The sequence below is a fragment of the Rhinolophus hipposideros genome, assembly GCF_964194185.1.
Source record: "Rhinolophus hipposideros genome assembly, chromosome: X".
Lineage (NCBI taxonomy): Eukaryota > Metazoa > Chordata > Mammalia > Chiroptera > Rhinolophidae > Rhinolophus > Rhinolophus hipposideros.
The window spans coordinates 109,890,505-110,034,683 of record NC_138046.1 but is presented as its reverse complement, the minus strand read 5'-3'; the positions used below and the strand labels follow the sequence as shown (position 1 = coordinate 110,034,683).

At 39.8% G+C, this 144,179-nt stretch overlaps 2 protein-coding genes across 6 annotated transcripts in view; one reads left to right on the top strand and one right to left on the bottom strand.

Annotated features, from left to right (window-relative positions):
* The first annotated feature begins 44,966 nt into the window (after window positions 1-44,966).
* On the top strand, window positions 44,967-109,142 carry PDK3 (pyruvate dehydrogenase kinase 3). 2 transcript variants are annotated; one of them, XM_081042756.1, is made up of 12 exons: window positions 44,967-45,764; window positions 68,772-68,913; window positions 72,820-72,891; window positions 76,582-76,766; window positions 78,368-78,457; window positions 88,852-88,929; window positions 98,141-98,217; window positions 99,517-99,618; window positions 100,058-100,168; window positions 103,012-103,125; window positions 104,423-104,554; window positions 108,432-109,142. In XM_081042756.1, exons 1-12 carry the CDS (start codon window positions 45,659-45,661, stop codon window positions 108,447-108,449), a joined length of 1,227 nt encoding a protein of 408 aa, XP_080898882.1. In that variant the 5' UTR covers window positions 44,967-45,658; the 3' UTR covers window positions 108,450-109,142. The 2 variants fall into 2 exon arrangements, with proteins under 2 accessions (XP_080898882.1, XP_080898881.1); XM_081042755.1 differs by having other exon boundaries at window positions 45,426-45,764; window positions 104,423-104,562.
* Window positions 109,143-126,089: 16,947 nt separating this feature from the next.
* Window positions 126,090-144,179, bottom strand: part of PCYT1B (phosphate cytidylyltransferase 1B, choline) — a 117,216-nt gene continuing 99,126 nt past the window's right edge. For 3 of the 4 annotated variants that reach the window (XM_081043396.1, XM_081043398.1, XM_081043395.1), the window contains one exon: window positions 126,096-129,938. In XM_081043396.1, the coding sequence (XP_080899522.1) occupies window positions 129,726-129,938 (213 nt within the window). In that variant the 3' untranslated portion in view covers window positions 126,096-129,725. Of the gene's footprint in view, window positions 129,939-144,179 lie in introns of all 4 variants that reach the window. The other variant, XM_081043397.1, reaches the window with a different exon arrangement.

Here is a 144,179-nt window from a genome sequence, read left to right as displayed (position 1 = left end):
CAGCCTCTGCCCTCTTCTAGCCATTTACACGTTCCCAGTCCAGTTGTGTGCCCTCCTGTCCCATTTACATCCATGTTTCATTCCTCTTTCCTTTCCCATGGGCTTCCTTCAAGCTATTCCAGCTCAGAATGATCTCACTCTGCTCCAAATCCCTAGAACATGTCTGGCCCTCACCACTCATTAAAAAACCAAAACCAAAAAGAAACCCAAAAACTCACCACCTACTCATTTGTCTCTGTAGCTGAGCTCTAACAGCTGCCCGCAGGCCAGAGCTACTTGAGCAAGGAGATGACAGAGAGCTAGGTGGAGGTGACACGGTTTTATTAGGTGGCGCCGGGTCACACATTCCCAAACCATCGCATGGGCCTGCGGATCCGCCTGGTCTCTTAGCACAGGCTGTGCTCTTTAGGTCCCTAGCATCTGTCTCCTTCGGTGACTGGCTGGGGAGTGTAAATGTTAATTGGTCCATGGCACAGAGGCAGTAAGGAAGCCATGAAGAAATTACTCTGACTTCTAGCTGAGAGGACAGACAGTGCCAGGCTCCGGGTGAATTAACCCACGTTTCTCATGGATTACATCTTCTGTTCTGCCTTCCCAGGCTGAGTCAAACACATTCATAATAAGACTTTTTTGTTTTGTTTTAAAAGAACCCCATATTTATTTTTTAAAAGTTAGATCTCACGAAGCATGGAATTAACCCACTTTTTTTTGCAGCTTTATTAAGACATTTTACATACCATATAATTAACCCATTTCATGTGTACAGTGGTTTTTAGTATATTCAGAGTTGTGCAATCTAACATCATGATGGTCAGTTTTATGTGTCAACTTGGCTAGGCTACAGTCCCCAATTATTCAACTAAACACTAATCCAGAGGCTCTTGTGAAGGTATTTTGTGGATATAATTAAAGTCCATAATCACTTTAGTTAACTAAGGAAGATTATTTTCAATAATCTGGGTGACCCTGATTCAACCAGGTGAAAGACTTTAAGAGCAGAGTTAAGATTTCCCAGAAGAAAAAGAAATTCTGCCTGCACACTGCAGCTTTAGCTCATGCCCAAAAGTTCCAGCAGGCTTTTTCTGGCCTGCCCTATGGATTTCAGACTTGCCTAGCCAGCACTCAACAGTTGCATAAGGTGATTCTTTTCACTAAATCTCTTTATATATGTCTCCTATTGGTTTTATGAGATCTGACAATTATGTTCACGAATTTTGTTGCAATAATGTTGCTAACCTTTTTCGATATCAAAGGGATTATTCATTATGAACTTGTACCAACTGGACAAACAGGTGACCAAGTTTACTATTTAGAAGTGCTGAAAAGGCTGCGTGAAAAAGTTAGACGACCTGAACTTTTCGCCGACAATTCATGGCTCTTGCATCACGACAATGCACCAGCTCACATGGCGCTGTCTGTGAGGGAGTTTTTAGCCAGTAAACAAATGACTGTATTGGAACACCCACCCTACTCACCTGGTCTGGTTCCCAATGACTTCTTTCTTTACCCAAAGATAAAGGAAATATTGAAAGGAAGACATTTTGATGACATTCAGGACATCAGGGTAATATGATGACAGCTCTGATGGCCATTCCAGAAAAAGAGTTCCAAAATTGCTTTGAAGGGTGGGCTACGTGCTGGCATCGGTGCATAGCTTCCCAAGGGGGGCTATGGTCACTTCGAAGGTGACCATAGTGATATTCAGCAATGAAGAATGCAGCACTTTTTCTAGGATGAGTTCGTGAACTTCATTGTCAGACCTCATACGTCTCTAGTTGAACCATGACTGATACAAATCCACTTTTAACATATAAAAATGAAGAGCCTGCTTTTCTTTCCTAGGCTCTCTTGTAGTCTTCTCGCCTTTTGCCATTTGTTCTTCAGGGAATTTCTGTTTCCCTCCTGCTGCCACAAACTAAGTCTTGGGTTTAATCTTGACTGTATACAGGTACAATCAAATACATTTTCACCACCACCAGAACAATTCGTTGGAATTTTATTTGCAATTTTCCCTATTGTCATTTCCACTAGAATGTAAATTCCACAGAAGGAAGGATCTTAGTCTGTTCTGCTTATTGAGATACCTCAAGCACCCGGAACTGTATCTGGCACATAGTAGATAGTCAATAAATATTTGCTGAATGAATGAATACCGACAATGGTATTGTAAACTCCTTGAAAGGAGGAGAGGTTCTCCTTTTACACCCTCTATGAGAGACTACCAATGCTAGGAACATAGAAGGTGCTTGTGGTAGATTGCAAAAATGGCCACACGTTCTTCCCTTCTCATAAGAGCTGGAGTCCCTTTCTCCATCTCTTAAATCTAGGCTTGGCTTTGTGAATTGCTTTAGTGAATTGGACATGAGCAAATATGGTACAAGGAGAGACTTGAAAATTGGGGCTTGGAATTGAACTCTAAGACAATGATGAGCTAGCCTGCTAGTGGGTGAAATGCTATATGAAGGAGAACCAAGGCATCCCAACCACCAGACATGTGAGTGAGACCATTCTAGCTCATCCAACATGTGCCATCTTATAAGCTGAATGCAGACATATGAGCCAGGCCAGATCAGAAGGACTGCCCAACTAACTCATTGAATTATGAGCAAAATAAAATGTTTGTGGTTTTAAGTCACTAAAACAAAATTATTTGTTCCATAACAATAGGTAACCAATACAGTGCTCAATAAATCCCCAAGTTCAGATAAAGAAAGATATGTCATCTAAGTTTCCAAATATTGTGTGCCTGCTATATGCCAGGCTTTGTGCTTGGCATCAAGAATAGAAAATTTAAAAGATGTGGTTTCTGAAAGCCTCCTTAAATGTGACACCAAAATCACAAGTGACAAAAGAAAAAAATAAATTGGATTTCATCAAAATTAAAAACTTTTGCTGCAGAAAAAGCATTTGACGAGATACAACATCCATTTATGATTAAAACACTTAATAAAATAGGTATAAAAGGAAAATACCTTAACGTAATAAAGGCCACATGTGACAAGCCCTCAGCTAATCTCATAATTCATGGTGAAGAACTGAAGCCCCTTGCTCTACGTTCAGGAACATGACAGGGCTGTCCCCTATCACCTCTGCTTTTCAACATAGTGTTGGAAGTCCTTGCCAGAGCCATCAGGCAAGAGAAAGAAATAAAAGGTATCCAAATTGGGAATGAAGAAGTTAAATTATCACTCTTTGCAGATGACACGATGCTATATATAGAAAACCATAGAGACTCCACCAAAAAGCTATTAGAAACAATCAACGAATACAGTAAAGTTGCTGGCTACAAAATCAACGTACAAAAGTCCATTGCATTCCTATATAATAACAATGAAATCTCAGAAAAAGAAATACAAAAAACAATTCCTTTTTCAATTGCAGCAAAACGAATAAAATACCTAGGAATAAACTTAACCAAGGATGTGAAGGACCTATATGATGGCATTTTTAAAAGAAATATAACAAAAAAAAATCATCAGATTTGTTTGGAACCGCAAAAGACCCCGAATAGCGAAAGCAATCTTAAGAAAAAAGAACAATACTGGACGTATCACACTCCCTGACTTTAGCTTATACTACAGGGCTACAGTAATCAAAACAGCATGGTATTGGCAGAAAAACAGACACATAGACCAATGGAATAGAATTGAGAACCCAGAAATAAAAACACATAAATATGGACAGACAATTTTTGACAAAGAAGCTAAAAACATACAATGGAGGAAAGACAGCCTCTTGGATAAATGGTGCTAGGAGAATTGGATAGCCACGTGCAAAAGAATGAAACTGGACTGCTATCTGTCACCATGTACCAAAATTAATTCAAAATGAATCAAAGACTTAAGCATAAGACCTGACACAATAAACTGCATAGAATAAAACATAGGTACTAAACTTATGGACCTTGGGTTGAAAGAGCATTTTATGAATTTGACTCCAAAGGCAATGGAAGTAAAAGCTAAAATAAACTAATGGGACTATATGAAACTTTAAAGCTTCTGCACAGCAAAAGAAACCATCGACAAAATAAAGAGGCAACCAACTGAATGGGAGAAGATTTTTGCAAACAGTTCCTCCGATAAGGGGCTAATATCCAAAATATACAAGGAACTCATGAAACTCAACAACAAAAAAACAAACAACCCAAGTGAAAAATGAGCAGAGGACCTGAAGAGACATTTCTCCAAAGAGGATATACAAATGGCAAATAGACATATGAAAAAATGCTCAACGTCACTAATCATCAGAGAAATGCAAATAAAAACCACAATGAGATATCACCTCACCCCAGTCAGAATGGCATCATCAACAAGACAAATTGTAACAAGTGTTGGAGAGGTTGTGGAGAAAAAGGAACCCTCATACACTGTTGGTGGGAATGCAGACTGGTGCAGCAGTTATGGAAGGCAGTGTGGAGGTTCCTCAAAAAATTACTAATAGAATTACCATATGACCCAGCAGTCCCTCTCCTGGGTATCTACCCAAAATATCTGAAAACATTTATCCATAAAGACATGTGTGCTCCAATGTTCATTGCAGCTTTGTTTACGGTGGCCAAGACATGGAAACAACCAAAATGTCCTTCGATAGATGAATGGATAAAGAAGTTGTGGTATATATACACAATGGAATACTATTCGGTGGTAAGAAAATATGATATAGGAACATTTGTGACAACATGGATGGATCTTGAGAGTATGATGCTAAGTGAAATAAGTCAGACAGAAAAAGCAGAGAACCCTATGATTTCACTGATATGTGGTATATAAACCAAAAACAACAAAAGAACAAGACAAACAATGAGAAACAAAAACTCATAGACACAGACAATAGTTTAGTGGTTACCAGAGGGTAAGGGGGTGGGGGGCGCGAGATGAGGGTAAGGGGGATCAAATATATGGTGATGGAAGGAGAACTGACTCTGGGTGGTGAACACACAATGGGCTTCATAGATAATGTAATATAGAATTGTACACCTGAAATCTATGTAATTTTACTAACAATTGTCACCCCAATAAATTAAAAAAAATTAAAAAACAACAACTTTTGTGCTTCAAAGGACACCATCACGAAAGTGAAAAGACAATTCACAAAATGGGAGAAAATATTTACAAATTGTTTATCTGATAAGGGACTTGTACCTAGAATATATGAAGAACTCTTACAACTCAATAGTAAAAAGTTAAGTAACCCAATTAAAAATGAGCAAATATCTGAATAGACATTTCTCCAAAGAAGACATACATATGACCAATATGTGTATGAAAAAATGTCCATCATCATTAATTATTAGAGAAATGCAAATCAAAATCACATGAGATATGACTTCATACCTACTAGGATGGCTATAATAAAAAGGACAGACAATAGCAAGTGTTAACAAGGGGATGGAGAAATTGCAACCCTCCTACACTGCTGGGAGAAATGTAAAAAGATTCAGTTGCTTTGGAAAACAGTTTGGCGATTCTCCAAAATATTAAACACACAGTTACCATATGACCCAGTCTGGAGTGTATTCTGATACCAACAACCAGCTCTCCAATTCCCTGGACACCAATTGGATGTCCAACAATTCAATTTAATTCTGACACTAACTACCTGGGGCTAGCATTAGATTCCAAATATTTAATGGTTCAGTCCCACAAGACTGCCCCCACTTCAGATGCCATTCACAAATCCCTGGCCACCGGTACTTCTGACTGACTGGCTTTAAATCAGAGGTTCCTACAGTCCCCTCCTCGGGTTCAATATTTGCCAGAATGGCTCACAGAACTCAGGGAAATACTTTACTTATTTTTACTAATTTAGTATAAAGGATGCAACTCAGGAACAGCCAGATAGAAGAGATGCGCAGGACAAGGTATGGAGAGGGGAGTGTAGAGCTTCCATGACCTTCCAGGCATACCACTCACCCAGCAAGTCCATGTGTTTGCCAACGGGGAAACTGAATCTCATTGTTCAAGAGTTTTTATAGAGCTCCATCTCCAGCACCACCCCCACTTCCCAGAGGTCTGTGGGTGGGCCGAAAGTTCCAGTCCTGTAATCTTTATGATGAGCAACCCTATTCTGTGGCTATCTAGGGGGTCCCACATTAAGTCCCCTCATTAGCATAAATTCCAGGGTTATTGAAAGGAGCTTGTTATGAATAACAACAAAAAGACACTCCTCTCACTCAGGAAATTCCAAGGGTTTTAGGCGCTCTCTGCCAGGAATTGTGGGCAAAGACCAAATATATTTTTGTATTATACCACACCCAGCAATTTCCCTCCTAGATGTATATCCACGGGAAATGAAAACATACATCCACTCAAAAACTTCTACACAAATGTTTATAGTAACATTATTCATAAGAGCCAGAAAGTAGAAACAACCCGATATCCACCAACTGATGAATGGATAAGCAAAATGTGATATATCCATACAATGGGATATTATTTGGCAATTAAAAGGAATGAAGTTCTGATAAATGCTGTAACAGGATGACCCTTAAAAACATTATGCTAAGGGAAAAAAGCCAGACATAGAAAAAACACATATCGTATGATTATTTATATGTTTTGTCCTAAAGCATAATGTACAAATATAAAAGTGCACATATTGTAAGTGTACAGGTGGGCACAAACTGAACACATCTATGTAACCGGTACCCAGAAACAGAACATGACCAGCACTTCAGAAGCTCTCTTCATATCCCTGCTCGCCAGTTCTTTTTCAATTGAATATCTGCTGGCATTACATCAAACTGTCAAGTCTACCTCTCCGTGGGGGCAGGGCCAGTAATGACATCACAAATTGTCACTGAATGTGCACTCGTGTCTCTTTCTTCTCTGCTCTCCCGCTTTCAACGCTCTGGTAACTGGTAATGTAACTGGTAATGTAACAGGTAATGTTACCTCACCTGAGCATCAGCTCTACCTTGAGTTTCCACCTTTCGGGTAGCTTTGGTAGCTGAGTGGGCAGCTGGCGAGGTGGGTTGGCATGAAGAGGCATGTGGTGCCCTCTCCCCTGCCCCACACACCTGACAGAGGCCGGCAAGGAGGCCTAAGCAGTTGTGAGCAAGGGTCAGATGTTCTAAATGAGTGGATCTCAAACTTGGCTGCATATTGGAATCCCTGGGGAGCTTTAACATATAATGATACCTGGGGCCACCCCTCTCAGAGATTTGGACTTAATTGACCTGGGTATGGAGGTTTCTGAGAATTCCCAAGTAATTCCACCATGCAGCCAAGGCTGAGAACCCGTCCTCTAACCTCAGATTCTCTTTGGCTTGTGTGGGTGTGTTGCTCAGGGTCAACATTACTTGAGGATTGAATGGCACGTCTCATTGACTCTATTTTTTTAGTAATTCACATCAACATTTTTTAGGGGGGTGTTTCCTTAGAGGGTTTGTGTAACACTATTTTGACAACATCGCACTCTCTCCATAGATTGAACTGACAATTTCTAAGATGGTTGTGGACATACTGGGTCATTTGCTTGAATGGGAATTAAGATGTCTTAAAACAACAATGAGTTACAAAAGTCACTCCTTAAGCATATTTGATATCCATTCCTATCTCTACTGCAGATGATGTGCCTTGATAAAATCACGTGCTTACTGGAAGAAATGGTGGTTTCAGATGTGTAAATTACACAAGGGAGATTTGCAATGCCCGGTGTGCCTGATGCATTTGAATGGTTCCCTGGATGTTTTCTGCAGAGGACACAAGCCTTTAGAAGGGCACTCTGCTGACAAGGGGGACTTTCCCAAACAGGGGCCCAGACAGCATATTTGAAAGATGATTAAACAAGGTTTCTTTTATAAGTTACCTTTAAGAAGGCAAAGGAAATGCCTGGTTTATGAGCCAAAACAAATGGGCTGAGAAGAAATCAGACCCTTCAAGTAGAAAAGGAAGAGAAAGGCATTTGAGCAAAGCGGAAGAGAAATGAGTCTGGGGTAAGTTGGTGCTTCCGGGGTGTGAAAGGTGTGGCTGACCCCAGTAGAGGGGATGACCAGCCAGCTCACCTGGTAGGACTGTTGGCAAGTGTAAGCAGAGCCTCCTAGGTACTGAGGCAAAGGAAACACGGGCAAGTGTCATCTGTGTTAGACACAGTCATAAACAGTAAAGGCAAAAGTGCAGATATGAAAACTCCTCCTGATTCCCGGGGAAATGTCAAGTTCTCCCCACTTTCACTCTCCCAAATGTTTGCATGAGAATGCTGACGTGTGGGCTGGAGGTCCCAGGAACCCATTCTGTCCAGAGGAGTGTTCGGTGGATCCTGGCCAGGAGGTCTGTTCCAACATTGCTCAGAGCTGATGATATACTTCCCCACGTGATTTCAAAGCAGTTGTGGGTTGTCTTGTATTTATACAACCAGTTGAAAGAATTTATTTTAGAGAAAACAGGCAAAGAAGGGAGCTGAGGGTAGCAATTTCATAGCCTGCTCTGTAATTTAGCCTGGTATTCTCTGCTGAAGGAAAAAATAGTCCCTGTCGTAACAGATGAGAGAAGGAAGGTTCAAGCAATTTGGATACTGGGCCTGGAATTTTCAATGTGTTGGGAAGAGAGGAAAATCTTGTGACAGTTTTTTTCTATTTTAACATCATAGAAAGGAATTACTTGTTTGTGGAGGAGACCGACACAGAGATGAACATATAGACAGATGAATAGGTACATAAATATAGCAGGGTGGGCAGCGTAATAATAGAGAGGATGAGAGGAAACGAGGAGATTGGTCAAGAGCATGGGCTCTGAAGATAGACTGTTGCCTGGGATTGAGTCGCAGCCGCCACTGAATAGGAAGTGACCTTGGGCGGGTTATGCAACCTCTCTGTGTCCCAGTGTCCTCATGTGTGAAGTGGGACAATGAGAGTACATACCTCATGGAGCCTGGCACAAAGAAAGCCAATAAAAGTTCACTTTCATTTTATCATGATCATTAGTATAACTTCTCAGGATGCTATGAGAGAACAGAGGAGGATGATCTCTTCCAGCCTGAGGTAGTCAGAGAGAATCACTCCCAGGCCAGGGAAGGTGGTGACCTGGCTTGAGTCTTAAATGATGAATAGGAATTGGCAAGAGACGAGGGAGATGGTATTCCCATTCTAGGCAGAGGAGTGGGGTCTGTGGGTGAGAAAGGGTATTTGTAAGGAAGGTTTTTAGTGATTTGTATTTTTTGAGTCATGATTCCCTCCACGTTTGAAAAACAGTGAGCACATATATGGAAGTCACAATGTTTAATTTCCAGTCCACAGAAAATGACTGGAGTGCAAGGAGATTAAAAACGTCTTGTGATATCTCTGAGTTTCCCCAGGGTCTGTAGTCTACAGTTTAGAAATCGTTGCTGGAATCTGCTGTATCTTGTACCAGGGCCTGTTTTTCCTCTAACAGCTTAGGCACAGGGAGAGCCACTGAAGGTTTTCAAACAGGGGAACCATGATGGAAATGATTATTAGCATCTATACCAACCTCCTTTCAGTGTGCCTTTATGTATAGCAGAGTCTACAAATCAAAAAACTACATTTCCCAGACTCCTTGGCAACTGTGTAAATTCAATTCCATCAAATCAGATGCAGTCATGTGAGACTAATTTAGTCCTCCATTAAGTGAGGAAAGAGGCACGGTGGGAAGCTTCTGTTTTGCTTGTGCAGCTTACAATAAATAGGTCTGGTGTGCCTCTGAAGCCAATGGGTTCAGAAGTGGTTTCCTGAATCCCCAGACTACATCTGAGCTCAGCAACCCTGGAGCCAGCTGCTGAGAGGGCAACTTGTCAGTTTGCTCACACAACTTGTTCCTGAGGGTGGTGGTTTGCTGTCAGTAGAACCAAATTAGCACATGTCTGGTGTCTGTATCCTGGACCCAGACCCTGCCTTCTCTGCACCTCTAGCCAGTGCAGAGTCAACCCCACTCTCCCTTTCTCCTTTCCCCCTGCCTGTGGCCCTTCATTAATGTCATCTGGTCTCTATTGCAAGTTTGGGAAGGAAATCTGTATTGGGGTTTTGGTTGCTTTCCTCCCAGAAGGCACCTGGGCTTCTTTTGCAAATTTCCCCACACTTATGCGAATCTGACTGCTTTTTGCTTGTTTAACAAAAACAACAAAACAAAACAAAAAACCCAAAGAATGTGCCTGCCCAGACACTTTGTCACAAATTGATGCCACTTTACAGAAGAAGAGGGATGTAGCCTGGTGTGGGGGGTTGTGTGTGGAGGTACTGAAACAGCAGGCCAAATGATCTGGGTAAACTAACTGAAATGGAGAGGCAGGGATTTCCAGGTAATTTGTCAAGGAAGCAAGTTGAGGCAGAAGTAAGGATCTGTCCTCTGAAGTGGGAAGAGTAATCTTTCAGGATCTTGAACCAAACACATAAAGAGAAGTGAGACAAAGAGTAAACTGTAAGCCCTGACCTGGGGTGGGGTGGCCTATGCTAGACCTGGGGTTCTTTCCGCTAGTCCTAGGCAGGGGCCCCGTGTGTAACGTGTGGGCTGTGCTCTGCACTCACATACCTGGCCAAGGACACCGAGCGAGAGCTGAAATCCAGCCCATGCACCACCTGCCAAACTGTGCGCTCAGGAGGAAGAGATAGGTGGGTACCTTTTAAAATCACATTAAGGTATCATAGGTGCAGCCATCATTCCAGGTGTTGAGACAGAGAGGAGAGGCCCAGACACTGCCCATGTCAAAGCCTTCTGACACCTGGAAGGGTGTTCTCTCCACCCCACCCCGCCCCACCCCTCCAAAGCACAGAGGGCACTGATGTGTGTGGAGCTGTGTGCCCAGCCCTCTCATAGCTCTGCATGACACAGCAGTTTGTCCTTTCATTACATAACCACATGGAATGGGCAAGGTGGCACTGGTGTTGTTGTTGTTTCCTCTGCCAGGTGAGCTCATGCCGTAAACTGCATGCTATAAACTTGGCAATCATTGATTTAAATTTTTTTCTTTTGGACTTTGAAAATTACTTAGGAGAGAATGCTTCGTCTTGAGAGAGAGAGTGTGAGGAGGGAGGGGAGGAGGAAAAGAGGAGACAAAGTTGCCTTGGAACACAAACTGCCAGTTTCCTTTCTAGAGTGACTAACTGCATGTGGTTTTTCGTTCCTTGCCTGGGGAACATGTTCAACAAGTATAAAACTGGATCAGGTTGTTTGTAGAAATGCATTGAAGGTGCCAGTCCTTCTGCTGTCATAGCCATGTTTTCGGAACCACATCCACTCAAAACAGACAACAGGTCAGACCAGAATGAGCTGCTGGGGCACTGAGGCCCTCAGCCTGCTGTTACCTGGGCACAACCTCCAGGAAGGGGACAGAGTGGGCAGAGAAGAAGGATGTATCCTCAACAGTGTGGGCAGAGCCCCTGTGCACACTGGGGCAAGAAAACCGAAAGTTCGCACAAGAGCATGTGGTAGATAGAGTCACCTTTAAGGGGTTTCAACCGTAAGTGTAAATCACTGAAACCTTTCCTTAAATAGCACCAAAGCGTACACCAGCCTGTTTACCCCGTAGCAGATGCTTTACTCTCCCATTCCCAGTCCTTTAGCATGCACCGTTTCATGCACACTGGCCCCACTTCCAACAGCCAGCACCGAGACGCTGGACACCATGGCTGTCCTCAAACAGTGCTGCTCAGGCAGTGTGACTCGGATGCATGTGTCTTCTCTGGTCACCCAGCTCCCTAGCAGGATTATGTTCAGGGGCCTACAATGGCAACTTGCTTGACCACACACAAACCCTTAAGTGGCTTCATTCCCTTCTCTTCCTTGTCTAACTTCCCCATTACCCTACTGATGTTTCTAGAAATCTCCTCCCAAATCCACTACTTGCACTGGAATCCTTATATCAACCCCTACTTCAAACTAAGACATCTTCCTGACTTTATCCATTTTTTAAAAAAATTGCTCTCTTCCCGTGTTGAACAGCCTTAACTGTCCTGCAAACTGTTCATTCTCAAACTCAGTGCCAGGTTTGCCTGGCTCCTCCATCCAAACAATGCATTTGATACATGGTATATCCAAGGGTTAACAATCCTTTTGTGAGTCTAAGGAATTTCCCCCCAATTCTTTGGTAGACCGGAATTTATTGTATTAATATTTGTGCTGGTATCTGAATCACAGACTGGCTTTCACTTGGTAAATGTATTCTCTGATAGATTATATGAGTCGGGTCATGTTTTAAATATATTAGGGGAATTTAGAACTCAAACTAATTCTCTAATAAATCCTTTCATAAAACAAGCCTAAATTTCTAAATTTTCATGTATTTGGTTTCCTTTAATTGAACTATACTCACCTGGATTTAAATGGGACTTCACCTATAGTCTCCCCCATTTTTTAATGCTATTTCTACTAGCACCATTTTCCTTATTATCAAAGACCTAATAAAGAACTATCTGAAATACAATATTGATGGTACAGAGCCTGCAGGAAATTAGTTTTGCTCCCCAACAGCATTTTAGGACTACTATGATATTTCTTTTTCTGTCATTAATTTCTTGAGGGAAGCTGGATAAATCGCTGACTCTGCATTCTTCAGTTTTCTAGCTTATTGATCAATAAATTAATATTTGAAGTTATATGAGCTAAGGAAAGAATGGGACTGTATTCCTTCCTTACAAATAAAATATCCTGGCTTATTTCAGTATAAAAGCAATGCATACAAGAGAAAACTAGAAGAATTCAGAAAAGTGGGAGAAAGAAGGAAAACATCTATGTTTTTACTTCATAAAGAAACTCAACATTACATTTTAGTTTATTTTCTTTCAATCTTTCTATGTTCAAGTTTTGTGTTTTCATTATCATCATGGCATAAGCACATTCTATGTTATTGTCTTTTGTTGAATATCAGACACCATCTTAATAGCAACATGAAATTCTAATGAGTAGATACACCATAGTTCACTTATCCCATTCCCTATGCTCAAACACTTCTCCCTGCCCTCATTTTTGCTATTATAAATAATGTCCAGCAGGATTTTGTTTGTGTTTCCCCATTGTTTTCTCCCAACAATTGTTCATTCTCATTCATGATGGATAGACCCCACACTTCATAGATAATCAACAATAGTAGACTGGGTGGATAGGGGAATCCTCTCTGAAGAGGTGACATTTGAACTGAGATCTGAATGACAAGAAGTTTCCAGCCATTCAAGGACCTGATGGAAGAGTGTTTATGGCAAAGGAATAGCAAGCACCAAGGAGACTTGAGTGATGATGGCTTGTTCAAGAAGAGCATGATGGGAATGACATGCATGGAAGGGAGAGTTGTAGAGTTGACATGAGGAGATGGGAGAGGAGACTAAAATGAGTCAAATGAAAGGATTGCAGGGCAAGTGTGAGAGTTTAGCTGAGACTGGAGAACATAAATCAGAAGTGGTTCCAATACTTAAGGTTGCATGACCTTTTCAGCACTGCTTAGTAGCAATAGAAGTAGAGAAGGCAGGTGGTTGGATTGATATATGGTTGAAGGTTGCAGAACAAGTGGAGAAAAAAGACAGTGGGGTAAAGGAGTAGAATATCCTGGGGGTGAAGAGTTTGTAGTGTTGTACACTAAGGGCTAAGCTGGATAAGAAAAGAGTGGAAGATGAGAAGGTTGGGAAGAGGCAGGTGTGACAAACAGGGAGAAAACAGGGCTCAGGGATTGGAGGCCTTCGAGGGTTAACAGAGTAAGTGATAGAAACGAGGTAAAGTGAAACCTAGGACTAAGGGTTTTACTCTGACAGTCAAATACTGGGGTTTAAGATAGCATTGTTCAAACAGCTTTGGGTATCGTCAAGGTCCATTCCTGAGGTGAAATGGAGGTGATGGCTGAGGAGGTGATCAGGGAAGTGTAGTGTAAGATAGGGTATTAAGACTTCATCATATTAAAAACTTTTGTGCTTCAAAGGACGCCATCTAGGATATGAAAAGAAAACACACAGAATGGAAAAAAATATTTGCAAATTATTTATGTGATAGGAACTTGTATCTAAAGTATATGAAGAACTCTTATAACTCAATGATAAAAAGATAACTAACCCAACTAAAAAATAGGAAAAGAATCTGAATAGATATTTCTCCAAAGACTATATACAAATAGTCAATAAGTGCATGAAAAGATGCTCTACATCATTAGCCATCAAGGAAATATAAACTAAAACCACAATGAGATGCCATTTCACACCCACTAGAAAGGCCATAACCGAATAATCAGATAATAAACAAGTGTTGGCAAGGATATGGAGAAAATGGAACTCTCATACACTGCTGTTGGAAATGTGAAATGGTGCAGCCGCTTTAGAAGACAGTTTGGCAGTTCCTTAAAATGTTAAAATTAGAGTTACTATATGACCCAACAGTTTCACTCCTAGGTATATACCCAAGAGAAATGAAAGCATGTGTCAACTCAAAAATTTGTACACAAATGTTCATAACAGCATTATTCAATAGCCCAAAGTGGAAACAACCCCAGATGTCCACCAACTGACAAATGGATAAGAAAAATGTGGTATATTCATATACTACTACAACATGGATGGCCCTTTAAAACTTTATGCTAAGTGAATGGAGACAGTCACAAACCACCACATATTATATGATATATGATTATATTTATACAAAATGTCCAGAATAGGCAAATCTATAGGGACACAAAGTAGATTAGTGGTTGCTGAAAGTAGATTAGAAATTAGGGGTAATTGAGAGTGGCCAACATTCTCTTAATGAAATCAAACAGAGCAGACCAATAAGACTAGACTAGACTAGACTAGACTAGACTAGACTAGACTAGAATAGATCTTTACATCTCAGCTCAGGGGGCTGTTTCCTCAGGAAGTCTTCCCTAGGTCAAATCCCCCTCTGTTGGAACTTGTCCTTTGTAGCACTAAGCACAGTTGAAAGTTGGCATTTATTTGCGTGATTGAATGGATTTGGGACCCCAGGATGTGGATATTAAATCCATTGCATCTTTATCACCTAGTGCAGTGTCTGGCGCATAGCAGGTGATTTGTAAATATCTGTTTAAGGAAGGAAGGAAGCTGGTCAATTGGGGTCCAAAGTTCTAGATGAACAGAGTAATCTAGAAGGAAAGGAATAAAATAGGGGAGGTGTAGATGAAGTCTTTAAAATAAAGGTCTCTAACGCAGTGTTTTCAAACGGGGGGTCACAACACATTAGTGAGTTTGTGAAAATGATATACTAAGTTGTGGCCAGCTCTTTTTAAATGAAGTGAAATGAATAGAATAGAATAAAAAATATCAGAGTGGGGCCGGCCTGGTGGCTCAGGTGGTTAGAGCTCCATGCTCCTAACTCTGAAGGCTGCCGGTTCGATTCCCACATGGGCCAGTGGGCTCTCAACCACAAGGTTGCCAGTTCAATTCCTCGAGTCCCGCAAGGGATGGTGGGCTGTGCCCCCTGCAACTAGCAACGGCAACTGGACCTGGAGCTGAGCTGCCGCTGAGCTCCCAGATGGCTCAGTTGGTTGGAGCGCAGAACCACAAGGTTGCTGGTTCGACTTCCGCAAGGGATGGGGGGCTGTGTCCCCTGCAACTAGCAACAGCAACTGGACCTGGAGCTGAGCTGAGCCCTCCACAACTAACACTGAAAGGACAACAACTTGAAGCTAAATGGCACCCTCCACAACTAAGACTGAAAGGACAACAACTTGACTTGGAAAAAAGGCCTGGAAGTACACACTGTTCCCCAATAAAGTCCTGTTCCCCTTCCCCAATAATAATAAAAAAAAATATCAGAGTGTATTGTACATACCAAGAGTAAAAATGTTCATGATACTTTTGTTTAAATTATATACATATATGTGTATATGTATCATGTCAAGCTTTTACTGTGAGTTTCAATTAAAAAATGTAAGAGACACTCTTGTACCAAATCCTCTGGTTCATATGTGACTGTAGTTCTTTTTTTTTTTTTTTTAATTAATTTTATTGGGGTGACAATTGTTAGTAAATTTACATAGATTTCAGGTGTACAATTCTGTATTACATCGTCTATAAATCCCATTGTGTGTTCACCACCCAGAGTCAGTTCTCCTTCCATCACCATATATTTGATCCCCTTTACCCTCATCACCCACCCCCCACCCCCTTACCCTCTGGTAACCACTAAATTATTGTCTGTGTCTATGAGTTTTTGTTTCTCATTTGTTTGTCTTGTTCTTTTTGGTTTATATACCACATATCAGTGAAATCATAGGGTTCTCTGCTTTTTCTGTCTGACTTGTTTCACTTAGCATTATTCTCTCGAGATCCATCCATGTTGTCACAAATGTTCCTATATCATCTTTCCTTAACGCCGAATAGTATTCCATTGTGTATATGTACCACAACTTCTTTATCCATTCATCTATCGAAGGACATTTTGGTTGTTTCCATGTCTTGGCCACCGTAAACAAAGCTGCAATGAACATTGGCGTACACGTGTCTCTATAGAGAAATGCTTTTATATTTTTGGGGTAGATACCCAGGAGAGCGATTGCTGGGTCATATGGTAATTCTATTCGTAATTTCTTGAGGAACCTCCACACTGCCTTCCATAGCGGCTGCACCAGTCTGCATTCCCACCAACAGTGTATGAGAGTTCCTTTTTCTCCACAGCCTCTCCAACACTTGTTACTATTTGTTTTGTTGATGAAAGCCATTCTGACTGGGGTGAGGTGATATCTCATTGTGGTTTTCATTTGCATTTCTCTGATGATTAGCGATGTTGAGCATTTTTTCATATGTCTATTTGCCATTTGTATATCCTCTTTGGAGAAATGTCTCTTCAGGTCCTCTGTCCATTTTTCAATTGGGTTGTTTGTTTTGTTGTTGTTGAGTTTCATGAGTTCCTTGTATATTTTGGATATTAGCCCCTTATCAGAGGAACTGTTTGCGAAAATCTTCTCCCATTCAGTTGGTTGCCTCCTTATTTTGTTAATAGTTTCTTTTGCTGTGCAGAAGCTTTTCAGTTTCATATAATCCCATTCGTTTATTTTAGTTTTTACTTCCATTGCCTTTGGAGTCAAATTCATAAAATGCTCTTTGAACCCAAGGTCCATAAGTTTAGTACCTATGTTTTCTTCAATGCAGTTTATTGTGTCAGGTCTTATGCTTAAGTCTTTGATCCATTTTGAATTAATTTTGGTACATGGTGACAGATAGCAGTCCAGTTTCATTCTTTTGCACGTAGCTATCCAATTCTGCCAGCACCATTTATTGAAGAGGCTGTCTTTCGTCCATTGTATGTTTTTAGCTTCTTTGTCAAAAATTATCTGTCCATATTTATGTGGTTTTATTTCTGGGTTCTCAATTCTATTCCATTGGTCTATGTGTCTGTTTTTCCGCCAATACCAAGCTGTTTTGATTATTGTAGCCCTGTAGTACAAGGAAAAATCAGGGAGTGTGATACCTCCAGTATTGTTCTTTTTTTTTAATATTGCTTTGGCTATTCGGGGTCTTTTGTAGTTCCAAACAAATCTGATGATTTTTTGTTCTATTTCTTTAAAAAATGCCATTGGGATTTTAATGGGGATTGCATTAAATCTGTATATGGCTTTGGGTAATATGGCCATTTTAACTATGTTGATTCTTCCAACCCATGAGCACGGAATGTCTTTCCATTTCTTTGTGTCTTCTTCAATTTCTTTCAAAAATGTCTTATAGTTTTCAGCATATAAATCCTTCACATCCTTGGTTAAGTTTATTCCTAGGTATTTTATTCTTTTTGCTGCAATTGCAAAAGGAATTGTTTTTTCTATCTCTTTTTCTGAGATTTCATTGTTGGTATATAGGAAAGCAATGGACTTTTGTACGTTGATTTTGTAGCCAGCAACTTTACTATATTCATTGATTGTTTCTAATAGCTTTTTGGTGGAGTCTTTAGGGTTTTCTATATATAGCATCATGTCATCTGCAAAGAGTGACAATTTAACTTCTTCATTCCCAATTTGGATGCCTTTTATTTCTTTCTCTTGCCTGATAGCTCTGGCGAGGACTTCCAACACTATGTTGAAAAGCAGAGGTGATAAGGGACAACCTTGTCGTGTTCCTGAACGTAGAGCAAAGGGCTTCAGCTTTTCACCATTAATTATGAGGTTAGCTGAGGGCTTGTCGTATATGGCCTTTATTATGTTGAGGTATTTTCCTTCTATACCAATTTTAGTAAGTGTTTTAATCATAAATGGATGTTGTATCTTATCAAATGCTTTTTCTGCATCAATTGATAGAATCATATGATTTTTGTCCTTTATTTTGTTTATGTGATGTATCACATTGATGGATTTGCGAATGTTGAACCAGCCTTGTGCCCCGGGGATGAACCCCACTTGGTCGTGATGAATAATCTTTTTAATGCATTGTTGTATTCGATTTGCTAGAATTTTGTTTAGGATTTTAGCATCTGTATTCATCAGAGATATAGGTCTGTAGTTTTCTTTTTTTGTGTTGTCCTTACCAGGTTTTGGTATCAGGGTAATGTTGGCCTCATAAAATGAGTTAGGGAGTACTGACTCTTCTTCAATTTTTTGGAAGAGTTTGAGCAGGATTGGTATTAGATCCTCTTTGAAGGTTTGGTAGAATTCACTGGTGAAGCCATCTGGTCCAGGACTTTTGATTTTGGGAAGGTTTTTGATGACTGATTCAATTTCCTTACTGGTGATCGGCCTGTTAAGATTTTCCAGTTCTTCATGATTCAGCCTTGGAAGGCTATATGTTTCTAAGAACTTGTCCATTTCTTCTAAGTTATTAAATTTGGTGGCATATAGTCCTTCATAGTATTCTTGGATAATCCTTTGTATTTCTGTGGTGTCCGTGATAACTTCCCCTTTTTCATTTCTGATTTTGTTAATTAGTGTCTTCTCTCTTTTTATCTTAGTGAGTCTAGCCAAGGGTTTGTCTATTTTGTTAATCTTTTCAAAGAACCAGCTTTTTGTCACATTAATTTTTTCTATTGTCTTTTTGTTCTCTATTTCATTTAGTTCTGCTCTGATTTTTGTTATTTCCTTTCTTCTGCTGACCTTGGGTTTCGCTTGTTCTTCTTTTTCTAGTTTTTTAAGGTGTAACATGAGGTTATTTATTTGGGATTTTTCTTGTTTCTTGAGATAGGCCTGTAATGATATAAATTTCCCTCTTAATACTGCTTTCGCGGCATCCCAAAAATTTTGGTAGGATGTATTTTCATTGTCATTTGTTTCTATGTATCTTTTGAGCTCTCCTCTAATTTCTTCTTTGACCCAGTCGTTCTTTAAAAGTATGTTGTTTAAGACTGTAGTTCTTACTCTTTTCTGATGCATTGATCATTGTAGTGGACTGAGAATCACAGACTGTGAATATAAGACCTTTCATAGTTTGTACTAGTAATAGCATAGCATTTTTTTAATAGCATAGCATTTTTAAAAGGTCAATTGTTAAGTATAAATTAAACATTAATTTCTCAAGTATAAATTGAACATTAATGGAATTTCTTAAGTACAAATAAGCATTAATTTGATCTCTTCAGAACAAATTAAATAATGGTTGCAATCTATATTAAAGTGTTTTTAAGCCTCTAAAATATACAACGATTATGATTATTTCTCATCATTTATGATTAAGAAACCCAGGAAGCCAATGTTTAGCTATGTGGCAAAATGCACATCCTTAATTTAATTTCTTTTACAAAAGTTATTTCAAAACAGTTTAATGCTAAGATTTCTTTCAGCGTGTGCAACACATCTAATGTTCTTACCAATTCTGTCATTTGGAAAGTGTGTGTGGTAGGAAGCACAGAGCCTCTGGAGCCAGTCAGTTCTGCAAGGAATCCTGGCTTTGTCAGTTACCAGCTGTGTGACATTTGACAAATTAGTATATCGGGGTCTTGGCTTCCTTGTTTGTAAAACAGAAAATAATATTAGGTGGCACCTTAAGACATTGCCATTTGTAGAGGTCAAAAATGGTCAAATATCAGTAATTTCATATGATTCAACCTAATGATTACCTTACAGGATGGCTGTGAGGACCAAACAAGATAATATTTGTTTATTATCTGGCACAATGCTTATTAAATGCTAGTATTCTTTGATAAAGGTGAAGACCAATAGCGTCGATGTTTCATTATTTCTTTTAAATTGCAGCGTATACATTGGTCCACCACACATTATATACTTATTTATTTGTATCTGGCCTTGCTCCAGAAAGACTTTAAGGAGTCTGTTTTGCACATAGTTGGTACTAAATAAATATTTGGATACGAGCGAATTAATGCTTCTGTTGAGTTTTGGTTCCTTGATCATTTATGAGCCATCACTTAGTACCTTACTTAGAATTTGATGAAACACTAGAGAACCCAATTTGGACTGATGTTTTCCAAAAGAGTTTGTAACAAAGTCTTCTTTTGTACTTCTAGGACAGGTAGGTCTTTCCTAGGAGCCAGCCCCATGCAGTGGTATCTGGTGACTGTTTAACAATAGACTCTCTGGAAGGGACGGTATGTGGGTGGGTGTGGACTTGATTTGTAACGTTTGCCAATTTCCATTGTGTGGATAATTCCATCACCACTGATTTCAGGCTGCCAACTTGACATCACTGAATGCAGGGTTGCGAAGAGTTGAGTACAGAGAACTCTTCTGAGCTAGAACCAGCTGGCTTCAGCTTGCCACTGGCCCCAAGACACAAGAAACTTCACCTGAGGGCAGTGTTCTATAGACTGGAACTGATAGAGTGTGTAGAATATTTGATTTATATTTATGCTGCTAATGAAGATTTTTCACAATTACTGAACATTTTTGAAAAACACAACTAAACAGGATAACTGCAAAAATGGAAGAAAACAATAATTACAATGTTTATCATTATCCTAGATCTGTATGACACCTTCTCATTAAATTACTTTCTTGATGAGATAACCTGCAGGGTTTTGCTCTTCTTTTCCCCTTTTGTCAACCTATTATTTTAATGACTAAAATACTAAGTAAGCATTCCCAAGAAAAAACTACTATGTAATTTCATTTATTGACTCCCTTGATGATCTTACTAACTCAGATCTTGGGAAATTCCTCTTTGGTGGGATTGTAAAATCAAAGATCAAAATTTTTTTAAAACTGAATTACAAATAGAGGAATTGCTAATGATGGGGATCCTTTTATTGATAATATGTTTTAAGAGTTTAAAAATGCTTCTGCAAACAGATGTTTTGGCTCTAAATCAGGGATTTACTACATGGGAGGGATACTAAATATCAGATGGGGGCAAATTTTAGAAATCAATGGTGTTATTTTTTTTTTGGTTGTCACAGTGATTGGGGGGCATTACTGACATTTGAAGGGTGGAGCCCAGCAATGGTAGAATTGGAAATTGTCCCATGTTCCGAATAACCTTCAAATGTCCTGCTGAACCTTGATGTAGGTGAAAATAAGCACATAATTTTCTGAGAATGCAAGCACAGTATAAATTGAAGGATGCTTGCATTTAGTTTTGCTTAGAAGTTTCCAGGAGTTGTTCACCCTGTTGGGAAGTCATAGTAACACAGACAGTATTGATTTTGTAATTTGAGTTGCCACTAAAGCACACCTGTGTTGGTCTGTGTCTCGAGCTGTCACTCACAATGATGCTATGACTAGTATAACCATCTGGCTACTTTGTCTTTGGGCATGTTATTTTATTATAAATTACTTTCCTTTATTTTTCCTTTCTGCTAGGTCATTACATTATTATTATTATTTTTTTTACAATGATGTGTAGGGGTATGTGGTAACACCTGAATTTCTTTTCAGGTTAGTACAGAAGGACTACTAAATATATGTTATAAAAGGGATCATTTGGTCTGAGACCACTGATCTAAATAATTATCCTTAGCATAATATGACAATGCCATTTCTGTTTCCAAGCCCCCAGCGTATCTGCCTTCCAATCTGACATCAAAGAGTGGCATATCATATTCCCTTGGCTTGAAGACTGTGAAAAGATTGTTCACCTCTGCCCCAGTCACTACCATTGGCAGTCTAAAATAACAGTTTTATCCATCTTCTTGATCAATGTTTACAGTTTTGTCATTTGTCCCTCAGAACATTTGGTGCCTTCTTGGAAAAAGGACATAATCAAAAAGTCCAGTGGATCAAATCCTTAAGGCAGTTATAAAATGAAGTGAACCTAAATTTCCTTGAGTTTAGAATTTTCCCCTTAGGAATTTGGAGGCAAGCATTCACAAGCACATCTATTTTGTCTCATGCCATACATATTGGCAATAGACACCCTGGTAAGAAAATAAGCAGTTAGTGCTATGCACCCAGTAACAAAAAATAAATACATGCTCTGAGCTGTATTCAAATATGAACCTACAGATCATGTGGTCAATACAGTGAACGAGAGAAAAAATGTATCATCAGTGACAAAACCTGTAATGAATATGCAGGGCTGAACTTTGGCAAGATTGCAAAGTAGCTGCCTTTGTTTCCAGCACTTGCATCTTCTTTCTTCTGTGCCCTTTTCTTCCCTCAGCACCTCCCTGAACCGCAAGCCTAAGGCGCTCAAAGTGGAATTAGCAAGCTTTTTTTTTTCCGTAAGGCACTTGAAATATTATTTTATTTTTTTATTTAAACAATTTTTTAAATTAGTTTCAGGTGCACAAAACAATGTAATAGTTAGACGTTTATCATTTATATCCCTCATGCAGTGACAACCCCCTGCCCCCCATCCACTACCCCTCTGACATCGCACACAGCCATTACATTTCCACTGTCTCTATTCCTAATGCTGTACTCCGCTTCTTGTGTGTGTGTGTGTGTGTGTGTGTATAAATTGTAGTTGACATTCATTTAGCAAGCATTTCTGAGTTACTTCTACTGTATGCCAGGCAACGTGGTAGGCGTGATCAAATCTTTTTCTGATTTGAAGTAGTCTCCCTACTTCGGGAGGAAAGGGATCTGATCAACTTTTTTTTTTTTAACCAACTATAGAATCTTTTTAAAGCAGATGGGCTTCTTTTAGAGATCAGGATAGTGGTTATCTTGGGCAAGGGGGAGTAATTTGGAAGGGCCATGAGGGCTTCTGTGGGGCGGGTAATGTAGTCCTTTTTTTTTTTTAGTTTTGGTGAAAAATACATATCATACACATTGTTGTGACACAGATCTCCAGAACCTTTTCATTTTGCAAAACTGAAACTCTGTGCCCATTAAACACCAATTCCCCATTCTCCCTGCCTTCAGCCCCCGGTAACCAGCATTCCACTTCTTATTTCTATGAATTTGGATATTCTAGCTACTTCACATGAGTGGGATCATTCAGTATTTATCCTCCTCTGACTGGCTTGTTTCACTTAGCAGTGTCCTTAAGACACATCCATATTGTAGCATGTGACAGGATTTCCTTCCTAATGTTGCATTTCTTTTGCTGGGTACCAGTTACTTGGGTATGTTTACTTTGGGAAAATGCATCCAGCTGTGCACTTATTAATTGGACACACTTTTGTATACATATTATACTTGCAAAGAAGAGTATACTCAAAAAAAGTAGATGGAGCTAAAATTCAAAAATCACTATTACGACTTGTACTAAAGTATTAGCAATGTTCCCCTTGGGCTGTGTTGGAAGTACCAATCAGAGAAGGCAGTGCTTAACTCAAAGGAGTGCTTGCTGAGGGCAGAACATCAGAAGAGATGGCTTCAGACAGGCTCTCCTGAAATCTCACCTGATACATGGCTCTGAGCCCATTTATCCAGAAGCCTGGTGCTGCCCGTTACAATCCAAAATCACTAAAACGTAATACCCCCCAAATAAAAGCAGAAGGTGAAGAAAAAACTGTCTCTTAAGAGGAGAATGAAACTGGGAAGAGAGCCCATTAAAATACAATTTTAGGAGAAAGAACAAAACAAAGTTGGAAGAAGAGAATTATGTAGGGTTGCCAGATTTTAACAAAATTAATTAATTAATTAATTAATTAACACTGGATACCCAGTGAAATACGAATTTCAGATAATCAACAAATAATTTGTGTTTTTTAAATTAAAGTTTATTGGGGTGACAATTGTTAGTAAAGTTACGTAGATTTCAGATGTACAATTCTGTGATACATCATCTATATATCATATTGTGTGTTCACCACCTAGAGTCAAATAAGTTTTTAAAGTGTAAATATGTTCCAAATAGTGCATGGGACATACTTGTGCTAAAAATAAATTTGTTGTTTATCTGAAATTCAAATTTCCCTGGATGTTCTTTATTTTACCTGGCAATCCTAGATGCAAACGAAAGAGGAAGGAGATATACAGTTGACGCTTGAACAATGTGGGGGTTAGGGGTATCGAACCCCTGCACAGTTGAAAATAATGTATAATTTTTGACTCCCCCAAAACTTAACGTACTAGCCTACTGTTGACCAGAAGCTTTACCAATAACAGGGACAGTTAATTAACATGTATTTTGTATATGTATAGTAGACTGTATTCTTACAATAAAATAAGCTAGAGAAAAGAAAATGTTGTTAAGAAAATCATAAGGAAGAGAAAATACTGTATTTATTGAAAAACATCTGCTTTTAAGTGGACCCACATAGTTCAAACCCATGTTGTACAAGCGTTAATTGTAATTATAGGGAACATGAAAAATGTCTTTTCAATACGGGGAACCACCCAAAGCCAAATTCTCTGACAAGTGCCTAGTATTAGATCCCTAGTATTAGGGTCCTATACTAGTATTAGGGCCTAGTATTAGGGTCCCTGCCCTAAATAAGGGAAAGAACTTTTCACTAGGAATCAGTTTGATTTTGCAATTAACCAAAAATCAGGGGACTCTTCTTGAATGTCTTGCTAGGGGTCCAGAGTTTAAACCATATCCTGTCACATTTACTGTTTCCCAGAGAGCTGGGTGACAGAAACTAGCTAGGATAGTCGTGTGTGGGCTGCAGGCAGGGAGAGCAAAAGACGTCTCCTGAAAGGCCTAGTGTCCGGTAGTAACTTATGTTGTCGGTTTTCATCTGAAGAAATCCTTGATATTTAAATAGGGAGTGCTATTAAAAGCAGTATATTAGTACTGGTGGGGAAAATTCCAAAATACTCTGCTCTCCCTGCTCATCAAAGCAACAAGCGTCCAAGATTTACTCAAGGTGAATGAGGGCAGTTGCTCTGTGAGAGTTGGCCTTGCCACACAATTTCTGATTATCTTTGAAGCCTTGCAGTCAAACCCTTCTAATTCTGAGTCAACAAAAGGGAGAATCAGGCTGGATCAGTGGAAGTCCTGTGGCTTATTGTTTAAAAGAAATAATTTTTAAAATTTCAAATATACTATAATGAGAATTAGATAATTAACAAAATGACTCTAAACTGAGGTTCTGGAAGGCCTATTTTAATGATTTATTTAAAAAATAGAAGTATAGCAGTATATAGTTAAAGGCAAATATCTTTTAAACAGGTTGCCCTAGAAATAGGTAAATTATATGTTCTATGGTCTTATTACACCATTAATTGCTTAGTAAGCTTTTATTTCATAGAGTATTTGAAGTAAACTTTGGCCTAGCTCAGGTAGAATTATCACAAAACCTTAAAACAATGAAGACTGGTTTTATTATAGGGAAGCTGTATCTATAACTGTTATCAACTGGATATGTGGAATCTTGGCTGATACTTTTTATGGCCTTATGAAACTGTCAACAGCCCTGACCTATATGTCCTTGGATGATTTCCTTAGGTGTCTATACCTCAGCTTCTCATCTACAAAATGAAGGGGTGGACCAGCTGATCTCTACCCTCTAAGCTCTAAAATGTCTAGATTATGCTAAAGATGTGTCCATCTCGGGGATAGAGGACTTAGAACAAGTTACCTAGAACTTTTCTTGGTAGTGATGTTTTTATTTTAATAAATAAAGGTAAGAAGAGAGTAGTGTAGAAAAGGCGGTTTCAAGTCCTTTTGTCCCCTTAGAAATCTTTCACAGGTAAAATAATCAGGTCTTGGAAAACACTCCAGAATACCCATAAAGCAGTAACCTCTAGATGGGACCCAGGATTAAAGAACTCAGAGTTGGGGGCCGGTGGCTGAGGCGGTTAGAGCTCCATACTCCTAACTCTGAAGGCTGCCGGTTCGATTCCCACGTGGGCCAGTGGGCTCTCAACCACAAGGTTGCCTGTCTTTGCTTTCCCAAAAATCCAGATCATGCCTGTTGGAAACAAGAGATTCACTCTCAGTTAGTACATTCAGTACTTTCAGAAGCAATGTCTTCTGCTTGATGTCAATAAGTGTCAGAAAAGCATGTAATGGCAGCTGTACCACAAGATGAGACCTTGTTTGGGGCTGGTTTTCACCCGCCCCAACTCAGAGGTGAATGGTCTGGAGGCAGCACTTGAGGATTAGGTCTTCTCAGTCTTAAGAATATTCATACCAATTAAGTCAAGTGTTTAAGATGTAAATTATTTGTATTATGAAACCCCTTTTGCTTTTACACCCATCATCAAATATTTGTGCACTTTCTGAACGCTGTTTTACAAATTATAAACATATCTAAAAATGGTCAACCACAGCTTCTTGCTGAAACTCTTCCACCTGAGACACCTTGTGACCATCCCCTCAGTTTCTCCAGAAAGTGACAGCCCGAAAGGGAGACTTGGAGTTGGGTCGGTAGACTGTGGCATCAAACAAGGCCAGGTTGCTTGAGCCACTTCACTGGGCCTCATTCTCTTCCCGCTGTATGTTTCTGCCTTCCTCACCAAGGGGACAGGAATCTGGAAGTGTCTACTGAATACTACGGAGCATATGTATACACTTTAGGACAGACTGACAGAAACTAATTTACAAGGGTATCTAGGAAAAAGGGAGTTATAATGTGGTCAGTATCATGATGTGTATGGAGTGTGTTCAGTGTGTAATATTTTGTAGCAAAGTTCAGAATTGTTCCCCAAAACTTTGCAAAAATTTTACCCTCTGGTGCATGGGAGGTGTAGTAGGCTGAATAATGCCCCCCCCGCCCCACCCAAAGATGTCCACCTCCTTATCCCTGGAACCTGTGAATATGTTACCTCGCATTGCAAAATGGTCTTTGCAGATGTGATTAAATTAAGTATCACAGGAGGATTAAGGATCAAGATGGGGGAGATGATCCTGGATTATCTAAGTGGGCCCAATGTAATCACAAATGTTCTTATGGGAGGAAAGCAGGAGAGTCAGAGTCAGAGGAGATGTGATGATGGAAGCAGAGGTTGGAATGATGCAAGGCCCAGGAACCAAGGGATTCAGGCAGCCTCTAGAAGCTGGAAAAGGCAAGGAAATGGATTCTCCTTAGAGCTTCCAGAAGCAACACAGCTCTGCTGACTCCTTGATTATTGGACTTTTGACCTCCAGAACTGGAAGACAATAAATTTGTGTTGTTTTATGTCACTAAGTTTATGGCAATTTGTTAGAGCAGCAATAGGAAACTAATATAGGAGGATTCAGCAGGGTGTTTCCAATTCAACGAGCATGATGTGTTGAGAGTGTTGGGGTAATGACTGGTGGAAATTTTCAGAGTCAGTTACTGTACAGATTTTTCTTGAGAGCCTGCTATCAGCTAGGAACTGAGACCTCAGTGGTAGACAAACAGCCATGGACTCCGCTGATACGGAACTTATAGCCACAAAAGGAAGACTGGCATTAAACCAAAAGCTGCTATTAATTAACTTCAAGTGGGCAACGTTCTATGAAGGAGTACTGCATGGTGCTATGAGAGTGATTAAAAGGAGACCTAGTCCATCTGCGTGGTCAGGAAGGTTTTCCTGAGGGTGTGATGTTTATGGCAGACTTTAAGGATGAGTAGGGGTTAGCTGTCTTAGGTCAGTGGGGGTGGAAAGAGCCTTTCATACAGAAAGAAGAGCATTTCCAGAAGCTTCAGGGAGGCAAAACATTGCATTTTAAGGAGTTAAAATAAATGCAGTATTGCTGAAGCAGACAAAAGGCACGGGTGAGTAGGGGCTAGATTAGGTAGGGCTTTTCAGGCCATTGAAGGAGAGTGGCGTGACCATATATATATTTATTTTTTTATTTTTTTTGACCATATATATATTTAAAGATCACTTGGACTGTAGTACAGAAAAGAATGGAATGAAGATGCTAAGAGACCAGTTATAAGGACACTGTAATACCCCAAGTGAGAAGTAATGTTAGCCCTGGCCAAGATGGTGGCAGATGGGATGGAGAGAAGCAGAAGGATTCAAGAGACATAAAGGACAGAGAATCAAAAGACTTGATGATTAATGGAATGTGAGAGGAGACAGAGAAGGAGGGCTCAAGGATGGTACTTAGGTGGTTAGTTGAAGCAACTCGGTTAGCAGAACCACCATTTTCTAAGGATGGAAACCATGTAGAAAAGAAGAATTTGGTGGCAAGATCATGAACGTGATTTTGGGCATGTATAGCTTGAGGGGATTATGGAGACAGTCAAGTGGAAGGGGCAAGTAGGCATTTGCATGTATAAGGACGGGAGATTTAAATTTGGGAGTCAGAATTTTAATGGTAAGTGAAGCCATGGGCGTAGACTCGTAGACTCGATTGCCTAGGAAGAGAGAGGCAAGTAAGAGGCGGGCCTAGGAAAGAGCCCCAAGGAAACCTAAGATGAAGCAGAGGAGCAGATGTCAGAAAAAGAGACCCAGAAGTGACTATAAAGCAGGGAGAAAAACAAGGAGGGTGTGGAGCTGCTAAATTAAAAGGAACAGATAGTTTTTCAACGTGGAGGGAGTGACCACGTGGTCAAGAAAAATGACTAAAAAATATCCCTTGTACATGAAAATCATTGGCGATCTTAGCACAAATTTGTTGTGGTGGGGGAATGGGAACAGAACCTAGGAACTGTCATCTTCTCTGAGTGTTTCTGGCAGATGTTAACGAGAATGGGGTCTTCAGGAAAAGCTACATGTGGTAAGTTCACCACCAAAGCGTACATACTATACTTTTCCTTCCTGGAAAGACAAACACACATATAGGTGGTGGACAGGCCTTACCCACACCTCCTTGTTCAGTTGTCGCCTTTGGCTGGGATTACTCCATCACTCACCCTTCTTTTTAGCTTCCTAATCCTTGCTTACTGCCATCTCCGGCTCGTCTTGGTTATTCTGAGACTTGAACCATGAACTCACCTTCTCCTTCTCCTTTCATTCTCCTAGTGTTGTTGGAGAGATTTTGTGTCTCCAAGGAGTTTGAGTTAACATTTGATTGCAACTGTTTCTTATCCAGCATGTGTGCAGTGGTTCTTCGTCAGGAACCCAGCTAGTCCTGTGAGCTAAGAACAATAGGATATTAGGTAGGTGAGTTCAGGGAGAAGTAGAAGGGGAGGATACAGTACATCTTTTACCTCGTGAGAAGCCAGGAAGGCTATTCGAAAAGCCAAAAGAGTTGCCCCAAGTTGAAGATTTAAATAATGGGAAGAGAGAATGTTCCTCTGGTTTTTCTTTTTGTCTATGGAAATTCAGCTTATGTCTAATTCAGATGGAATTCTTTGAACATGACTATGACGTACATATTGGAATTCAACCTTCTCCACCCTGTGAGGCAATAGAGCATAAGAATGGGAACAGGTATTCCTCAGGTTATGCTGTCAAATAAAACTTACACAAGGCCAAGGTGACCTTCTCACTGAAACTAGAGTGACAACAGGAATGCTGAGGAGAAAAAAAAAGCACAGTGAAAGAATGAAGCCATTTTGAGGGAAAGGAATAAAAGAAAAAAAGGGTTATACAAGGAGAAACAGAATACAGCTCTGGCTTATGCAATAAGCTTGAGTGCTGAAAAAAAAATTGGAGTAATTGGAGAATAATATCAGAGCCCTGAACTCGGTTTTGAACACAAACAGCTTTTATTTGTAGATTTGGGGGCGGGGGTATTTTTCCCCTTCTCTTCACTATTTCCTTTACCTTCAGATTTGGAAATTATTCCCTCAAGTAAAACAAAATTATTTTCTCTCATTTTCTGGGAAAGTGCTTGTCCTAACTCTTCCCTGAGGATCTGTTGAATAAGTTAGTACTTGAGGAATGATAGCCGTGAGTGACTACACTGGCATCGATAAATAATTGAGTATTGTAGTCAGAGTTCTTCTTGTTGACTCATGATCTCGTTTTTAGAGATCAGCTGAAGTCCGCCCCTCTCACTTTACATATGAGGAATTGGGCATGGAAAGATGAAGCAATTTTCCCAAACCCACAGAGCTAGTCTGTGGCAGATGTTGGCCTGAAACTTAGAGGTCAGGTGTCCCCTGGGCTATGCTGTCACACTCGAATGTATCGAAACAGCAGCAGCCCCCATAGCTGAAAGCTTCCTGAGGGCAGGGAGATATGTCTCCCGTTCACACAACAAACCTTTCAAGGAGACTTTATCACTCCCATTTTCCAATGAGAAAACCAAAGTTTAGAGAGGTTAGATAACTCACCTAAGACCGCATAGTCAGTAATAGTATGGAACTGCCTAATCTTGTGGGGTGACCAAGTAGGGATGACCAGTATCTAGGGCTGATCCTACACCTCAATGGGGACAGGTGATGGCCTGGCCTGGTGTCACAAGAAATGCTGAAAGCCCACACAATCAAAATTATTGACCCGACTCCTTGGCTGTGGTGCCCAAAGGTTGCACTTGGAGCCACTGCTAGGGAAGAGCAGAGTCTTGAGGGAATGGGACACTGAAGAATTATGTTTTGTTGGGAAGAGCAACTATGAGAAGCAAGGAGAATTTCAGGCCCAGTAGGATGATACTGGTCAGGTGGAGGCGGTGTGAAGGGAAGGGGTTTCTGGAGAAAGAATAGATACTTTCTTTTCTATTCTGAGCCCAGCTCAGAATAGTATCTAAAATGCGGCTGGATCTTTGAGCCCCAAATTGTGCTGAGGTGTTTATGGAACTTGATAGCATGTATTTACAGAACGTGATGGGTATGTGGTCACTATACTATTTTTGAAGGGTGTCCGTAATTACATAGAACTGAATTAATAATAACCCTTGGCTCAAGATACATAGGTTCACGCATGGCTCTCTTTTTAAATAAATACATAAATAATATGAACACCTATGAACCCAACCCCAAAATCAAAAACTAAAGCGTTCAATGAAGATTTGACAATACCAAATTTTGAAGAAGAGTATATGGCTTAACAAAATCTCTTATTCATCCATGGGTATTATAAATTCATTTAATTGATTTGCATTATCTTGGAGTGTCAAAAATTCTTATGGAATCTAAAAACCATATGAAAATAACATTCACAGTAGCATTGTTTACTATTTGTAGTAAATAAATAAAAAGAAGGAAGGAAGGAACGGGGAAGAGGGAGTGAGGGAGAGAGAGAGAGAAAATGGGGAAAAAGAGAAAAAAGGAAAACTAGAAATAACCTAAATGCCTTTACGGCTACACATGTAACATAAAATAAATATTTGTAATATAATACTGAATGCAAAAAGCTAGTTCCAGAAGTCTTCTTACACCATTATGAAGTTCCAAACAACTGAAATGAAGTAATATCAGCATACATATGTGTGTGACAAAATGAATTTTCATAAAAGCCAGAGAAGGATACAATTCCGGGCAGTACACACAGAAAGCTGGGGAAATGTCTTGCCCTCCCCAGCAGCAAATCTCAGCCCTGGACCCACAGGAATGGGTGGACAAGTACCCCGGCTTCCGGCTTCCGTGCCTCTCTGGCTAGGAGAACTTAGACGTGTGTCTGACACTTCCAAGAATTTCCCAGCAGGATGGAGCTCCAGTTACCTGCCATAACTTGCCCAATTGCAGGCCCTCTGTTGGCTGGCTTCCCTGCCCTCCGGCGGTGTTTTCAGCACGTGGTTTGCTTTGGGGAAAAACAAACTAATCTAAAGATTCTAATGATGACACTTTTAGCTTGAACATGGAACTCTGGAAATATTAATGGAAAAGCCAGTTTTAAGCATTGAAAGTAGGAGGAGCTCACCTGGGTGCTTTCACCAACAATCCGGTATTATATGTCATCCAGATGTGAGCTAGGGACCCTCGTGCCCCCAGGGACTGAAGTTAAGTGTCCTGCTCTGCTTCCATCCTCTCCTTTACGAGTCCCCACCCCACCCTCAGATCACACAGCCAATAAGTCCCCAACACTCCCTGGGATTTCTGCTTTTAACCTCTTACTTGACTCTTCCCTCCTCATAGCTGCTGTGGAACCACACAACTCCTTCAACAGAATCTGCCAGAAAAAAAAATCACCCCCAAACAAGCATTTGTGAAGTACCTGTTACAAAATTGTTGGGAAGGGGGAGAACATAGGCAGTAAGTACAACCTCAACCCTTCTTAAAGACCCGCTACTCCACCCCACCCTCTCTGATTGTTCCTTCGATCTACTTCTCCCTCTCCTTTCCAAGATCACCCTGGGGGAGGGGGCAAATACCTCTCTCCACAGCTCCAACCCCAAACTTCTATCTCCAAACCCATCAAGATGCTCCACAAGAAAAAAGGAAGTTATAGGGCTAACTAGCAAATTATTCTTCCTGCTACATGTAAAACTATAGGCAAATATTTACAGGAATCTTTCTTTTTCTCATAAGGAAAGTCTAGCTCTTCGAAAGCACCCACTTAAAACCTCTTTCCAAGTTATGATGAGATGAAAAGGAAGGCAATACTGTATCACTCGTCACCAGTCATGTGTTTGTCAATTTGGCATCAAGAGCTAGGGAGGTGTAGTTTATTATTTTGCTTAATGAGGCTTATCCATAGGGTACACGTCTCTTCCCATTTTTTTTTTTTTTTTTTGGCATCACTTCCTCTGCCGGTCTAGGTTTTCAAGTCATGGCAGAGAGAAAAGCCTTGGCAACTGAATAACACCCTGAACGAGTATCCAGTGTTGAATTTACTGGCTCTACCATACGTTAGTGTTTGACCTTGGACAAGTTACATAACTGCTGTGAGCCTCAGTTTTCTCATCTGTAAATGGATATACCCATGTGTGCTTTGCAGGATTACTGCACCAACACAGCTCTGGCACGAAGAAGCCCTGCAGAAAATGTTCGGTACCTTTTCTATATAAATAGGAGTATAAGCGACACCTTGCTATATATCAAGCACAGCACTGTCCAATACAAATCTAATGTGAGCCCCAGGTGTTAGTTTACATTTTCTAGATGCCACACAAAAAAGGGTAAAAGAACCAAATGAAATGAATGTTAATAATATATTTGATTTAGCTGATTTAATGAATATATCAAAATGTTATCGTTTCCACATGTAATCGATATAAAAATTAGTAATGAGATAGTTTGTATTCTTTTTTTTCATACTAAGTCTTTGAAATCTGGTATGAATCTTACACTTATAACACATCTTAACTCGGGCCAGCACATTTCAAGTGCTTAATAGCCCACGTGGCTAGTGCAGCCTTAGTACTTGTAATGAGATTGAATCTCTAGATTTTGAAATCTGGCTTTTTAAATTCTATTTCAGTGCACATTTCAAACTGTGGAAATGGTCAGCCCCAGTCCTGTTCCTTTAATATCACTAATTTATAATTGTTTCATAAATCAGATGGTACATGGGGACAGATTATCCTAGAGCAGGAATCCCCGATCTCTTTGTGAGGAACGGCTGTTTTTCTTTTCCTCAAAACTTTCAAACCTCCAGAAAATTAAGATAAGTGGAGGGAGGGGGGAGGTGAAAAGAATTGAGGTGGAGGATAGACTCCAGTGGCCTGGGGGAAGAGGCCTTCCTTGTAGCAACACATCCGTCCCTGATGGAAATCTTAGCACTTTGGGAACTGACTCAAGTTTGCTGTCAAGTTTGCTGTTGGTGGTCTTGATGGTGGGGGGTGAGGATGGAGGGAGGCTGCACCTTGGCAAACAGCTTGGATGGGTGAAGGCTGTACTAGACCTGCTGATGTAAGAAACACCAAGTTTTCCAGATAATAGGTGGCACCTTAGATGTCAGAGTCCACTGCGAATATTGGTTCATGCTCAGTTAATTATGGGCAGTAAGTAAATATTAATAGAAACTGATAAGATCGTGTTTGGGATAAAAACAGAATAGCAGTGGATTCTGACAATCTCTGTGTAGTTTACCTTCATTTTTGGGGGTGAAGGAGAACTGAACAGGGACATTCATGTTGTCTATCCTTGGTTCATATTTTTGGAACACGTTCCCACCAGGAGACTCCAAGGAGTTCCTAAATGTCAATCTAATCATGGTGTCACTCAAAGCACTCTTTAGTGGTTCTTGCATTGTTGGTATTTTGCCGTTTCCTTCCAGACTTTTTTCTATAAAGGTTTTCATAGCTGCGTTCAAATTTAATACATAATTTTGTATCTTGCTTTTATCCACTTATAATGTTTGCGTTTTCCATGTTCTCATATAGACTTCATACAATGAATTATTTTTTTTTATTTATTTATTAGTTTCAGGTGTACAAGACAAGGTAATACTTAGACGTTCATCATTTATATCCCTCACACTGTGAACCCCCCTCCCCCCATCCACTATCCCTCCGACCTCACACTGAACCATCACATTATATATATAAAATTATAGTTGGCATTCATTAATGTTTAGCTTCTGGTGTACAATGCCATGATCAGGTATCCACAGTATCCCTGAGGTGGTCTCCCAAATAGGACGCATGTCCATCGGATATCCAACAAAATCTTTACAACATTATTGAATACCTTCCCCAAATTAATTTTCAAAAAAACCCTGAGGCCATCTTGTGGTTACCAGCTGCTTCCTGATCCCTTTACCTTTCCCCTTATCCCCAACCCCCCCCCACACCCATCTAACAACTCTCGGTTTTTCCTTTGTGTCCCCAAAACTGTTTCTGATTAGTTTATTCACATAGTCTTTTCTTTAGATTCCATATATAAGTGAGATCATATGGTACTTGTCTTTCTCTTTCTGACTTATTTCACTTAACATAATGTTCTCTAGATCCATCCATGTTGCTGCAAATGATAAGATTTCTTTCTTCTTTATGGCTGCGTAATACTCCATTGTATAAATGTACCACAGCTTCTTAATCCAGTCATCTACCGATGGGCATTTCGGTTGTTTCCATATCTTGGCTATTGTGTAAAGTGCTGCAATAAACATAGGAGTGCATACAGATTTTTGAATTGGAGTTTTGGATTTCTCCGGGTAGATGCCTAGGAGTGGAATTACTGGATCATAGGGTAGTTCCATTTTCAGATTCCTGAGATACCTCCATACTGTTTTCCATAGTGGCTGCACTAATCTGCAATCCCACCAACAGTGCACTAGCGTTCCCTTTTTTCCACATCCACGCCAGCATTTGTTGTTTGTTGATTTATTGATGATAGCCATTTTGACTGGAGTGAGGTGGTATCTCATTGTGGTTTTTATTTGCATTTCTCTGATGGTTAGTGAGGTTGAGCATTTCTTCATATGTCTTCTTGCCTTCTGTATGTCCTTTTTAGAAAAATGTCTCCTCAAGTCCTCTGCCCATTTTTTAATTGGGTTGTTTGTTTTTTTGGAGTTGAGTTGAGTAAGTTTTTTATAGATTCATACAATGAATTATTAATGACAGTGTAATGGTCCATTGAATGCATGTGCCATGATTTATGTAACCATTCTCCATTATGGTTTCCCTTCTTCTGGTTATTATAGGATGTACTTTTGTTCCATAACACTTGGGCAGAAGAAACATTACTTTTCTTTATTTTTTTATATCAATTTAAATGTGGGTTTGAATTCCCATGTGCATAGCTGACAAGACACCCAACAGCAGCCATCATTGGGGGGCTTGTTCCTGTGTGTGTGTTCAGGGTATCTGGAGAATACCTGACGTGAAAGTTAGGATATGTTTTTTTTTTAATTTATTAGTTTCAGGTGTACAAGACAAGGTCATACTTAGACGTTCATCATTTATATCCCCCACACTGTGAACCCCCCTCCCCCCATCCACTATCCCTCCGACCTCGCACCGAGCCATCACATTATATATATAAAATTATAGTTGGCATTCATTAATGTTTAGCTTCTGGTGTACAATGCCATGATCAGGCATCCACAGTATCCCTGAGGTGGTCTCTCAAATAGGACGCATGTCCATCAGATACCCAACAAAATCCCCACAACACCATCGTATACGTTCCCCAAATTAATTTTCAAAAAACCCTGAGGCCATCTTGTGGTTACCAGCTGCTTCCTGATCCCTTCACCTTCCCCCTTATCCTCACCCCCCCCTCCGCCCATCTAACAACTCTCGGTTTTTTCCTTTTTGTCCCCAAAACTGTTTCTGATTAGTTCATTCACATATTCTTTTCTTTAGATTCCGCATATAAGTGAGATCATATGGTACTTGTCTTTCTCTTTCTGACTTATTTCACTTAACATAATGTTCTCTAGATCCATCCATGTTGTTGCAAATGGTAAGATTTCTTTCTTCTTTATGGCTGCGTAATACTCCATTGTATAAATGTACCACAGCTTCTTAATCCAGTCGTCTACCCATGGGCATTTCGGTTGTTTCCATATCTTGGCTATTGTGTAAAGTGCTGCAATAAACATAGGAGTGCATACTGATTTTTGAATTGGAGTTTTGGATTTCTCCGGGTAGATGCCTAGGAGTGGAATTACTGGATCATAGGGTAGTAGGATATGTTTGACTGTAAGTCAAACATATGACAAATCTACCCAAATCTACCCAAGCTGGTCTAAACCACAAAGGTGATGCACAGACCTGTAAATAGAAGTTCAGAGGGGGCTTCAGGGTTGGTTTGATGTAGTCGCTTCACAACGTCTCCAAGGACCCAGTTTCTTCCCATTTTGGCTCTGCTTTCTGCACAGTCAGCTTCACTCTGTACAAAATGATGGTCAACTGATGCTACATGCTTCCTTGTGTGCATTCAGAGATGGGGAGGAGGTAGAAAGAGAGACAGGAAAGATTCTTCCAGAAACTTCCTCCGAATAGCAAGCAAGTTTCTTTCACAGATGCGCTCAGGAACTGTCTCCTCTATTCCCACTGACCTAAATTGGGTCAGATGTGCATCCCTGAACCAAGACACGTGGCCAGTAGTCAGAATTTAACTCATTAGTCTTTAGATTGAGCCATATATCTTATTACCACAACCAAAGTGGGCTATTTGCACCCCCCCCCAAAGCACAAATGCAGTACATGGAGAAGTAAACGAAAGTGGGGGTAGTTACCAATAGAAGAGGGAATTAATTTACAGAGTTGACTAAAACATCTCCTATATCTTCCAAGTTCTGTTTTCAACCCTAGAAACCAAAGCACCCTGCTATACAAACACAGCTAATAAAATCCTCAAAGGCCAGCAGCCTGAAGCCCAGACACAAAGGCTCCATTTCTTTTAGGGGGAAGATCTGCTATCCTTTTTTTTTTTTTTTTTTTTTTTTGTCTCTCCAAGGGCAGTAAAAACAGAACACAGATTTAATTTCTCAATAAATTATTCTGCTACACCATCCCTGTACTTAAAATCTTTTTCTGACCTCCTTTGGGGGAAGAGAAAGATTACTAAGATTGAAAACCTCCTTACTCAGAAAAACCTAAATTAACAGGTGTGCATTCTGTCTTTCATATCTTACACGTTGGGAAACTGCTCAGCTAATACTGCTTTTAACAATTGGCTAGTGCAGTGAGTAGCAAACTATCCAGTTAACCAGTTGGTTACCAAGTGTTTTCTTTTTTTTTCTTTTTAATTTATATAAAATGAAATTGACTTTTTGTGTGTACAGTTCTTTGAGTGTTAACACACGTGTAGATTTGTGTAATTACAACAATCATCCCCCAAATTGTCTTCTTTTGTAGAAAAACTTTCTACAGTAAGAGTTCAAATTGAATAGTGTGCGTTTTCTTTTCCTTTTTAAAAATTGTTTTGGCTATTCTAGTTTCTTTGCCTTTTTGTATAAATTTCAGAATCAACTTATCTACATCTACAAACTGACTCAAGATCTCAGATCTTCAATCTTGCTTCATCTGCAATCATGTTTTCTCAACACCAACTCTCTTTATCCTGAGACTCCCAATTTGGAGACTCCAGCTTCAATTACTGCCCTTCTTTGGGCTGTGTTATATCTTGTATTAAAAAGTATATCATGTTTTTCTAGAACTCTCTCAATGACTATTATCTAGAAGTTCTAGCTGAGAAGGGAGACATTCTCCAAAAGTCACTCAGTGTTTGACACCCAGGTGTCTGAGTGTAGACATCTTTAAGGCAGCTTATTTTCTAAAAGGTTTTTCATCTTTAAGGTTTGGAAAGAGAGGGAGGTGAAGCTATTAGTATAAATCAAGTATTAAATTCACTGTGGTTTTCATTTATCCAAGATATGAACACCTATTTTAGCAATTGTTAAAGAATAATTGTTAATTATTCAATTTATTAAGTGAGAAAGATCAGTGTTGAGGTTTTTTTGTTTTTATTTTTGTAAGTAATTATAGACACACATTACATGTAACAAATGGATATTTTGACCAGGGATTCTGATTCCATGCTTGTGGGTGTGGGTGCTATGTCTACAACCAATCCAACTTTCTTTAAAGAAATAAAATGTGATATCTCTGTTAAAAAAAACAAAACAATAAACCTTCTTACTTAGCTACGAAAGGACCAGGATAAGTGGACTTCCAGAGGATTTACACTATCCAAAATAGTTTGTCAAAAAAATCGAGAATCTGGGCACTTGGGAGAATAGAGCTACTGCTTGAAATCACACACATATACATATTTGCTTAAAGATAAATTTAGTAAAGCTTTATTAAGTAACCCTAGCTCCTCTAGTTCATTTATCTTCACACTCTCATTTCCCACCCTTAAAATAAAAAAGTGTCCTTTGATAGATGATTAGATAAAGAAGATGTGACACACACACACACACACACACACACACAATGGAATATTACTCTGCCAAAGAAAAGTTGAAATAGTGCCATTTGTGACAAGATGGATAGATCTTGAGATTATTATGCTGAGCGAAATTAGACAGAAAAAGCCGAGAACCATATGACTTCACTGATATGTGGGATACAAAACTGAAAGCAACAAAGGAACAAGACAAAGAAACAAAATCTCATAGACACAGACAACAGTTAAGTGGTTACCGGAGGATAAGGGGATGGGGGGAGGGAGATGAGGGTAAGGGGGATCAAATATAAGGTGATGGAAGGAGAACTGACTCTGGGTGGTGAACACACAATGGGATTTATAGATGATGTATTACAGAATGGTACCCTTGAAACCTATGTAATTTTACTAACAATTGTCACCCCAATAAACTTTAATTTAAAAAAAGCGGGCTGGTGAATCTTGGACATATCCTAAATTCCCTTTAATGGGTGAATGGATAAACAAACTGGTACATTCAGACAATAGAATATTATTCAGACCCAAACATAAATGAGCTATCAAGCCACAAAAAGGCATGGAAGAAACTTAAATGAACATTGCAAAGTGAAAGAAGCCAATTTGAAAAGGCTACATGCTGTATGATTCCAACTATAGGATTTCTAGAAAAAACAAAACTATGCAGGCAGTAAAAAGATCAGTGGTCACCAGGAGTTGGGGGGAGGGATGAATAACAGGCAGAGCACAGAGGATATTTAGGGCAGAGAAACTACTGTTTCCCCAAAAATAAGACCTAGCCTGACAATCAGCTCTAATGCATCTTTTGGAGCAAAAATTAACATAAGACCTTGTATTATATTATAGTATAGTATAGTATAGTATATAAGACCCAGTCTTATATTGCAGTAAAATAAGACCGGGTCTTATATTAATTTTTGCTGCAAAAGATTCATTAGAGCTGATTGTACAGCTAGGTCTTATTTTCGGGGAAACACGGTATCACGATGAATATATGTCATTATATATTTATCCAAACACATAGAATGTATAACACCAGGAGTAAATCCTAATGTAAAGTATGTATTTTGGTTGATAATGGTGTGTCAATGTAGGTTCTCTGATTGTAGCAAATGTCTGATGTGGGATGTTGAGGGTGAGAGGCTGTGTGTGTATGGGGGGAGGGGCGGGATGCAGGAAATCCCTGTACTTTCAGCTCAATTTTGCTGTGAATCTAAAAATTCTTTTTTAAAATTAAGTCTATTTTAAATAATGTTGGTGGTATTATGGAAGAACATAAAACTGAGAGTCAGGAGACCTGGATTCGAATCCAGACTGTCATTTACAAGCTGTGTGATCTTCAGTTATTTCAATCATTCTGTGTCTCACCTGTACAGTTCACTCACCTGTAAACTGAGGATAATATTCATTCATCAGATTTCCTGTGAAGAGACAACATGGGTCCTTTCACAGAGCACTCAGCAGGTGCTCCAAAAATGTTAGTTGAGAGTGAAGAGAGAAGGAGGAGGAAAAGACAGGGAGACAGGGATTTCATAAAATCAAGTACTAGTGGAGGCAATTTATGACGAGACCCACCAACCAGTGATGAAGAGATGATCAGCGGTTATTTTTTCCCCTCATATGTCCCACTCAACTTTGGATTTGGGCTTGTGGCTTTGTCAAATTACGATTTAATAAAGTTTTCATTATTGCTTGAATTACTCAGAATACTACGACCCTTGCCTTTGTTCTCCATTGAGAGCTGATGGGAAGGAATGAAGTTTGGGGTAGGGTTTGTTGTTATGGTTGTTGGTTTTCATTTATTTAATAAATATTGTGAACCTGAATACTGACTGGTACTCATGCTGGATATTGGGGACGAAGCCGTGACGAAGCCAGACTCGGGCCAAGTGGTCACAGGGCTGACGTTTAGTGCCGAAGTTTGGCATTCATCAACGCATACTGAAGTGTTTTGCGTGTTACAGTGGGAAGCACGGTGAATCAGGAAACCAGATAGCAAGGGGAATGCATTGCCTTTATGGTCAGGGGAGGCCTACCCTGAGGTCTAAGTGCGGACTGTGCAGAGGTGGGAGGCCTTAGCTAGGAGTAGGGAGCTGGATTAGAGTGCATAGGGTGTGACAGCGGTTCTCACACGTCAGCATGCGTCAGAGTCACATGCAGGGCTTGTAGATGACTTAGCTATTACTGCATAACAAAACAGCCGCTCATTCGTTACAACAAACTCTGAGAGTTTCTGTGGGTCAGGAGTCTGGGAGCTGCTTAGCTGAGTGCTTGTGGCTCAGGGTCTCTCAGGAGGTTACAGTCAAGGTGCCAGTCAGGAGAGGGACCTGCTTCCAAAAGCACCTGCTTCTGAGCTCACTCTTGTGAGCTTCTCCACAGGGCTGCCTCACAGTATGGCAGGTGGCTTCTGCCAGAGAGGGAGGGAGGAACGGAAGGAGGGAGGGAAGAATAAATATATAAATATATATATAAATAAATATCTATATATCTATATATCTATATCTCTATAGCTTTAGCTATATCTATCTATCTATCTATCTATCTATCTATCTATCTATCTATCTATCTATCTATAGAGAGAGAGAACCCCCAAGATGGAAGCCACAGTCTTTTTAAAAATATTGACTTTAGTATTATTTTTGTAATACATGTCCTTTAAATGTTCAGTAGTTATTCTATGGTTATAGTTTTATTGCTATCATATATTTTCATTGTATTATTTGAATATATTTTATTTTACATTTTGTAACCAAAAGGTACTGCTTTTTCCCAGTTTTATTGAGCTATAATTGACATATGACATTGTATGTTTAAGGTGTACAACATAATGATTGGATATATGTATACATGCAAAATGATTACCACAATAAATTTAGTTACTATCCGTCAACTCACAGTTACAAATATTTTTTTCCTTGTGATGAGAACTTTTACGTTCTGCTCTCTTAGCAACTTTCAAACCTCCCACTTATAAGATAAATAAGTTCTGAGGATATAACTTGCAGCGTGATGACTATAGTTAACAATACTGCGTGGTATAACTGAGTTCATTTTTCAGAACACAGATTTACAGGAAAATTGAGAAGATAGTACACAAGTGCCCATACTTTCATTGGCATGTTACATTTGTTACAATTCATGAACAAATGTTCATACATCATTATGAAACAAATCTGCTCTAAAGACCATCCTTTATTCAGAATTCCTTAGTTTTTGCCTAATGTCCTTATATCTGTTCCAGAATCCCATCCAGGATAGCATATTCTTGTCGTGTCCAGCGCAACACGGGCAGTGAGGGTCCTGTGAGAAGGGGCAGCTTGGGATAAGTTTTTAAGAAAAAAAGAAACAGACTTAATGCAGTTAAATCTCTCCGAAGTCCAGGGGTCTCTCAGTCTCAGAGGACTGGAGCCCAGAATAAGGCCGACTGGAGGTTTTTACTGATAGGTATACAAATACAAGAAAGTGACATTGTTTCTTACAAGGTCTGTGAGACTCATACATCATAGCAGAAAAATGTTTATTCCAATCACCCTTTGTCTGTAAACAGCCGAAGCACAAGGTCCCATGATGTCTTAATTAAGGTATGTACCTTCTCAGGGTCAAGTCTCTCATATTGTAACAGTTCCTTTGAGATAAGTGGAGAGAACTGATCTTTGTTGTCCTCATGACTTCTCTCACAAACAGGTGCCAGGGAAAAGCCAGAGCTGGCAACAGACTTTCCCAGGCAGAGGGAAGGGGAGGCAAGGCCCCTTCCCACATTTTTCTAAGGCAGCTCATTGGGGGTCCCCACTCGGTTCCACCTGGCTTAGGTTGTATCTCCCGTGATATATCTTACCCATCTTTGGCTGCAAACCATCTTTTGGGGACCAGACAGAGAGACATAAGGTGTAAACACAAGGATGGAACAGAGTCCCAGAAAGGCACAGTCCTGAAGGAAAGACACAGGGGGACAGTTGGCTAGGCTGTTGTGCGACTACACATTCTATTTAGTTGTCTTGTCTCCTTAGGCTTCTCTTGGCTGTGACAATTTCTCAAATTTTTCTTGTTTTTAATGACCTTGATAGTTTTGAGGAATACTGGCCAGGTATTTTGTAGGGCCAAAGTTGTTGTATAATCTAATTTTGGAAGTGCGATCTCCTCACTCTGGCCATCCTCTATTAGAAGCAAGTACTAAATCTAGCTCACACTCAAGGGGAGGAGATTAAGCTCCCTCTCTTGACGGGAGGAATATCAAAGAATTTGTGGCAGTATCTTTAAACCCCCATAGCTTATTAAAACACAGATTGCCCGGCCCCACTCCCAGAGTTTCTGATTCAGTAGGTTTGGGAGGGGTTCTAAGAGTTTGCTTTCTAACAAGATCCCAGGTGAAACTCCTGCTGCTGTTCCAGGGATCTCACTTTGTAAGCCACTGGGAGCAGGGCCTAGGCAAGACCTTGGTGCGTACAGGAACTGAAAAAAGTTCATTAAGATCTACTTATATCTCAAGATCCATCTCTTATTGCTACCGCCTGCACTGAAATCAACCCACTAGTTTAGCGTCTGGATTTTGCCAATTAACACAAAACTATTAGCTAAAAATATATGTATGGCTATATAAAGAGGTACAACAGTATCTTGTGTTATATTAGATATGATTTATTTCATTTGATTGTCACAAATGCCAGGGAGAGAAATCAAGTATCTCCATTTGACAAGAAGTAACTGGGACACAGAAAGTCTAAATGACTTGTTTAAGGTCACACAGCTAGTTAATGATAGAACCAAGTTTATGACCGGGTCATTTGAGTGCTGGACCAGCATGATTTCTATTCTATCAGGCCCTTTCATATTGTTCCCAACTTCTAAGACTTGCCACCTTTTGCACAATCATTAATAAAACTAGGCACGTGACAGTTGAAGTTATCAAATGAACAGAATACATATAATTAAAGTAGCATTTTGTTCAGTGGAAAAGGAATTAGTGAAGCAAGTGATTTTCAAGCTTGTAAAGATCAGCAGCATTTGCAACTTAGGTTGGGAAAACCTCCCTCTCCACCGACATTCAACTTCTTTCTGCTTGCTGACCACAATTGCCACCAAGTACACTCCACCTCCAGGTAGCACCTGAGAAAGTCACTGTAGGAATCACAGGCCACAGGACTTTTTGTCTGCTCAAACACACCGACAAGATTGCTGAGTTCTGCTGGCAAAGCTCCTGGTTAAACAGGTTATAAGTATGTCTCTTTTAGGCTTTGGTTTGAATGGAAAAGACCTTATAGTCTACACATCATATCACCACCAAGATGACTTGAAAATCTAGAAGTGTGGGAAGACCACTGGATGTCTTTGAGTGTATGTATCACTGTTGTTTATATTCAGAGTAGAGATGCAGTTATTAAGCAAAGAATTGGGTGCATAAATAGCCAATGAATGCACAAAAGCGCAATAAGCTACAACACACACCAATAATATTCAGTGAGAAAACCAGTCCAATCAGACCAAAGGAGTGGTTTCGTTATATTTTTACCTTTCCTTAGAGAACATTCTGTCTTTTAGTTCATGTTTACACATTGCCAAAAATAAGATAAGGTTTGGTGGAAATGGTTAAAGCAAGCAGTACTTTACATGCTCATATTAGGAAATAATGATTTAATAATACTGAACCCTGAATCCAAGCTCACTCGTGTACAAAGAATACCCAACACACAGTGTAAGCATAGACTTCTGTCCAAAAGTAGTGGTGCTTGTGGTGGTGAAGCATGAAACAGTCAGGGAGCTGTTCTATGGGGGTGGTGGTGGTAAGGGGGTATGAAAGATAGTGTCAATGACCTTACATCTGATCCTTTCCAGTGGTAGTGGCGGTGGGGGCATGAAGCAGAGTCAGTGACCTTACGATTAATCCTGCCCAATGGTGTTAAGGGGAGTGTGCAGGGGGAGAAGGGGGTCGGCCCCAAACGAAGTGTCAGTGACCTTAAATTTGATCCTGTGCAATGGTGGTGGTGGTGGTGGTGAAACAGAGTCAGTGACTTAACTAATCTTATCCAAAGGTGTTGGCCCCTGTGGGAGAGTGGGGGGGGGGGTGGCGAATAGAGGTGGCAGGCCAGGAATGATCTAACAATCCTGTCCAAAGGTGTTCGCCAGTGGGTGGGAGAGTGGGGAGGTGGGGGCGGGGGGTCGCGGGGGACCAAGACACAAAGAGTCGGTGACGTGACAATTAACCCTGGCCAATAGTAAGGGGCGGGCACGAAGCAGAACCAGTGAGTTTACATTTGTTTCTGCCCAAAGGTGGTAGCGGTGGAGGCCATGAAACAGCCACTACAGTTAAGCGGGAAACAACACGAAAATTAAAGTGTCAAGATGAAACGAACACCTTGAAGCGCAACAGCCAGCCCCTGAGCAGGCCTCCCGGAAAAGGTGCCATTGGTTGAGAGGGGCTTGGAGCGGCGCGTAGGGTCAGATTCCTCACGTGGGCTCCAGGCCTCCTCACAATCCCCCTGTGACCTCCGCCACCTTTTGCCTACGTAGGACCTAGTCCCGAGCGGGGCTCGGAGCAGCTGTACTTCGCCGCCCTGCCGAGTCCCAGAAGCCGGGAAGGAAGGAGCCGGCGTCGGGTCGCACTCCGGCAAAAGAAAGCGAAGACGGCGGCCAATCAGCGGCCGGCGCGTGCGGCCGCGCGCCTCTCGCGCTCCCCGTGCCCTTCGGGCGCCGCGTACGTGCGGCGGCCGGCTCCGCCCCAGTGGGCGGGGCCTGGGGAAGCCGCGGGCGACCGGCCTCGGCCCGGGAGCTGCTGCTGTTGCTGCTGCTGCTGCTGCTCCTGCTGCTTTTGCTGCTGCTGCAGCGGCTGCACCCGCGGCGCTGAGGCGAGGCGGAGGCCGGGGTACGCGCTTGGCGAACGCATCAGATCCGCGCCGCTCGGCTGCACTGGCCCCTGCTGCCGCCTGTGCGTCTCGGCTGGTCTGTGCACTGCCCCGGCGAGAATGCGGCTGTTCTGGTGGCTGATGAAACAGACGGTGCCCAAGCAGATCGAGCGCTACTCGCGCTTCTCGCCATCGCCGCTCTCCATCAAGCAGTTCTTGGACTTCGGTGAGTGTGAGGCCGCGGGGTCCCCACGGTCGCCACAGCCCCCACGGCCCCGTGGCCGCTACCTTCCGGTCCCGCCGCTGCTGCCGCGGGTCTCCGCAGCCTCAGGGCAAAGTCGTGGGAACCACGGGCGGGGCTACGGGATGCCCGGGGGCTCTCCCCGGGCTCTTATTTCGGGGCTCACAGGGACAAGGCCTGGCAGCCGCACACCGGCCAGGGGCCTACCCACAGACACAGAACCCTCATCCCGGGCGGTACTCCCCAAACCTGCATGGTTAGCTTCAAATCTACTTGACACAGACCTCACCGCCCTTAAAACTTCCCAGCGGAATGCTGGTGGCTTTTTAACGTTTTTAGTTTTATAGGCTTTTTTTTTTTTTTTTGGTTGTGTAAGAGCTGTTTAGAAACACCTTGAAGTCGAATAAATTATGCAATGGCATTTTGTTCCTTTTCTGCTGCTCTAAGGTGCTCGCGGGTGGCGGGAGCGGCAGGACTCGAACAGTTGTCGTCTTAGTGTTATGTTAAAACAGTTAGAGGCCTGGGCTGCAAACGCCTTAGATGCTGGGGAGGAGAGGACGTGTGGGCTCCTAGCCTTAGGATACAACCCCGGCCTCCGGGCCAGCACCTTTTCTCGTGCCTCTCCTTTTGTGTCCCACCCACCATCTCCCTTATGGAGTGGGCTCGGCCGCTTCCACGGATGGAGGTGCGAGAGCGCAGCGGACACGGCCCCCATTCTGCCTGAGGCCTAGCTGAGATGGGAATAGATTCCATCACCATATGTTAATTAGATCATGTTTCCCCAGTGGTGCCTTTTCAATCGCTGAGCGAATACTCCTAATGGCTGAATGCGAGGGAGCTGATTGTGAAACACCTGAAAGTAAACCACTCAGGTATCAGAATAGAATTCGGCATCTTAAAAGCAAATAAAATGGAGCAGCAAAGATGTTCTAAGTTCTCAAGGGAAAATAACCCATTATCTACGTCTATTCATTTCTTGAATTTTATGTAAAAATCAAGGAATGAAAACTAAAGTGCAGAGTAGGTAGAACACTCGGGGAAGACAACATGCAAAATGTGATGACTGTACTTAAGTTGGGATAGGAAGACAGGAATAGTTTAAAGTTAAGACCAAATTAAGTTTTAAGAAACCTATTTGCCAGAGAATGATGAGGAAAGTCAAAGTTCAATGAGATGTTGATCTTTGTATCTTAAACTTCACTGCCCAAAGCTTTTTGGTAGTTTTTTACTCTACCATCTCTGGCCACTTGTGAGAATTTTAGAGGTTTAAGGCAGCTCCTGACTACAGAGTTTGGAAAGAAAATGTCATGTTGCTATAGCATGCTTGCCATCTCTTAATTTATGGTTTATAGGAGATTATGAAAGTATCAATAACCTTTCATTAAGGTAAACTGAGCCAGGTTAAGTCACAATAAAAGGAACAAAAGGAACCCAGAAATTCCTAAACCTCCCACCCTCAAAGTTGAAGTGATAGCTCTAATAGCTTGGCGAAATTTTGCTTGATTTATTTCTATAGCAGCTGGTATCTACCCATGTTAGTAGGTGTCTTGGCAAGGATGCCATTTGAGTACAAAAACCACAGTCGGGGATAGTGTTATCATGGAAAACCCATGGGACCAGTATCTGGAAACAAATGTTCTAATTCTTGCTGTGCCACTAACTCAAGAGTGTTGGCCTTGGCTAAGTGACTGAACCTCACTGGGGTTCATTTTCCTCATTAATAAAATGTGTGGATTATATCAGTTAATCTCTAAAGCACAGCTCCAAAGTCTGTGATTGCAATTTCAAAGAAAAAGGGATAAGCTTTTTAAAAGAAAATTATTAAATCTTTTGATAGCTATTTCCCATAAAAGGCTTCTGACCTGTTTGGGGAGGGGTGGAGGAATGTACTAATGTAGGATGATGGAAGAAGCCTAATAATTGAAGTCTTTTCCTTATAAGGAAGCTCACAGAAGAGCCATATATAATTGTAGTGGAACTGTTAGAAACTGCAAGCCTAGTTTGTAACACTCAGAGATGAATCAGGTGGCAGGCAGCCTACCTTTAATGACGTCAACTAGAAGAAGAGAGTTGTCACACAAAGGTCATCTCAAGTAGTACCTTTCTCTTAGTTCTTCTAGCTCTTGATAGAAGTTCCATTTTGGCAAGTAATGTGGGAGTTTGAGAATTTAGAATGGGTGTGGGGATATTTTTAAGGTGAGGAGGAAAACGAGTAAAGAGGCTTTCTGCCTGTGTGTGATTGCAGAAAACTACAGGGGAGGGCCACCTCAAATGCTTAAAAGGACCAGGTGGGGACTGTGGCAAACTCCCAGGTACATATGCTGGCTTCAGAAGGGGCAGCTGATTGGCACCAATTCAATATATTTTAAAAGACCTGTGGCCCAAACAAAATAGAGGCATGGGTCATGTTGACCCACAGGCTGCCACTTTGTGAATTTTATGACTTTCTCCCTGGCTAATTTACAAACGGGACATAAATTTTTGACTGGAATTACTGGACAGGGACCAGAGAAAGGATGGATATACATGGAATTTTGTGCTTCAGTATTTGTTAGAACCATGTCAACAAATACATTGTCGTTTCTATGGCAGCAGAAATCAAGCTTTATTAGTTTATAATGTACCTTCCTTGTTTAAGAGTGAAGACTAAAACTGGTTGTTACTTCAGAAGCAGTGATTTTATTTTAAAGGAGGATTTCTCAGGCTCAGCATCGACATTTTGGGACAGGTCATTTTTGTGGGGGTGCTGTCCTGTGCATTGTGGGAGGTTTACTAAAGCAGCATCCCTGGCCTCGTCCCAGTGGATACCAGTAGCCTCCCCCCTCCCCAGTTGTGACAACCAAACCATCTCCTGACAGCATCATGTCCCCTGGGAGAGCAAAATCACCCTCTGTTGAGGACCATGATGTAAAGCATTTAGATCAGTGGTTTTCATGCCTGGGACCCATCACCCCAACTTCTAATATATAGTCTGGGGTGGGGTGCAGGGTATTGGTATTTTTAGAAGACCCCCCAGGTTGTTCTAAAGCATAACCAGGGTTGCGTACCACTAACTAGATGACTTTCTGGATCTAGAGGACTGTCCCCCTTTCATCTGTGTGCCTTTTATCTCTATGCTCTTCAAATAATAAAAGTTTCTTGAGCTCAATCTTTACTTGAAATATGGCCTTCCATAATAATATTGTAAAAACTATGTGTAGTGTTAGGTGGGTACTAGACTTATTGGAGGGATCACTTCATAAATTATATAAATGTCTAACCACTATGCTGTACACATAAAACTAATGTAAAATAATATTGAATGTCAACTATAATTGAAAAAGACAGTTACGGGGGTGTAAAGTACAGCATAGGGAATATAGTTAATATTGTAATACCTGTACAGTGTCAGAGGGATAGTAGACTTATAGGGGTTATCACTTTGTGAGATACATAAATGTGTAATCACTATGCTGTTTTGTATACCTGAAACTAATATAATACTGTATGTCCATGGTAATTAAAAAATAAATTTTTAAAAATTAAAAAAATAGAAAGAAATACAGCCTTCCAAACAGCAAAGCATAGCAAGAATAGGAAGTAGTCTAAATGGATTAGGAGTTTATAATGGCAGCGTGCCTCCTAAAGGATGGGGTTTTTAAAAACGAGATTTTCTTTTTGGTCTGAGATTATAGTCACGTGGTTCCAAATTCAAAAGGTGCGAAAGGACAGAAAAGTCAGCTTCCACTTTTGTCCACTAGTCTCCCTGTTTTTGTGTCAACAGAAGCTTGTTCTACTTTTGTCTGTACCTTGCTTTTTAAGCTTAATACCTTAGCTTTCCATATCTGTATCTGCAGAACTTTTTTCCTTTGTATGGCTTTTGAGAATTTGTTTATATGAGTGTGCTATATAATTCATTAGCCAACTCCCTGTTAATGGCTGGTAGGTTGTTTTGAATCTTTGCTATGACAACCACTGCTACAGTGAATTACAGCGTGCATATCATTCAGTGTATATATAGGACAAATTCCTAAACGTGGGATTGCTACATTAAAGGGCATGTGCATTTGAAATTTTGATAAACATTGTCCACTTGCTTTCCGTAGAGGTTGTCTGTTTATCCTCTCATGGAAGTTTGAGTGTCTATTTTCCTACACTTTCACCACATTGTTATCAAACTTTGGGTAAGTGAAAAATGGCATCTAGATAGCATGTTTTTTCTCTTTGAGTAAACAATTGTTTAGGTTTTACGATGGAAAATTTTAAGCATATACAGAAGTAGAGAGAATATTATGATGAATCCTGGGTTCATTATATTGCTATACACATGCTGTTTGTCTATAGATGTGTGTATGAGCAGTCTGTTAGATTTTCTTACCAGTGTCATGCTTGTTTCAGAAAAAAAAATTATTTTCTAAATTAAGAGCAATTTATCTTTTGAATTTCTGTTCTTTAAAGATTTGTTAGGATCCCCCTATAAAACTTCTTAAACATATTGTGTTTGGGAGACTATTGTTCTTTGACAATTTATTCTAAAATATTGCTCTGTATAGATTTTCTGTTTATCGTCTAGAGTCCATTTTGATACATTTCTCTAGAAAGTTTCCTAGTCATTGTGGTTTTAAGTCAACTCGCATAACTGACATAGTAGTCTCTTAGTCTTAATTTTCTCTATGGCTATTTCCCCCTTTATTTCTTTTATATTTGTTCTCTCCTCCCCCTGTCTCGGTTAGATTAGAGGGTAGATTATATGATTGGATTCGTTTATTAGTTTTATGACTTTTATTTTCTAGTTCATTAATGTCTACCTTGACTTTATTAATTCCCTCTGATTTCCTTGGGTTTATTATGTTGTTGTTTTTTTGAACTGGACACTTTTTTTCTTTTTCGTTTGTTTATTTCAGTATTTAGGGCTAGAGTTTTGTAGCCCTAAGTTTCTTTATGTTTTGTTGTGTTGCATTGTGATCAGAGAATGTTATCTGAATAATTATTTAATTTATTGACATTTACTTTATAGTCCGAGATGTGGTCATTTCCTGTGAATGTTCTTTTGGCAGCAAAAAGAAGGTTATGCTTTCTTCTCAGGTTATAGAGTTTGATATGTCAGATCTACCATATTAATTATGTTGTTTAAGCTTTTTCTACTTTTACTTTTTTTAAATCTACTTTATCTGTCGTGGCCCGAGAGAAGTTGAAGTCTACTAATAATATGATTCTATTTCTCCATATATCACTTATGGTTTTTGCTTTATGCCTGTTAATGTTAGGTTTGCTGCTTAGATCTTATTACTGTCATTGTGAGATGTACCCTTTAGCAATACAGAATGCTGTCCTTCTCCTACTTGAATGCTTTTTTGGCCTGGATTCAACTTACTTGACATTGAGATTTAAATCCCTGTTTTCCTCTTGTTTATGTTTTCTGGTAGAGCATTGCCATTCTTTTATTTTCAGGTTTTCTGTATTACTTTGCTTTAAATATTGCATTGAAATATAATATACAGTTGGGTTTTGCTTTGTGAATCAAACATTTTTTCTTATGTGGTTAAGTTTAAACAATTATATTTATTGATATATGACATGTCTGTTATCTGTAATGAGAAACATCTATAATTTTCTTTTGCTTTCTGTTTTTAATACCTTAATTTTCTATAGTGTATGTCTTATTTGCTTTATTATATTTCTTTTAATCATTAGGCTTGAATTTTGGGTTCCAGTGATTGTCTTTATAATTACTTCTTTATTTCTCTAGACCTTCTTTGTCCAGTATGGTCACCATGAGCCACTTGAGACTATTGAGCTCTTGAAATGTGACTAGTGTGACTGAGAAACTGAATTGATTTAATTTTAATTTAAAACTGATACTTGATTCAGTTCATTGGAAAACTTTTAAGTATGTTTGGAACAATTTGGATATGTGAATCTACCTTAACTATAAATTTGATGAAATCTAATTATAGGTCAATTATTTCTGATAGAAATTTAGCTTTGAATTGAGATGTAAGTGTAAGATACACACTGGATTTCATAGACTTAATATAAAACTAGTAAAATATCTCAATATCTTTTTACATTGATTCCATGTTGGAATGATAATCTTTTGCATATGCTGGATTAAATCAAATATCACAAATTTCACCTGTGGTTTTATATTAATGTGGCTGCTAGGAATTAAAATGACAGGTGGCTTACATCTTTCTAGTGGACAGTGAGGCTTCAGATAGTACATATTCTTTATTAGGAGTAATAGGAACATCACATTTTAATGGTCAGAATAAGCATTTATTGATTTTATTTCTCAATATAACTTTTCCTTATATTGAACCTGTTACTCTCAGGATTTGGGGACCGATTTATTGTCTTTGAATGGCACTTGATGTTATGGTAGTTCTTTGTTATACCAGTCAAAGTTTGAGGTCTGTTTCTCTATTAAGTAGTTGTTATGAATTAAAAGTTCTCTTAGTGATATAAGAAAAGGAGAAGTTGGACTGTTATGACATAAATTAAAGATAGAAACTTCTGAACCTTGAATGAGTTCATAGGAAATGATTCACATTTTCATTCGGACGTGTTTTTCATCATTCAGTTTATCCTGTCCTCTTCTGGTTCCTTTAATCACTTTATCCCCTCCTCATAGACTTACTTCCTATTTGTTTTATTTCCTAGTTCCTTTGCACTTGTCTTTTACGTAGCTGCATTTGCTATTAAAGGCATTTGCTCCTGGCTTCTGTTATTTTATTCTAAACTATTCTTGGTGGAGAGTGGGCCTTCTTTGTAACGTCTCACAGCCTCCGGAGCTGTTTGCTCTCTGCACAGAGTAGGCATTCCATAAATGGCAATTACTGACAACACAGAAAGGTCATTAACAATTATGTCACTTTAATCGAGTCAGTTGTTATATAAATTTAAACTTCTCTAATGTCCCCACACTTAAATATAGCATCTCCCAAGTAAAACCACCAGAAAGCAGGTTGTCTGACAACTCGGCCTTCTTTTCACAGCAAAGATTTCTACCAGAATCATACTGGTTCTGTGAACCTTGGAGCCTTTAGCTATTAGAAGGCAGCAGCCAGTTTCCCTGTTTTTACTATTCTTCAGGTTCAGCCGCCTCTGTTTTCCTTTAGAAAGTATTTTGGGGTTCTGATACCTACTGAGAGGTTGACTTTGGTTCTAAATGACTGCTCTTCGAAATGTTTTTAAGTCATTATGCTTCTTGAAGGCTGGGGAGGACTGATTTTGTTTCTGGAGAAGATGCAAGTTTTGTTTTGTTTTGTTTTTTAATTGTGCTAGGAAAAGGGAAAAACAATCTCATTCTGTTTCCGCATGTGTTTATTTTGTAACTTTACATATATGTACATGACACACCTTGTCTGTAAGCCGTAAGATTTTTCTGCTGTGTGGAGTTGCCAAGAATTAGACTAACCTGTTTGGAGACAGAAGCCTACTGTTCAGAATTAAAAGGGAAGAGAACAATATCATTTAGGGTAAAGATATCTAAGGAGGCTTAATGCATCTTGATCAATATCTAAAATTTAAAGAAAGAATTGGCCTTTGGGGGCCTTAATGCTCTGATAGGGCTGGATTTCAGCATAACCTGGTTTATCAGGCTCTGGGCACTAAAGGTGTAGCTCTGGTTTCCTTTGATGTCTTTGCCGTTTTGTGTGCTTTTGAAGGGGAGACATGGCCACACTTACTGACCTAGTGATGACTGAGTGGTTTCTTCTCATTAAACGCTGCGAAATTGATCAGACTGTTGGCAAGATTTGGGAAACCTTGGTTTTGTGACAGGATGGAATCAGAAAATATCACCGCTCTCCTTTTTTAAAATATTGTACATGCATATTAAATTATTTTACTTCCACAATAATGTGATTTCAGAGTTGGGCAAATCCTTTTGTTTTAGGAATACTGTAGTCTAAGATAGGTTGGTTGTCAAACTATATATATAGCCTGATGGTCAGCCACCTGTTTTATTTTGTTTTTTTTAATTAATAGACTTTAAGAATAGTTTTAGGTTCACAGCAAAATTGGGCAGAAAGTACAGGGAGCTCCCACATATACTCCCTTCCTCAGATACAGCCTCCCCCACTGTCAACACCCCCCACCAGAATGGGACATTTGTTACAGTATACCCACACTGACCCACCGTTATCAGCCCAAAGTCCATAGTTTACATTAGGCTTCTCTCTTTGGTACATTATGAGTTTTGAAAACACTTATTTTTGTAAATAAAATTATATTGGAACACAGCCACACCCATTTGTTACATATCGTGTGTGGCTTGTGTCTCTCCATCACAGCAGAGTAGTTGCCACAGAGACGGTTTGACCCACAAAGCCAAAAATGTTTACCATCTGGCCATTTACAGAAAGTTTTTGGGCCTTTAGTATAAGTTAATTCAATCCCCTGTTAAAGAAGCGTGAAGTGATTGCTCTAGTGATTGCTCTTAATTTGCATTTAAATGATAAAGCTGGTAACAGTAAACCTTGGCTATCTGGAATGTTACTTTTGAGGTAGCTAAGACTTTTCTAGGTAACCGGGCTGTTTACCTATAGGGTATGTGCCCCTGAGTGGAATCACCATGTGAAAGGCTTGAGGGATTATACAGCTTGAACCTACAGAACTGTCACCAAAGTTTAAAGTACCAGTTTCTCCACAGCCCTGCCAAAATGAGGTTTTAGGATTTTAATTGTATAATGGGTAACAGAGAAACTGAAAGTTGTATTTTTTCCCATGTGGGTTTATTCTCTGCATTTTGTTGTGTGTGAAGTTCCCTTGACGATTTAGTAACTGGAACCTGAAGTTTTACTCGTTTGTATGAATTCCTTGTGTCTATTTGGCATAGTAAGCTATTGTGCTGTGTAAATATTGTTTTCCCAGTGTTCCCTGCTTTGGTAAAGTAATTATCAAAGCAACAATTAAAGGCATTTGCAAAGAATATCACCTATAATTCTTCCGTCCATTTTTTGTGACAGCCTTCTAGTTTTTGCCCATATGTTTACATACAAGTATGTTAACACCGGAAGTTGGTTTCTTTTTTATTTAGCACACAGTATGAGTTTTTATACACTCAGTCATTTACAGTGCTTTTATCATGGTCAGATTTATCACCTTTAGCAGTTTGTAAATTGCTACTAAATCCTGGAATTTATTGCCATTTCTGATGGGATTTTTGTAGCCAACTTGCTTTTGCTCTGTTTTGTCCAGTTGCACAGCAATAATTAAGACCTCAAATCCTTCTTTGTTCTTGTTTCTGTTTACCACCTACTAAGTTTGCAGAGTAGTTTATATTTGTGGATTCTATTCAATAGGACAACTTTTCTGATTTGCACTAAATATCATAGGCTAACTTTGCCTTTAATTTGTGTTGAAATGTGGTGAGGGCAGTTCCTTATTTATTGCCTTAGGTTTTTAGAAATTCTTGCTGTTCCTGTCCACTTACTCTTCTTGATAAATTAGTTAACTTGTAGAAAATATGCTAAGGGGACCGTGGATGGGTTACCTGGCATTCATTGAAACTAGCCTGGAAGCATCTTCAGTTGGCCCATTTTGCTTTAAGGCAGGAGGTGGGGGCTGTTTACCTCCATACTTGGCCTGTGGCAGAGCTGGGTTTGAGTGTGTCCTTCATGTCCCTCAAGGAGTCCCCTATGTCAGTGTCTCATGTTTACAGAGGTTATACTTTCTGCCATAATGAACGGCACAAAAGTTACAGTGAACTATTAGACTTACACAGGTCAATATTTATATTTCCTCTAATTGAACATTCGGGTTTCTAACTCAATGGTAGGTTATTTCCCTAAGCATCACCCAAGCAGTCATGATTTTATTTTCATTCTTAGACTTAGGATTCCACTTGACCATTTGAGTTGGACCAGGATTGCTTTCTTTCTTACTGGGTGTCGTGCGGGGTGGCCTGCGGGGTGTAAGGTGGGGTCTCAGCTCCCGCTCCCCACATAAGAACGCAGGACATGGTGAGGCCAAAAAGGAACACCCACGGAGCCATAGATAGGGGAGTCACACCACTATGTTCTCGCTGGCGGCTGGGCTGGAGACACAGAAAGCAGGATCTACATAATCTGCAACCCGCCGTCCTAACAGCAGTCCGCGCTTGCCAGCCACCATCTCCTTACTAGCCCCCATTCTTTTCTGCTAGCGTAGCCACGGCAGTTATATTAGTGGCCAATGGCTCACGGGTTACAGCTGACGGCCAACTATCCACAACTGATGGCCATCTGATCACAGTTGATGGCCATTTACTACCCGAGCCAGCACCTTTCTATGTGAGGCCGAGAGCCTGGAAACTGCTTTTTGGGGCTTTGTCCCCACACTGAGGCATGGAGGTCAGTATATAATAGTTTCGCTGTTGGGAACAAATGACTGTTTCTCGCTAACATTTTCCGAACACATGAAGTTAAATATTTTCTCTTGTGTTTTTCGCCAGAAAAACAGTAGGGCCCTTTGAAATTGGTCATATACATATCTTTTTCCAAAAAATTGCTAACATTTTCATAGACTAGAACATGCTCAGGGTTTTATCTGAACGTTTCCTTGGATATGTTCTTGTAAAAGAATACAAGGTTTCCTTAAGCTTGGTAGCAGATGTTCCTCAATCCCAGACTGTGGATTTTGTATACATTTAGTTAATTTCTCCTGCTTCTGAGAGTCAGTAGAAAGCAAAGTGGTAAGTGCTATCTTACTTGTCCTGTACTGGTCACGTGCTGTTCTGGCAAGCACTTCATTTCTAATAAACCCTTCAGCTGCTTCCGCACAGTGAGCCTCCCTTTCTCTAGAAATTGCCCTTCGTACACAGGGGCACCGCTTCTTTGGTTGGTGCCCTTGACATTCTCCTCCATGTCGTCTTGGACCTACGTACTTACATTCCTGCCTCTTTAACCTGAGCTTGGCTTCAGTAAAGCAGTTCAAAGGGGAAATTACAATGGACTCTCTGGAAACTGAAAAAGATCCAATAGAGTCAACCAGCATTTACTGAGTACTTACCAACACTTGGTATAAAATATGATATAGTGGAATTCTCACCACAGTCATGTCCATTTTACAAATTGGGGAGCTGAGGTTCAGGGCAGGTAAGAAAATGACCCACACGTACGGTACGGCAGGTGGCACAGCCAGGAATCGGACCACCTCTGCTCATCTTAACAGCCACTCTCCAGCTGAGAATGAGGGAAAGGGTGAGGGGTAGTATGGGAACAAAGCACACTGGAGGAAAGGATGGGCAAGTACACTGTCACAGCTTGTCAAGAGTCACCATGTCCTGAAGTATAGCCATTTCCTTCACGAATGTGTTCAGTAGTTTTGAAGATTATCTGAAAAAGAGAGAAAAATGATAGTTGACAGCGCTGAAAGATTATGAAGATGTTCGTGGTCCCTTTCCTAAGAGGCTGAAACAAAACTCAAAACATGAAAATAGAGACTAAAAACACATGGGTAAATAGAAAAGCTTGGTGTGTTTAATGGCCACTGTCTGAGCCTGAGGAGTTCTTTCATTTGTTACCTTGTTAAATTTTTTGTGATTAGATGCTAAGTCAGTTGTTCTCAGTCCTGGTTGCTCATGAGAATCATCTGGGGAGCAATGAAAACCAGTGACACCTGTGCCCGGCATAAGCCAATTCAATCAATTTCTGGGGGTAGGGTTTAGGCATGGTGTTTTTGAGTTACCCAGGATTGAGCTTCCCGAGTTAAGAACTATGTTAGATCTGGTAAAGTTTTTGCCCAGGCCCAAGAGCTATGAACAAAGAGCTATATGCCAAGATTTATGAATTCTGTGAGTTTGTGGCATGCTTTCCTGCTGTCCCTCTCTCTCCCTTGAAGGTTTGTGTAATAGGGGTGGGTTCATGGGAATGTGTGAGGTGTTAACCGAATTGTCCTTTATCCAAAATGCCCTTGGAGGCTCTCTGGGTGGAGAACACAAACAGGAGAACACATGTAAATGTGTGTACATAGTGTTTTCCTGAATTTCTAGCTCCTTTCCTTGGCTGCCTACTCCTAGCAGTGCTTTCCAGAGTTGTTCCAGGATGTACATATTAGGCAAGGTTGGTGGTGTAGGATAAAGAACTGTCAAGTGTAGTGATACAACCTAAAATCTTCTCTTCGATCCATTCAGTGGGAGCTTGGGCTCAGAGATCATCTGGCCAGCATTCCCAATTTCACACGTGGAAAGTAGAAGCCCTGAGTAACAGACTTCCCAAACCATCAGCGAGTTGTTGATGTAACATCTTGGCTGCCTCTTTCACAGCGAACCAGAAATTATTGTTTTTAGGAGGCGAAAGCCACTCACCTTTGTGTACTATTCTCTGGCAGACACAGTAGTGGGCTCTCATACATAGCATATAGCTATAATGCCCACAACAGCCAGGTGAAGTAGATGTTTCCTTTTCTTGGATGAAGATGTTAAAGCTCAGATGATTCTAGTATCTTGCCTAAGCAAAGTTAATTGTGGCAAAACCAGTAAAAAGGCAGGTAGACTGAGCTTTTAAATCTATGCATTTTTCATTCAACATAATATGCCATTTCTTTCAATATAATATACCATTGCCCCGTTGCAGTTCTTTCTAGCAAACAAGAGTATTTGTAATGCTGAGGTTTTGTCTAAATTTGTTGTGTTAGACAATCAGGAAATTGCATATTCTAATGGTCTTCTCATTTCTGAACTATCAGATTGATACCTATTTACTTACTTACACTGAAACAATTTTTTTTCTGCGCACCACCACCACTCTTTAGACTGCCTGGTATTGTCTCTGGGAATAGGTAGACTTGTACTCATGTCTTGATTTCTGGTGCCTATCATGGGGGGAGCTTGGGCTAATCACTTAATTCCACTACACTCCCGTGTCCTTATCTGCAACATGGAAACGATAGCATCTAATCACAGGCTTGTTGCACGGGTGACATTGAGGCTGCGCAGCGTAATGCATGGCACATGGTTCGCACTCAGTAGATGTTGGCTATGCGTTTATTATGGGAAATTAGCGACACAGTATTTCCTGGATGAATCAGCTTCCCGCTAAGAATAAAAACTGCATAGGCAGCTCTTAACCTTGAATGTTAATTATCTTAAAGTTTGTTGGCTGAAGGTCCCAGCTGTATCAACTGATTGTTTTCCAAGAAACATATAGCACTTTCAGCTCATTTGTGCTTTGAGCATGACTGGCTTTGGATCCTTTTCGTTCACTGTAATGGTTAACATTTTGCCTCAATTAACCTCCAAGATGAATACAGTGTGACCTTTACTTAACTATTCCTGCTTCCATGACAACAAGAGAGCCTGTAATTCACCATCCACCGTAGGACTAGATCCTACGTTGATACGGATCTGTGTGGTGGCTTTGGCTTCGGTTGCTACTCACATGCTCCCGCTGGCCAAAGCTCTATTTGTGATATCAGTTCTGAGCACGTGCATGCCTGTTCTCTCCACTCTCTGGCCCAACACACCGTATTGACAATTACTGCCACGTTATTATCACTTTGCTACCTACCTTTCAGCTCTTCTTTCCTTAACTAAGGATTTCAATACCCCTAACCAAATATATAGAATACAGTGATCTATCTATAAGAGGAATTTACCATTACGAGCAAATGTTAGCTTGAACCACTGAATTTTATTTGCTCTAGTAAGGTTATACTGAAATTTACTAGGTATTTTAATTTTTCAGTTCTAATCAGGAAATAGTGAACACCTACAGTGTGCCAGGTATTATGCTAATGGACTCTTCCATTTTCTGAGAAATCCTGGGACCCACAGGATATAGAAGTCAGTGACGGGGGGCAGTGGCAGAGGGCTTGCCCAAATGGAGGGCACAAATGGTGAGCCCACAGTGAAATTCATTTGCATCTTGCTTTGGCCTTATCTGACATACAGAGAAGGGCAGGCTTCTCATTAATCTGTTTATGAACATATATTTCAGAAAAGTAAACAAACAGGATTTTTAAAGAGGGGATCAAGGCGTTAGTGGACATTACTCACTCTCCCTCAGCACAGACACAGATGTCCTTCAGGGAAAGATCCATAACCTTTGCTCACCTTAATTAAGGACCCCACCACAATTACCCTGTAACCCTCTTTTCCTATAAGAACAGGAAAAATCCTTACATGGAGGTCTGTACCATGGGCTTCAGACCCCATCAGGAAGATCTGCACATTCTGTATGAGATTTTTGGTTTGCTTTTTGTTTCTTTGTCTGTTTTTTAGATAACAGACTAGCTCTAGTTACAGGAAAACCTTTTTTAGGTTTTGTTTTTCTTAAAAAATAATAGACTGGCTCTAGTTAGAGGAAAACCTTTTTTTTATAAGACTGCATTTTCTTTAAAAACACTCTTTTTAATGACTGCATATTTCCCCATGTAAATGTGCAATACTGTAATTTTTTTTTTACTATTCCCTCATTGTTGAATATTTAGGTTGTTTAATGATTTCCTTCCCAAACCTTTATTTGGAAAATTTCTGACCTTAGGAAAAGTTGTAAGAACAATATAGTTAACATTCATGTCTAGCCTTTAGATTCCTACAACAGGTCCTCAAATAATGGAGTTTCGTTTTATAACATTGATGAGATGCCATAGGAACCTACTTCTTGTTTATATCCGTTAGCCTATGGGTTTTGTTATTCATAGTTTTGCTTAAAGTTACAGAACCTATCGGTGACATTAAATGAGGACTTACTGTATTTGCTTTCCTTTTTTTTTTCTGTATTTGCTTTTCATCTCCTTCCAACCCCATGCATCTGTCCCTGTCTCCCTCCCTCCTTCTCTATACATGTTTTTTTTGCTGAACCATTTTAGAGTACATTGCAGACATCATAACTACCCCTCGTACTTACGTATATCCTAAGCATAAGAGTAGTCTGCTAATAACCATGATACAGTCATCACACTTGGGGAATTTATCATTGATAGCATAACAAAATTGAACATTCAAATTTCCCCTATTGCTGAAGGCTTCTCTACTGGACAGCTCAGGTCTAGAACATACTCAGAAGGCATGATGGTCGGGGAGGCTGCTGAACTAGGTGTAGCAGAGCCCAGGAGAGGCTCCCACCTCAGTAATGCAGGGGGAGAGGCTGGGACCAACAGGTAGAATCACTGGAAGTCTGTAAACAGAAGGCTCACCCTCCACCCTTGACCATCGGAATATTATTAGGCAGGCAGTTACCCGTAGGCAAAGTAAAGGGCAAAAAGGGTGTTCTTCTCTAAAGACCCTGAATGAACTAAGGAGAATTAGGAACGCTGGTGTGGTGTTAGGACCCTCACCAAAAAGCCAATGTAATCCTGTTTTTGGGGTGCTCACATAGTCAGTCTTTAGGCTGCCTCACTCTCCAACATGACTGAACAAGCAAGGATCGCCAGGCATCTGAGGGAAGGCCGCAGTGAGAAAGAAAGAAACTAAGATAAATAAATGGCCAAAACATGACCCCAGAGGAAACAAATTCAGGCAATATAAGAATGCTTAAAAATGTGATTTGAGAAATAAATCATCTTCTACACCTCCTCATGAACATCTTAGGGCAACTGTCATTTTCCAAAGATGGCCACGATGATGCTTTCATACATGCGCCCTTGCTAACCCTCCATCAAGAGAGGGAGTCTCTATGGAAACAACCAAAATGTCCTTCGATAGATGAATGGATAAAGAAGTTGTGGTACATATACACAATGGAATACTATTCGGCGTTAAGGAAAGATGATATAGGAGCATTTGTGACAACATGGATGGATCTTGAGAGTATAATGCTAAGTGAAATAAGTCAGACAGAAAAAGCAGAGAACCCTATGATTTCACTGATATGTGGTATACAAACCAAAAACAACAAAAGAACAAGACAAACAAATGAGAAACAAAAACTCATAGACACAGACAGTAATTTAGTGGTTACCAGAGGGTAAGGGGGTGGGGGGTGGGAGATGAGGATAAGGGGGATCAAATATATGGTGATGGAAGGAGAACTGACTCTGGGTGGTGAACACACAATGGGATTTATAGATGATGTAGTACGGAGTTGTACTCCTGAAATCTATGTAAATTTGCTGACAATTGTCACCCCAATAAATTTAATTAAAAAAAAAAGAGAGAGGGCGTCTCGTCCCCTTCCCCTGGGGCGTGGACGGGCTGTGGCTGCTTTGACCAGTTGACTAGGGCAGAAGGGGGCTAGTTGTGTGACATCCGAGGCTGGGTCATAAAAGGCCCTGCAGCTTCCACCTTCTTTACATGCAACTAGCCCAAGCCCTCATGCTTTGAGGAAGCCCATGGAGAGGCAGTGCTTGTGGGGTCAGACTCATGAGTTGGGAAGCCTTCAGCTACTTCCAGCCCCACCCACTCCACCTTGTAGTTACTTCCCCGGCCTTTGAGTTTTAATAATAAGGCCTGGTCTAGAGTGAGGGCAGCCTCAAATTTGGTAGACCCCAAATCTGTTACCTATTTTGAGCTCTTTTTAAATTCAGGAATAACTTTTCCCAAACAAAGGAAAAGTACTGAACTTCTCAGGCTGTGAAATAGTACTTCTAGACATGGAAGTAAAAAAAATATTTAAGAGTATGTAAAAAAAATAAAAATAAAACTATAAATGAAGCCAAAAAAATATAAGGGATTCTTTTGAAGGTTGTTCACCACAATCATTTAGTAGCTGCTCTCCATTCACATTTCAGGTTGTTTCTTTGAAGGACTATTAATCATTGTGTAGCCCTGGTAAGTCCAAGAAGTACTTATTCCAAAATTCAGTGTTTTCAAAAGATTGAAATTTTATAATTACACCTGGAGGAAAATCAAAGAGCTGCCCCTAAAAATATTATTTTCTTGGTTATATTTTAGCTATTTTAGCAGTTAATAAATAGTAAAAATACATTGCAAACTCAAACATTTAATTGACAGTGTAGAAAAAGCAACATTATCTGAACAAGCTGATCATTCATTCTGCCGGTTTTTGGTGCCTTGCTAGCAATTTTTCCATTTGTTGCTCTCCTTTTCCACTCCCTGATCCCATTACTACCACTCCCAAACCATCCCCCACCAAGTGTTAAAACTGGAAGATGTGGACAAAGATAGCCTCAAGTAATCCACACAGGAGACTTCATTTGGCGGGGTGGGGGGGTAGGGGGGATATGTTCAGCCCTCTGCTTTAATTATAAGCTATATCATCAAGTTACTTCATTAACTGAAGAAATAATTGTTTTTTTCTGCTTCCTGTAAATTATTTGAAAAGAGGATTAAAGATTCACTGGAAATACAGGCCACTATGGAAACCAGGTATAAAGAATAATAAGTCTGAACTCTTCTTCTCAGAAGGCTAGTCAAATGCTCTTTTCTTATGGTGAGGGACTCCCTGCATTAAATCCAAAGTCATTCGTGTTTCTGTGTCTATTCATCTTATGTCTCAGTGAAAGGAAAGCTATTCGGAACCTTTCTAGACAAAGCAAATCATATCTTTTGCAAATGTGGTTGACTGTTCTCCAACTTCTCAATGAAAGGGCAAAGTATGAAAAACAAACAGAAAACAGAAGAGAATGAAAGAGTCATCAAATGAGGAAGAACAAGTGAAGAAATACACATGAGTGTATTAAAGCCAGTGACTAATTTGTGTTCACTAGTCAGAATTTTCCATGCCCCTCACCCACTCCTTCATTGTCATCTTCTGAACTGATTCCGAGGAATAATTTAATTGGTAAATTTGAGTAAGATGAAGTATATAGAAAAATGCAGAACAAAAATAGAAAATCAAAATTAAGGAATGTAGAAAAGCCATGTAAGTGGGAAAAAATGAAGTCAAATAACTGGAAAGAATAACTGGAAAATACTCAATATGCCAGAAGACTTATAAAAACAGAACGCTTTTGAGAGGACATTCAATTAAAGCCAAAAGGTGGTTTTTTTTGGGGGGGGGTAAGTTTCCTAAAAAAAAGATTATTGGAACCCCTTGTTTTAAACTGAGTTTCCAGCATTAATACACAGGATAAAATGCTTTCAACTTATATGAGGAAAACTACAGAAAGGTTAAAAAAAGTCAGGCATTTCATGTTTATTTTTAGGTTCGCTCATTAACTAACTAAAAAAGGCTTATCCCCCTGTTTGAGCTAATGTATAATTAAGGTATGAGTACAAAGAATTTATCTCAAGAGCTAAATTAGAATGTAGGAGGCAAAACCTGAAATTTTTTAGGTACTCTTTTAAAAATACAAACTTCTGAAAGTATTATGTATTCTTCCAGTAAATCATTGAGAAGCTACCATAGGAGAGGTACTCTGATCAGTGCCATGAGGGATATAGGTAGAGACAAATAAAGTTTCTTTTTCTGCCACTTTAGAGAAGGTCGATAAATCCAAGAAGGCTAGCATCAGTGCTTCCTGAAATTTGGTCCTTTGCCATGACTGGTTGAGTTTTCTAGTTAGGGCAGAGTTGACCAACGTAAGCATCAAGGCCTTTTCATTTTAAAATAAATAGAAGTGGTGGATAGGGACACGGAACACACTTTAATCCTTTTTAATCCTTTTTTAATTATGTAGAATCATCAAGTGAGCACAGCGTTGCACAGTCATGCTCTCAGGGCTCAGCAGGTACCAGCCTATTTGATGTGGCACACGTGGCCTCAGGCTGTTTCATTTTATCATCATTGGCACAGTTAATGATTGCTGTTTAATGAGCCCCCTCTTTCACTTTTTAAGAACTTGTTAATGTTAAGTGTTAAACACTTTTTAAACCTCATCATAGCCTCTACGAAATAGGTACTGTTTTTTTTCTTTTTAAAAAAATTTTCAGTTACAGTTGATGTACAGTATTAGTTCACATGTACAACATAGTGATTATTCTTTTATATACCTTAGGAAGTGATCACCCCAATAAGTCTAGTACCCACTAGACACCATACATAGTTATTACAATATTATTGACTATATTCCCTATACTGTACTCTACAGGCCCGTGACTATTTTTATAACTAGCAGTTTGTACTTCCTAATCCCTTCACCTTTTCCACCCATCCTCTAAACCCCCTTCCATCTGGTGGTGATCCATTTGTTCTCTGAATCTATGAGTTTGTTTGTTCATTTATTTGTTTTTTTCAGATTCCATGTAAGTGAGATCATACGGTGTTTGTATTTCTCTGTCTGACTTATTTCACTTAGCATAATAATCTCTGGGTCCATCCATGTTGTTGCAAATGATAAGATTTCATTCTTTTGGCTGAGTAATATCCCGTTGTATTTATCCATTTGTCTATCAGTGGGCACTTAGGTTGCTTCCATATCTTGGCTGTTGTAAATAGTGCTGCAATAAACATGGTGCATACATCTTTTCCAATTAGTGGTTTGGATTTCTTCAGATAAATACCCAGAAGTGGAATTGCTGGGTCATAAGGTAGTTCTCTTTTTAATTTTTTGAGGAACCTGCATACTGTTTTTTATAGTGGCTGTACCAATTTGCAATCTCACCAATAGTGTATGAGGGTTCCCTTTTCTCCTCATCCTCGCCAACACTTATTGTTTGTTGATTTATTGATGATGCCATTCTGACCAGGTATGAAGTGATATCTCATTATGGTTTTAATTTGCGTTTCCCTGATGATTAGTGAGGTTGAGCAGCTTTTCATATGTCTGTTGGCATCTGTATGTCCTCTTTTGAAAAATGTCTATTCAGGTTCTCTGCCCATTTGTTAATTGGATTGTTTGTATTTTTGGTGTGAAGTTGGATGAGTTCTTTATGCATTTTGGATATTAATCCCTTATTGGATGTATCATTGGCAATTGTCTTCTCCCATTCCGTAGGACGTCTTTTCATTTTGTTTGATTTCCTTTGCTGTGCAAAACCTTTTTAGTTTGATGTAGTCCCACCACATTTACTTTTTCTTTTGTTTCCCTTGCCCGAGGACATATATCAAAAAAATATCACTAAGATCAATGTCAGAGAGTTTACTGCCTATATTTCCTTCTAGGAGTTTTATGGTTTCAGGTCTTACATTTAAGTCTTTAACCCATTTTGAGTTTATTCTTGTATATAGAGTAAGAAGGTGGTCCAGTTTCATTTTTTGCATGTATCTGTCCAGTTTTCCCAGCACCATCTATTGAATAGACTGTCTTTACCCCATTGTGTATTCTTGCCTCCTTTGTCATACATTACATGATCATATAGGTATAGACCATATAGGAATAGATTTATTTCTGGGCTCTCTATTCGGTTCCATTGATCTGTATGCCTGTTTTTATGCCAGGACTGTTCTGTTTTGATTACCACAGCCTTGTAGTATAGTTTGATATCATACAGCGTGATACCTCCAGTTTTGTTCTTCTGAAGATTTCTGTGGCTATTCGAGGTCTTTTGTGGTTCCATATAAATTTTAAGATTATTTGTTCTTGTTCTGTGAAGAATGCCATTGGTATTTTGATAGGGATTGTACTGAATCTGTAGATTGCTTTGGGTAGTATGGGCATTTTAACAATGTTAATTCTTCCTATCCGCGAGCAAGTACTGTTCTTATTTTATAGATGGCAACACTGAGGCTTAGAATTGTAATGACACTTGCCCACGTTCATGAAGCTTGTGGGTGCTCAAGTCAGGATTCAAACCCAAGTGTGCCTTCGGCACTTGACCTTGGTTTTACTGTTCTGCAGGACCGCTGTCTTGTATCTGAATTCTGAAGTCCAAAAAGCTCTAAAAGTTGAAGTTTGTTTTTTGTACCTTTGGTGCTCATTGCGTGGCAAAACCTGATCCGCCCTGACTTGAGGCCATGGTCTTTATTCTGCTTAGTGGACATGCGCAGATTTCACTGCAGCTATGTTGTGTCTCTATAGTGACCGTATTATACAGCGGACTGAAATCTGAAAACCTTTACATTCTGAAACCAGTTAGCCCTGTGGGTTTCCAGAACAGATGTGGGCCTGACCGACCCTTGCCACCTGGTACCTGCCAGCCCACTCTCACTTCTCATGGACCTCCCTCTTCACCCCAGCTCTGTGCTTCTAATTTGCTGCTCCAAATATGCTATGGACGTGGACATTTAAGCATGTAAACTTTCTCTACCCCCAAAACTCAGCTAATGTTTTCAAATCCTGAGTTCGTACTGATACTCCCAGTTCCAGTTCAACAGCACAAGGTTCTTCCTCTCCTTCCTCACCCCCTAACTTCCTTTCCTACAGGGAGAATGTCAACATTTCTTTTGTGCTTTAAAAGAAATGTCCTTTCTACTTAATGAGGGTGCAAAGTATTTCTCCTGGTATGTGAAAACGTAGACGTTCATTTTAGCTTAGATAATAGGGCTTTCATTTTATAATGAGATTCACTATGAGTTTATAAATATCAGCATTTGAAATGCATTTAAAATGATGCACCTACAAAAATTGTATAAAGCATTTTAGGAAGGATATATGTTATCTGAAGCAGTGCAACCAGAGTCATTTTAACGGTTAATCTTCTAAGGCCAAATGAATGTATATGGAGTAAGAGGTTGGAAGGTCATTGCTGAGAATTACACCCTTCTTCCTTTCTTGGAGTATTTCCCTTAAGCGAAAAGTGAAAGATAGAATCGTTGATTAGTTAAAGATTTACCGAAGGCCCTCAGTATACTCACTTAGTATGAGGGAAATAAGGGGTGGATTGTTGAAGACTAATTTTTTGTTGTAACACTTTTGAAAATGGAGAAGAGGGGTGAGGTGTCAATGGGGGGGAAGAAAGGTTCTGCAGATGACTTTCAAAAGTGGGTTCTTTTATTTCTGGTCTTATTTGGTGCGGAGAGGGAAGGAATAAACCAGAACTTGGCTGGAAGTGTTAGAAAATTGGGTTTACTTTTGCATCTCTAATTTGCTGCCTTTATTGCATTTGGAAGAATGAGGAGACAATTGTTAGATGAGCTTCCGTCTTTCTGGGCCTGGCCCCGAGGTTGCCCATTTCCCAACAGCCTCCAGGGCATATGGAGCCCCAGGAAGGCCTATTGAGTATGAGGGAGTTGGGAGGGTCCCATGAGTATCCCAGAGCTCAGAAGAAGGACTAACGTTTATTGGACACTTACTCTGATTCAGGCTCTGCACACGTCATCACAGTCTTTACAAAAACTGGTTTCAGCCCCATTTTACAGATTAAGGCAGCTGAAACTCAGAGAGGTTAAGAAGTTTACTAACGGTGTCCCACCCCCAAAGTAGAGGAGTTAGGGCTGGAGCACATTTCTGTTCCCAAAGCTCATGTCCTTTCTGTCATGTCCTCCGTCCCCCAATCATTGTCCGGTTTACAGCAGGGCTGAGGGACTGGGGACTGTGCCAGTCCTGGAAAACTACTCAGCTCACATGGCAGCCTGGGAAGGGGCTCAGGTTTCCTCCTTCAGGTGGCAGGTACCTTTTCTCTCACTGTGTCCGTGTTATGTAAATTGTATGCACAACCAGCTCAGGGCAATCAACTGTAGATTCCCTGGCCTCTGTCTTTATAGTCAGCAGTGTCTTACCCTGTCACATGTCATGGGAGCCACTCTGCTTCGGAGCACACCTGTGAGCTGGTTTCTCTGGCACGTCCTGAGTTCCTGTGTCTCGGTCAGAGGTGGGGTCTGGAGCTGCTTGCCTGAGTGGCAGAGCTCTGGTCCTTTAAGAAACACATTTGAAGCAAATCTCAGTTCACAGTAGGTGAGTAGTTGTAGAGTGAATGGATCTATTGCCTTCTGGAAACCCCTCAGAACAGGAGTGGATTTACATGTTCTACATTTGTACTTGGCAGTTTTCCCACAGTGTTTATTTCAAAACAAATTCAAATTAGATCCCAGGTCACTTTTATGTTGCTACTGGTAACACCAGGAACGTATTTGTGTTAAAAAAAAAAAAAAGCTGCTTTCAAGGTTGCCTCTTGGAATCCATCTCCTTTTTCTATTCTAATTAAATTATTTTCTTAAACTTGCTATTTCGGAGGATAAAAATTTAACTAGAGGCTGCAAGATTATTTAATTTTCTCTTCCCAACCGGTAACTGTGCTACCATGGGAACATTTATTATTCCATCTGGTAGATTGTAAATCATGGAACATCTTTCGTCTCTTAATAGGGAGAGATAATGCGTGCGAGAAAACTTCATACATGTTTCTGCGAAAGGAGCTTCCTGTGAGACTGGCCAACACAATGAGAGAAGTTAACCTACTGCCGGATAATTTGCTTAACCGCCCCTCTGTGGGGTTGGTTCAGAGTTGGTAAGTAAATAATGTGGCTTCACATGGGTGTTCCCATGATGCTCTGAAGATTTGGCATTGGGACCATTTCCCTAAAAGTACATGTACTGCTTGTGTAGGAATGAGTCAGTCGGGATAGCCAGGTTTTCCAGGCAATTAAAAGTTGTTTTTTCTTTAACTGACAATTTAAATGAAACTCAGCTAACTTAATCTGACAATTAAAACTGACAACTAAATGGTAATAGACACTTTGTTACCTTTTCAAATTTGATTTTTCTGGTTATGAAAGTGATTGCTGATTGAAAACAAATGGGAAAGCACAGACAAATAGAAAGGAACAGCAATGCAACGACCCACGTGAGCAGGTCTGCAGTCCTTTAGATGGGAGATGCTGCTTCACTCAAGTCTCAGCCATGCTCCTTTTGTTTTTTTTAAAGAAGTTCCTCGGAGACAGTACTTCTTTTAGAACAATGAACTCCTTTAAAGGGACCTCAGACTGGAAAAAACATCAGTGCTGCTGTGCTGCGTTTGCCCTGTGAAAAGTATGAAAAATCTTAACAGTATAACTTAAAGTTCAATGCAGTATAGCTCTGATACTTAAAGCATGTGTGATTTACTTGGGCAAGTTGCGTTTGTGAGTATACTACCTACTAGGTAAGCAGGGTGAGGTTGGTGAGTGGTAGGACGTAAGAGCAGGCGGTGTATTTTTAGAAAGGGATTTGCGTATATTCGAGAAACACTTGCATGTCTCCTCTGTATTATAAAAAGCAATGTAGAAGTCACTGTGGAGAAAGCTGGAGGAGTTTGGGAGGCTAGATGCGGAAAATGCTCTCACGCCAGTACAGAGGAGGTGCTGTGGACGCCTGGGGGAGCGGTGCCAGCTGTGGCTTTGCACTGCCCCTCCGTGAGTAGGTGGACTTGACAGGGGCAGGGAGAGCATTTTAGGGGCAGAGAGTGATGCGGACAGATACCAGGAGAATGAAACTATTATTAGCTTGCACTTTAGAGGGTTAGTGGAGGCCAGGCTGCTGAAAGGTAATGGCCATTCACTAGACATACCTCCATAATATTAATTATCGTACATTCTTAGGGCTGAGAATGAATCGTCTGCGAAACGTTCTGTCGGGTAGTCTTACAGATACAGCGAGCAGTCCCTGTCCCAGCGGCAGCTCCTCACGGTGGGAGGCACAGGGGCCCTGGAACCCAGGAGAGCCCAGAGAGATGGTGACTGACTTCCATCTCAGAGTTGCTTTCTACCCTAAATCCATAGGTTGTTTCAGAAAGAGCAGCAAGAACTTGTTTGCGTGAGACTTCGTCGTCGCTCCAAGGCCATCATTAGAGAGTTCCAGCAGAAAGTATATAAGCACTCTCGGGGGCCACTGGGGTAGCGATTCTAGGCAGGCTGGAGGACTTTCAAGTCCCCTGATCTTGGTGGCAGTGACAGTGAAACATTTACTTCACTGATGAAAAGTGACTTCAGGGGCTTCAAAGTGAATTGCTGGCAAAGTATAAACTCAAATACTGTGTCAGCTCTTTTTGTGTCTCCTCGCCATTCCTCTTTCATAGCCGTTCCAAACACATACATGTCTTTTCTTCCTTCTTTTTAAACATTCAGTTTTGACATAATTCCCTACTTAACAGAAGGGTTCACACAACTAGCAGCAAGAAGACCACCTCAGGGCAGATGTAGATGCCTGATCAATGTGCTGTACACCTGAAGCTGAACAATAATGAATGCCAACTATAATTTTATATATATAATGTGATGGCTCGGTGCGATGTCGGAGGGATAGTGGATGGGGGGATGGGGGAGGGGGGTCCACAGTGTGAGGGACATAAATGATGAACGTCTAAGTATTACCTTGTCTTGTGTACCTGAAACTAATCAAAAATAAATAAATAAAAATAAAAAATAAAAAAAGAAAAAAGAAAAAAGAAAGAAAAAGAATTCCCATATGCGTATCTTCACCCAGATTCACGAATTGGTAACATTTGTTCTATCATTCTCACTCATACTCTCTCTGTGAGAATGTATGTACATATATATATATATATATATATATGTATATATATATATATATATATATATATATATATATATATATATATATGATATTCCACACATACATATATGATACACCCATATCTAATACATGCACACGTTAATTTTTTCCTGAACCATTGGGTTAGTGGTAGACCTCATTCCCCTTTACCCCCAAATACTTTAGTATGTATTTCCTTAGAACAACTCTTCGAAAACCACAGTATGATCATCAAATTGGGGAATTTGACATTGATCCAGTAATATTTGCTAATATGTAGAACTTGTTCTCATTTCATTAATTATCCTAATAGTGCTTTTTTTTGGTAGCCCCCCCCCCCCCATTTAGGAATCCAATTCAGGATCATGCATTGTGCTTAGCTGTCATTTCCTTTCCCTCTTAAAAGCAACTCTTACACGTAACAGGCTGTAAACCCCACCTCAGTCAGAGCATGTTCTCCTTGTCCTCTTGACTTTCGGGCTAGGAAGCTTGGCGTCATCTTTGCCTCCTCTCTGTTGATGACTTTGCTCTTTCAGTGAACTATCCCCTTTGGGAAGGACAGGATACCCACCTAAAATTCTGCTGGCATGTGGCAGGGCAGAGGGCATCACCACGGATGGCTGTTCTCCCAGGGTGGTTTGACCTGATGATTTTAACAATATCTAATCCATAGCCTTATCTGCCCAGAGACTTAAAAAAAATATATACCCAAAGACGAACATACTTCAGTGTCATGCATTGTCACAAAGTTCAGTGAGGCTGAATGACAGAAAACATCATTTCTGTCTATGTATTTATGTGCTTAAGAGTCATTTTTAGTTACTTAAGTACGCTCATCCTCTATCCAAAGCTGGCTAGTAGGATTAGTGGTAATTAATTGTTAGACATGATTAGAAGAAGGGGTAATACTTTCAGGACGTGTTAAGACCCAAAGCAGAGATCACAGACCTCTTAGTAATTGGAATCTCTGATTCCCCACCAGATCCAGCAGGTCCTGTCTGGATGTAGCTGTCACAGGAAATCCCATTTTTCTGGCAGGTTTGCTAGATCTTTATGTTGGACACATCATTTCTTGTACTGGCCCTGATTGAGACATGTAGCTATTCTTAATTCCGAAGCTGTTTCTGAGGGCTTAAGGTTTAATTCTGAGAAGGAACCTTCTTTATTTCTAGTTTCTAAGTTCTTTGCATGCGCCTCCGTGTCACACGTGCTTCTTACGATATATATGCGCTCTTTTGGGTAATCAAACTATAGACTGGGTGTATCAATTAGGGTATATTTGTAAGCAGCAGAAAATCTAACTAAACCTGGCTCAAACAATACATTGGCTTGCATAGCTATAAGATCCAGCCATAGGATCAGCTTTTGGTATTGGTTTAATTCAGAGATTCATGAGTTTATCAAAGCCCTGCTTTCCGTGGTGTCGGTTTCATCATCAGACTGGATTTCCTCCTGGTGACAGAATAGCTGCAGCAGTTCCAGGCTTCCCATCCACATAGCACACAGTACAAACACAGAGCAAACTGACTTCTCTCCCAAAGACTTCAGCAAGCCTTCTTGCTTAGCTTACTGGTCTGAACTGAGGCAGTGTGCCCATTACTGAGCCAATCTCTGTGGTCAGCGATATGCATCGCAGTGACAGGCTTAGACCTGGACTATCGGACTAATTAGGAATCAGAGACAAGAGAAATAGGATTACTTAGAGAAAAGTTGGGCCACCCAGGAGCTTTGCGTAGTATCAGCTTCCCACGAAGCACTTGAGCTGCATGGGAGCAGGGAAGACATGGGAGGAGTACCTGAGTAAAAATTTGGGGTCCTCTAAGGAAGAGGGCAAAGAGGAATGGGTGTTGGGTAGGCAACTAACACGGTAACTCTTCTTTTTCAGGTATATGCAGAGCTTCCTTGAACTTCTGGAGTATGAAAATAAGAGCCCTGAGGATCAACAGGTCTTGGATAAGTAAGTATAGTACCCAACCTACCTGAAAGTGAAAAGATCTAGGTAAAAAAGGTTTTGGTAAATGGAACTCATATCTTAAAGAACCAAGCAGTATAATTTGGACAAGAGCATTCGGTTTCTTAATGGGTAATGACTCAACATTGCATTTTTGTAAAAACAAATTGAGTTAAGAATTAAACATCGTGCAAAAGGAATACTGACACTTCAAATTATGCTTCATGATCTAATTCTTAATGCTTTTATACTCCTGGGGACTCACTATAAATATTGCAGCAAATGTTCCACCCAGTGGTCGTTTTGAGAATGCAGTGGCCTCTGCATATACATGAATTTATCTACTCAGTCCTTCACAATTTAAAAAAAAATTTTCAATGCATTACATTTGAGCTCGGAAAAACTATAATGGTTTTTTTTTTTTTGAGAAGCTGAAAAGAATATGCTTTTTATATAACAACCTGAATTCTATTGCTGCTGTTATGCCCAAAGACTGCTAAATTCTCATACAGATGGAAAATGTTTCTGCTTTTCATTTAACCAGAAAACACTAACCTTAGCTCTGAGCGTGTTTTTTCCCCCCAAGAGAAATTAAGTATCCCCTTCACATTACTTTCGTCCTGTTTCATGTACACATGAGTGAATGCATATGGCAAGCCTGTTGTGCTGAGGAATTTCCTTCTAAGTAGAAACCTGGTCCACACAATTGTTGAGACTGAACACCTGCCATATAGGTGTTCCATAAAAAGAACTAGAGAAACACCATGTTATACAAGACCTTGGCTTGAGACATTTAACCCAGCCCTCTCATTCCCAGATAAGGAAACCGAGGTCACAGGTGTGAGGTGACTTGCCCAAGATCCTAACATTAGTTAGTAGCAGAACTGGATCTGTAAATCACATTTTCTTTTCTTTTGTATGTTATTCTTTACAATGTACCGTACTGCCAGAACTGCTCGTTTGAGCCATGAGTAGCTAGCTCTAGTTTTGTTGTAAATTAAAATACAAAGGGGAAAAAACTCCTGACCTGTTTTCTACTTTGTTTTGTGTAATGGATCTGTGAAGTGTTTAAGGGAGGCATTGGCTTAGAGCCCCAGATGCAGTGTTTTCCTTGCTATCAGCTCTTGCTGTCATTTAAGATATTAAAATTAGATGAATCAACTCCAGAAGCTTTGTTTTCTCAAAAGTCATTAGCTAGTAACAGTTTGTTTGGCTGAGATCCTAAAAATTAGGCCTGACAAATTTTAGGATATAGATTTGGGGAAGCAGGTGATAATAAGTTTCTGCTGTGTAGTTCCCAGAGTCCTGTCTCAGTTTCTGGAACAGGTTGTCAGTCCGATGCAATTTATGGACGTGAGCCTGCTTTGTAAACTGCCAAATGCTGGATCCAGTGTGCACAAGATCATAATGATAAAAGCTCTCCCTCAGTGAGTTCCGGTAACTTGCCCAGGTTCACGCAGCGAGCTAACATAGTTGGGATTTTAGAAGCCTGATGCTTATGGTAAAAGAAGGAGTGAACGGTGAGTGAGTCATTTGTCTCATAGCAGTAGACTTTTCTGTTCAGTGAGAGGTTATATGGGAGTCATGGGCAGGGAAATCATTTATGTGCAGTGAAAGTAGCTTGGAGGACAAGCATGTTTGTATAATGATAACGTTTAGAAGAGCCCCAGGAGGTTGGGGAAGTATTCTGAGAATGGAGCCATTGAGGCAAGTCCTCCCTTCAGATAAGTTGAGGCACTTGTCAACTCTAATGAATTGTTTCACTTTAGTACTATTTAATTGATAAATGCACTGGAAAGAGCATTATGTAAAGAACAAATTGTCCATCATAAAATTTTTTGTGAATAATTATGACCAAATAATTATGACCAAAGTTCAGAGTTGACTTGTTCATCTTTACTGTCTTTGTATGTATTTGTTACAGAAATACTTCATCATTGAGAAAAATCAGACTATTCAGATAAGTAAAAAGAAAGTCACTCCAAGTTTCCACTGCACTGCCAGGGGACAACTGCTGTTCACATTTTTCTTCCATCCATACTTTTAACTAGGCACACATACAGAGGGTAGGGTGCCAAAGAAATCTAGACACATTTTAAGAAAGGAAAAAACTGTATTCCAATTGTAATACTCAATGTATACCGATAACAAAAGATGAATACAAGTCATGCATATACATTTTTTGGCACCCCTGGTATTTCTGTAAGTATAAAACATTTTTTACAAACATAACAGTGTGGACATTCTAGATCTACACCATTATTAGTAGTTTCATAGTGGTCCATCTACAGATAAGTCATGGGATTCAACCTCCTATCATTGGGGTTTAGAATGGTTTGTAATATTCTTGCGACTATGAGCAGTGCTCTAAAGAACAGCTCTTAAATACAGCTGTTGCCCTTGTCCCATTGTTTTCCTGGGATCAGTTCCTGGGAGTAGAAGGACATTCTTTGGGCTTTTGATATATGTTGTTAAATTGCCCCACGAAACGCATCAGTTATGCTTCCACACTCTAGGTGACCCTGGTCATTCTTCAGTCTAATAAGTGGAGAATAGGATTGCATTGGTTTAGTTTGGTTTTCTTTTATTATTTGTGAAGGTGAAGTTTTTGGCATTTGCGTTTCCTCTGGTAAATTTCCCATTGACACCAGATCCCTTGCCTAGTTTTCTGTTAGGGTGCTCATCTTGTCCTTTATTAAGGAGAGTAACTTTTGCAAATATATTTTTCCCAGTTTCCACTTTGTCTTTTGACTTTATAATGTATGTCCCTGTAGAATTGCTGAAATTCTACACAGTTGTGTCGTTTGTTTCTTCATGGTTTCTGCCTTTGGTGTTAAGCTTAGGACAGACAGCCTTCCTTACTCCAAGGTTATATATTTACTCACCTGATTTTCTTTTATCTTTTCTGTGATTTAACCTTTCAAATCTAAATCTTTTAACCCACTTTTTGGCTTACGGCTTGAAATTGGGATGTGACTTAAATTGTTAGCCAGCTGTCCCAACTAATTTGATTGTTTCCCTACTGACTTGCAGTGTCACTCTGTCACTATGCTCAATTTTTATATACACATGCTCAATGTTGGGCCTGGTTCCGAGCTTTGTGTTTGGTTCCATTGACTCATCTTTTTCTTCTTAGTTACTATTCTTAATATATGTATTTTCCCTCTGCATCTTTATAAAATATACCATAATACTTGAGGAGGTTTATTTTAATTGTCTTTGTTCTATATACATTTTATCAGTATGTTTTACTGCTGTGAGAAATTTATTTCAAAATTGTAATCTTCAAAAGTTTGACATTATTTATTCATGGAAGCAGTTGCTTTGAGAGACTCCCTAATGAATCCTTGGAAATTTTGTTTGGATTGTCCTCATGTTGTCAGAAGAAATAATAATGTTCTGCAATTATATGTAATCACTCATCCAAAAAGTCAGTGGATTCCTTAAAAGGTATTTGAGCATTTTTTTCCACTAGAACCTTTCACTTTTTGTATCTCTGAAAGAAGAATTTCCGTAGAAAGTTTCAAGCAAAAACTTAGGTAATACTTTAGTTTCTCATGAGTTCTTCCTTGTAACCTGTAATGAGAATGATGTCTCTACCTATAAAAATATTGGCAGACAAGAGATGGAGCTGGGAAGTTTATGCATCAGCCATGCGATACAAAGACTGACCACTTCTGTTTTCCTCCCACACAGTTTTCTGCAAGTTCTGATTAAAGTCAGAAATAGACACAATGATGTAGTTCCTACAATGGCACAAGGAGTGATTGAATACAAGGAGAAGTTTGGGTTCGATCCGTTCATTAGCAGTAACATCCAGTATTTTCTGGATCGGTTTTATACCAACCGCATCTCCTTCCGCATGCTTATTAACCAGCACAGTAAGTTGGGGTTTTGGTCCAGTTTTGAAATGGTAACGGGTGATTTCTCTCAAATGTTTTTTTTCTGTTGCTTCACTTTTAATTTACAGACCTGCGTTTTTGTCTAGTTCAGTTTTTTTCCTAAGTAAATTCTAGCTATTAAAGAGCTATTCATTAGTATTCTTTGTTAAATCCTTGAAAGGCTTTTCTAATATTCATATTGGAGACGGGACCACTGCCTGCCTTTTAAGCCTCTGCTGTTACATTCCTGGTGGCGGGGAGGGTCCAGCTTTAATGGCAACTGGGCAGTCATCTCTGCATACTTTCATGTGTCTCAGAGAGTGTTCTGGTCTTTATCTAGGATGTTAGGTATTTTCCCTTTTGGTTTTAAAAACATTGGTGCTGGGAATATTGAATTGGCAGGCTGACAATATGAGTAATCCTTTATTTCACAGTGATCAGTGAAATCAGATTAAATGAATTGTCAAACCATAGTCTCGTCTTGAGAGTTTTATAGTTCACTCTCCAGGCTGATAAGCAGATAAGAAAAAAGTAACTAAAATTCTCTCCACAAAAAACTTTTTGGCTCATTTTCAGCATTGTCTCTTTGCCCAATTTCATCATTCTTATGAAAAAGCATCCACATGTCTAGAATCTAAATCATCCTCTTTGGGGAATCACAAACTGGATGCTGCATCTTTATTTTACTAATTTTATTTGGAAAAATTAATGTTATACAACTATTAAATGTGGGTTGGTCCTAAATGTGTATCTTTTTAAAAATAGAAATGTATGGCAATTTATAGGAAATTTGAAGGAAAAAACACACACCTAAATACTATTTAACTAAACTGCTTGGATAACTACAGTTTCTTTCTGACCTAAATATATGTGTCTACGTATATGTGTACATGTTTCGAGTCATTGACTAAGCTTGTACACTTCTGTTTTTTTCTCTCAATCAGTTGGAACTTTATGTATTGATTAGCCTAATGCCCACATTTGTCATTTTTTTATAACTTAAAATCTCCCCTATTTTATTTAAGCTTTCTCTTTTTGTGGAATCCAAATTATTCCCAATTTTTGTTTGATTCTAAAGTAAGTATACTAGTGAATAAATTAATAAGTAAATACATAAACAAAATTTCAATTCAGATTACTTTTTTCTTTTCGCTTTTATTCAGAAGTAAAATTTTGCTAATCTTGTTGTTATGAAAGTATTTGCATGTACTTTTTAAAATACTTGGATAAATACTGTTTGTCTATACAGTATTGGAAAATAATCTCCATGGTGGAATGAAATCCTAATGGTGTAGACTGTGTTTTCTAAATATTTAGTGAATGTTGGAATAAATGTCTGCAGTAGTACTGAGAAGGTGGGTTAACTTGGCTAAGGATGAAAGGAGTTTTTTCATCCATGTCACAATGGGTTGGGAAGGAAGGGTTGGACATCTGGCGTGTGTCATTGTATATGTTCTATGACTGTAAGTCACTGTGGATGCTAAAATGATTCTTGCAAATTACAGAATCCTTTCAAAACTTAAAAACCTCAGTATTTCTCTGCTTGACCATCCCAGCCTGCTTTGTTTGTAATCTCTCCCTTCCCTTTTGTGTTTGTTTAGCACTTCTGTTTGGTGATGACACCAATCCTGCTCATCCTAAACACATCGGAAGTATTGATCCCACCTGCAACGTGGCTGATGTCGTGAAAGGTAAGGAGACTGCTGTAGTGTGAGTGGTTGTAGTTCAAATAGGATTGAGGTGTAATTGAGGCAGCCTGGCCATAGGGTGATGTTGCTAAGTTGTTTGCTGAGTCATCAGGCCACTCTGGGCCCAAGCCACTTGATGCGAATATGTATTGGTCTTTCTAGGCAGTTCAGGAAAAGATTTGTAATGCTCAAAATAGGAGTTTCTGCTTCATTAACTAGGCTTTTACTTGTAGTTCTATCTTAAACCATACACATTTGTCAGCTTAAATAAATAGATTCTAAGTTTTGATTGCTACCATTATCTGAAAATTTCAGAGAATGCAAATTCTTGTTATAAGATTGGGGTGAATTCATGTGTTTATAAAATGTAAACATCTTTCTGATGTGTACCCCAGGCTTTAGAGTCTTTATGGCACGTGCGCTTCATGAGGTCACTGCACATCGAGCTAGACACTGTCCCAGTAGCCTTGGGGTAGGACAGAGCCCCTAGATCCATAAGTCCCTAGTGCCAGGGGAATTCCAATCTGAATGGCAGTTTCCTCATTATTAATTTAAGAGAGATGCAGGTGCCAGAAAGCCTTCCTGGTCACAAGTCATCCACCAGGTTTCCAGACCTTTGCAGTTTTCTTCAGTATTAAGGTCACTCTGTGGAGCTTCCAGTTCCCACAGGGTCCCTTCCCAGGGTTATATCTCTTACTGTGGCTCTCCTCTCCCTCCTGTAAACACACAATTCAAAGTTCTCAGGACCACAGCTCTCCTGGTCTTCATCAAGGGTCTTTGTTGCTCAGACTTTTTCTGAACTGTGGAGCTAAGTGAGTAGGAGGCAGAAGAGGGCCTAGTCTCTATGGCAAAGCTTTCAAGCCCACCTCAAGCAGAATGACCTTTGCTGCTAGAGGTAGAGGTCTAAAGGAGAAGCCCAGTGTGCACAGCCTCCCCAGGAGGCCAACAGACCATACCTTCAGCAGCCATCGCTAAGGAAAACCTGTGCTATTTGTTGACCCTGGACATTTTTACACCCGGGAGGAGGACCCAGGCCTGTGGGCCTTACTTCAGCCTAGGATTGTCGAGCTGTTCTGGCCTTTATTTAGTTGGGAAACATTTACTCAAATTATTGCAGTTACAAGGTGAATAGGTCCAGCCTCAGTTTCCTAAGAATGCTATAGGTTGCTCTCTCACAAGATAACCTTGAGTTTGATCATGACCTCTGCAGGCCCCCAGTGGGGGAGGAAGGCAGGATCGGTCCTGTCATAGATTGTATGTTCATTAGACCCTAGCCCAGTAGATTTTATGAATCAGAAAGCCAGGTTCAGGTAGTTGGCTGCCTTTAGAGAATGCAGCCAACTACTGCACATTCGCAATGCAAAAGTGCATTGTTATATACTAATGTGTGCCTTTTCTCTTGAATGTAAACAATTTGAGGTCAGGGTTTATGTCTTACACTTGTTTTGTAATTCAAAAAGAACTTAGTATATGCCTGTTAGTTGGTCAGTAAATATTCCTTAGTTTGACAGATTTGAAACCTTTGATAATTTACTTTTTTAAAAACAGCTTTAATAAGGTACTATTCAAGTCACCCATGTAAAGCATACACACAAGTCAGGGGTTTTCAGTGTGTCCAGAGTTTTGCATCTATCACCACAATCAACTTTACATTTTCATCGCCCCAGAAAGAAACTCCCTAACCATTAGCAGTCATTCCCTCCTCCCCAGCCCTAGGCAACCACAGATCTACTTTGTCTCTAGAGATTTGCTATTCTGGATATTTCATATAAATGGAATCCTATAATATGTGGCCTTTGGTGTCTGGCTGCTGTGACTTAGCATAATGATTACAAGGGTCATCCATGCTGTTGCATGTGTCAGCACTTCATTCCTTTTTTATAGCTGAGAATAATTCATTGTATGGACACCCCGCATTTTGTTTGTGCATCAGCCAATAGACATTTGGATTAGCTGGGCGACCTTGGGCATGTTATGTAACCTCTTTGGGCCTCAGTTTCTTCATCTATGCCATGCTGCTATTGGTAATTCACCTGTATGATGGGGTTAAATGAGTTCATCTCTGCAGAGCCCCTCGAGCAGTGCTAGCACCCAGTCAGGGATACAGACACGTTTGCTAGCAGTAGTCTTGGGCAATAGTGCAAGCCGTGCGGCTTCTCCTTTGTGCCACTGGTCATATAGTGAGTTGGTGCCTTTACTTTTATTTCTGGCATAAATTATAAAATATTTTTAAAAGTCATTTAGGACATTTATAAGACAATTAGGTATTTAACATTCAAGAAATATTGTTAATTTTTTGTGTGTGATATTAATATTGTGGTTATTTTTTTTAAAGGAGTCCTAGCTTCGAGAGAGGTATTTTGAAATATTACGCATGATATAAAATGACGTGGGATTTACTTCAAATTATATGGAGGGAGGGCAATGAAACAGATCAGGCATGTGTTGAAAACTCTTGAAGCTAGTAATGGGTACACGAGGATTCATTGTACTATACTCTGTCCTTTTGCATGTTTGGATTTTTTTCATAATAAATTGAAAAAACATTTTTATCACCTTGTTTCTTCACAAATAGTCTTTCATTAATTTTTAGAGAGTCTTTAACCACCAATCAGGACTAGATAAGTGACAGAGTTCCAGACAACTGTGACCCTTCAGTAGAGCAGAAGGATGAGCAGAGCTAAAGTGAGTCAGAAGCCTCGTGGGAGGGTGTGACGAGGACGCTGTTTGGACTTGACTCTTAGGCGAAAAGAATCTGCTTTTGCAGCACTGTCTGTACCGCTCTTATTGGACTTAATTGCCTACTACCTGGTCTTGATCGCTCGAACTGGGATGTAAAGTTCTAAAGGTCTGCAATTACTCTCATCCACTTTTGCTTCACTCTTCGGGACAGAAGTTTTGTACCAAAAACTAGCTGAAGATCATTGCAAAAGAGTTTAGTCAATATTTGAAAGAAAAAAAGAAGTGTCTGCCCACAATCTGCTCCACAGCCTCTTGCTTTCTTTGTCCTTTGTAGTCACGATTTCCACCACGGGCCAGGTCCCCTCCTTTCTCCTCCCTCTTTCTGTGTTCACTCTTAGCTTCTTCACTCTTTCTCCTGCCCTTTGTGACTTTTCTCCCAGTGAGAACACTATGGCACTGTGAGCAAAAGTTACTACATCCTCTCACTTATTCATTCCTGCCACTTACTTAGCACAACTTAAAGCCTGGAGTCCCCGTGAGGCTGTGTGCAGTAAGAATCACCCGCAATCCCCTCTGCCATTCGGAATGCCACTTTCCCCAGCACCCGCGCACACACACTCCTACCCCCACACTCAGAGCATCAGGAAGAAGGACTGGCATGCTCCCCATTCCGCACTGCATCTTTCAAACCATATTTATCACTTCTTCACAGCCTCTTCCCTTAAGGAAAACAACAGTGGGGGGTGGTTTTAGATTTGAAAAGTGCGTAAACACATAAAAGCAACATCCATAAAATCAACTCTGTTCTGTTGCCTTCATAAATCATACCCACTGACACCCACAGCACACTAAGTACGCTTGGATCACACTTACTTTCTAGAATGTCGTGCTGCTCCCATCTGGTGAGGTGTGTGCTTACTGAGCGTCAGTTATTTGTCCTCAAAGCATTGGTGTCAGTTACACCACGTGTCGTGACTACATCATTTATTATTATGTTGTGTAAACTGAGGAAACGTGAGTACAAAAAAAGACCCTTACTTTCATTAAAATCAAGTTGAATGCTTTGGAAAGACCTGATAAAGAAGAATTTCTTAAAAATGTAGGGAAATGACTGTGAACAAGGTAACTATTAGGTCACAGGGCAGCACTGAGTAAAAATCAGAAGAAATCTGCACTCAGATTGCTTCACAATTATCGTTCAGTCCATTATACTTATATTCATAGATGTATGTGGTAGTGTTCATCTAAGAAAGATGACCCGGGACCCCATGCCCATCGATATTCAAAGAAGAGGCTTTGGCCTTATATAAAAAGGTTGGTAAGGAAGTAAATTTGTATATTCACATGTGCATTTTACGATAGTTAGGTTTACGATATTTTATGATTTCCCACCCTATCCAACATTTTTGTCAATCATCCAACTCCTGTTCCCACTTGGGTCAGTTAAGTGGACTAATCCCACATTGCCAAAATTATAAAAAGTGCTCATTGAAGGCAATTTCGAAAATGTGGTAAAAGAGAGAAGAGAATAAGAATGACCCGTTTTCATAACCCAGGGAGAACATTGTTTTATACATTTGAATTCATACCAAATTTATAAATTGGTATGCAACTGAGAATAACCTTTTCTCTGTGAAATCCATCGTCTTTGTGTATTTCCCCGTCTCCAGCACTAATGCCCATCACACGTGACCTTCCTGGGTGACTTCAGTACTCGATAGCTGTGGCCTCCGTTCTGCTCTCTATCAGTATTGCTGGAGTCCTTTCTGCGTCTGATCTGCTATAGTCATCATCTCTAGAGGCAAACGGTTTTTCCAGCCAGGTGTACATCAGCTGCAGTTCTCACTAGGGCTTTAAGTCGGTTACCTTTTCTACCATGGTAAAGTGGGCTGGGCCACCTAGCCGGAAACCTGAAGGTCTCTTTTCTCCCTATAGACTAAAGCAAATCTTAACAGTCAGCTTTCTGTTTCATTCCCCATGGGTCCTACTCTTCATTCTCTGCGTGTCAGAATACCCGAGCAGATGCTCTTTCTGGCTCAAAATAAGACAGGACAAACAAGGCAGAGAGCCCCAACAGTCAAAAGGCCTGGAAGTTTCTCTGCGTTTTCTAGCAAAAAGGCACTGGGTCTCCACCCCCAAAGGCTGTATGTAGCAGCAACACTCAGAAGGTCTCAGGGCCCAGGCCTCACCAGCTCTTCTTCCCAGTACCCCTAAGTGCTGTCAAGGAGAGAAAGAAATGCATGTCAGTTTCCTTTGCCTCTTAGCAAAGTCTTAACCACTCCCTTCCTCTTTTTACAGCAGTTGTGATTTCTTCACTGGCTTTTTACTTTCTCCTCGTATCCTCTGAGCTTTAATCTTCTAACTTGGCATTTTGCTCTCTAATAATTTTTCCTTTTGTTTTAGGAAGCTTGATGTGGAGGGAGTTGAGTTTCTGGGTTTTAATGACAGCTCTATTGACTTTCTCAGCTGTGAAGATCTTCATGGTTTAAGCGAAGTCACATGTCCATCCCAGATGTCTCGTGTGTGCGCACGCACGTTGCACGCACACTTGCTTTTGCATGCATCCATGAGTGTGCTTGCCTATACATACGTTCACACGTGTGTTTTACAGCCTTAGGAAGCCTTAATGAACTAACAATGATTCCATACTTAGATCTCTTGAGACAGACAATAGAAAACTTATGTAGAATGGTAGGAGCAATATTTTTATTTTTGACTAGACAGTTGTATAAATGTGTAAAAGTGGGGTGCATCTTGCATAACATTAATTGAATGTGCCAAACACTGAAGCATGCCTCCTTGCTGCTTATTTAGCACATTAATATCTACCTTTACACATCTGCAAATTACAGACTCGCGGTGGTGAATGCTAGAATTACTGTTGTAAAGTAGTTTCTATTATCCTCTGGAACGAGCCTTCCATTGTGACCCTTTCCCTGCTTTCTTTGTAAGAATCCAGGAAATAAAATGGGAAATCCTGTGGTAAGATCATTTTTAAGGTACCAACTTAAATACTTGGTACAAAAGTCAGCTCTCACAGCGATGTTAGCTTGCCTGTGTTGTTCCCAGATGCTATTATTGCTTAGCATAATAGCATACAAATGGTATCCTGAGAGTATGTCATTATTTTGGTTCAGAAATAATGTCTTGTGTTCTCACTTAGGGCTCTTTAGGTTGCAAGTTACAGAGACCCACGTGCTAGCTCAGGAACAGATTTATTGCAAGAACCTTGTAGGTCCCTTGTCTGTAGACTGTTGGACTCGTTTTGGACAGTGATGACCACTCCAGGCCTTCTAGGTCATCATCACTCTCAGTGTGTCCTTTGGCCTTTTGCCCTGCCTGAGTGTCCCGATCCTCAATTCTCAAAAGAGGAATTTAATGGGCTCAGCCTATCCTTTTGCCCATGACCACATGTTTTAGGATTCTGGTCAGCCTGTAGATTGGTTACCCTTACATTAGATGTTTTGTTGCCCTCTTTTCAAGTTGCTCATGGTTTGGTGGTGGGAGAGGGTCCAGTGCTTTAAAAAAAAAAAAAGCCCTGCTGGTTCCCCCTCGGGATGGGTTTCAGATAGAAGGGTGATGATAGACATTCATTATTAGAATTGCTTTGTAACTTGAAAAGGTTTCTGAAAAGCAATGTGTCTGTGACTTTGTCATGCGTTATCGTCATTTATGTGACCTTGTTCTGGCAGTGACTTCTTAAACTTGAGCTTTATGGTTTTCTAGACCGTATGGGTCTTTATGGGTATCCTAGACCTAAGTGAAGTTAGGGACCTTGGTACCTTCACGTTTGTTTTTTCAGTACTCACTCAAATTCATCCTCATCCAGCCTCTTAAAAGATATTTGTAAACAAACAATCGTGTGTATTTGTGATAGAGACTAATATTTGATAGCAGAGTTCTGTGGTGAATTTTAAGTAGGAACATCTAATTTTTAAAAACCTAATAAAATGACCTCTATTCTCTATTAAATTTTCCTGTGTGCTTTTTCTTAAAATTAAGTCCTGACTGGGTTGGATCTGTTGAGCTAGTTGCTGTGTGACCCTTTACCCTACTCTTTATGGCTCGGCCTTTTAAATACAAAATGATTATTAGTCTTGAGTGTTTACAGGTGAGGTATTTTCGCCTGGGGAAGTATATATGTGCCACACCCACAATTTTACTAGTTACTTTATGATCATGCCTTATTATCCTTGAAAACAGATTTCTTAAAACAATTAATAGCACTTAGGTTTAGTGGCAGTAATAATCATTTCCTAATACTTCCTTTTAAAGATTGATGGTAAGCAGTAGCTCAGTTATATTGCAGATAAAAGTAATTAGGTAAATTATCATACTTAAAAATTGTGATTTCTTATTAAACAGAAAAGTCTTATTAGAAAGCTTGTTAAAGGTGGAATTTGCATTTTACTCTAGAATAGAGGCAATGAAATTATAAGCCAGTGGTGGAATTTTGGTTGTTAATCTAATGTTGGTGATATTTTAAAACTTTTTAGTTTCTATGTTACATCACTTAAATGGAAGTGTCCTGTGTGAGTATGTATGTGCTGCTTTCCTGTAATCATTCATGTCCTGGGAGAGAATTAGCGTGACCCAGCCTTGGCTTTCCAGGCAGGTGGTCCCCAAATGTAGCTTCTCTTCAGAATTACTTGCTACGTTTTTAAAAATATATATTGCCAGGCCTGGATACAGATCTACTCATCAGAATCTCCAGGAGTTTATTTTATAATCTCTGTTTTTTTTAAAAAAACTTGGTAATGGACTCTACATATAGCTAGGTTTGGGAACCACACGAGGCCTCTAGTCCCCAGTCTGACCAAAAAGAACAGGTCTCATCAGTAGTATAATTGACTACCCCTTGAGGAGTTTCTCAGGGGCTAGAGGATCGTTCCATTTATCAGATATTTACTAGGTGTGTATTGTATTCAAGGCATGATGTGCTATGGGAATTTATAAAGGTGCATATGAATATAGATTTCACTGTTACTGCCCCCAAATACTGTTGGCTGGCTTGTGTATGTGAGTCTTATTGTGATGTCTTGCGTTTTTCAAGGATCATAATGTAATTTTCAATTACAGCATTGATGCACTATATTTTGTAGTGAGGCTTTAGACGTTCTTATTTACATGTGGTTTTAGGAACCACACAGATCTGAGTCCCAAGTTGGCTGCTTTTATGTGGGCTCTTCCATCTTCTGCATGTTACATTTATGTAATACTTTTTCTTAATAGCGAATGCTATTATAATCTTCTGCCATTTGGCAAGTGAATGCCGTGAAGAGCCAGCACAGTTAGTGGGACTGGATTCTTTCCTTTATAGTGAATGGAAGAACAATGTTTAAACACCTTAAAGGATGTTATATACTTGGAGGAGTTGTTCTGTGGAGATATATTGACCTTGGATATGGGTAATAAAGCATCATGTTTAGATTTCAGTATTTGTTGGTTTAAGTGAAGTGGCCCTGGCAGTCCTTGGTTGGCTTTGTGCTATTGTGTCACTAGGTGGAGATATAACATTGTTTGCTGGTGTAGTCAAAACAAAAAGAGTGAGTCATGATTTATTTTCTTTTTACAAAAGTACTTAACAGATATTTGATGAAGTTTATTATATGCTAGAAAAAAACTTGTAAGTTTAGTATAATTCTAAATTTTGATTTTTGGGGGGTTTAAATTCAGTCCTACTTTAATGTCTATTTTCACACTGATCAACTCTATTTTTTGTCTCCTCTTAACTAACATTTCCTCATTATGCCCTCATTATTTCATCTTGTCAGTTATTTGAATGTCTCTCTTGTTACAGTTTTTATTCTGAGGTCAAATATTTTGTGAACTTTTATTTGGAGCAATATGAGGTAAATGAACCAAAACTTATAGCCTGAACATACCCTAATCTTATCTTTGTATTATTTTAGGTTGATACATCAAATTTTAACGTATTTAGAGACTCCATAGGGCTTATTTTCCCCCTTCCTTCCTCCCTTCCTCCCTTCTTTCTTTCTCTTACCTGAATCGAATCTTAAACACATATTTACTCCATGCACAGTATTGATGTAGGGAATGTAAAAGAAGTACGAGCCTGTCTCCGAAGAGCTGATATCCATTTGAGAACATTGCAGACGTGCCCATGAATTGTTTTAAAGTAATTTGAATATCTAATCTTCTGAAATTGTAAAGGTGAAACTTAAAATATATTTTACTTTGGAAAACAGTCTAGCTGTTCTGCAAACATTTGAACATAGAGCTACCATATGATCAAGCAATTTTCTTCTGCTAGGTATATACCCAAGAGAAAAGAAAACATGTTTACAAAAAACTTGGACATGAATGTTCGTAGCAACGTTGTTTGTAATAGCCAAAAAGTGGAAATAATCCAGATATTTGTCAATGAATGAAATGGGTAAACAAGATGTGGTATATTTGTGCCATGCAATATTATTCAGCAAAAAAAAGGAATGAAGTACTGACACATGCAACAGCATGGATGACCCTTGTAAACATTATGCATAGTGAAAGAAGCCAGACACCAAAGGCCACATATTATAGGATTCCATTTATATGAAATACCCAGAATAGCAAATCTCTAGAGACAAAGTAGATCTGTGGTTGCCTAGGGCTGGGGAGGAGGGAATGATTGCTAATGGTTAGGGAGTTTCTTTCTGGGGCGATGAAAATGTAAAGTTGATTGTGGTGATAGATGCAAAACTCTGGACACACTGAAAACCACTGACTTGTATGTACGCTTTACATGGGTGACTTGAATAGTACCTTATTAAAGCTGTTTTTAAAAAAGTAAATTATCAAAGGTTTCAAATCTGTCAAACTAAGGAATATTTACTGACCAACTAACAGGCATATACTAAGTTCTATGTGAATTACAAAACAAGTGTAAGACATAAACCCTGACCTCAAATTGTTTACATTCAAGAGAAAAGGCACACATTAGTATATAATAATGCACTTTTGCTTTCTTAATTTGTCCCCATCTTTTGGGATGTAACCTTCTGAATTCTCTCTTCAGCTATATTTGTAATGACCCTGATCCTCTTACCCTATGTCTTTTTTTTTTTTTCCTTTCAAAAGCGAACTGTTGCTCCTCGGACTTTGATAAACATCAGCCTCAACCTGTTACCTTTAACTAACTTAAAGGGCATTTTTAAGTGATGGTGGTGTCTCCAGTAATTTAGAATGTGTGGCTCATGGAAATCCATTCATTCAGTAATGCTAATAATGTTTCACTTACAGATAATTGGCAAATCTTAAGACTGTTGCCATTATTATTTTTTAAATTACAAGAAATACCTTTTTTTTTTTTTTGCTCCAATTTAGTCAAGTTGCATGGTGTTTAGAAGTACTGCCTTGAGTTTATAGATTCTCATGAAAAATGCCTTTTAGGAATATTTAAAAATTAAACAAATGTATGCTTAGTATAGAGCTGGCCATATAGTCATTAGTGCAGTATTTTGATATTTGTGGTCATTAAAACTTTAAGGGAGAAATTTTGGTTCAGTCTCCGTAATTCTGTTATAGCCAAAAATACTATTTTTGTTTTTTTTTAAAAAGACGATCGTTGATGAATTCTAAATCCATCAGGTTAGAAATTGTCCTTGTTTGCTTATTCTGTTATGTCTGTCTGTCTGTCTGTCTGTCTACCTACCTACCTACTTGTGCCTATGTTATCAGTGCAGCAGCTAACCTTTCGTTTTCTTTCCTTGCAGATGCATATGAAACTGCCAAGATGCTGTGTGAACAGTATTACCTAGTGGCCCCAGAGCTGGAAGTGGAAGAATTCAATGGTAAAAGAGAAATGCTTTCACTTTAAATACAAAGAAGCTGACTAAATACCTGAGCTATATTTCAGTGAGATCCTAAAATGATGCTGCTTTTAAAATCTTTTTTAGCTTTTTAAAACCTTTTCTGTATCTGTGGTCAGCTAGGTATATTGTTGTAAGGAGTTTTTGTACAGGAATGTGTAATCTATTAGAACTCAAAAGTTCTTGGAACAGAAGTAATCCAGGTAGAAAATGCACAAAGGTATAAATAGGAAGTTCTCAAAATAACAAACACAGTCTATAAACACATGGGAAAGTGTTTAACTTTATTAATCAAATAAGTACAAACAAAAGCACAGAGAAATGCCATTTTTGTCTTTTAAAATGGCAATGATTAAAACATTTTATTGCTTTGGATTGGTGCCCTCAAAAAAATTCTCTTACCAACACTTACACATTTCTGGTATAAGTTTAAATCGGTACAGCTTTTCTCAACAAATGCTAATAATGTTTTTTTCTCTTTGATCCAGTATATTAGTAATGGTCGTATTCTTTGGTCCAGTAAATTAAACTTCAGGAAATTTATTATAAGAAAATAGAGATGTTACCCATAAGATAGAATACTACGCAGCCATTCAAAATAATGCTTTAAAAGAATTTTTTTCTTTTTCTTTTCTTTTATTAAAGTTTATTAGGGTGACAATTGTTAGTAAAGTTATATAGGTTTCAGGTGTACAATTCTGTATTACATCATTTATATCTCATATTGTGTGTTCACCACCCAGAGTCAGTTCTCTTTTCATCATCATATATTAGACCCCATTTACCCTCTTCTACAGCCCCACTCCGCCATTACCCTCTGATAACCCCTAAACTATCGTCTATGTCTATGAGTTTTTGTTTCTTCATTCGTTTGTCTTGTTCTTTTGTTGTTTTCAGTAAAAGAATATTTAATGTATGGGAAAAGTTGAATTTTTTTAACACAGGCTATAAAAGTTTGTAATAGTGCAAGTTCATTGGAAAATATTTTGAAGGATTTCTAGCACCTAGATATAAACAACAGCTGTCTGGATAGTGGGGTTATAGCTGATTTTTATATTAGTTATATGAGTCTATATTTCCATGTTACTTTTTTATTTGTAAGTTACAAAAGAGACATGCTTGTTGTGAAAATACAAGCAATACAGAAATGTAGAGTAAAAAGTGAAAGTCCCCAGTACTCTTCTCAGTCCCATGCAGAGCTTTGTTTTTTTACATAAAGGGTTGAAACTATACATATTTTATAATCTGTTTCTCAGTTCACCTTAGAGATCTTTGCATGTATTGTTATTTAGAGATTACCCATAGTACAGATTGCCATAATTAACTTAATCATTTCCTAATGGAGATTGTGTGTGTGTGTGTGTGTGTGTGTGTGTGTGTATGTGTTTGGAGGGTGGAAAAATTTGTGAACGTGTCAAAGTATTTCTGTATGTTAGATTCCTAGAAGTGGAATGACTAAGTCTTAGGGTATGGGCATTTACAATTGAGATAAACCAAATTCCCTCTCAACAATATACCAAAGATGTTTTTCTCTTATCATGAGATCAAAAAGTGAAAAGGCTTCAGGCTGCTGTTGTAGGACATTTGCCCCTTAATTCTTCTAGAAGGCATGGACTCAAAGCTGCTGTCAAAGTTTGTTGGGCTCTCTGATAAGAATTGTGCCCCTGTTTTGAATCCATATATTACCAGAACAGAGTGGACTTAGCTTGAGTCTTCCTGAGTAGAAGCAGCTTAAAATTCTCTCCCTTCCTACTAGCTAGGTAAGGCCTGACATTAAACGTGGAACTTAAATTGACAGGTAGTAACCAATTGCTCTTTTGCGTGAATGGCAACCTCACTCACGCTGAAGGCCAGGGCAGCGAGCCTGTTCTTGCTGATTCCCAGGTGCCAGCTGTGTTAGCATGTTCCTTCCCAGCGAGGCTGTCATGCTGCGCAGTGCACCCCACCAGGAGAAGAGCTTTACAACTATTTTTGGCACTGTCTCCTGCATGACTTTCAAAGCCCTTTTCCCATCTCTAAGATCGGTGAATGCTGGTGGTTATAGGCCACCTGTAGTTTCCTCTTGTTTTGGGTAATGTATTTATGATTTATGCTTAGGATTTCTTTGCGAGTGCAGTTAAAGACTGTGCTTTAGCGCTAACTAGGTTCTCCTATGTTAGAGATGCAGGTCGGAGGTTGGTCCTGAACCCCTTAAGTAGACTCTGTTGCTTCACAATGAGAGAGTGTGCGGATGTTTCCCACAGCATGGTGGATGACTCTTTTCAGGGAGGGGTCAGATCAGATCCGGATACCTGTGGATTTATTTTCGGAGCCCGTGTGAACTAACATAACATCGCCTTTCAGGATGCTTCCATTACCCAACGGGTGCCTCTGACAGTAGTCAGTGACAGTGCCTGCTGCTCTGCTCTACTTCAGAGGAGCCAGGATGCCATTAATCCCAAAGAACAATTACTTGCTGCCTGAGAATTTATGTTCTGTTACTTTGACATATCACCTTCCCCTCCCCCCCCAGCTTTTGGATTTTTTTCTTTCCCTGAGAAAGCAGTAAATTGGATTACGTAGAACACACTGTGTGAACACCACTATTTACCAGTCATCACTAGAATTCTAAATATTGGGGGCCAGCTATAGTAAACTTCCTTTATTATCCTTTCTGTAACACATTTTTTTTTTTTTTTTTGGAATTTTAAGAGGTCTGTATAGCAGACTTTTTATTCTTTTTTTTTTTTATTAATTAATTTATTTATTAGTTTCAGGTGTACAAAACAAGGTAATACTTAGACGTTCATCATTTATATCCCTCATACTGTGAACCCCCCTCCCCCCATCCACTATCCCTCCGACCTCACACTGAACCATCACATTATATATATAAAATTATAGTTGGCATTCATTAATGTTTAGCTTCTGATGTACAATGCCATGATCAGGTATCCACAGTATCCCTGAGGTGGTCTCCCAAATAGGACGCATGTCCATCGGATACCCAACAAAATCTTTACAACATTATAGAATACCTTCCCCAAATTAATTTTCAAAAGAAAAACCCTGAGGCCATCTTGTGGTTACCAGCTGCTTCCAAATCCCTTCACCTTTCCCCTTATCCCCAACCCCCTCCCACACACCCATCTAACCACTCTCGGTTTTTTTTTTTTTTTTTTCTGCGTCCCCAAAACTGACTCTGATTAGTTCATTCACATAGTCTTTTCTTTAGATTCCATATATAAGTGAGATCATATGGTACTTGTCTTTCTCTTTCTGACTTATTTCACTTAACATAATGTTCTCTAGATCCATCCATGTTGCTGCAAATGATAAGATTTCTTTCTTCTTTATGGCTGCGTAATACTCCATTGTATAAATGTACCACAGCTTCTTAATCCAGTCATCTACCGATGGGCATTTTGGTTGTTTCCATATCTTGGCTATTGTGTAAAGTGCTGCAATAAACATAGGAGTGCATACAGATTTTTGAATTGGAGTTTTGGATTTCTCCGGGTAGATGCCTAGGAGTGGAATTACTGGATCATAGGGTAGTTCCATTTTCAGATTCCTGAGATACCTCCATACTGTTTTCCATAGTGGCTGCACTAATCTGCAGTCCCACCAACAGTGCACTAGCGTTCCCTTTTCTCCACATCCGCGCCAGCATTTGTTGTTTGTTGATTTATTGATAATAGCCATTTTGACTGGAGTGAGGTGGTATCTCATTGTGGTTTTTATTTGCATTTCTCTGATGGTTAGTGAGGTTGAGCATTTCTTCATATGTCTTCTTGCCTTCTGTATGTCCTTTTTAGAGAAATGTCTCCCCAAGTCCTCTGCCCATTTTTTAATTGGGTTGTTTGTTTTTTTGGAGTTGAGTTGAGTAAGTTTTTTATAGATTTGTGATATTAATCCCTTATCAGATATATCATTGGCAAATATCTTTTCCCATAGAGTAGGATCCCTTTTTGTTTTATTGATGGTTTCCTTTGCTGTGAAAAAACTTTTTAGTTTGATGTAATCCCACATGTTTATTTTTTCTCTTACTTCGCTCGCGCGAGGGGATATATCAGTGAAAATCTTACTCCGGGTAATGTCCATGAAGTTTCTTCCTATATTTTCTTCTAGATATTTTATGGTTTCAGATCTTACATTTAAGTCTTTAAGCCTCTGTAACACATTTAATAGGAGCATTAATAATAACGGAATTTTATTTACCTTGTATCAGGTGTCAAATATTTCGACTTAACCACCTGTGGCAACCCATGTGGGTTTCTCCAAATACAAGTAGCCGTTTCATCCTACTTGTTCTCATTTCAGCCTTCTCATTCTCTTGAGAAAACAGTTGCCGAAGCATGAAGCAAATAAACATTTCTACCTTACCGTTTTTGCACCCATATGGTAAGGCAGCATGGCTTAGAGGAAAGACGTGAGTGCTGTAGCTAGGCACGGGGTAGAAATCCGCATTCTGACACTTAGGAGACATGGGCTTTAGACACGTCACTTCGCGTCTGACGCTTGACTTCCTCATCTCTAAGCTCACCCTGTGGGGCGATACAAGGATATTTCTAGGGCCTCAAATATAGCACCGGGCACATACGGGATATTTTTTAAAGGGTGGCTACTGGAAGTCAGGGTTGACTTGGGAAAGATAAGACTTATGGTTACTACTTGCATTTCTCACCATTTCTAGATTAGTCTTTCCTGTCAAGAGGTTGATTCATAGCTTTAGATTTGGTGGGAGACATAAAAATTCCAATTCATACAATGTATATTTTGTTATAAGAGGTTTCATAGAAAAGGTATGCATCTATCCTGGCATTTTTTGACTTCTAATTTCCCCACATTGTATGCTTTTGTGGGTATTTTCAGGCAAGTGCGTCTATACAACAATCGAAATGCCATTACTGGTAGCTCTGTTAACACTGTAGAAATTAATTTTTTAGTAATGATGATAGGCAACATTTATTGACTGCTTACAATGTGGCAGGCTCTGTGTAGACTAGTTTATCACTATTATATCACTTAATCCTTATATTAACCCAGTGAGATATGTACTGTGCCATTTCAGAAATGAAATGCCATGGCCCACATGGGTTAAGCACCTATTAATGTATCTATTAAATGCCTAAGTCATGACTTGATCCCAGTGTGACTTTGAACCACACTATGTGTTGTTTCCAAAGGCCTTATCCGTTGACTTTGGGAATTGATTAACCATCTCTAAGCCCAGCTACGTCTTCTCTTAAATGCGTTTTTTTTTTCTGCAGAGTTCTGTTCATATTTATTAAGTGTTGTTTCAGTGAATGGTATTTTGAGCAATGACTGTGCAAAATAGAGACTATTATTTCTTGAGTCTTGAGCATGAAAAACCTGTAACATTTTTTTCCATTTACTTTTTTAAATGGAAAGTTCATATTCCATTTGTGTCTTATTCTAGAAAGTCAACAAACATCTAGTACTAAGGGTCTACCACATAAAAGCCAATGGACTCAGGATTAGGGAAGAGTCGTGGACAAAAACATTTGACCTGGTTTTAAATGGAAGGCAAGACGTGTAAATTATAATATCCCTAAAGAAAAGTACAAGTAATTGAGCAAGCCTTCAGATGGCTCCTAGAGAAGGTTGATTGAACTGAAAAAACAAACAAAAAACCAAAACAGTAAAACTACCAAAGGTATTTTAATTTCCTTGAGATTTGAAGTGAGTGAAAGGTTGAATTCAGAAGGCTATTTATATAACTAATCATGCCTTTTGGTAGAAGATAGACAAAGTATTCAGTGTGCTCCTAGAGCTCCATTAAAATGACAATAATGAAATACAAAGAAAAACAGCAGAGGAACTGGTAGGTACTTCAAGGGACCACTGATCCCACCTCCTGCCAGAGGGTAACCAAATGGATGTATGCTGGTTAATGGGACAGAGCAGAAGAAACCACAAAAGAGATTGCAGTGGATATGGCACCTGATTGCAGGAGGTTGTCCTGGAGCAGAATCCAGGGAGATGCAAAGGACTGAAGTGGGAAGGGAAAAGGTTAGTTGAAAGGTGGTGTGAGGTAGACCGTGGAGGGCTGATGGGGAGCTCGTGACCTGTGCTCTGCCTGCAGTCAGTCACAAGCGTTTTCCCCTGGGCAAAAATCAAAACTGGAGTACTTTCCTGTTTGGGAGACCACCTCAGGGATGCTGTGGATGCCTGGTCATGGTATTGTACACCAGAGGCTGGACATTAATGAATGCCAACTATAATTTTATGTGTATAATGTGATGGCTCGGTGTGAGGTCGGGGTGGTGGTGGATGGGGGGAGGGGGGTTCACGGTGTGAGGGATGTAAAAAAATAAAATAAAATAAAATAAAACTAAAAAAAAAAAAAGAAGCAAGGGAAAAAGAGTTTGAAATGAGTACTGAGAGAGTTTACATAATATCCCGCTTAGAAGCTCTAAATTAACATTTGAAAGATGAGTGAAGTCATCAGAACTGATTCTTGCCTCACTGATAGACTCAGAATTTTGTGACTTCTGGAAGTACCGTTGGCAGGCCCAATTAGGGTTCCCCAAATGGTGGGATCATAATACAGAAAATACCCTGACAGAAAACTTGGATGGATATATATATATATATATATATATATATATATATATATAGCCTTTATTAAATGGAATAAAACCTTTTTGTTATCAAAAACAAACAAACAAAAAAAAAACTGGAGTACTTTCTTCAAGAGCAACCTGGGAAAAAATTGTGCTGTTCACATGAGTGTTGTTAGCCCAAAGTAAAGCAAGCCCTCTTCATTCGAGCATTTGGGGGCCTGTCCAGTCAGAGACCAGCTTACTGTCTGCTCATTCGAAAGCCAGTTGAAAAGTCTTAACCAGGTACACAGAGCTCCAAGTCAGCTTTCCCATTTAGGAAAGGGCATGGGGGGGTTGGGTGGGGAGGATAAACACCAGCTCCCTCAAATAATTAATCCAGTCCCTCATTCTTTAACAAGAATATTACAGCCAAGGTGTATCAGACCTTGGGTGAAAGCCAGCAGTGTGAATGAAAACGTGAGTGGTATTAAACTTACTAGCTGCACTGTCGTGGCCAGAAGGCCACTCCCCTTTCTAAATTCTGAGAGAAAATGATTTTGAATGAAGAATTCTGTATCTAGCCAAACCATTAATCAAGTGAATCAGAAGAATAAGGATTGAGAAATGTATCTCACACACACAGCTTTCTGAAGTAGGTTACCTGACTGACTTGATGGTGTGTTTAATAGGGATATAAGAAATAGCTAAAACGTTCCAGAACTTCAATCAAAACCAATTTGAGGTCAATGGCTGTGCAGCACGATTGAAAAGCGATAGATTGTAACCTAAAAAATCTTAAAGAATCGACTGGATAATGCAGTAGAATAAGAAACTGGAAGATCTTAGTAATGTGTGGAGGAAAACATGTTTCTTGTCCAGTTACCCAAGAGGAAGGGTAGTTAGAAGCTCCAGGAAATACAGAGGGTGCCAAAAAAATGTATACACATTTTAAGAAAGGAAAAAACTGTATTGAAATTGTAATACTCAATATATACCGATAACAAAAGATGAATACAAGTCACGTTTGACTTCTGCAATTACAAGAGGTGCTCAACGTGGTTACCATCAGCATAATTTTATTATTATTATTTTTTTTCCATCAGCATAATTTTAATACACTTTTTTTCCTTTCTTAAAATGTATAGACATGTTTTTGGCACCCTCTGTATATAAAAACTGTATCAGAAACACATGGTCTAAATATTTTGTGACTTAAAAAGGGTAGTCTGATCTTGAGCAGCTGGAGGAGGATAAAGAGAATGCATTTCACCTTGAGACTGAGAACATTCTCCTTCAAGTGACACACGAACCATGTCATTGGACTCAGGGAAGGAAGTGTTGCCCTGATATGCTGTTGTGGCCGCTCTTCAGTGATCAGTATTTACTTAGTTATAAGTTCACCAACAGTATGGATTTTCAGCTTTGTAAAAAAGAACCTATAGGCAAAGCGCAGAAAGGTTAATTAGGGTTACAAAACAGAATGTAGGTGTTGGTGACTGAAGACCAAAGCAGAGTAGTAATGGGTAGCTGCCTCTGGGTACAGTCTGGGAGTGAGACCGGAAAGCTAGGGTAGGGGCTTTTCCTTTTCTCCTTCTCAAGAAATTTTTAATCACATGTATATATTACTTAATTTTTTTTAAAAAAACTGATCCCCAAAGAGTTCTGGATTTAGAAACAAAAGCTCTTAGTTCAGGTGTCCAGTTTCACGGCCTCCTCTGTTACGGTGGGCAAGTCACACAGTCTTTGCAAAGCCTGTGTCCTCACCCATAATGACACCACCCACCCTGGGAGCCACACCACATTGTCAGGAGGATTCAGTTGGATAACGTATGTGCAAGCTCTTTGTAAACTGTTAAGAACCACACAAATGTTTGCTCTATTTTAAATTCCTGTTAATTGTGTACTTTATTAGAGGGTGAGTATGTCTGTGTTCTACTTGAGAAAGTTTCTATCTTTTGAGTCGCTTAAGTGATTTCAGGTCACAAGGAGGAAGAAGGACTAAGTTTTCTAGCATCTACTTTATAGCCCACACTGTTCTTAGTGCTTGACATGAAATGTGGTGTTTCTCAGATTTCCCCCGGAAGATCCCTGATGCAAGGAGGAAAGACTGTAGGTCTCGGGGGGGTCTGTTTGCTAGCTGCTAGTAGAAAAAAGATGTGAACCTTACATTATAGTACACCTTGTTTGTCATAATTTAACACCATTTAACATTGCTGTTTAGTCCAGTTCACCAGAAGATGTCCCTTTCCTCTGTGGTTTCACATTCCCCCTGGTGACCACTGGGGTCCATGAAAGGGGTGGTGTCTCCCAATTTGTAAAACACTTGAGTGATATTTTGATGACCTTAGATAATGCTCAGAACATTATGACATAAGGAATAATATTCCAATTTTGCTCAACTATGTTTCAAAGCGATTGAGTAATTTGCCCAAGGTCACATAGCTGGTAAGTAAAGGAACTGGATTTCACCCAACGTTTGCTGGACCTCAAAGCATATGCTTTTGCTCAGCCCTGCCTTTAGAGGCAGAAACCTAAATTAGCCTTTTGTACAGTTCTTTTTTATGTACTTTGGAAAACTGAATGCAAACATTGACTTTCTTCTAGTTTTCGTCCTTATTCATTGACGGTTTTGTCTCTGTTTTCAGCCAAAGCTCCAAACAAACCTATTCAGGTAGTTTATGTGCCCTCACATCTGTTTCACATGCTATTTGAGTTGTTCAAGGTAAGTGGAATTGAGCAACATGGAAAGAAGTCTTCATTTTAAATTACTTTGATTCAGGGCGTAATGGATTCATTAGATTAGCATAAAAAAAGGTTTTGCATAACCATTTAAAAAAATTCTAGTTCTGATATCCTGTGGGTTTTATAATTTGTACAGTGACATGAAAAATGGTGGTGGTGTACAGTCTAGTTTTCATGAATATTAGTACATACTGATTTTGAAGCTTAATTGTTCTAGAGTGATTTTATGTAACATCCATAGTGTTTTTTTCTTCAGTTATGAGATTAGGGATGCTTTTTAGTTTTCAAACCTGGCAAAGGTTTTATTGGTGGTAGCCAGATCAAAATGAAAACATGTTTATGCATATTTAGGCCTCTGAACATTGAGTGTTGGTGTTTTAGTGGTTGTTCTACTCCTGAGAGCTACCGTAATCCTTTTACATATTTGAGACAACTCAGAAGATCTGACAGAGGCAGAGGAGAAAGGTGTGGAAGAGCTGGACCAAGAAGGACTTCCCCTCCCCCCAAAAAAGTCTTTAGACTCTTTACGGCTTAAGCTGTTGCTTTTGTTAACCAGTAGCTAATGGCATTTCCAGTAGCAATATTACAGGCACAAGGCGTTTGAGCTAAAATTTCATTTCTTCCAATGTGTGAAACCCTAAATTGAACACCTGAAAATCAGTTATGCTGATTTGCTTCCCCAAATTATACTGTTACTGATGTAACACTTGAAGGTTGAGATGGGCATTCAATTGTGAACTTCTCTTCAACAGCTGTGGCTCTTTCAGAATTTCTTTTTAACTGACATTTCTCCATTTTTCTTCAGCCAAACGATGAATTTTTGTGGGAAGCATAAATCCCCTCAGGTTTTCCGCCTTCTTTAGAGGAAAGGTGCTCCATAAATGCAGACTGATAAATAGAGTTAAAGTGCCTCAGTGAGGTCTGCAGCCTCATTCCACGTAATGAAAACATTCCTCTTGGGTGAAAGTTGAATAATTTAAATACCCTACCGCAAAACCAAGAGCAAAAAGGAAGGAAAGGAAAATAGATGTTTAGTCTGGTAGACGGGACTAAAACTAGATGAAAAACAAAATAAAGCGACAGGAAGTTTTTTCTTGGTTTAAACACTCCTTTAGCTAAGTTCTTTAGGGGGGAAAATGCCATGTAAATACAACTAATATTTGCTCCACAGAAGAACTGCATATAAGTAATCTTGTGCTCATTTCTTTCTTTTTCTCTTTTTTTAAATTGTGGTTTGTGAGTCAGCAGTATGCTAAAAAACAGGATCTTATTATTTCAGAATTCAATGAGAGCAACAGTTGAACTCTATGAAGATAAAAAACAGGCCTACCCGGCTGTTAAAACCCTTGTTACTCTGGGTAAAGAAGACTTGTCCATTAAGGTAACGCTTTATTTGCACGTATACTTTAATTATTGGTCAATTTAATAGTATCTAGACACTGAGGAATCAGAGGGAAGGGAAGAAAACTGATATTTATTGAGTGTCCTATTTGCAAGTACTGTATTAGATCCTTGGCTTAAGTTACCTCATTTAAACTTCAAAAAAATAAAAATAAACTTCATTAGCACCCTGTTTTTCAGGAAGGTAAGCAAGGTCTCAAACCCAAGCCTGTGGGATCCCATCCCACTTCCCTGCCGCCTTTGTTTTACACTGTTGACAAAGAAACCATATTTCATTGGGAGTTCAAAGCCCTTGTATGTTGTAGAGTAATCTGATGTGGATTTTATTTAATGAACTTGTTTCCAACTAAATATAGAGTGACGAGGACTTATTCTTCCTTTCTTCCCCCTCTTCCCCACCCTCCTTTCGTACATTGCAGATTAGTGACCTAGGTGGTGGCGTCCCCCTTCGAAAAATAGATCGTCTTTTTAACTACATGTATTCAACTGCTCCTAGACCAAGCCTGGAGCCTACCAGGGCTGCTCCTTTGGTAAGCATCTTTAACTGCTGCTTAAGGAAAGACCCTTCCCACGAGCAGGGACTCCCAACAGAGCTGAGCAGGAGCCTCCCTGGTTGAATGGAAATGTTTCCTGCATGGTTTGGAGGAGGGGGAATTTTCTGTCACTGCTACTTTCTTTGTGAATCCTTTGGACTTAGATTTCTTTCCTAATTTGTGTCTAAGAAACACTGAGAGCTCAGTGCCTCACTCCCAAATACAGAGAAAAGAAAACGCATTGCCGTGTGGTTAAGACTGGCCACGGGAGCACCATTCACTGCCTGGCACTACCCTTGGAGGGGGCAGAAGTTGAATAGTGGGCGAGCAAAGGAGCAGTGCAGCGTATGTGGCTGCAGAGTGGTCCTGGGCAGTGTGGCACCACATGCCACAGAGGGCCAAATCACCCTGGGACTTGGAGCCTCCCCGCCAAATTTGTTTATATCATTAAAATGTTAAATTATGAACACATTCAATTTTTTATACTAAATGGCATAAGCGGGAAATATATAGGTGGTGTATGCATTTTCAGAGCTCTTTCTGTCTCCCTCTGGAAATAACCTTCAGCCCCATTAAGGCAGTGAGAAAAGTTTCTGGTTACCATGGCAGCATTTAGATCCTGGTAGGGCCATACTTTCTTCCCCTGCTGAGTGTTTCTAATTGACAAACAACAATTGAACCTTTTGTCATTAAACACAGCAATATATCTATCAGTCTACAGAATGGTTCAAGGTATAAATTAAGTTTCCTTTTCAAGTCCTACCTGACTGAGAAGCACATAAGAAAGATTATATTTTGTTTGTATGAAAAAAAATCCACTTTTCATCATGTATTAGAGACAGAGTTTGTTAACTCAGCATGTGGAAAACAGAAAGGAAGTCACATCTCTCATTTGAGAAAATTGATGCAAGATCAATTTTGAATGGCATTGCCTTAACCTGGGTCTGGTACCTACTTAAATAAATATCAAAAGGAAGGAAAAAACACACACTACAAGCAAATCTAGAGCCTTTCCCAGTTGTTTGAAAGGAAGATGGATCATGTATTCGAGGTCTCAAAATAGCATTTGGGGGATAACTATTATGTCATAGTTATTTGTTAATGAAAGTGAGCAATTGAAGTAAGAGACCTTAAAATTGTGCGTCCAACCTCCCAATTTATTGGTGAGAAAATAAGCTTAGTACCTTACCCAAGGTAATTGAGCTCATTATGGTACAGCTAGCTAGCACTGGCTATGTCTTCGTTCTTTCCAGTGCGCCATATGGCCTCCTTTTGAAGAAATGCTTCCACTAGCATCTCTCTCCCTGTTGTCCTTGGCTGTGAAGTGGGCACGTGGATGTGTACTACTAGAAAATATAATTTCCTCACCAAATACCTTACTGTGTTACAGTTCTGTGCCTTGACACATGCATCTCTTTTTGAGAAATGTACTTCTAGCCAACTCCTATTGAACCTTTGACACCCTGGGAAAACTTACCTGAACTTCACTAAATCTGAATTAGAGGCCCCCCTCTGCATTCCGCAGGACTCTGGGCTTACCTGTCTCCTCACATTCAATACTGCATTGGGTGCAGGCGTTCTTGGCTGTTCCTTGGTAGACCTGACAGCAAGCTCTGGGCCTTGCTCGAATGGAGGAGGCCAATTTTCTTGGCCTCTTCCTGGAGTATGCTGGTTTCTTTACAGTGGTGATCTCAGTCACCATTATGGATATCTTGTCTTCACTACTGCCCATATTCTGCCAGTCATAATGCCCTTAAATGGCAGGGTACACTCTGTCACACCCAGCTCTTTGAGTTAGTCCCTATTCTGAGGAAGGAATCTAGGAAAGATGGTAGAAAATGGTAGAAATTCATGTGACTTGGTAAAATGGCTGCACTGTAGTAGCCATAATAGCAGTTTCCATTTATGCAGTTTTACCATGTCTTAGGCATTGTACTAAGACTTTACACTTATAATATCATTTAATCCTATAGCAGCTCTGAGGTAAGCTTTTGTTATATTTTCTGATGAGAAAACAGTCTCAAAGAGGTTGAGGAAATTGCTCAGAGTTGCACAAAAAGTGGATTTCAGCTTAGGTCTATCTGAGCCGAAAGCCCGTGTAACTGCCACTCTATGGTTCATCACCCCAGCACCTCCTTTGATGACCTTGGCAGTGGATTTAATCAGAGGGGCCAAAGCTTGTGGTAAAGCATCTTCCCCTTCACTCCAGCATTACTGAAATTAGCTTCATTTGTTCTTATTCTTGTCAATACCTGAGACCTTCCCCCCCAACAACCTGTTGCTGACAGGGTTCTATGACATAGATATTTAGGCAGGTACTGGAATTGTTTTTCTGTCTCTAAAAATATATGAACTACCATATATCCAAATCTTATAGCATTCCCAGAAACTTAGGAAGTAGCCACTCAGGAAATTTTCTTTTCAATGCATTAGCCTTAGTACTGGTAGATTTGTACTCCTCTGCTATTCAATTTAATTTTCACTTCAAAGAGCAAGGGAATCTGATAATGGAAGTTTGGAATGACGTGGTTTGGTTTTGTTACCAGTTCAAATTCCACTTGATTTTGGTATTTGCTTTAAAAATGCTAAAAATGTACTTTAAAGTGCTAAGAAAGTGTTAGTCAAAAATTGGAGTATTTCTATTATTTTCCAAACATATGAGAAGTGTTTTTGTAGAATGAAAATAGATTGTTTGCCATAGATGAGCATAAACATGATTGTAAAGTTTGAATCAATAAATTATTTGCTTTAAATCTGAATCAAAATTTTATTCTAATCTTCTGAATGATCCTCATGTCACTTGTGCCTGTTTCACTGTATTAATTTTCTTTTCTCCATAGGCTGGATTTGGTTATGGCTTGCCAATTTCTCGTCTGTATGCCAGATATTTTCAAGGCGATCTAAAACTATATTCTATGGAAGGAGTGGGTACAGATGCTGTCATTTATTTGAAGGTACTGCATTTTATTTCTGTTAGTATGAAGACATTTACTCTTTAAAGCTATAAGTTCTAATAACTAAAAGATAATAGCACCATATATCATCTGTCATCTCTTACATTCAGCTCAGATTTACTTCATTTTTATGTGAAAATCATATTGTGTCCCACTCTTGAATTTATGCTCAGATATAGCAAAATATGAAATGTGGAGATATAAAAAGTAAAACGTTGATTTTTTTAAAACCATAATTATATTGTCCTTTTTAAAAAAATTGCACATCTCTTGAAAGAACTAATATAAAAGGAGACAGAGTATCATAAACGGGAGTCTTTTAGTCTTTTGCTATAAAAACTTGCTGACTTTCCCAAAGTTACAAGAATTCAGTAATCATAATATGGTTATATAAAAGGCAGATCTAATAGCAAAGTTCTCTGTAACACAGGTTTTCTCATTCATTGGTGGGGTCAGACTTTTACTGATTTTTAAACTTGAGAATATTTGGAGTATTTTTTGAATAGGTAGTATGCGTACATAGTACACAATTTTAAAGCTACCAAAGGGAAAACGAAGTCTCTCCCACCACTGGCACTGAACCACCCTGTTCTCTTTCCCAGGGTAACCACAGGCACCAGTTGCTTGTGGATTTTCCTAGAGTTGATTCTATATTGATAAACATATGGGAAAAAACCTAATTTTTTTTCACACAAACAATTATTTCAGCACTTTGATTTTTTTTTTTAATTTCCAATATATGTTGAAGATTTTCCCTATCAGTTCACGTAGAACTGGCTCATTCTTTTCACAGCTATATATTGTGTTTTATGTTAATATACATGTAAGATGTTACACCATGACCAGTTATTTGGAATGTTTATCTTAGATGCCAGTGGATCTAAATGGTGTGATAGTTGATACCACTTTATGAGTTTATGTTTATAAATCTAGTATATATGAAACTTTATTTGTTTCTGGGCCATTTGGGAGAGCACTTGCCCAGTGAAAAACAGTGCTTGCTTGGTATAAGACCATATAATCAAAAATATCTCAAAACAGTATTAACTGAATTAAAATGTCTTTTGTTCTGGTCATGTGTACATCAGTACTGGCTTTGAATGGGTGAATGTTTTTATTCCCTTAAAAAAGCTTTCATTTCATCCTGGTCAGTCTAAATAAACTGCGAAAATGTAATTTCAATATAATTCCAAAAATATGTCTTAAGGTTTGTAATGTTATAAACAGTAAAACTTGCTTTAGTACTTCATGTGAGACGAATGACGCTGTGGCCCTCTGGTGTATATTTTTCCATTAGGCACTTTCAAGTGAATCATTCGAGAGACTACCAGTTTTCAATAAATCAGCATGGCGCCATTACAAGACCACGCCTGAAGCAGACGATTGGAGCAATCCTAGCAGTGAGCCCAGAGACACTTCAAAATACAAGGCAAAACAGTAGCGTACCACTTTGCTTTATATTCTAAAGTGCCTGATTTTTCCCCATAATGTGCCAGCGAGACAATTGACACTTTCAGCCAAATCTCTTTGTGGTTTTACCATAGGGAAAGCAAAGTAATCCCTAAAGAAATATTGGAGTAGCTTTCTCACCCCAGATAGGAAGGAGAGCAAGAACTACATAGCCAGAGTAGCCATTCGAATAGAGGCCCCACTGTTCTAGGAGTCCTTGCAACTGTGGAGATATTAACAGCAGTGAGCAGAGTTTATCTTGCCATGAATTATACTTTAAAAGTAATTAAGTCAGAAACTTGCCATTATCTATAGAGACTGACAGAAAAAAAATTGAGAGAAATTCTGTGGGTTCAAACTGAAAGAACAAAGAAATTAAAATAATCAATCAAGATAAAGAAAATGTGGTATATCCACACAGCGGAATATTATTCACCCTTTAAAAGGAATGAAGTTCTGACACATGCTATAATATGGATGAACCTGAAGTTATTATGTGAAATGAAATAAGCCTGACCAAAAAGCACAAATACTGTATGATACCACTTACATGAGGTAGCTAGAGTAGTCAGATTCATAGAGGTGGGAATGCCAGGGGTTGGTGAATGGGGAGTGTTGTTTAATGGGGAGAGAGTTTCAGTTGGAGAAGATGAGAAACTTCTGGAGATTGGTTGCACAACAATGTGAATTCATTTAAAGGTACTGAACTGTACACTTAAAAATAACCATTTTTTTTTATAATCTTAACCGAATGGTAAATTTTATGTATAGTTTCCCACAAAAAAAGTTTTTAAATAAAAAGGGGGAAAATTATCAATCACAGAATAATGAGTTTCATTATTTTATGGTAATCAGGAAAATAATCCAATCTTTGGTTTTCAGTTTTTTTCCTTCTGACTGCCTTTAAGCTCCAACTCTACTAGCAACAGTAAGGGTTCTGTTTATTTGTTTAATTTAAAAATAACCTTTTATTAGTAGAAAGTTGTAAAAATTAGAAAATGTAAATAAAATTAGAAAATGTAAATAAGGAAAAAGAGAAAAGAGAAACCGCTGTATTCCCACAACCCAGAGATTACCACGTTACAGCTTTGTATGATCTTACTAGATATTTTGCTGTTTGTATATATACGTGTTTTTCCCCCAAATGAGACCACACTGTTCATACTGATTTATGACCTGGCTTTGCTTCATTTAACCATCTCCACCTTTTCATGTCAGTAAATTTTCATCTCTTGAAAATTCCCTCATTTGTCCAAACCTGGGTTGATTCCAGGACCACATAACACATCTGAGTAGGCCTCAAGTTGTTTTTAATCTAGAACAATTTATTGTTGAGAGACCATGCCAGTTGTCTTGCAAAAATATCCCACCTTGGTTTGTTTGGTTTCTTCTTTGAAATGTTATTTTCTTACCCCTCATTCCCTGTATTTCTCATAAACTTCAAGTTCATCTGAAGGCTCAATGGAGCTTTTTTTTTTTTTTTTTTGCTAGAATACATCATAAGCACTATCGCGTGTTACACTGTGAGACCCATGATGTCTGGTCTATCTAACATGAGTGATGTTAAGATTGACTATAGTTATGATGGCTGTCTTATCCCTCCATGGTAGTTATTTTTCCCTTCTCAACTAGAAGGTAATCTGTGTAGTGTCATTACGTACTATGCAACCATCATCTGATAGTTTTTACACCAACTGATAATTTTGGCCTGAATCAATTTATTAACATTTAGAAAATGACGAGTTTTAAAAATATCATTCCTTTGACAATTATTAGCTGACATTCTCTTATAAAGTTCTTCCTCATCAGCTAAGGCCACTTTTGAAGTACGGTTCCTCCTGGCAAGGCAGGAAAAGTGTTTAAATCTTTCCCTTTAATTACCAATTTTTGAGGTAAAAAGTTGAGTTAAAAGCCACCTAAAATAGTGACAAATAATGAGTTTCTGGCTTTCTCTGTTTTGAGCATTATTATGGATCTTACAAGTTTTTATTGCTTTGCTATGTTTCAATCAACACTTAACATATATATACATATATATACATATGTATAATATATATTTAATATGTATATGTTAAAGTGTACAAATCTTAAGTTATGGCTTGACAAATTTTTACATTTATATTTGCAGCACCCAAAAAGGCCTCTTCTCCCTCCACTTTCCCCACCATGTAACCATTATTCTGACTCTATTACCTGTCACTGTATCTGACTCTGTCACTTCTTGAATCTAAAACAAAAAGAATATACAGTGTGTATACTTTTTGTGTCTGGCTTTCTGTGAGGTTCATCCATGCTGTTGCACGTAACAGCCATCTTTCTGATACTTACTGTTGGCCAATGGGAGCTATTTTAAACAGGATCCTCTGTGTTCCATAAAACCCCATTCATCTTTGAATTCTTCCTTGCTTTCTGGCCCAAGATAGTATCAGGCTCATCTTATACCTTGCCTGCCTCAGTCCTAGAATCAGCTATTTTCCTTAAGGATTCCTGCTTGCTTTTAATGGGTATTAGAGACCATAATCTGGAAGTTGGGAGTGTACATTATACCTTTTCTAGGCCCCTTTTATGGACAGAGCTAATATATATATTTTTAAATCATAAATTCATATTGATATTTTTTATTCAAATTTAACATTGCGGTGTTTCTCTCTAATATATTTTAATTGTATATATTTCTTATTACCCTGAGAACCTTATCTTAACGTAATGCAACAGAAAGGTATTTGTCTGCAAATGCAGTTTATATAGCTTTGCAATTGTGTACCGTTATAGTAGCATTGGTCTTTTCTGATGAATGATACAAAGGACATCTATACTAATGCATTATTTTTTTCTATGGAAGTGTTGTGATGGACCTCTGTGCAATATTCCTGGCCTGTTCACTCAGATGATACCATTTAGAGCAGTCTGGCTTGTGCACTTGAGTGCAGGTACACACACACACACACACACACACACACACACACTCGACACAACCCATCCCCAGCCAAGATTAAACGAAATCACCTTGAAACACCTTCATCAATTTCCTTTGATTCCATTTTCAGTCTGTATGTAAGTCAAGAAGCATGTTGGGCATCAGTGTGACCAATTAAATTCAAACGGTTGCTCTGATGGGGAGTTATTTGGGGAGTACAGAAGCAGTCTTTATAAATAATAAGGTCCATTCGAATTGTAAAGTGATAGCTCTAATTAAATACTGTATTAAAGGCAATTTTAAAACTAAATAGTTCAGCAGGTTGTATACTAAGTAAGTATGAGTCTTAATTTCTAATATATTATTAGATAAACATATTTTAGCAGAAAGCAATTTTTACAATTTTAAAATAGTTAGCCTAACAATTAAAACTGTCAAATTATGCAAATAGGATAATTGGTGTTGATCTTGGCAGAGTATTTAGTAGGTCTGGTAAATTCACTAGGTAGATGAGAAATTATAAGAAAATTTATTCTCTAATTAGATTTCTAACAAATTTTATTGAAATATAATTCACATACCATAAAATTCACCCTTCAAAGTGTACTATTCAGTGGTTTTTAGTGTATTCACAGAGTTGTGTGACCCTCACCACTAATTTTAGAACATTTTCATCTCCCCAGAAAGAAGCCCCATTCCCATTAGCAGTCACTCCTCATTTCTAATCAGGTTTTTAACTGAGAGTAAAGAACTGTTTGAAAGTATACATAAGTAATTAAATGGTATTCCTTTTTCTGTAGTAACCATGGAGAATAATTTGGAGATAAGGCAAGGGTGTTTCAATTATCACTATAATTAAATGCTTTGAGAAAGTCTTGGTTAAATAGAGAAGGTTGTACTCATAAGCTCACTATGGATATTCTCGTTATTTTCTTTGTAGAGACAAGATCAAGACTAATAGAACTTTCTAGAGAACTGAATGCTTTGGTCCTCTCTGTGAAGAAAGATCACCTTCCGCAAGTCAACCAGAAAGAGCTCCTTTCCTCTATCAACTCTGAGCGTGGCACCATCGTTATTCCAGCGCTTGAAATGTGTATTTTCTCTCTACCGCTTGGACCTTTCACAGAGAAACCTTCCTGTAGCTACTTCAGATCTCTCACTAAAGTAGTAACTTGAATACTTTTTCATAGTAAGTTGCTGTGATTTGGTTGGCGCCGGTCATGAGAGAGCACAGAGCCTCCTTAGCGCTGTGTCCTCATACCTCTCTCCTCATTATCATAGAGTCGAGTGTCTACAACGTCCTCAGGATTTTAAGCTCCCTCCCCATTGCAGCTACAGCAGATCGCTACGGTTGCACTTTGTGACCACATACCATGGTTGTCCCAAACCACTGACTAAGGCCTGGGAATCTGGAAGTTGAAGACATCAGCTGAGCATGTCTTGATAATTCAGTCCCAGGGCCCTTCCAATGTCATATGCACCCCTCTTCACTCTCTAATTGAGACATTTACATTCTTCCATCTGATCGGTCGTGTTTTCATTGTGAGGTGTGGGTACTTGTGCATTAGATCTTACTCTTTGATGCATTGGTTTTATTTTAAAATTCATTTGTATAGTTCCATTCTGTTGATTAAAGCATTCCGAAAGTTGTCTTGGAATTTTTCACTTAACTGCTTGGTCTCAAAGATCTTAAGTGAAAAACTACCTGCTGGTCACTATCACATTTGTAAAGAGAGGAAAGTGGAGTTTTTATGCTTATGTAAGCATTTTACTAATGTAACACTGTACCTTTGTCATATTCTGTTCCTTTGTACTTTTCTAAGGAATTGAAAGTCCTCGTGTGATGTACTTCACTAGTTGTAAAATAGACGACCGAAGGGAAAAGTGCTTTCTAGTTTATTTTAGAAAATGCCCTAGATCTTCATAATTTTCATTTTCGTGAATTTTAGCCAGTTTTAGAATTGCAGATCTGATTTTCACCATCTTTGGCTTTTTGCTGAAAGTTGGAATTGGCAGAGGACTTGCGGTGAGGAAAGAGGAGCCATTGTATGTACCCTGAGAAACAAGCTGTCTGACAGTCCTGAGTATAACCTGCAACTTCTACAGCTCCACAGGATGTGTTCGTCTTCACAGTACTTTTTCATATATCACCTACCTACTTTGACTTCTGCCCTCTTTTAACGTCCATATCAATGTTTTCATCCAATTTTGAAGTATTGAATGCACGGATTTAAAGGTTGTAACTTGTGAAGTAGTCTTCCTCCTTGAGTCATGTGCTAGTATCAGTGCAGCCGTCCCCACTGCTCTCACAGTGGGGAGTTTTCCCTGGGGAGGAGTTGTGCCCTGACCAGCTGCGTGTGGGTTGGTGGCAGCTCTGTTTCGCTTAGTTCCACTGAATCTGATTTTCTTTGCTTTCATTATGTGGCAGTTCCTTTCATCTTTAGAAAGAGCTCATCTCATCTATCCTTAGAAGGATCTCATCAGAGAACTCATTAGCAGTCAAGTATAAGAAAAGCCAGTGTACTCCCAAGGTAGGGGTGACAAAATGGTCCATATGGAGACTGAGTCAGTGTCTTGGGGTCAGGGCTGTTCCAGAAGATTATTTTCTTGCAGTGCAAAAGATATGAAAAAGTGGTTCTTTACATTTAAAGACCCTGGCTTCCTTTTAAACATTAGATAACATATCAGTATCTTCTAGGCCTCCGTTTCCAACCATACTCCTTTACACTTCCAAGTATGATACACTGTAGGGGAATGAAAGCAGATTCCGGAAGTGTTTCCTCCTGCTTTGTTCTGGCAATATTTCACTATGTAGTTGAGGATTGCCCATTGATCGTTATACCCTCACGACAAGCTCTGTGTAAAGATTGAAAATGGGAAATACGGTGTGGGAAAACCCTCTCCCCTTCTTCCCTCTACAGATCTTTTTTCCCAAAGGCAAGATTTCTTTCAGTGTTTTAGTGACTTAATTGCAGTCCTTTGCTAACATACTTTCTGGTATACTCACATCCATCTGACCACAGTACAGTCTTGCCTCTTCTTTGTTTTCTGCATTAAGAATTTAATTTTGCTCCCAAAGCAACCATAGAAGAGTTCAGGAACATCTGGCATTCTCAGTTTGATGCCCCCAAGTATTCGTTTCTCCTTTTTGTCGGCTCTACATGATTCTCTGAATTGAGGTACATCCCTTTAGCTGTTTGATGGGTTTGTCTCTTAGAAAATGGTCACATTTCTGCATATAAGTTGTAATATAAGTAGACATTGACCCCTTTTCAGTACAATGAATGTAGTTCTCCCAGGTTCCCTGTGTTTGCTTTTCATTTACTTGATTCTATTTTGAGTATCTGGAGACTGTGTCTATTTGGAACAGTGCCTGGCACATAGTAGGTGCTTAATAAAATAAATCAAGGAATGAAAATTGAAAGACATTTACCTTGGGTGGTAGGCAACATCTTTCCAAGTTCCTTTTTTTTTTAGATTAAAGTTTATTGGGGTGACAATTGTTAGTAATGTTACATAGATTTTAGGTGTATAATTCTGTAATACATTATCTATATCTTACGTTATGTGTTCACCACCCAGAGTCAGTTCTCTTTCCATCACCATATATTAGACCCCGTTTACCCTCTTCTAGAGCCCCCTGCCCCTCTTCCAAGTTCTTGAACTTATCTTTATTTCCATATTAAAAATCATTCCGGTCAGGAGCTGTAGAGGCACTGAATTTCCTTTTCATAGTGCTAAGGGATGACTAAAGAAATTTAAGGAAGGAAGTAGGGATGGATCCACAGGAGCCTTCTGAGCCTTTCTTTGTCTCTGAATATTTTATGACTCCTTAATAGAGTGGGTTCTTTCCATCCCACCAAGTGACATGATATTATAGCCTTGCTTACAGATTCCAAAGAACTTGCACATACAGCATCCCATTTGAGCCTTACCATGCTGTGAGGTGGACCATGCAGGTATTATCTCTGTTTTTCATCTGAGTCCCAAAGCAGTGCAGTGGCTTGCCAAGGCAGCATGGTGAATGACTGGAAGAACCAAAGCGGGTAGTTGGGTCTTGTTGTTCCTAGGCCTGTGCTCTCAACAGTGCACCAGGAATTAGCATTGTCTCTTTTGAGGAATTTCTTGGGTATAGCAACCTTCAAGTGTAAGAGAGAAATCACAGTTTTTCTGTAGTGCCAGAGAATTCCATTCAGGAGAGGTTATCCTTTGTGTGTTTTCATTTTGGCATGGTTAATTAGAGGAGATAATTGAATGGATTTGGCAACTTTTACCCAGGAAGACAGGCGACTTAAAGTGTATAGCTGTAGGTAATTACTGGAGTTACTTAGACTTAATTGTATGTTTCAATGAACTCAGTGCTCACTGCCAGCCCTTCCGTACAAAGACTCCACATTCGAGAGTTGATGCTTTTATCTTTTGCTAGCCTGGGTTACCGCTTCATTTGGATTTTCTTGCATATTTACAAATGCACCTCTGTCGCCATTCCTCATGCTCAGTAACTTGGCTGGCTCTCCGATTCTTGGGTCACATCCTTTGTCCCTCAGTTCTTTGCACACCTCACTTTATTGTCTTTTAGTGTCTGGAGGTGCTGAGAGGGCAGAGTCCAGACAGATCTTTCTTCCTCTTTGGTAGATGACCTGCTTGTTTGCCCTGAATACTTGGGATTTCTTGTTTATCCTTGAATTCAGTAACTTTCGAGTGTATCTCAGAGTTGATAGTTGTCTGTTGGCTTTTTCTGGTTTGCAATGAACATTAGATATTGACATTTGGGCCTTACTGCATTTCTTATCAGTTTATTTGTTCTCTTCTTCAACACTTTATCCCAGTATTGGCTCTCTCTTATCTGTCCTTCACATTTATCTTTCCTTCGATCGCTGTCGTCTCCTTGTCTTTCTTCCTGCTGTGTGATTTCTTTCTCACCTCTTACCCTTCTGTGTCACTGATTCCGTTTTTCATAGTGATGGTCCTTGGCCTTGGTGCTTGCAATGTGGCTTTCATTTCTGTTACAGTTTTATTTTTTGTCTGTTTCTTTCCTTAGCTCTGCCAGCTTTTTTTTTCTCATCATGTTGTCGTCTTTGGCTCCTTATTTCATTTCTTTGGAAGCTGAACTATATTGTCTGTATTTTCGTGGTTTTCTGAAATCATTCTGTTTCCAGAGTATTTGTCTTTTGTTTCTTTATTGCTTTTCTTCTGTGTTGTTTTCCTTTTTCATTGTTGCACAAGTATCATAATGGCCTTTTCTGCTTATTATTTGTCATTGCATAGGACCAGTTCTGTCTGTCCAAGAGGAGTATGGATAAATCCTCTTCGACTCCTTCTTTTTAAACTGAGAAGCATTTGAATGATCCCCTTAGCGCTTGAACTGTAAGGCTAGGTCTTGATGGATTGTAATGGTGAGGCTGTTTTTGTTTTTATTCTACTCTCTGAGTATGGTGGAATAAGGAATGAAGCAGAGCCTCCTTGGGACATGTTGTCTCTGAGTGCCTTCCGTGGACGTTGTGGAGTCTCTGCCCTGGGGCGGCCGGGTCCCATTGGCAGAGAGGGATTCCCCCTGATTTTCCCTATTTCCCCTAGATGTCCCCATAATGTCATTTTGTTCAATGTTGTTTCTTTATAACGTTGATGAGATGCTGTAGGAACCTAACTTGTTTATAGCAGTTAGCCTAGGGTAAAATTGGTTTTGTTATACGTTGTTTCGCTTGAAGTCAAAGAAACTGTTGATAACATTGAAGACTTCCGTAGTCAGCATTTGTATGACCGGCTCCTGAGTTACTGTTTGTCTCCTCTGCACACAAATAGTGCACCTGAGATCTCAGCCTCCCATCTTAGGTTTGCTTCTGGAAACAGGCCCACGTAGTGTACACTCAGCCTCTCCTGATTGCCACCTGTCCTTGTTTCACCAAGTTAAGAAGAAATGGTTGGTAGAGTCCTCTGAAACACTCTCATTAAAACAGCCCAGCAACTGTGGCCTGCTTCGCAAATACAAGAATCCTCTTTTGATTAATCCCTGGTTTCTTTATTTCTGTGAGACACTCCCCTGGAGTCCTCGGTATGGGGTGGTGGATTTTATTAGTTTCATTATAGACTGCTTCTCTTTCAGTTTTTGGATGTGGTGTGTATTGAAGGGCAGGGGCACTTACAGAAACTTGCATTTATTCCACCATCTTTCCCAGTGGCCCAGGTGCTTCGACATTAACTTTGAAGATAATGCCCTTCATAATCATAATCTATGTTAGTAAACAGAAGGACCCAATATCACTAGCAGGAAGGAACCGTTAACTTGATCAATACAGGACTTTTTATTTATTCTATGTGGAAAGATAACTTTTACGTCAGGTTTTTATTCCATCAATTAGATATCAGTACCTTCTGGTTTGAAAGTAAGAGAGACGTGACATTTTAATGAATGTAAGAAGTTATCAGCCATCGACAATTGTTTATTAGTTAAACATGATAGGATATTTCAAACTAGTACATAATCAGAGTTATCAAGAGAAGCATAAACAATTTTTTATTAACAGGCTTCTAGTCGAGCTGCCCCACTGAGGGTGGTAACTTACCCTTATGAGAGCTTTACTCTGACACAGGTTTTCTTTACCTGTCTTTTCAATCAACCCATTTAAAAATCTGGTTCATTGAGAAATAGAAAAGAGTTAAGTCCTTGTCAGGATTATTTCTGTTATTCATGCATGAGCACTGAGATGGTTTGTAGGTGTGAGACCTACTATAGAAGCACACAAGGTAATGTTTCTAAAGTAACAATTGGATCACGGGTTGGGGGTTCTCTGGCCTGTTTGTAGGATTAAAGCCTCCTTTCCTCAGTGGCCCATGTATTCCTGGGCAGAGTTTCTCACCTTCAGGCCTAGCATAATGATCAAGGCACATGAATGACCCCTGGCTCTGTACACCACTCTTGCAGTGCCTCCCACTAGCTTCAGACTCCTTGCCCTGGTTCCGTCCTGGTGTGAAACACAGAATTGAATATGTGCCTGCATTGAATATGTGCCTGCATGTAAGGGATGAAGGACGTGAAAGTGGTAGGTAGGAGTTGTGTCAAGGAAAGCCATGTTCATCCCTCCATTTAAATAACAGTGAGCATCAGTGGTGTGCTAGAAACTGCTAAGCGCTGGGCATGTGGCTGTGAGCAAAGCAGACAGAAGTCCCTGCCTCATGGAGCTCACGTTCTAGTAGGAAAGACAGATGAGACACAAAACAAGGAAAGTTTCCGTACACTGGGGAGATACGTGCTGCGGAGAAAAGAGAAGGGGCATACAGGGGGCGAGGTGGGGGGCACCAACCCTGTAAATGTTTTCATCATGGACAGGTATGTTCCGTACATGAGGAAGTGTTGTGATTCCTGACTTCTTTCACCTTTGTATCTCTTCACCTGGATTTGGAGCCTGTCTCCCATGCCCTGTGCGTGGCTCTACAGCTTCAAGTAGACAGTGGACTGAGCCCGCTGCAGCTCATTGTGTCGCTGACCCACAGGGAACCATGGTCAGGTGAGAGGAGCCAGCTTTTACAATCAAATGTCATTGAATGGTGTGGCTGCTGTGTCCTCATAACAAATGCAGTTATAGCGGGTTCCAGATGTGTCTTTTTAGGACTTCAGAAATCATTACTGAAATAAAAGCTTCCCATTTACAGCAGCGTCCTGGATGATGACGCTGGAGTTAAAATATCTGCTTGTCACTTCCAAACTGGTATTCGAGGTGAGAGAAGGATTATCCGCGAAGGCTTCCCTCTCAAGTCCACAGGTTGGCGTTAGCCGTGTTCACCCCCCAAAATGAAGCAAATAAAATGTCAATACTGTGGTCATAGAACCCTTGAGAACCCGTTGTTTCTCCCTCCATCTGTCTCTAACACAGGGACCCGTGCTGCTACTTGTGTGGTGACACAGGCGGCTCTCCATGGCAGTCCTGGAGGGAACAGCAAAGCCATGGTGGACACTTTTCAATTCTCTGACACCTGCCTGTCTGGTCACCTGTGGAGGGTAGCCTTGAGTGACAGACAGAGATAAGATGCTAGGATGTGTTTAATTATTCCCATAGGTAGGGCCAATTTGTCACCCTTTAAATGGGCTTATTTGCATTTAAATAAAAGCACCTTAGGGCATCACTACTGAAAGTCCCCAAACAAATGTCTGATACAGTTTAGTGCCTGTATTAAAAGAAAGGCCACCCTTTCTTGCATTAAAATCCTCACAGTGTTCATACGTCTTTAGCGGTATTTGACTTCCCAACTCTGCAGGGGCAGTACGCTTCCTGATTTGGAGTGGTGACTTACCATCTTGTGTGGAGTCTGCGTCTCTCTTGAAAATCTTAAGTATCAGAGCTTGATGTGTGGAGTGGTCCGGTTTGGACTATTGGGATCTTTTTCTTCGGTGTTAGAGACCTGAATAGATAGATTTGTGGAAATACTGGAGCCAGGAAGCTTACAGTTGAAAAGAGTATGAATTTAACCTGAAAAAATTTCTCTGTTCTATAAATCTCTCACTGACATTCGGATTAATCAAGCATAATTAAATGTAGTTCGATTTTTGTCAGATTGTAGATCAGAATAATATTCTTTGGAGATGCTAATATATTCTGTAGAAATTTTATTAAGCACTTTAGTTAAGCAAACACCAAGGAGAACAAAATCAGCCTCAGGAAGGTTAATTACTAAAAAAACACAAAGTATAGTAGATTATGTAAAAATCATTTAAATTTTGAATACCGTGGCTTGAGCTTTAATTTACATAGAGAGGTATTTTGGATTTTTTTTCACATATTTTCCAAAAGTACAGAATTACAATTGCATTCTTTAAAAATTCTAATCATTTTAAGATTCCATTAAGTTTGCTTAATTTCCAAAAGTGAAGAATTACAGTTGTATTCTTTAAATTGCAACTAATTATTTTAGGATTCCACTAAGTTTGGTTTCAATTGTAAGAACTGTATTTTTTTATTTCTGTATCTTTAAATGAGTAATCTTTTAAGAGAAGTAGTAGGAGAGAGAATGTATGTAAAAGAAAGAGAATGTATGTGAAAGTATCCCACCGTGCCTGGCCTTTCAATAAATGAAATGAAATTTTTAAAGAAAGGAAAAACCTAAGAGTTTAGATTATAATGAAGAATCTTTTTATTTTAGCAATTTCTTTAAAGGGACAAGTAAAGAGATCAAATTGATTTCATATGTTATATTTTTTTGTACTTAAAGAATTACGTGTTCACTGCCCTTGCATGTCTCAGGGAATAGCCTTTGATAAGAATCCCCGTGGAAATTTCTGAAACTCTATCATGATGTGTTCAGATTTGATAGTTCTTGTCTAAATTTCTAGAGCTAGAGTTTCAAAACTGTTGTCATCTCAGGAACACAAGATTACCCAAGAAACTTGAGCCTCTCCCTTATCACCACTCAGATTTTAAGTGCTTTAGGCTTTTTCATGATAAATGACACCCAAATGTGCTGTGTTTCATAGGTGTACAAAGTTCTCTTTCTCATGCTTATCTGAGATTTTCAAAAAGAGAAAAACCCTACAATTTGATTTTCTTTGGTAATTTTGCTTCTTGGCTTTTAAGTGAGGATTCTGTTTTCCATTGGAATTGAATCTTTTTGGGATAATAAAATTTCACTTACAAGAATATTCTGTTAACTGAGTCTAACTTTTGCCAACCTAAAAGGGGCCTGCTAATTTGAATTCTGTGCATAACTTTTGTAAATGGGCTAAAATGGCATGAATATCAGTGATCATATATATTCTAAGCAATATGTTTGCCCTACAGTTAGCAAAGTAAAGAAATGCCTAACTCTGGCACTTATGACCAGTTTAGCAGCTGTTCAGTTCATCTTTGCCTTCCAAATTGGTTGAAAATGGCAAACTTAGAATGGAATACATATTAATAACAGAACTACTTAACCTTTTAAATATTCTTACCTTGAGATTCTTTTTGACAGAAAATGAAAAGAATCTTAACATTCAGTTGTAACTCCATTACAGCTCTTCATATATGCTAGGAATTAAAAAGGCCATTGCAAAAGCTTAATCTGACTAGAAGTCAAAGTCATTCGCCGTTTACCCATGCTAAATGTAGTATGGCAAGCAGAGTCTGCCAAAACAGGTAGGATGTGTATAAAATGTTATATTGTTGTTTAATATATCATGACACCCCTTTCTTATAAATTTCATTTTCTTTTTGTCATTTGAACTTTTATAACCCTGGGAAACCTCAATCAGTGTTTTAAAAGGCACTACATTTACATTTAGAACTGGCTTATGCCTTTATCTAGAAAACTGCTGCGGTTACTATCCCGCATGTTTAATTAGAACAAATGTTTTAGAATAATGACAGCAAAAGCCTATAATGATAGGGATCTGAGCCCACTGGAGACTGCCCGCCATGGAATAGGGACCAGGCTGAATCGCAGGCCTCGCAGCCTCGCTTGCCAAGTGCTGGCAGGAGGCAGATTTTGCCTCGCTGTTGTAACCAGCCCAAAAGGTAAAATAGAAGGGGCTTGCCAAGATCCTGTATCTGCTCCCCCTTTCTCTAGCTGCCTGTGTAACTTACTGGACAAAACATCACATAAAGTCCTTTAGTTTCTTCTCACTTTTAAAAGTTCCTGTTACAGCTGGCATGTGAATTTGACCAATAGTGCATATACTTAAAATTCTTTTTTAGACTAGACCAAACTCAATGTATCTTGACTCTGAGTAGACAGCCAAGGCAATGTTTACCTAGAAACTATCAAGTATTGAGTATTGAAAAAAATATAAGTTGACTCTATTCAGTGTTGGAAGAATCGAGTTAGATTGCCTCCACCTTTGTTTCTGTTATGTTCGTTGTGACAGTTATGCTCTCTTCTCATGCTGTGCTGCACCAGAACTGATTAAAAACCAGAGTTGTGCTTGAGTCCGTTGTGTATAACGTGACACAGTTTTCCGAATAATGGAACATACCACTGAGCATTCTGGCTAACCCTGCTCTCTGCAGAGCTCTTGGTGTCACGGTCTTCTGAGGTGGTAATTCCTGCTTCAGGTTTATATACACATTATGCCCTCTGTTGCTCTGAGTTCACATCCTCACAAAAGTATACGAGTGCTGGCGACTTAAATCTTTCCCAGATTTAAAATACAAGTTGTGAACACTTAAAAATGCTTGAACCAAATAAGAAAAGTCAACAACAGAGTAAAATACACAGTTGTGAACATACCTAACGCTATGTTTAAAGTTACTTGCTTGGCCGATTTTTCATCATAACTCCTTAACTCGTAAAAGCAGTATCTGAACTGGGAACGATAGCTGATTTGACAAGAATATTAACTTACATATGAAATACAAGTTCATCACAATGTTTGTACCCATAAGTTCACATCTGACCTGGTTCGCTTTGTGCATCTGTCTGCCCACTTACGGTGATAAATGTACGTGCGTGTCCAATGTTCATGAGCTGTGTTGTGGTTGGTGGAGTGAAGCCCGGCCCCCTCGTGCTCTGTGCTGTTCTGTGGCTTGGCTGGTACGCACAGTCATGAGTGAAGGATGGTTTCGGTTTCAGGTAACTGGCTCCACATTCTGTGGAGAAAAGCGTCCTGTTGTTGTGATTGTTGGAAAAACATGACCAGAGAAGTGTGTGGCTCAGATAATGTTCCCCCATAAGTTGTGGAGCTATCTGTGGTGTGTGTCCTAGCCAAACTAGTCCAGGAGCATGTGGACAATTCTGTACCACAATCATCAAACAATAAAATGGTAGTTGTGATTCACTGCGCTTCAGTGTGGTCTTTTCCTGAGCTCTAGTCAAGTTGTGTCATCCCTCTCACCTGTAAGCTTCGCCTTCTACTCACTCGGTTTCTGAAATTCAATATGTGAACAGCACCAAGCATCTTTGTAACTTGCTGAGAATGGACTAAGAATACTTAAATTCTTAAGATCGATCGAAGGAAAAATAGCTTATTTGGATTCTTTGTAGTGGGGATCATTGAGCTCACCTTTTGGGGGGAACATACTATTGGCAAAATAAAGGAGCTGCTTAACAGTAAGCTGTTATAGCGGTATTTTTCAAAATAGGGTTCATGGATGGGAGAAAGGGAACCGTATAATATATTTTCCAAGCCAGAACACCTTTGACAGAGCATGTTTTGATGTGTAACCAGTCTGGTGTAAACCAGACTGCCCTGGGCAAATTGGGCTTGCCTGGCCGTGACCACCTGCACCAGAATTACCTGAAGTGCTGGTTACGTGCTGAGTCCTGGGCTCTGCCTCAGCTCTACTGATTCCGATTCTCAGCGGTGGAGTCCTAGGAATCTGTATTTTAACAAATGCCCTGGGGGAATTCTTCAAAAAGTGTAAGTTGTGAACTGCTATGTGGTATATGCAGAAGATAAACAACTGGAAACTTTCAACTGAAGGGCTAGTGATTCCATGATCTCTTCTGAGGACCAGGTGCAGCCCTGAGAAGGCAGTGCCTCCACAGACATTTGGTTGCGGTTATGTACTTCCTGAATAACAAAGAGATGTAGTCTTCATGTTGTTTTCCAATGTGTTATTCTTCTTATTCTCTTACTAAGCATTCAATGGTGAATAGGTCTTTTCTAAAATTTGAGAGCCACATACCAGCTACTTTTTGTATTTATCGCTAAAAATCCAAACTGAGAAAATTTGAGGCAAGAAACTTGGGTTTGAATAATTCTTGGGGAGTGTTAATATCAGCAAACCAGCACATTTGCCTTGATTCTGCTACCAGCTACCTGTTAACTGCACCTTAGTTTCCACATTGATAAAATGAGGGAGTTAGACTGCATGGTTCTGAGGTTCTTTCCAGGTCTGATGTTTTTATGGCACTCTTTAAAACCTAAAATGAGAAGCAATTACTAATCAGCTGCTTTCATGTTGCGATATATTTGGCCTCAAGAATACAAACCCAGTGATTCTTGAAAGTAACAATGGTTTTAGTTAGAATTTTAAAATTATCCATCTGTATTTTACCAAGAGTCAGCCACTGTGCTAACACATCATTTACAACTGGGGAATAGCATTCTTGGAGCAGCTACTCCTGACCTGTTTTGAAATTCATAAAGTGACTACGGTTTAGCCTCACAAAGAGACCCTCCAACTCAAGAGTGTGGTTGCGTAAAACACTTTAGTATATGTTTCTATTTCCTTGGCCTTCATTTCAAATTCTTTCCAGTAACTCAATACATGTTTACAAATGACTATCTGCTGATATTTGCAGATGTTTGCCTCATAATTACATAGAGATGTACTCTTTGATCACAAGAGTAAATCATGAGGCATCACGTAGGGGGTAGGAAGGGTTTCTGGAGACCACCATTCACCACTAGAACTCTGTGCTGATGAGAACGTTCTTTAGCTGTGCTGTCTAGTATGGTTGCCACTAGCCACCTGAACACTGAAAATATGGCCACTTCAACTGAGGAACTGAATTTTTAATTTAATTTGTGTTAATTTAAATTTAAATAGTCATCTGTGACTATTGGCTATCATATTGGAAAGTGCAGCTATATACAAGTATTACACATATCGAAGCTTTTTTTTAAATTAACATCGAGCACCCATTTTCACCGTCATTGATTCAGCTGGGTACTTAACAATACCCTTGTCATTTCTAAATGTTGGTCTTAAATGAATCCTTTGACCTTTGACCTTTGATGACACCTTCATCAACATAATAGTCTGTCTTGGGAAAAGAAAATAACAAAATGATATTTAGACCTTTTCCTGTCATAGCTGCATGGCAGATCAATTCTCATCTTTGCAGTAAAAGGCATTGATTGTCAACCTCTTTGAATCCAGTTCTCTCAGAGGCTCACTTTGTTCTGTGAGTTGAAATATTAACTACAACCCAGAGGGTCTCAAACTGGCCACATCAGAATCTCTGAGTCCTGGGCCCCATTTCAGATCCATTCCATCAGACTGTTTCTTTTTTTTAAAGAGTTCCCTAGGAGCTTCTAACGTATGACAGGGTTGAAAACCACTGATTAAAGTCCAAACTACAGACCAGCCTTTGAGAACAGCTAGAATGCTGGTAGTAGCAAAGCCTGTCTCCCTGGCACGGAGCACGCCTAGCATTCTTGCTATTTTATTGATGTTCTGTTTAACAGATAATTGGAAAATTCTTAAAAGAGAGAAAAGGCCTTGATTTGGATCTGGGGCAACTAAGCAGCCTTGCTGTTTCCTTTTGTGCAAGAAACTCGTAAGCTAAGCTAATGCTACTCGTATTCGCTGGCATTCCCTGTCCAAACAGAATTTGCCGGTCCTCAAACATGTTAATGATTTCAGCAACAGTGATGGATGCAGACGCTTTCCACAGTTCCTTATAACTGTTTAATATGATAGTGTAATTATTTCTTCCGTTAGAGATGATTGTTGTCACCTTAGCACAATAATTGGAACAGAACTTCTATAGGAAAACTCTTTCCTAGGCCTTCAATGGATAACAAAATAACAGTTTATGAGGGCAAATAATGCCCCATTGTTCAGGTGAGAGAGGCCTCTCAGCCACCCTGCAATAAAAAAAACTAGAGTGAGACTTGAATGCCCATCTCATCCATAAAACAGCTCTGTCCAAATGGGAGCGTTTCAGCCGTAGCAGGCAAAGCCCCACAGCTGTTGAGGCCTTCAAGGAAAGTGTGATCTGATGCCTTATGACTTTGGTAGCTTGCCCAGGGCCTTCCTGTTCATGCCTAGCTCGGGGGTGATATCGTCAGGCTTCTCCATTTAGCATTCTCAGAGTAATTTCTAATAAATAGAAAAGCTACTTTTTATAATCTACTTTTCCTATTTTCCCTCAGTCTGAGTAAGAGTTGGCAGTCTTTGCACTTTGGGAAAGTTAGAACACCCCACCCCAAAGTGATGAACAAAGTAATTTGATAAAATAATAAATAATAAATAATAATAAAATAAAAAATAAAATAATAAATAGTAATAAATAATATTATTTATAATAATATAATAATAAATAATAAATAAAGTACTTTGAATAAAGTATATTAGTAAGTTAGTAAAATCGTAAAATTCTGTTTGGCAGAATCAGAAACATGAGCTGTTCATGAAGAGTTCAGTGAAGTCAAAGGTCAGGAGAGGCCCAAGTTGAGAGTCAAGCTACTGAACTACAATGGTGGGGGAGAGGGGCAGGAATTGTGTCCTCTTTATTCTTCATATCCCCAGCATCTAGTAGCCCACTCAAATGTTTATTGAATACTTCAGACAGGAATGTATGATGATAGACCTTAAGTTAAAATGCAGATCAAAGGCCGCAATGGGAAAATAAGTTACTTTAGAAAGGGGCATGGAGTATCTTGATACTGAGTAGCTGGAAGTAAGTCCCAGCTTAAGCTGGCTGTGGTCAACATCCAAGGACCAAAACAAAAACAAAATAGACAAACAGAAAAATGGGGGCAGAATAGGCAGGAAACAGATTCTGCCCACTAGCCGGAAACTGTATTCCTAGTCTTGTTTCAGCAGGAACAAGTGCAATGATCAAAGACTTTGGTTAGTGGCTCTTCACTTCTTGGAAGAGCCAACTATGAATTGGAGGATCTGCACAGAGAAGAGCGGGAGAGGAGCTCTTCAACTTCCTTCTCCACCAGCCACGGTTCTGTGTTCGTGACTTGAGAACCCATCACTTCCTCCCCTCACGGACCAATTAACATGTTCACTTGGGTCAGACATCTCCCATTATGCCAATTCCACGCCCCTCTTGTTGACGTCAAGACTCGAGAGAAACGATTAAGTAGATTCATCGTGAGTAGATGTAGGAATGTTTAAAAAAGGAACATAAATCTGTCTATCTGCATGAAGGTTACTGTTCCTCAACTCTGTCAGGACCCGGAAAAAGGCTCAAGGGCTTATGACCTATTGTGTTCAGTCATCTCATGGGAGACAGAATAAAGCCCCCCCCCCCAACCCAAATATGTCAGAACCTGGAAATATATTGTATTACATGGCAAGAAGTAATCAATGTTGCCTATAGACTTAAAATAGACTTTCCTGAATTATACAGGTGGGCCCAATGTAATTACAAGGGTCATTACAAGTGGAGGAGAGAGGCAGAAGGAGTGTCAGAGTGATGTGATGTGACAAAGACTGAGCTGGCCATTACTGGCTTTGAAGATGGAAGGGGTGGCCACGAGCCAAGGAATGCAGATGGCCCCTAGAAGCTGGAAAAGGCAAGAAAATGGATTCTCCCCTACAGCCTTCAGATAGGAGCATAGGCCTGCCTGTACCTTCATTTTAGCCCAGCAATATCCATTTTGGACTTCTGACCTCCAGAAGTGTAAAATAATAAATCTGTGTTGTTTTAATCCACTAAATTTGTTATAGCAATTGGAAACTAATACACACCTATTCAATTTCTTTCATTTATTGTTAATTCCTGGGATCCAGATAGAAAACAAATACAAGAAGAATCAATGACCCAGTTGTGTTAATGTTGATTTGTGGTTAGACTAGTAAATGGTATCTTATTAACATCTGTCCCATGGAACATGATTACCAGACAAGAATGACCGGTTATCTCCTCAAGGTAAGTGTAATGAGTCATGTCCTGCCATGTGCATGGCAGAAGATGACAGGTTTTCTTTGAACTTGGAAATTTTAGAGTGATGACTTCATTTGCAAGTATAATAAGTTGAAGAGGTCCCTGTGGAAAGCATAAAATATCCCGGCTTTTTCAGGTATGGATTCATTAATTCTTTAAAAATGGAAGGTTATATATCAAATATTTTAGTTATATCTAATCCTTCCATCCGAACTCTGATTTTATGAAGAGTACAGTAATCTTGTAGATCAATTCCTTTCCCTGCCCCCTAACAAAGATAATGAAAGTAAGGAGACTAAAAATTGCGTGTAGGAGACACACAAGCCAACCCTACTCTGACTATTCTCAAGTTTCCCACATTTGGTCAACTGCAGCTGAGATTCAGCTAATATGGTGGGTGTTGTTTTTTTTTTTTTTAAGTTTATTGGGGTGACAATTGTTAGTAAAATTACATAGATTTCAGGTATACAATTCTGTATATATGGTGTTTTTTTAAAGAATATAAGTTATGGCTAATTCTCTTTGGGACAAATATCAGAGTTCTTAAACATGAGTTTTGTTATGCCTTAGAACTGTTTGTTTTTCCCTTGAAAATATTTCTGAGGTAGTGTGGGGACGGAGTCCCAGAGAGCAGTTTCCAGGCTGTCAACCTCACGTGGAAAGGTACGGGCTTGAGTACTAGATGGCCATCAGCTGTGACTGGTTGGCCATCAGCTGTAACCAGTTAGCCATTAGCCACTAATATAAGTGCCGTGGCTGCGCTAGCAAGCGCAGATGGCGGCCAGCAAGTGCGGTTAGCAAGCGGATGGTGGATTGTGGATCGTGTTGATCCTACTTTCTGTGTCTCGCCCGGCTGCCAGCGAGATGGGGATGCAGGAAGACCCCTCGTTGTTGTACTGGCGGATGTTTGCCTTTGTGTCTTGACCAGCCGCCATCGAGAATATAGTGGTATGACTCCCCTATGTATGGCTCCGTGGGAGTCCCTTTTTGGCCTCACCATGTCCTGCGTTCTTGTGCGGCTAGCGGGAGCTGAGTCCCTACATTACAGGTATCATGGAAGTCAAGAAGAAACATGTAAATGTTACTCTAAGTGTAACCTGTCAAGAATGTGTTTGATCTGTGTGGCAAAGCCAAGTAATATGGTCTATGAATAACAGGTGTTCTGTTTTTACATGAATTACCCTGCTGACTACAGGCCTGGCTTTCTTCTTCTGGAGTCTGGGCTAATGTTAGAACTGTTGTCATTTCAAAGAGCTAACCTTCACCAGGTGGAGTTAATAGAAGCTCCTAAATTCGGGAGTGGAGGGCATGAGAACATTTCTCAGAACTTGGGCATCTGCCTTAATTGTTGACATTTGAGATCCCGATTCAGCGCCTCCACGCCCATCTACCAGCTTCTAGCTGATCAAAGGAGTTTTTCCCTGAAGATGGGAAAGTGGTCGAAATGGCCACTCCTCCACGTTTTGCTACAGGTGAAAAGCATTCGTTAGGTATAAGAAACGTGAGCGGAGCCTGAGATCCTACAGCACCTGAGGAGTGAGACAGGCCGCTGATGCTGTGGAGGTCCCAGGGGCTTGGCTGGCCACGTCTCCAGCTTCCCACTCAGAGAGGTAAGCACTTTCTCATGGTTGCTCAGTGACAGCATCATAGCTGGAGAAGCTTAGGGACAATGCAGGCTGCCTCACAAATGTAGAGACCTATACAGGCAAAGGAGACCTCAGAAACCATTTCCTCCAACCCCTCATTCTACATAAACAGACACCGAGGTCAGAGAAGTTCAGTGGTTTGGCCAAGGTCACAAAGCAAGTTAGCGGGGGAGCCTACAACTCAGGTTCCTGACTGGGCTCCCCACAGGAACTCCCCTCCAGGCAGCTCTGTTCCCAACTAGCTTTTAAGGCAGGTGTGGGCCCTTGGGCAACTCCAAGACTCTGCCCCCTGTCATACAGTGTAGAGTCCCATCCTTAAGTGCTGGGGACACAGCTGAGCAGGTCCGGCACAGCTGCTACACCTGTATTTTTCCACATTGAGCACACTTTGAAAAAACACAACTAGCAAAAGTGCACTTCTGCATCTCTTTATTTATAAACAGGTTGGGAATGCTGTGTTCCGTTTGGGAGCAGGGGTGGGTTTGGAGCCGGGAGGGTGGGGGCAGGGATGAGGGCTGATTCCAGTAGTTTGCGTTATTCAGCACCAGAGCAATTGCTTGGGCATAAGGTCGTGCTTTAACCCAGACAAGTTGTCATCATATGTACAGCATAGTCTTAAGTATGTATGCTCTTCTTATGGCTTTGTCCCGGAACACATTGCAGTGACACAACAAAAAACTAAAACCTAGAGAGAAGTGGAAGTTGCAAATGCCTCATGAGCTTATTCTCTTTTTTAAAAATCTGATGGCCAGGACTAGTGCCGAATGGATGCCTGAGGCACAGGGTCTCAGCTCCATGTGTGCTCATGCGACTCAGTTGTGTCTGTGCCATCATCTCACATCTTGCCCTGGGATACGGCTGCCTGCTCAAATAAGATCTGAAGATGGAAAGAAAATAAACCCGGCTCTTCCTGTCCCTCCCATGAAGGGTGGACTGACAGCATGGAGCAAGATTGTGTGGAGCAAGATTGCAATCCTGCAGCTATGTCTCTTCCCCCACAGAGCAGGTCAGAAGGCAGACTTCAGGGCTACCATTCTTGAGATTGGTTCCCTTTACATGTGTATGGTCCTGGTACACGGGAGCTGGCTTCCCACAAATGGGCCATTCAGTGTGATTCTGACATTACAAGTCCCCCATGTTTTTAGCTGGTGGGTGAACATCTGATTTCAGGGTCCCGGGAGGAGGGCGTGGCAGCTAATGGAGAAGTGCTGAAATAGAGAAGCTAGGGGACAGAGGACCCGCATCTGCATGGGTACCCAGACTTTGGGTGTCTGTGAAAGGGAGCCTACCTTCTTTTCTTGTTAGGGGCTGAGTGACACTTGAAAGGTAACAGAGTAACCACTCCCACCCTCACCCTCCTTCAGCCCCGGTTTTGCCCATGTTTATGTAACCTGCCTCCTTCCACAACTGTAAGTGGAGTCCTCTCGTCCTCAGTGTGAAGCTTCCACCTGAAGCTTCCATCCCTTTCTAGGACAGAAGAATCCTTCCTTGCTTTTTGTCATTTCTGCTGACCTCCCCAAGCCTGCATCATACCTTCTACATCTCGCACTGCGGCCTTCACTCACTCTCGGCCATTACTGTTGACTGGCCAGCCCAAACAAAGCAAGCCCATCTCCTGGGATTGGGGGGTGGGGCTCAAAGAAATCAATGGCCAGGAAGCATCAAAAGTTGGGCTGCAGAATCCCCCCATTCCTTCTCAGTAGTCTGTAGCTTTAGGAGGGTGGGGAAGGTTGGGGGGGCATAGGGTGAAATTTAGAACCTGCTTGTGGGTTGTTTTGGCCCATCTGTGGAGTATCCCAGGCATTGGTCATTTCCCAATTGGTGGCTATGATGGCACTGAATCTGAGTCACATAAGTGGCACCTGTCAGTATGGTGTGTAGGGCCTGCAAACGTATAATCAGCCTGATACCTCAACCCCATGCTATTTTCTCTAGGGTAGAATTCAGGTCAAAGCAGATCTGACCTGGGTCATGGAGTAAGCCTTCCCATAAGAGGCCTTCCCAAGACAGTCTCCCTCCCAAGTTAGGTCCTGAAATGGTCTGAGAGAGCATTTTTTCTTTAACCTCCTTTCCTGTCTCCAGGCACCTCTTTTCTCCTCATTCTCATCATCTTGCCCAGTTGGTCTCATCCTTTCTCTGCTTACAAGTGTCACCCAAATGTGCCCAGTTTGCCCTGGGTGCATGATGGAAGAGAGAGAACAAATGGGCACATGGAAAGAAGGGGCCTTGCTCTCTCTGTAGTGTGATGATGCGCTAGGTCTTGACTGCAAAAAGGTTTCTTCTCACATGCCATGTTCGTGCCAGCTCTGTCCTGCATGAGGACTTGACAGAGCTCTGGGGGAAGTGCACGAACAAGGGGGTTCCAAGCCAGCTAGCCTCATGGTTTTGCTTCCCAATAAACACCACTCATCTCCAGGTGGACAAGGAGGTAGTTTGACCCCAACACAAGTGGGAAAGACATGCCACCTTCCTTCACTGGTTGCCCCACTTGTCACCCAGAAGGCTGGTCCCAAGGGCCTCTGAAAAGGGGTGTTTCTGTCACAAGAGATGCTGGGTTGTGCCCACAAATTGCTGGTTCGGGCCTCTGCTCAGTTAGGCCTCAGCTCTGTCTCTGGCTTTCCTGGGACAACCAAGCCGTGTCTCTTCTACCCAACAGTATGGTTCTACACCTTGAGTCGACCTGTTCACTTCCTACCTGTGCTGAGGGGACAGTAACTTCAAACAGTTCAGCAGGAATTCTTAGGGTCTGCATCCCATTTGGCAAACCCAGGGGCAGGGATAACTACACTCGCTAGTCCATCCAGATGTTGAGCTCAGAACTGAGGTTCCCTAGTGCACTGCGAGACTCTTCAGAGCCTCCCTTCACCCAAAAATATGATAAGAGGCCATGAGAACAACATACTAATTTCCTGGTTGGCACAAGCCTTCCTACAGGAATTCGGGATGAGCTTTGGACGAAGTTCCCAAGTCACAAGGGAACCAGATAGTCCTTGAGACCAAGGATTTCAGCAGGGTTCTGAGGGTGAGAGCAGGAGTATATTATAAAATGCCACCACCGTTATTTTCATATTGCATATGGTCTATACCCTGGACGACATGTTTGGAGCGTACGTAGAAAAGATAGCATGCAGGTAGCACCCCCTATTGGTATACTATGTGGTTTGGTACATCAAACTTTTACTTGAGGTCTATGAGACTGTTAACTGGTCAGAATGGGGAAAGCCATTCCATGATACCATCCTTTAAGGAGAAGCTTCAGAAGATATTTACCATCTGCTAACCTTGGAGCCAAAGCAAAGCAGCTCCTCTTTTCTGTCTTATATAGGATGTTTTACTTTGTTGTGTTTCCCACAGATTAAGGTACTTTGGGGAAAACAAGTCAAACCACTGATGAAAAAGTATAACCAGGAACACATTAGGTCTTATGTGGTGCTCGCCTTGACAAAGCTGTTCTTTGAATAAGAAGTCAAGGGACACACGAGATGACCTTTTCTATATCTGGCCTAAAGCAAGGCTTTGTCTATGCGCCATGTTCTTGGAACTGGAAAGAATTGATGCATTGGAACATCAGGTCTCAGTGGCTAAACTGAGAAGGTTGGAATTTACCTCTAACTCAACTATTTTTATTGGAAACAGCTTTGGCAGAGCTTGGGTGGCAGGAGGCAACGTGCAGGGCCCTTAGGAGCTGGAAGTAGCAGGTTGAGGAAAGAGCCGCTTCCGTAGGTGGTATACTTGGTGGGGGTAGGTGTAAGGACCAAAGCAGAAGACACCCCACTTGGTGCAAGTCTTCGGGGGGTGCTCTGCATCTTTCCTTAGCAAGGTTTGTATAGGTTGTCTGGCTGGAAACCTCCATGCAGAGCCCAAGTCTTGGGCTGAGTGGAGACTGCGGGAGAGCTGGTCCCAAGGCCTCCCCTTAGCAGAGCTCAGGGTCTCCCAGCTGAGCTGCAGCTTCTGCGACTGTCACCTTTCAGAACCACCCAGGCATCCCCAGTGCCCCCCCCCACCTCCCCGGCCTGTGTGGTGTGGCTCTTGTTATCTGCCAGCGGCCTTTACTTCTCATCCTCATCCCCCTCACTCAGGCTGCTGATGGAGGCTGAGGCTGCTTTGGGCGAGGAGGGGGGTGAGGTTTTGATGGGGAGCCACGAGAAGGTGGGTGATGGGGAGCGGGAAGGGGACCGGCTCCTGGTGGGGCTGCTCACAGGGCTCTGCTTTGGGGACAAGGCCTGTAACATCCGGCTGCTCCGCTCCTGGAACATCTGCTTCTGCAGAGAAATTGGAGAGAATGGATCTGTTAGTGAGCCATCTGAGATGGCGGCAAAGCAGGAAGGAGAGCCACCACCCCGAAATGCTTGCACCCACAATCACAGACGTGTACTACAGCCCATACTGTCCAAGACTCTCCTGGGGAGGAGCTGAGTGAAATTAGGGCGCAGTGAGATGTCCACACATGACGGCACCATCACTGCTGCTACCTGGCACTCTTTACTGCGTGCCCTCTTTTCCTCTATCCACAGATTGGGATAACAAAATTTAAGTATCTATTATTTGCCAGGCAAATAGTAATGTCCTGGGTACCGGAATGGTAGCAGGAAACCAAACAAAAATCCCTCTTCTCAAGGATATAAGGAGGAATCACACAATAAACAAAATGAACAAAATATGAGGTATGTCAGGTGGAACTGTACTTCTTGAGAAAAATAGAATGAGAGGGTAGCAAATAAAGAGAGAGGGGATGTGGGCCAGGGGCCAGGGGTGCTGCAATTGGAAATAGGGTGTTCCGGGAAGGCTCCACTGAGGTGCTGTTTGAGCAAAGAGCTGAAAGAGATGGGGGAGAGGACATTCCAGACAGAGAAGCCCAAGAAGGGAGCATGTAGTTTCTGTCCAAAGAATAGCAACGGGGCCATGGTGTCTGGAGTGGAGTCACCTGGGTAAGGAGGGGTATGGGAGGTGGGAGTTAGGGGGAGGTCACCAGAAGAGTTAACAGAGGACTGTGTCACGTAGCGTCTTGGTGGCCATGTGAGAATTTTGACCTTCATCCTGAGAAGAGAAACCTCCGGACAGTTCCTCTACTTCAGCAGTTCTGAGCAAGAGTAACACACTGACTTTTGGTTTAAAAGAACAATTGTGGCTGCTGTGCTGGGAACAGACTACAGCACAGCAAGGACAGGAGCAGTGAGGACCGCTGAGAGCTCCCTGCAATAATTGACCAGGCTCATGGCCAGGAGGATGGTGGGACATGCTTATGGTCCCAGTATGTTTTTTTCCATAGTTTTATTAAGGTCTAATTGACTTAAAACTTTTTAGTGTCCCGTTCTGTGAGTTGTGACAAATGCCTACAACTGTGTGATTACCACCACAGTCAAATTATAGGAATGTTCCATCAGCTGCCCAGTTCCCTCAGGACCCTTTCTCAGGACCCCCTCCCTCAGCCTCAGGCAGCCAATCTGTTTTCTATCCCTATGGTTCTGCCTTTTCCAGAATGTCATTTAAAGGAAATCGTGCAGTATGTGGTCTGGCTACATTCTGAGAGCAGAGCCAACAGGACTCACTGACAGATGGGATGTGGGGTGTGTGAGGAGGAAGAGGAATGGAGTGACTCCAGTTTCTGGCCTGTGGAACTGGAAGGCCGGCCATGCCATTTCCTGGTGTGGGGGGTGCTCCTGGGGGTGGTGGTGGAGGACAGTTGGGTGGTAAGATGGATTTTCCAGTCTGAGACCTCAGGTGACTGCTACTTGGTGCTTTCAGGACCAAGCCCTTCCCTGACACTGCCCGTCCACCTTCTGGGGAGCCCAGTCCTGGCCCCGAGCCCCTGGGCACCAGGCCTCCCGGAGCTGCCAGCCAATTTGATCTTCTGCTCTTTGCCTGCAGCACAGCAACTCCCCACCCCAGACACACACACACACACACACACACACACACACACACACACACACACACACACACACACACTATTCCACCCATGCTGCCGGGGCTCTCCACTCTCCTTTCTCTCCATTGCTCATCGCTGAGACTCACCTCCCCAGCTCTGTCCAGTCTTTTGATCCTAAAGTGACCCCTAGAGCCAATTCTCCTATTAGTCATTTTAGACTTTGTCGTTCGAGTTATTCATTTTCTCAAGTACTGTCGAACCCCCTAGGGTCCGGGTGCGATACAGGAGATAGTCGTGTCCAAGCTGGGGCTCCCGTGATGCACGGGAGTAGTAGGGGTGGGCGGGGAGGGAGCCTGTGGGCTGTAGCGGGCTCTTGTCCAACAGGAGGGAGCTAGGTAGCCAGTACTCAGGACAATTGCCTGGTGTCACCAGAAGGCCCAGTGCCTGTTGAGTGGCAGTAACCTGAGGCTGGAGTACCAGAAAGAGGCTGCATTTTTTTCCCCTCAAAAGCCCCTGGAAGATTTGAATCAAGGGGAAGGGTATGATCAGATTGGTGTTTTAGGAATATTTTTGGGTGTGAGTATAAAAGCAAGGAAAGAAACCATAGAGGAAAAACATTGGTATTTGGCTATGTGAAGATTTCTGTACCTTAAAAAAGCCACCATGAAACAGGTAAAAAGCAAAAGAAAAAAATAGGGGAATTTTTTTTTTTTTTTGCAGCATTTAACTACAAATTATGGATCTCAGTATTTAAACAAAGCTTACAAATAAAAAACAAAGTAAAAACCTTCATAGGAAAATGAACATATGGTATATCCAGGCAATTCACAAAAGACTTAAAAATGAACCATAAAAAATGTTCGGCATCTGTGCTCGCTTCAGCAGCACGTATACTAAAAAATATTCGGCATCACGAGTAATCAAACAAATGCAAAATGGCTGAAGAGAGATGTTTTACTTATCAGATAGTTCAAGATTTCTAATCTCAACTTTAAAAAGCATTTTTCTGGGGCTGCTGATTGGCTCAGTTGGTTAGAGCGCAGTGCTCGTAACATCAGTGTCACCGGTTTGATTCCCACATGGGCCAGTGAGCAGCGCCCTCCACAACTAGATTGAAAACAATGACTTTACTTGGAACTGATAGGTCCTGGAAAAGCAGTTTCCCAATAAAACTTAAAAATCCCAAAACAAAACATTTTTCCAGTTCTATTGAGATATAGTACTTTATAAGTTTAAGGTATAAGGTATATGTTTAAGGTAAGCATAATGATTTGACTTAGATGTATCGTGAAACGATTACCACAGTAAGTTTAGTTAATCCATCATCTCATATACAGAGGGTGCCAAAAACGTGTATACACATTTTAAAAAATGAAAAAACTATTAAAATTGTAATACAATGAATGACGCTAGCATTCATTTGATTAACGCCATCTTTTGAGTGAACGTCATACTACACATTGCTAGCGTAATTCAATTCAACTTCGAAAAGTAATACATAGATAATATCTCTTAAAATGTGTACATTTTTTTCTGGCACCCGTGGAATATACCCCCCCAAAAAAAAGGAAAAAAACACAAAAAAATTTCCTTGTGATGAGAACTCGTAGGATTTACTCTCTTAACAACTTTCGTGTGTACCATACAAGCAGTGTTAAACTATACCGTGTTTCCCCGAAAATAAGACCGGGTCTTATATTAATTTTTGCTCCAAAAGATGCATTAGGGCTTATGTTCAGGGGATGTCATCCTGAAAAATCATGCTAGGGCTTATTTTCTGGCTAGGTCTCATTTTGGGGGAAACACGGTAATACTCATGTTGTACATGACATGCCTAGTACTTATTTATCGTATAACTGGAAGTTTGTACCCTTTGGCTACCTTCATCCAACTTCCCTTTCCCCTACACCCCGCCTCTGCTAACCACAAATTGGATCTCTTTTTCTACGAGGATTTTTTGTCCCTTCAGATTTCATATAAATGAGATCATACAATATTTGTCTTCCTCTGTCTGACTTATTTCACTTCAGCATAATGCCCTCAAGAGCCATCCATATAGTCACAAATGTCAAGATTCCCTTTTTATGGTAGGGTTCGTGTGTGCGCATGTGTATAGATGTATACCACATCACCTTTTATCATTCATTGATAGACAGGTTGTTTCCATGTCTTGGCTATTATAAATAATGCTTCTATGAACATGGGGGTGTAGATATCTGTTTGAGATAATGATTTTGATTCCTTTGGATAGATCCTCAGAAGTGGAACTGCTGAATCATGTGGTAGCTCTATTTTTAATTTTTTGAGGAACCTCCATACTGTTTTCTATAGTGGCTGCACCAGTTTACCACTAGCAGTGCATAGGGTTTCCTTTTCTCCACATTGTCTCCGCATTTGTTATCTTGTCTTTTTGATGATAGCCATTTTAATAGGTGTGAGGTGATGTCTCATTGTGGTTTTGATTTGCACTTGCCTAATAATTAGTGATGTTGAGTATCTTTTCATGCACCTATTGCCATTTGTATATCTACTTTGGAAAAATGTCTATTCATGTCCTTTGCCCATTTTTAAATTGGATTATTTGGGTTTTGCTATTGAGTTGTATGAGTTCTTTATATATTTTTGATATTAACCCCTTATTAGATACATGGTTTGCAAATATTTTCCCCATTCTGTAGGCTGTCTTTTCAATTTGTTGATTTGTTTCTTTTGCTGTGCCAAAGCTTTTTAATTTGATGTTGTCTCACTTGTTTTGCATTTTGTTGTTTGTGCTTTAAGTGCCAAATCCAAAAAATCATTGTCAAGACTCATGTTTTCTTCTAGGAATTTTATGGTTTCTGGTCTTACATTGAGATCTTTAATCCATTTCAAGTTAATTTTTGAGAGTGGTGTAAGATAGGGGTCTAGATTCATTCTTTCACATGTGAATATCCAATTTTGCCAGCACCATTTGTTGAAGAGACTATCTTTTCTCCATTGGGTATTCTTGGCTCCCTTGCATGGGTTTATTTCTCGGCTCTCAATTCTCTTCCATTGGTCTATGTGCCTGTTTTATGTCAGTGCCATACTGTTTTGATTACTATAGCTTTATTATATAGCTTGAAATCAGGAAGTGTGATGCCTCCTTCTTTCTCAGGATTACTTTGGCTATTTGGGGTCTTTTATGGTTCCACATACATTTTAGAATTGTCTTTTCTATTTTTGTAAAAAACGCCATTGGAATCTTGGTAGGAATTTCATTGAATCTATAGGTGACTTGGGGTTATATGGATATTTTAACAATATTCTTCCAATTCATGAACACAGGATACCTTTCCATTTATTTGTGTCTTTAATTTCTTTTATCAGTGTCTTGTAGTTTTCAGTGTATAGGCCTTTTACCTGCTTGGCTAGATTTACTCCTAAGCATTTTATTGTTTTGTTGCTATTGTAAATGGAATTGTTTTCTTTTTCAGATAATTCATTATTAATGTATAGAAATGTTACTGATTTTTGTATGTTAATGTTGCATCTTGCAACTTTACTGAATTTGTCGATTAGATCTAACAGATTTTTGTGGAGTATTTAGGATTTTCTATATGCAAAATCATGTCATCTGCAAAAGTTTTACTTCTTCCTTTACAATTCTGATACCTTGCATTTTTTTTCCCTGATTGCTCTGGCTAGGACTTTCAGTACTATGTTGAATAGGAGTAGTGAGAGTGGGCACACTTATCTTGTTCCTGATCTCAGAGGAAAGGCTTTGAAATTTTTATCATTGAGTATGATGTTAGCTGTGGGCTTGTCATATATGGCCTTTATTATGTTGAGGTATGTTCCTTCTGTACCTAACTTAAGAGTTTTTATCATGAGTAGATGTTGAATTTTGTCAAGTGCTTTTTCTGCATCTATTGAGATGATTATATGATTTTTGTCTTTCATTCTATTAATGTGATGTATCACATTGATTTTGTGTCTATGAACCATTCTTGAATCCCAGGGATCTTTTTAATATGCTGCTGAATTTGGTTTGCTAGTATTTTATTGAGAATTTTTGCCTCTATGTTCACCAGGGATATTGGCCTGTAGATTTCTTTTCTGACAGTGTTATTTTCTGGCTTAGTATCAGGGTAATCCTAGTTTCTTTAAAAGAGTCTGGGGATATTCCCTCCTCCTTGAGTTTTTAGAAGAGATTTGATTCTTCTGGCATTAATTCTTCTTTAAACGTTTGGTAAAATCACCAGTGAAGCCATCTGTTCCTGGAGCTTTCTTCATTGGGAGATTTTTGATTACTGATTCAATCTCCTTACTAGTAATTGTTCTGCTCAGATTTTCCATTTCTGCCTGATTCCTTCTTGATTGCTTGTGTGTTTCTAAGAATGTTTCAATTTCTTCTAGGTTGTCCAATTTGTTGGTGTATAGTTGTTCATAGTAGCCTCTTATGATCCTTTGTAATTCTGTGGTATCAGTTGTAATGTCTCCTTTTTCATTTGTAATTTTGTTGATTTGGGTCCTGTCTTCTTTTTCCTCTGTTGGTCTACCTAACGGTTTGTCAATCTTTTCAAAAAGCCAACTCAGTTTTGTTAATCTTTCCTATTGTTTTCCTGTTCTCTATTTCATTTATTTCTGCTCTAATCTTTATTATTTCCTTCCTTCTCCTAACTTTAGGTTCAGTTTGTTCTTCTCTTTCTGGTTCCTCACGGCATAAAGTTAGGTTGTCTGAGACCTTTCTTGTTTCTTAATGTAGGCATTTATTGCTATGAACTTTTCTCTTAGAACTTTTTTTGTGCATCCCATTAGTTTTGGTATGTTGTGATTCAATTTTTGTTTGTCTCAAGATACTTTCTAAAATTTCTCCTTTAACTTCTTTGATCTGTTGGTTGTTCAGGAAAGTGTTTAATTTTCATGTATTCATAAATTTTCCAATTTTCCTCCTGTTATTGATTTCTAGTTTCATACCATTGTGCTCAGAAAAGATACTTGGTATACTTTCAATTTTCTTGAATTTACTAAGACTTGTTTTGTGACCTAACATATGGTCTATCCTAGAAAATATTCTATATGTGTTTGAGAAGAATGTGTATTCTGCTGGTGTCAGACAGAGTTATCTGTATGTGTCTGTTATGTCTACTTGGTCTATAGAGTTATTCAAATCTGCTGTTTCCTTATTGAGTCTGTCTGGATGATCTGTCCGTTGTTGAGAGTGGGTTATTAAAGTCCCCAACTCTTATTGTATTGCTGTTTGTTTCTCCTATTAGCTCTGTTAGTTTTTACTTTATATATTTGGGTGCTGATGTTGGGCACATAAATATTTACAGTTGTTATACCTTCTTGATGGATTGACTTCTTCATAATTATGTAATGACTTTTTCTCCCAGTTTCAGGTGTACAATTTTTTTCCATTTTTAAAGTCCACTTTTTTCTGATATATCATAGCTACCTCCCCTTTTGGGGGATACTATTTGCTTAAAATATCTGTTTACATCCCTTAACTCTCAGTCTGTATATGTTTTTAAGGCAAAAGTGACTCTCTTGTGGGCATGATATTATTGAATCTTGGGTAGTTTTTTAAATCCATTCAGCCATTCTGTGTCTTTTTGACTGGATAATTTACATTTAAAGTAAATATTGATAGGTAAGGACTTACTGTTGCCATTTTGTCAATTGTCTTATGGCTCTTTTATAGATCCATTGTTCCTTGTTTCATATCCTGCTGTTTTTTTCTGTGTTTTAATGTCTTTTGACATTAGTATGCTTTGACTTCTTTATCATCTTCTTTTGTGCAATTACTACAGGTTTTTTCCTGCATTTACCATGAGGCTTACATAGACTATCTTAACATTATAACACCCTATTTTAAACTAATAACCACTTCAATGGAACTCCTAAACTTTATGCTTTCACTTTTCCTCCCCCTCATATTTTAGGTTACCGTGTTTCCCCGAAAATAAGACCTACCCTGAAAATGAGCCCCAGTTAAGATCGTCAGCCAGATGGACCCATTTACTATCTTATGATGATGTTCCAGAAGAAGATGACATGACTGTATTTGAATAAATGCAGATTGTTGTACAGGAAAAAATAAGTCATCCCCTGAAAATAGGCCCTAATGAGTCTTTTGGAACAAAAATTAACATGAGACCCGGTCTTATTTTCGGGGAAACATGGTATTGATGTTACAGTTAACATATGTTTTTACTGTGTAAACAATAACAGATTATTGTAGTGCTGGTTATTTTTGCTATATTTGTTTTCAAACTTTTAAATTAGAGATGTAAGTGAGTTATGCATCACCATTACCACATAATGGAATCTAACTTTGACTATATATGTACCAATACCAGTGATTTTTATACTGCCTTCTTATGGTTGTGGGGTTTTTTGTTTTCTTTTGTTTGAGGGAGATGGAGGGGAGGATTCAGGGTTGTAATTAAAATTCTTTCCCATTTTTTATCTATGGAGATCTTAAAGATGTGACTGAGGTCTAGAGCTTTGTCTTTGTAATGTAGGTCTATACTAGTGACACATCTAAGCAGCTCAGGTCAAACAAAACCCATCCTAGAGATTTGGATGACATTGCAGCCCATCCAACTCACTGATAAATCCTTGAAGCTTTAACCCTGACCTACTCCTCCCCCATCCCCAATTTACAATGCCCTCTTTTTAGGAAAAGGATGGGGGAATTACTTTGCATTGGAATTAATGGTATAAAGTGGTACCTTCTCATCTGAGTAATGCTAATTCATCTCCATCCCTGTTCATTCGCTACTTATTAGAAATATACTGACAGCCTGCATCTCATTACCACTGTAGCAGGTCTGGCTCCCAAGAATAACCTTCTAAGAAGGATGAAATGTACACCAGTGCATCTAATATCAGGGCATTCACATTCATATTTTTAACAGCATAGAACAGATTTCATTTTTTATTGCCGAGTAATATTCCATTATATATGAGGTCGGACAATTAAGTTCGCAAACTCATCCTAGAAAAAGTGCTCCATACCTTATTGCTGAATGTCACTATGGTCACCTTTGAAGTACTCCCCTTGGGAAGCTATGTACCAACACCAGTGCCTAGTCCACCCTACAAAGCAATTTTGGAACTCTTTTTCTGGAATGGCCATCAGAGCTGTTGTATTACCTTTGATGTCCTGAATGTCATCAACATGTCTTTCTTTCAATAGTTCTTTTATCTTCAGGTAAAGAAAGAAGTCATTGGGGGCCAGATCAGGTGAGTAGGGAGGGTGTTCCAATACAGTTATTTGTTGATTGGCTAAAAACTCCCTCACAGACAGTGCCGTGTGAGCTGGTGCATTGTCGTGATGCAAGAGCCATGAATTGGCGAAAAGTTCAGGTCGTCTAACTTTTTCACGCAGTCTTTTCAGCACTTCCAAATAGTAAGCTTGGTTAACTGTTAGTCCAGTTGGTACAAATTCATAATGAATAATCCCTCTGATATAAAAAAATGTTAGCAACATCATTGCAACAAGTTTGTGAACTTAATTGTGTATGTATGTGTGTATATAATGTGTGTGTGTGTGTGTATAATACCACATTTTCTTTATCCATTCATCTATTGATGGACACCCAGATTTTTCTTTGGATAAATACCCAGAAATAGAATTCCTGGCATGTATGGCAGCTCTATTTTTAATTTTTTGAGGCATCTCCATATTGTTTTCCATAGTGGCTGCACCAATTTACAGTCCAACTACAGTCCAACCAACAGTGTATGAGGGTTCCCTTTTCTCCACATCCTCGCCAGCACTTTGTATAACCAGTGTATACCTTCTTATATTTTTATGATGTTAGTTGGTGTCTTTTTACTCAAAAAACTCCCTTTAGTATTTGTTGTAAGGTAAGTTTAGTGGTGATGGACTCCCTCAGCTTTTGTTTGTTCAGAAAAGTGTATATTTCTCCATTTGTGAAAGACAGCTTTGCCAGGTACAGAATTCTTGGTAAACAGGCTTGTTTCTTTCAATATTTTGAAATCATCTTATTCTCTCCTGGCCTGAAATGTTTTTGTTGAGAAATCTACCAACAGTCTTATGAGGGTTCCTTTGTATATGATTTTTCTTTTCTCTTGTGGCTTTCAAAATTCTTTCTTTGTGATGATTTAATTATAATGTGTCTCAGTACAGCCCTATTTGGGTTTAAACTCTTTGAGGTCCTTTGTACCTCATAAATCTGGATGTCCAGTTCTCTCCCCAGGTTTGGGAAGTTTTTAGCCATTATTGCTTTAAATATACTTTCTGTCCCTTTCTCTTTCTTTCTCTATCTGGAATTCACATAATGTGGACATTGTTTCTTTTGATTGTGTTCTATAAGTCCCACGGGCTTTCTTTACTGTTTTTCATTCTTTTTTGTTTTTTGCTCCTCTGACTGGATACTTTCAAATGTCCTGTCTTCTAGGTCATTGATTCTTTCTTCTGTAGATTGAGTCTAGTTTTGAAGCTCTCTGTTGAAGTTTTCAGTTTGATCATTGTAGGTTTCAGCTCTAGGATTTCTCTTTTTTTGGTTTCTGTTTCTTTGTTGAACTTCTCATTTTGTTCGTGCATTGTTTTCCTAATTTCAGTTGTCTATGTGTTCTTGTAGTTCACTAAACTTCTTAAAGAGTATTATTCTGAATTCTTTGACAGTTCATAGATATCCATTTCTTTACGATAAGTTATTAGAGCTTTATTAGTTTCCCTTGGAGATGTCATTTTTGTGGTCCTTGATGTCTTGTATTGGTATCAGCACATTTAAGTAAGCAGTCTCCCTTTTCAGACTTTACTGGTTCATTTTGGCAGAGAGTTCTTTGTCAGTCAGCTCAGTGTGGGTTTCTGGACATGTCTGTTCATAACATCCTTGAGCAGGTGGGGTTTGCTGTCAAGGTCTATTTTGGAGTCTAGCTCTAGGGTTGGGTGGGGGGTGTTGCCACTGGCTGAGAACAGTTGGATAAGACGGCTAGTTTGGTTCCCTGCCCAAGTGAGGCTGTGGGATGGGCTCTGCAGCTCCCTAAATTCTCTGGTTAGGCTTACTAGATGGTCAGAATTGCATGCAATACTCAGCAGTAGGTCGGGCAATGAATTAGCTTCTGTGCCCTGGTAGGCCAGAAGGATGAGTCCTAGGGTCTGCCTGGTTTGTTGTTTGGGGACCCAAACCAGGCAAGACTGCACTGAATTCCATGATCATACAGGGGCACCAGTTTTGTTCTATAGATGGGGAGATCCATGGGCTATAGTCTCTGTTCAAGAGGCACTGTAAGCCAGGCTGTTGGATGGACTATGCAGCATCCTGTGTGCTTTGGTTAGGTTCCCTGGCCAAGCAGGATGAAAGCTGTATTCAGCAATTAGCAGGGCTATCAATTAGTTTCCCTGCCTGGGCACAGTGGGAGAACTAGCTCCAAGGCTAGAAGGTTCTTTGTGGTCTTGATACAAGCTGACTTGTGCCCCAAGTTCCCTACCTGAACAGAGCCACTGGCTTTGCTCTGCAGACTATCAGCTCCTCCTGTTGGACTCTGATTGAGTATTGCTGAGCTGCACAGATTTCTAGGTGTTATGGTCAGGCTTTCTGGTTGGGTGGGGATATGACTCAGCTCCCCTGCCTGGGCAAAAGCAGACCAGACTCTAGGGCCATAAAAATCTGTTTGGGTACCCAAATCAGGCAAACCTATACCCTAGTGAGTTCCCTGGTCAGACTGTGCCATCACTTGGCTCTGCAGATGAGCAAAGCTGCTGATTTAGACTACTAGTACTTGGACACTGCAGGCAGGAACTTGGTCTTCCAAGATCAGAGCGCTGGTTGTTGCAGGCCCCTCCCCCTTCTGTCACAATGAGATTCCCAGGGGTCAAGCCCTGCAGATTGTCCTGCAACCCCTGTAGGTAGACACTGGAATGGGGACTCCCAAGAAGTGACCTACAATGATGGGGGAGTTGCATGTCCTCCCTGGGCTCTCTTTTCCCACTGGAGGAAACATAGGCTCAGGGGAGACCTCTTGGGGAGTGCTGTGCCAACCTGGGGGAGGGGTAATTGGTTAGCATGGAGCCTTTCTTCTGATCTAATGCGGTCTGTCTTGGTCTCTGTGGCGTGGGGTGGGGGGTGCTTCAGCTTCACCCATGTGTTCAAGAATTCTCTATGAATAGTTAGGTCATTCCTCGTTTTGATCCCCTTCACAAGAACTATGTTGCCATCGTGGTGATGTCAGTCTACAAAGATTTTTTTAAAAATTTATAATGGCCAGTGTTGAGGTTCAAGAAAAAGACCACACTCATGTTACTGCTAGTAGAAGGGTAAAGTAGTGCCTTTCTGAGGGGTAATTTGGAAATAGGTACAAAAACTTTTTTTCTGAGGAGATAATCAAAGATGTAAGTAAATACTGTGTACATGGATATTCAATGTAGAGTCATAACAGACAAAACTGAAAACTCCCAAAATAGGTGAGAGAAATCTTACACAACTGAGAGGATATACTAAGCAGCCGATGAAAATCGTCTTTAAAAATATTAATAATGTGCAAAAATGTTCATGAGCTATTACACAGTAAAAATGATTTTAAAACAGTCTGTTATGCATGATCCCAATTTTGTAAAAAGTCATACATACCTGTAAATAGAAAAAAAGATTGAGGCAATACCCCCAAAATATTAACAGTGATGACTCTGGGTGATGAGACTGTAGGTAACTTTTAGTCTCTTTTTATTCTTTACTTTCTAGTAGTTCTGTAATGAATATACATTTTATCATCATAAAAAATGTAATACGGTAGGGAAGAAGAGAGATAGCCAAGGCAAGGCAGTTAGACTGGACAGCATTGCTATAATGACATAGGTGAGAAAATATTAAGGCTTCCGGCACATCATCAATTCCCCCAGACACTCATTTTCCCTTTATAAGCTCTAGCCAATTACCTTTTAGAATCTCAAGTCTCCTCTAGTAGATAAAATAAAGATGACTTGCTGATCACTAAGATCACTTCCAGATTTAAAATTCCACAATTCTACAAATACATCAATTATTCACCTTCCATTAAAAGTATTGCTAACTCTGCGAAAAGATCCTACTCCTCTCAAAATGAAAAAGAACAAAAATGCTATAGATTAAACCTATTTATGAGACGAAACTCAAATGCCAGAAGGATAGGGTGGCCTATTATTAACAGCAACATTAAAAAAAATCCTTGAACTTTTAGCATGCACTTTAAAATACGTATTTTTATTACTGTAATCTTTAAGCACATTTTTAGTGGCAGCCATTAGCCCTCCTGCTGTTAATGGATTGTCAGCATTTCCATTAGAAGCCCATTTTTCTAAGGAATCTATAACTTGTCTACTGTAGTTTGACTCAAGCTCATAACTGAGAGTATTCTGCCTAAGGAGATGAGATCATTTCAGTTGCTAATGATAAACAATGGTGTGCTTAATAAAATGTGATATCCATGCAAAATAACTCTAGGTCTCGATTTGCAAACTCTTTGATCTGTTACTGGTGCATTTTGAAGAATGCTGAATTGAATCAGGTCAGGAGACAGTTTGTAATGACCTTCCTGGGAAGAAAAGCACTTCTGAATACAGTAAATAATGAAGACTCTGGCATGGCATTTTCAAAGAGAAAAGACATGTAATTCAGTTTTTTTACTGTATTAAGAGGTTTCCATTTATAAAGTTTTCTCCCAAGAAAGTAATCCCATTTATATAGTCCTGTCCATATGAAAGTACTTTTTACCCTCCTACAAAGTTTTCCCTTTTAAGAAGCTCTTAACCTTTACTGAGGCAGTAAATGTCATCACAAATGCCTTTAAAGGTTTCAGTATTTCAGATATATTCTGGCATATCTGCAGAAAAATAAATAAAAAATATCCTAGTTACATCTGGTTTGGACCTCTGATAAACAGTGGAACTCAAAGACCGTGTTTCAGTTGTGGCCAAATCAATAAACAACTAACGCTTATCCAGTGCCTGCCATGTGCCTGCCAGGCACTGTATAAGGGCTTTAAATTTCAGTATGAGACAATCTAATCCTCCCAACAACCCTAGGAGGTAGCTGAGAGCCAAAGAAACTTACCCAAGGCTACCCACCTAGGAAGTGACTAACTTTTACCCAACTCTCTGTAATTAGCCACTTTCATAATTTCGTGTTTTATGAAATTATTTGTTCATTTGTTCATTTGTTGGAAGACAAAGTTTTGAAACCTCTGTCAAAAAGTCTCAAGTGGAAAATGTAAATTAGAGTCACAAACTGAATTTTATATGTTCTTAAAATCAAAACAGTTTTAAAAATTAGCAGTGCCATTAGGTTAGCTATTATAAAAATATATAAAAAACAAGTACTGAAGAGGATGTGGAGTGGGACTGTAAAATGGTGCAGCCACTGTGGAAAACAGAATTGCCATATAATTTAGCAATTCCACTTTTGGGTATACACCCAATAGAATTGAAAGCAGGGACTTAAACAGATATTTGTACATCCACGTTTATGTCTGCATGATTTACAATAGCCAAAAAGTGGGAATAATCTAAATGTCCACATGGGTAAATGGATAAACAAAATATGGTAAATATAAATAATATCCCATTGTGTATGTGTGTTTATATGCACATAGAGAATGGGATTTTTTTTTTTTTTGCTAGCATGGTGTAGAGTATTTCCATGATAGAAGTTGAAAAGAAACA

Coding starts and splice junctions, on each gene's coding strand:
- PDK3 (XM_081042755.1), top strand. CDS start 45,659: ATGCGGCTGTTCTGGTGGCTGATGAAACAGACGGTGCCCAAGCAGATC. Junction 76,767..78,367: donor CATGCTTATTAACCAGCACA/GTAAGTTGGGGT, acceptor GTGTTTGTTTAG/CACTTCTGTTTGGTGATGAC. Junction 103,126..104,422: donor ATGCTGTCATTTATTTGAAG/GTACTGCATTTT, acceptor TTTTTCCATTAG/GCACTTTCAAGTGAATCATT.